At 40.8% G+C, this 116,725-nt stretch overlaps 3 protein-coding genes across 3 annotated transcripts; 2 read left to right on the forward strand and 1 right to left on the reverse strand.

Moving 5' to 3' along the window:
• Nucleotides 1-4,245: 4,245 nt before the first annotated feature.
• LOC140467097 (promotilin-like) lies at nucleotides 4,246-10,808 on the reverse strand. The gene is made up of 5 exons (XM_072563162.1): nucleotides 10,753-10,808; nucleotides 9,752-9,875; nucleotides 9,402-9,512; nucleotides 5,760-5,868; nucleotides 4,246-4,369 (listed from the first exon to the last, which is right to left on the reverse strand). The coding sequence occupies exons 2-5, from the start codon at nucleotides 9,866-9,868 to the stop codon at nucleotides 4,362-4,364; spliced, it is 345 nt and encodes a 114-aa protein (XP_072419263.1). The 5' UTR covers nucleotides 9,869-9,875; nucleotides 10,753-10,808; the 3' UTR covers nucleotides 4,246-4,361.
• Nucleotides 10,809-33,702: 22,894 nt separating this feature from the next.
• Nucleotides 33,703-87,123, forward strand: c45h6orf89 (chromosome 45 C6orf89 homolog). Its single transcript, XM_072563542.1, has 7 exons — nucleotides 33,703-33,956; nucleotides 50,565-50,733; nucleotides 70,675-70,820; nucleotides 72,810-72,973; nucleotides 74,803-74,938; nucleotides 83,709-83,841; nucleotides 86,193-87,123. Exons 1-7 carry the CDS (start codon nucleotides 33,768-33,770, stop codon nucleotides 86,273-86,275), a joined length of 1,020 nt encoding a protein of 339 aa, XP_072419643.1. The 5' UTR covers nucleotides 33,703-33,767; the 3' UTR covers nucleotides 86,276-87,123.
• Nucleotides 45,797-46,432, forward strand: LOC140467056 (heat shock cognate 71 kDa protein-like; the record flags this gene model as incomplete). Its single annotated transcript, XM_072563118.1, has 1 exon — nucleotides 45,797-46,432. A coding segment is annotated over one exon (636 nt), but the record flags the coding sequence as incomplete, so codon positions are not given.
• Nucleotides 87,124-116,725: the final 29,602 nt, after the last annotated feature.

Raw genomic sequence — 116,725 nt, forward strand, 5'->3', positions numbered from 1 at the left:
CATTGCCAAATACTAGACTAATGCTATTTACAAGTTCACTAATTACCCCGCCATAGTCGGTCGAATCTCAGATGGCAATGAAACAGACTTCAAACGGGAGGTGGAAGATCTGGATAAATGGTGCACTGAGAACAACCACGCTCTCAATGCCGGCAAAATAAAGGAACTCATTATTGATTTTTGGCAGGATGTTACTCATGCCCCTCTACACATTAACAGCCAGAGGTGGAATGAGTGGAGAATGTCAAGCTCCTGAGAGTGGTCATCTACAATAAGCTTTCTTGGACTCTTCATGTGGATACATTGGTTACAAAAGTCCAACAATGTTTCTTCTTCCTCAGGCAGCTGAGGAAATTTGGTATGATGGCAAAAATGCCAACTATTTATAGGTGTGCCTTCGAGAACATTCTGTCTGGATGTATCACTACCTGGTATGGCAACTGTATCATTCAGGATTGGAGACGGTTACAGAGAGTGGTGAACTCAGCCCGGACAATCACAAAGGCCAACCTACCATCTATAGAATTCACCTACTAGGCCCGCTGTCAAGGAAAGGCTGCCAGCATTCTCAAAGATCCATCCCACCCTGGCAATGTTTTTCTATAACCTCTACCATCAGGGAGAAGGTACAGAAGCCTGAACCCAAGCACCAGCTGATCTCAAAACAGTTTCTAACCTACTGTTGTTAGAATACTGAACGGGCTCCCAAACTCTTAACATTCACTTGCACCTGTGTTTTTGTTTTTGCCACTGTTTACCTATTATTTACTTATCTATGCCACTTAACTCTGTGATCTGCCTGTATTGCTCACAAGACAAAGCTTTCCATTGTGTCTTGGTACACATGACAATAAATTCAATTCAGATTCAATTCAATAAATCATTGAAGGTGGTATGTGATAGTTTGAGGAAGGCATCTAGAATCCTGTCCCAATGGAGGAATACAATACAAAATCAGGGGATGTTATGCAGGCCATCCATCTTTAAAGCACTGGTTCAACTTGAACTGAAGGATTATGTTTCATTTTGAGCACTGCATAAAGAACCTTGAAGCCTTTGGCAGTCAGGGTGCAATAGAATATTTCTAGGGATTAGGACCTCAGGTTTCTCAAATGGTTTGGAAAAGTTGGAGTAGTTCTCTTGAAGAGGAAACTTTCTGTTTGTTGTGAATCCATGTGGCAGCACACTGGAAATCAAGCCCTTCTATTCCTGGAGTAATCACAAAAGCTATTTGTATGCAGAGTCCCTAATTTATCTGTCTGATAGATTCAGGTTGACAAGATCAAGGCCATGTTTCTCTACAGAATAAGAACTATTATTTACTACCAATACATATAACCACGGGTAAATAACAGTTGACATATAAATTTACTGCTTAAAGTTCTATCTCCATTTTAATACCGAACCCCTGATACATGCACATACAGACAGACTAAAACAAAGGAGAGAGAAACAGATTTAACATTTAAAGTCTGATATGAAGAAAAAGAGTCATATCAGACTCAAAATGTTCACTCAGTTTCTCACTGCATAGATGGTGCTTGACTTTCTGAGTTTCTCCAATTTTCCAGCATCCATAGAATTTTGCTTTGAGAAAACGATTTCTGTTATAGAGTCATAGAGATGTACAGCATGGAAACAGACTCTTCGGTCCAACCCGTCCATGCCGACCAGATATCCCAACCCAACTAGTCCCACCTGCCAGCACCCGGCCCATATCCCTCCAAACCCTTCCTACTCATATACCCATCCAAATGCCTCTTAAATGTTGCAATTGTACCAGCCTCCACCACATCCTCTGGCAGCTCATTTCATACACGTACCACCCTCTGCATGAAAAAGTTGCCTCTTAGGTCTCTTTTATATCTTTCCCCTCTCACCCTAAACCTATGCCCTCTAGTTCTGGACTCCCCGACCCCAGGGAAAAGACTTTGTCTATTTATCCTACCCATGCCCCTCATAATTTTGTAAACTTCTATAAGGTCACCCCTCAGCCTCTGATGCTCCAAGGAAAACAGCCCCAGCCTGTTCAGCCTGTCCCTGTAGCTCAGCTCCTCCAACCATGGCAACATCTTTGTAAATCTTTCCTGAACCCTTTGAAGAGGGGGGAGAACTGGGGAAATTGTTTAATGGCACCAATACCCAGGGTTTGCTGGGGGATTATTTTTTGTTTCTCAAGTCCTTTCATTCTCTAAGCTTTTCCTTCATGTTATTTCACTTCTTCACAGGAGGCAAAGAGCAATACGTTCCCAAATTGTAAAGTGACTTACTGTTTAAGAGCAATGTCTTTAAATAACTACCCAGGGAAAACAATTGGCTTTATTTAGCTTCAAATTAACTTCACTGTCAGTCTCATTCATTGCACACCATTTCTAACTACAGACCAAAACACCACACTCTCTCCTATGTCTTGCAGGTGCAACCAGTATCTTCACTACCTGTCCAGCTACTGCCTGGATTTCTGAGGACAAGTGTACTGAGGCTTCAGGGGAAACATCAACAAGGCTGCTTCTTGTGCCCCACAGTATTTCAGATAGACATCTTGATTGGAATGTTAATCCTAGAAGGTTTGGGAGCACCTCACCATGACGGCTATACAGCTGGCTAAGGAAGAAATGCTGCAGCCACAGACTCACAGAGGGTACCAGGCACCTCAGCACCAGACAGGAGAAGACCCTATGGTATCGGCAATTAGGGACTACACCTTTGTGGACAAGTTGAAACAGGAGCAGCAGACACGTATTTGGGAAGCAATGGCCCTCATTTCCCAGAAGCTGCAACAGTATTATGAATCATACAACCATCTGTCTGCCTCCATGGACACCGTCGGGGCCTACTGAAGAGTGACACACACCAATACTCCATTGTCTCAACCATTGGTCCTCAAGATCAAAGGCATGTGACAGGGGCACAAAGAACCTGTTGAGCATTGCTCACAAGGAGTTTCCTCACAAGGAGTTAAGATGGTGCCAGGAATCACCTAGCAGGTGGGGTAACCACATACAGCCCTATTGGAAGTGTCCAATCAAGCCATACCAGTAGTAGCTGGATGCTTCACCTCCACCAAAAGTAAGAAAAGGAAAACCTTTTACAACCAAGTGGTTAGGGTCTGGAAAGCACTATCTGAAAGTGCACTAATTGTGGCTTTCAAAAAGGGACTGTGCAATTGTATGAAGAGAAAATATGGCAGGGCGGCAGAAAAAGAGCAAAGAAGTGGGACCAGCTGAGTTGCTCTTATGGACAGCTTGTATGGACAGTAAGAGCCAAATAACTTCCTTCTATCTTGTTACTGTTCCATGATTATTTGACCTTATTGCTTTTGGAAATGTTTGCCACATTTGCTTATGTAATTATGCTCCAAAAATAATCCATTGAATATGGAAAACAGTTTTTGAGCTATTTTTAAGAAGTGCGAAATGATACCATCAAATAAACTTTTTCACACACATATTTTATTGCTTTATGACAATATATTTGTTTACATTCAGTGTTATGACCAGTGTATAATTGTCACTTAAATTTTGGATGGAAGAAGAAGGGGTGATGGAAAGAAAAGGGCCATTATTTCTTTGTTTATGACATAACATGAATGCTTGAGTTTTCGTGTTCCTTAAACCATTGGTGTGTTTTATACTTATCTCAAACAACAGGTTGCCATGACAAAAACACAATACTGTAACTATTTGGTGGAGATTAGGAAGTACAAATATGAAAAGGGTCTAATAAAGCTGAGTTGAGGACCATTAATCACAAAAGTGTGTAATAGACATATTGAAGAATAACCACTGATTAGATTTATTTTCAATGCGAAATGAAAATAAATCGTACATTTCGTCTCAAAATAAAATAGACCTGTAAATTAAGCCAATTCCAAACTAATCTTGTATAATGTTGACTATGTTTCAAAATTACTTTGTAAAGTGCTGATTTCATGAAAAGCACCATCGAACTTTTGTTTTCCTGTTTTAGTTATGCCACTGTCAAAAGACTGACAAAGAGTCTTGCTCACAATTAAGTGGGCCAGCATTATGTTTCCATCTGCAGTGGGCTACATTAAATCCAGCCCCATCTCTCAGCTTGAGGCACTGCCTTCTGGAGAGAAAGGCACGAGTGTGTTTCAGAAATTTGGAAATAGCTCTCAGAAGGTAGGAAAATTTAATCCCAAGATTGCTGCAGAATTGCTATATGTTTGATGTAGCATTCGGAGATAAGCAGACATATTCAATGCCACACAAAAGTCATCATTATGTTATCACTTTATTAATTATTAAATGTTCCTATACATATAAGTTTCCTACAACTGTTCTCTGTCACTTGTGAACTATACATCGATATTTAAAAATCAGCCTGATTTGCTGAAGTCATGGACCTGTTTTGAAAAAAGGAAAAGAAACAAAATTATTGTCAGTGTCTTCATATCTTTGAATATCATGTAATTCTCACACAATATCGAAGTGTAAAAATAATGTAGATTTCAAGATAGCTTTTACATTGAAAAAATGCCATCAAGAACTATATAACCATTCAAATCTTGTACAGTATTTAAAGACCATAAGACATAGGAGCAGAAATTAGGCCATTCAGCCATCGAGTCTGCTGCACCATTCAATCATGGTTGATGTATTTCTCAACCCCATTCTCCTACTTTCTCCCCGTAACGCTCAATATTCAAGAGTATATCTATCTCAGTCTTAAGTATATTGAATGACCTGCCCTCCACAGCCTTCTATGGCAATGAATTCCATGGATTTACCACTCTCTGGATGAAGAAGTTTCTCCTTATCTCTGTTCTAAAAGGTCTTTCCTTTATTCTAAAGCTATGCCCTCAGGTCCTAATCTCTCCTACCAATGGAAACAACATCTGCTCGCTCCGGGCTATTCAGTATTCTGTATGTTTCAATTAGATCCTCCTCATCCTTCTAAGCTCCATTGAGTATAAACCTAAAGTCCTCAAACATTCCTCATACGTTAAGCTTTTCATTCCTGGTCGCATTCTCATGAACCTCCTTTAATCACACTCCAGGGTCTGTACATCCTTCCTGAGATATGGAGCCCAAAACTGGGCACAATATTCCAAATGTGATCTGCCCAGAAAAGGTTCAACCAAGCTCAAATTTATATCTAAATCTGATTAGCAATAACTTAATTTTTAATTAAATTTTCTGAGGGATATGAGCATCATAGACAGGCCTACCATTTGTTGCTTATCACAATTCCTCTTTAATAGAGTGGCTTACTATATTAATTAGTTTAGCGTCAACTGCATTGCTGTGGTTCTGGAATGACACATAGGCCATACTCTGCATGGATGGAAGATGTCCTACCCTAAAATGAATTACATGGTTTTCAGACTAACTTTGAATTACAGATTTTACTAATTGAATTTAAATTTCGCCATTAAAACCAGTATACCTAGAGTATTATAAAACAAAGAACAGTGGATGCTGAAAATATGAAACAAAAAGAAAAATTGCAGGAGCAATTTTTTTTTTGTTTTCCAAAGTATTAACCTGCCCTCTGGGTAACTAGTCCAGTGACATTTTAACTATGCCATTCCCTACTCAGTAGCTGTTTAAACTTAAATAAAACATATTTATTAAACTAATGAGTGATTAAACATAATTATACGGAGATATATTTCATTCTTGATTAATTATCAGCATATGTTACAGTTTGATAATTACAAGATTTTAAGTTTTATAGCTTTTCTCTATATCCTTTGAAGTTAAATTTCAAAGACTGAATAAAATCTGTCTTACCATTTTTGTTTTCTGACAAAATGTTTTGCAGGAGCTCACCCAGATGTTCTCCATATTTCTGAAACTGTTTGCTACTCAACTTGATTCCAATTTCAAAAGGAACACAGAGCTGTAAAAAAAAAGTTTCCAATCAACCTGTTCAGGGATGTTATTACACACGTCTGGAGCACTGGGACTTGAACATAGGCCTTCTGGCTCAAAGGTAGGGATACTACCACTGCCTCACAAATGCCCATATAAAACAAAGCTGGACAAAAATTTATAAAGTAGGTCTTACAAAATAGGATACAAATGTTTCCTGTGAATAAAAGTGGTCTAATGCTTTCAATGTAAAAATAATGTCAAAAACTTCATAATGTATAAACAGACAAAATTGGACAAAGTCAAAGGAGAAGTCAGAAGTAGTGATCAAAAATTTGGTCAAAGATATGTGTTGAAATGAAATGGAAAGGTGCAGGGAATTAGCAGGTAATGCTGGAGTGTGAAAACTAGATGACTAAGTATAGAGCTATCAATGGGAGGTAAAGAGATAGATTACGTAAGAGATTAGATTCAGAAGAGGCTGGAGAGGTAGTAATAGTGAACAAAGAAATGGCAGAGGAACTGAATAGCTACTTTGCCTCAGTCTTCAAATTGGAAGACATCAGCAACATTCCAGAACTTCAACAGAGTTAGGGCAGAGTTGAGTGTAGTGGCCATCACTAAAAAATGAATTGGAGAAGCTAACAGGTCTGATGGTTGATAAATCATCTCAACCAGATGAACTATACCCTGAATTCTGAAGGAGATAGCTGAGGAGATTGTGGATGCATTGATCATGACTTTTCTCGACTCAGGTAGTCTCACAAAGGACTGGAAAATGGCTGATGTAACAACTCTGTTTAAGAGATGAAGGAGGCAGATCACAGGGAATTATAAACTAGTTAGCCTGAATTTGATTGTTCATAAGATTTTAGAGTCCATTATTAAGGATGAGATTGCAGAGTATTTGAAAGTACATGGTAAAATAGGCTGAGTCAGCATGATTTCATGAACTGGAGGTCATGCCTGACAAATCTTTGTGAGAATTCTTTGAGAAGTAGCAAGCAAGTTAGACAAAGGACAGCCAAAGGAACTGACCTATCTGGATTTCCAGAAGGCCTTTGACAAAGTGCGCATGGGATGCTGCTGAATAACTTAGAGCTCATGGATTTAGGGGCAAGATACTGACTGGCATAGTTACAGGATTGGCTGACTGGCAGAAGGCAGAGAGTTGGTCTTTTTCAGGATTGCAGCTGGTGAATAGTGATAAATGAAAGCAGAGTGGTAGACATTATCTACATTGACATTGGCAAAGCCTTCACTAAGGTTCCACATGGTAGACTGATTATAAGGTTAGATGACAGGGGATCCAGGGAGAGCTAGCCAACTGGATTCAAAATTGCCTTGACCGTAGCAGTCAGAGGGTGTAAGTGGAGGGTTGATATTAAAACTGGAGGCTTTTGACCAGTGATGTGCCGCAAGGATTGGTGCTGGGTCCACTATTGTTCATCACTTATATAAATGATTTGGATGAGAATATGTGAGGCATGTTTAGTAAGTTTTGGTGATATAGTGTTGATATAGTGGACAGTGAGGAAGGTTATCTAAGAATAAAACAGGATCTCGATTAATTGGGCCAGTGGGCCAAGGAGTGGCAGATGAAGTTTAATTTAGATAAATATGAGGTGTTGCATTTTGGTAAGACAACTGAGAGCTGGATTTACACAGTTAATAGTAGGGCCCTGGGGAAAGTAAAAGTTCCTAAGAAGTGACGTCACAGGTAGACAGGGTGGTAAAAAGGGTGTTTGGTATATTTGTCTTCGTCGGTCAGAGCACATTGACTGCAGGAGTTGGGACATTATTCTATGGCTCTACAAGACAATGGAAAGGCCGCATTTGGAGTACTGTATATGATTTTGATTGCCCTGCTACAGGAAGGATGTTATTATACTGGAATGGGTACGCAAACAATTTGCTAGAATGTTACTGAGACTGGAGGGTTTGAGTTATGAAGCTACTTGGATGCTGCCTGAACTGCTGTGCTCTTCCAGCACCACTAATCCAGGGTTTGAGTTATAAAGAGAGTCTAGATAGGCTGGGACATTTTTTCTCTGGAGCAGAGGAGGCTGAGGGGTGACCTTATGGAGGTTTATAAAATTATGAGAGGTATGGATAAGGTGAAGAGCCAAGATCTTTTCCGCAGAGTAAGGGGAGTCCAAAAGTGAAGGGCATGGATTTAACATGAGAGGGAAAAGATTGAAAAAGACCTGAGGAGCAATGTTTTTACATGGAGGGCAATGCATATATGGAACGAGCTGCCAGATGAAATGATATAGGCGAATACAAGCACAACATTTAAAAGATAGTCGGGCAGGTACATGGATAGGAAAGGGTTAGAGGGATATGGGCCAAACACAGACAAATGAGACTAATTCAGTTTAGGAAACCTAATTGACATGGATGAGTTGAGCCAAAAGGTCTGTTTCCATGCTGTATGACTTTGATTCTATGGATTCCGCAGGGGTCAGTATTGGGACCAGACCTATAGTACATTAATGGTCTGGAAAAAGGAACTGAATGCATTGTTGCTAAGTTCTCAGATGACACAAAGGTAGGTGGAGGGACAGATAGTGTTGAGGCAGTGTGAAGGCTGCAGAAGGACTTGGACAGGCTGGAAGAGTGGGGAAAGAAGTGCCAGATGGCATATAATGTGGAAAAATATGAGCTAATATATTTTGATAGGAAAGTTGAGACATAGAATATTTTCTACTTGGGGAAAGGCTTCATACATGTGAAGCACAAAGGGACTTAGAAGTCCTTGTTCAGGATTCTTTTAAAGTTAACATGGAGGTTCCTTTGAGAGTTAGGAAAGCAAATGCAATGTTAGCATACATTTCAATACAGATCAAATACAAGAGTAGAGTTGTACTGCTGAGGCTGTATAATGCTGTGGTCAGACCACATTTGGAATGTTTTGAGCAGTTTTGGGCCCTGTATCTAAGGAAAGATGTGCAGCATTGGAGGGGGTCCAGAGGAGGTTTGCAAAAATGATCCCACTGATTAAGGGCTTGCTACATGAGGAGCAGTTGAGGACTCTGGATCTGTGCTCAATGCAGCTTAGAAGGATTAGGGAGATCTGATTGAAAATTAGAGAATACTGAGAGGCCTGAATACTGTGGATGCAGAGAAATGCTTCCACTAACAGGAAAGAAGAGGATCCGAGGGCACAACCTCAGAGTGAATTACCCTTTAGAACTGAGATGGGGAGGAATTTCTTCAGCGAGGATAGTTAACTGTGGAATTTATTGCTGCAGAAGGCTGTGTAGGCCAAGCCATTGCATGTATGTAAGGCAGAGATAGGTATGTTCTTGATTAGCAAGAAGGTCAATGGTTATGGGAAGAAAGCAGGGGAATGAGGTTGAGAAACATCAGCCACAATCAAATGGTGGAGCAGATTTGATCGGCTGAATGTTTGCTCCACCATTTTGCCACGATATCATATGGCCTAAAGCAAGCTGAAATTTTCACATTTACTTTCTATAGGTTCTTATCAGTACAAACATCAGATTGAAGAACTAGTTTGTACAAAAAACGATCCAACTTTATTTTCCATTTATCTACCTTTATTACTTTCATTTCTTCCATACTGGACACTTCTGGTAAGTTATTTTCTTCAGATCTCTTTTGGAGGTTCATTGGCACACCTTTTCCCACTCTGGTTTTGTAATTTTCCTTTGAAACAAAAATATAATGTTAAATGACATTTCACAAGCAGATAATTAATCCTAACAAAATCAGATTTGAATTTCCTGGGGCAAGACTGCACCATATATGGACATTTTATCTGTATTATAATGCAATCCTTCTTTGTTCACAAATTACATATTACAAACTTGCAAGTAAAAATGGCATAATCTGCTTAAAACACAAACAATCAAGTATTAAAACTGTGTCATAAGTGTTTTACGTACAATCATTTTTTGGTAATCTCTTGGGCTCAAAAAAGTCAGGAACCCCTCAGTCTGTTCTGCCAGCATTGCAACAATGCAAACCACCATAAGATTTATCATTACTCTCTTAGAAATCATCTTTGACCTGAAAGCAGAAACATTTTTTTTAAAGAATAATAAATGAAAAATACAACACAACAGTAATTAATTAATCACATATCGATTCATTTATTCATACAGACTTACGAACAGTATATCAACTATATTTGGCTGGAGACATGATACTTATTTCAAACTACTAATGATACCACATTGTAAATCAATTTTGCTTTTATCTAAATTTTAAATAATTTTGAAGTGACTAGTTAAAAATGTTAAACTCCGGATTTGTCAAAAAAAAATCACTGTTAAGGAATACAATTCATGTGTACTAAAGATTTCGATAAACATTAATTAAAAATTCAATATCCTTTGTTAACGTCAGATTTTAGTTCAAATATCAACATATTTTTCTTTCAAATAAAGGAATTAATTTATTCTGACTTGGGAAAAAGACATCAAACTTCATTCTTCCAGTGAATTTGGTTCCCAATTCTGCCCTTAAACATTAACTTCTGCACTTAGGTTTCAAGATTTACTTTTCTCTGTATTTACAGTCCTTTCTTCACCTTCCAGTATATGAATGACCAATCAATGTTTCTATTTTTATAAAAGAATGGCTGATCTTGGATCGCCAAAGAAAAATTACACATTCCCAATCCCACTTTCAAGACACTTAAAATGATCAGAAGTGAATGTCTGCTTAAGTCTGTCACATATGCAGAACTATCTTCATGACAATATAAATGATAATAGCAAAAAGCAACACTTTCAGAGTAGGTCATTAATGTATAGGTGCACTGTTTAAAAGTAGTGAATAAAAGAGACACACGTGTGTCAATAAGCTGACAGTAACCACAAAAATGCATTCATTAATACACATAAACATTTGTAAATCCTTATTAAAAAAAACTGTGCTGTACCTCAGTGCAGTTGTACCGTCGTGAATCTTCTTTGTTGAGTTCTGTATTTTGCAGTTTTCTTTCTAAGATAAATGCTTGCTTGCAGATCCTTTATATAGTTGAGAGGTAACTAATTTATTGAATGAATCTTCCTCGTACCATAGCAATATAAGACATTACCTTCTGAAACAAAAAGATTCCCATCAAAATATTTTGTTTTCATAGAAACAGATACATTTCCCATTCTTTACAATTCCTTTGAAGAGCACATATCCATAAAATGCAATAACTATTAACATATTTGTAGTAGTGATGACAGTTAAAGTATGTTGATTGATAGTTTATCCAGCTGTCCAGATTTGTGCAGTATTATTTTTATGGATTGTACTTTTTTGATAATAGTAATAAAGTCACTCACCAATTCTCAGGGTTGATTTCTACTTCAGACCAGTTTATGAATTACTTTTAGCATAGGTTTAAATCAATTTTCTATGTAAAAATTAAACCACAAAATATTTTGTAAACATTATTGGTAAAAAGATTCGTTAAAAATGGTTTAACTTTTTAAAAATATCAAAGTCAATTCCATGTTCTGAAACACATTTAACAATAATTTATTCACATTTCTTTTTAAAAATCGGGCTGATCTTGCGTCAGCAAAGCATGTTGCTGTGTTTTTCTGATCTTCTCTAGATGCAGAACGTAATGCAGAAATTTTACTTTAAGATAATTAAGAATTCTCATTACGCCTCCTGGACTGTAACAATTCTATCACTTCTAATTGTGGTTTTGTAGCAGCATAAGTCCAATATCAAATTTGAATATTCAGCCAACTGACATGAAACTCCTTCAGAGAGACCTTCTGACACGACAAGCATATGAGTTAGGCAAAGAAGTAGATCATTCAATGACTGCAGTAATACTGCAGTGCATTGTTTTTAAGTGTGTTTTCATGGGATGTGAGCTTCATTGACAAAGTCATAATTTGTTGCCCATTCTTTGTTGCCGATGAGAAGATAGTGTGAGTTGCTTTCTTGAACCACTGCAGTACATCTGATGGATGTACATTCTTACAATGCAATTCGGAAGGGTATTTCAGAATTTTAATCAAGAACAGTGAACAAATGACAACACAGTTCCAAAGTCAGATAGATTTGTGGTCTGACAGGGAACTTGCAGATGGTTCCAGGCATCTGCTGTCTTTAGCTTGCTAGGTAATGGAATTCAGGCATTCTAAAAGTTGAAGATGCCTTGATGAGTGCAATGTGACATTTTATTTCAAAACTGCCCAATACAATGCATCTAGGAATATTCAAGGATCTGAGTTAAAATAACATTTGAGAAAGTAATGCATGTAGCTTCTCCTGTTTGCAAATTGTGACTTATAAACACAAACCTGTAAGAGAAGAGGCTGTTTAATGAACTGAACACAACAGAATGGGGAATTGTTGAATAGATTTAAATTGAACTGTATGGAAGCTCCCAGGAAAGAGTTTAAAGTAACCAGCTCCTGTAGTCTCAAAATAATACAAGAAGGAAATTCTGAATACAAAGAATTTGCGTAAGAAGTTACAACGTAGATCATAGTTTCTTTTGCTTTCCAGTCAAAATGTTGTTTGTAAAAATAACTATTGATTGTCATAAATTCAAAGTGATGATACAATTTGAAATCTACAAATTAGACAAAAAGTTAGATTCTGAGCCAAGAAATAGAAATGACATCTGTTTGGCTGGAACATGTACTTTAAACTGATACAGTAAATTTATCAGAAAAAACAATTGTATTTAAGTCTTAAGCAGGCCCATGTTTATGATTTGACTATACTTTTCCAGTAAAGTTTTATTTTTAAAGTTTTCAGGCAATCCACAAGCCACCTTTAAAATTTGCTTTGATGTCTTCTTTTATATTATGAAAGAATGAACTCTTAGAGTCATCGACCCTTTGGTCCAACCTGTCCATGCTGACCAGATATCCCAACCTAATCTAGTCCCACCTGCCAGCACCCGAACAGTAAAACCTAGCTATCCAAAAAACAGAGAGGCTCTAAGTGATTTTTAAACACTTATATTATGTCAAAAGTATGAATACATTGATATAAAATCCTGGAATTTCCTCTGAATGGCATTGTGGTCTACCTGCAGCACATGGACTGCAGCAGTTCAAGAAGCCACATCGCCACCATTAACTCAGGGGTATCTAGGAAAGTGCAATAAATGCTGGTTGAGCCAGCAATGTCCCATGAGTGAATTTTAAAATGATGTGAGGGACTGGAAAAAAACAACCTTATATTGCTGAAGTCATTGATACCAAAGCTGATCAAAAACTGTCAGTCTCCTTGACAATGCTATACATAGAACATAGAACATAGAACATAGAACAATACAGCACAGAACAGGCCCTTCGGCCCACGATGTTGTGCCGAACTTCTAACCTAGATTAAGCACCCATCCATGTACCTATCCAAATGCCGCTTAAAGGTTGCCAATGATTCTGACTCTACCACTCCCACGGGCAGCGCATTCCATGCCCCCACCACTCTCTGGGTAAAGAACCCACCCCTGACATCTCCCCTATACCTTCCACCCTTCACCTTAAATTTATGTCCCCTTGTAACACTCTGTTGTACCCGGGGAAAAAGTTTCTGACTGTCTACTCTATCTATTCCTCTGATCATCTTATAAACCTCTATCAAGTCACCCCTCATCCTTCGCCGTTCCAACGAGAAAAGGCCGAGAACTCTCAACCTATCCTCGTACGACCTACTCTCCATTCCAGGCAACATCCTGGTAATCCTGGTATACACTTACATGGAAATCAAAGTAACATTTGGAGAGTGCAGACATTTCCATCATAACTTCAAAACATTTAAATTTGATGAGGGAAAAGGCAGCTCAGTGAATATCTGTAACTAAACACATTCAGGAAGGATATTACTTAAGCCAGAGAGGTTACAGAAGAGATTTACCAGGATGTTGCCGGGTATGGAACTTTTGAGTTATAAAGAAAGGCTAAAAATCTCACAACACTAGGTTATAGTCCAACAGGTTTAATTGGAAGCACACTAGCTTTCGGAGTGCTGCTCCTTCATCAGGTGGTTGTGGAGGCCACAATTGTAAGGCACAGAATTTAAAACAAAAATTTACAATGTGATGTAACTGAAATTATACATTGAAACATACCTTGATTGTCAACAGGGGGGTTTCAAGACTCAGGTGCACATTTTTAAAGTGAGAGGAGAGAGACTTAAAAAAGATATATGGGGCAATTTTTTTATACTGAGGGTGGTTCATGTGTGGAATGAATGTCCTAAGGAAATGGTGGATGTGAATACAATTACAACATGTAAAAGACATTTCGATAAGTATATGAATAAGAAAACTTTGGAGGGATATGGGCCAGGAGCAAGCAAGTGGGGATTAGTTTGAGATTATGTTTAGCATGGACTGGTTGGAGTGAAGTGTCTGTTTCCATGCTGTAAAACTCTATGATTCTATGGCATCTAGTTCTTTTTGAGACAACAATTTAGATTCTGAGCCAAGTAATAGAAATGATAACTGTTTGGCTAGAACAAGTACTTTAAACTGATTAACTTGCTGTATCAGAAAATAAGTTATACAGAAAAGAAGTTAAAACTTCTTTTATATTTGAGTCTTAAGCAGGCACATGTTTATGATTTGGCTTACTTTCCCAGTAAAGTTTTGTTTTTAAAGTTTTCAGGCGAACCACAAACCACTTTTAAAACTTGCTTTGAAATATTCTTTAATATTATTAAAGAATGAACACTTTCAGCTTTTAACAGTAAAAATTAACGATCCAAAAGAACAGAGGTTCACTTGTGCAAGCTCCTTCCTGACTGACTGCACAGGAGCCTGGGAAGATAGGCTGTTCACAGTCTAACTTTGGTCTTCCACATTGGTAATAGCTTGCAATTAAAAACAAAGTACTGTGAATGCTGAAAAGCTGAAACAAACACGAGAGTGTTGGAGAAAATCAGTAGGTCTGGCAGCACCTCTGGTGAGAGAAACAGAGTTAACGTTTCAAGGTCAATATGACTATTCTTCAGAACTGATCTTAATCAGGTGGATATAGAGACATTTGGTTCGAAAAGAGAAAATCAGCCAGGAGCAATACTGTGATAGCTGTTCAGTGATGCCAGCTGGAAATTTACTTGTCTGCTGAGGATTAATCTTTTCTGTGATATGCAACACAATCAAATAGTCTGGTGACTCTTGAGGCTTGCAAGTGAAGAATGGGCATTTGGTCAAAAAAATTTAGGCTTACTAGGAATCGTTGAAAAGTATGTCATTGAGGAGCTAATTCCTTCATAAGAGAAGGAAAGGGTGAAATTGATTGAAAAGAAAACTGTGTACGTTGTTTTAAATTGTCTGCTATATGATATATAAATAGGGCAATTTAATGAACATTGATACAAAGCAACCAGAATAAATAGCAACATACTTTGAGGCAACATTAAGGAATCAATTAAACTAACTTTGCTTATTTTTATGAAACTGATATGAGGTAATAGGTGGTTATATAGATATATGAATTTTAATTGATAAGTATTTAAATGGTTTCAAATTTTCATTAATCAAACTATTTTTCAGTGTGTAATATTTGAGAGCATATTATGTGCCAAAGTTAAGTGTATTTTTGAATAGTCTTTTCTATGATTTTTGAAGTTCTGTCCACACATATATACAAAGATATTATACTATTTTTGCAAAGTCTGTTGTAGTTATTTTTCATATTGCAGTACATTCCTGTAACATATATTGAATTCCACAGAGCTGCTGTAAAATATATCCACTTCTATGGAAACCATGCCATTTAATTTTATTACGTCAATAACACATTATACTGAAGGAAATGGTGACATTACCAAATAGTTTAATGCCTTTGCAAAATTACACAAAATAATATCTCACAAATAACTGTAATAAATACTGAAAACACTTAGCAAGAATTTCACTACCACAGCTTTTACTGGTGTTATTTAAACAAATACAGGAGGATACCATGCTGTTGGTATTGACTGATAAGAGTATGACCTTTCCAACTAAGTGTGTCATGCATGATTAGTCATATAATGTAAAGATATGGCCCTGTGCATAAACAAGGTTTAAAATGATTGTTCAGATCTTACAATAACCAAGCTTATTTAAGAGGTTTTGGCAGAAACAAAGTAAGAAAATAGTGATTTCATTATTTTCACTATTGTTAGACTGCAAAGTTTATTGGATGCTACTTAATTATTACAGTAAGTGGCAGCGTGAAGAGACATTAAACTTATTTAATAATTTAATAATTTCATTAATTACATAATTAACAATTAATTAAGACACAATTAAGATCTAAGGCAGACAATATGCTCCGATCGTAGAATGTAAGATTTCCTGCTAGACACATCTGCAGAAAGTGACTGCAGCGTGAGCAGCATTGATTCCGAGTTCCTTAGCTAGAGGTTGAACTACAGATTCTGCAACAGATCGAGCAGAGGGAATGATAACAGGCCATTTTGTTCTGGGAGGCAATCGCACCACTCAGAGTTGGAACTTCTGATCTGGCCACTGGTCCGGGAAAGGAAGATGTGACAACAAGCGAGGCAAGTAAGGGGACCCAAAGACCTTAAGTGCTGAGGCCTCAGCCTTTGCAATTGCCTAAGAGATTTGAGGTCCTTTCAGCTTTTTTAGATAAAAGAGATGGATGAGTTAACTTACCATAGTACAGTATTGCTTAGTCTTAGTTCAGAATATATTTATATTGGTCTTAGCATAGAATTTATTTCAGTCTTACAGTACCTGTATTGGATTACCTTGGTGGAGACTTCATTCTTTGTGTAATTAAAGAACTTTCTACATATTTATTTACATATATGCACAGAACTTCTCTTCCAGTTGATATTGCAAGAATACAATGCAATATTCAATTTTTTGATGTTACAAAATGCCCAGAGCAATTCTTAAAGCGTTTAACGCAATTGTCACATGCAGTTTCATACCTAAGCAGTTCAATAGCTTTTCATGTGTCTCCTCTCTGGATTCAGATTGGGATATGACTCGCAAGTTATACTGTCAGTTTTGCATTCATAGTGCTGTAGAGTAAAAATAAGAGAATAACTGCACTCTTTATGGAAAATCTGTACGCTGTCTCCAAGGTTCTGATAATCCTTTGTCTATAGTGTAATTGATTGCGTAGAATCTACATGATTTAGTCCAAGGTTTTTATTGGCTTTTACAGAATAGATTTTTAAAAAATATATAATCTTCAGTTACTAACAATGACCTTTTAAATGCTCTAATCCTCACCTTAAATCTATGCACATACTTGCAAGTGGGCATCAGAGCCGCCCTGCATTTGCCATGGGACTATGCCTACATTGGTAAAACTATAGGAATTCATTTTGTGTTTTAAACGGCAGCCGCAGATTAAACCCACAGAACTCAGCAGCTGCCGGTCCGCCCATGTGACCGGGAGATGGGAGCCAGAGGACAGATCAAATCCACACTAAGCCAGACACTAACCCATGACTCATAGACCGAAACTCCGGAGCTAATTAATATGGAAACCCATCTCCTAATCAAATCAAGAGACTGACTGAAACACACCCATATTCATCAATACAGAACCATCCTGACACAAAGGACAGGCATCCACCAGACAGGAACGAACAGACTAATATACACCAGCACCCCAAGGGAACAAAGGGGGGTGCTAGCCTCCAGCCCTCACAGAGAGAGACAAGCAGATAGTACCCGGACGCATTTACATAATCCAATTAGCACCCTATTGTGTGTACACTGAAACTCTCCTGGGACGGCAGGAAACCCACCATTTGCACTTACTTCAGCGATGATGGGGAACTATCATCCCATTCATACTCAAAATCCTCACATCCTGACAAAGAAAGGTATATAATGTGTAGCAGCGCGCGGGAACAGCAGAACAGCCGGGATTCGGACCTCGGTTGGTCTCCGCCGGTGTTACTGTATCAATAAACATTACCGATTGTTGAACCGCACTCTGGGCTCGGACTGATATCATTTCATCCGCGCTAACATACTCATTTGAAATTTCACTCAATAACATTGAATATTGCATTTACTCTTAATGAATTAATAAGCATTGAACTATTATAATCAAGTTGTGAACAAATTTGTGCTCCAATCAAGAAGGAAAGGTTTAAGCTACCAATTTGACCCTCCAAATTATTAAAAATTGGCCTGATGACCTACTTTTAGTTCTTTATTATTTCCCAGGATTTCGAAATCACTGGCAAAGACAGCAATTGTTGTTTATTCCTCATGTTAATCAGATGATCAGGTATAGGCGACCATGTAGGGAAAGTCAATAAAATTTCCACAATTTGTTATTTCCAAAACATTGTGCAGCATGAAAGATCCAGAATAATTGATGTTCAATGTCCAGGCAGTAAAGTTCAAAATTCAAATTAAAGGAGTAACTACATTAGTGTGATAACTGTCTTTAATGTGCCAGTTCTGCTTGTTGATATTGAGGGAACAGCAATTTCAATAAATCTACAGAGAAAACACAATCTTAATGCAAACAATTCTCTCTAAACTATACTTTTTCCAGGGAAGTGTTTCAAGAAAAACTGGAGGTACAAAACAGAATAAGTATGTTGACATTATACAGATTTTTGTGCAAGACCTAAATATTCTTATTTTTGGCTGTTAACTAATTTAATGCCTGTAGTCATGAAACTGTAATGAATTCTGACAGTGCCTCTTTTCATTATCTTTCCAAAGTATGGACTTAAAAGCAAATTAAAATATTATTGAAACATAAGTTGAAATGTTCACCATTTCAACTATTTTCAGTGTAAGTTGGACAGGCTAATTACCCAATCTGATTTTTTCTCTCTGGACACCCATGAAGGTTGCAGCAACAATGTAAGAATCATGTTTTTTTAAAAAAAAAGTTTGTTTATTTAAGCTAGCACTTCACAATTATCATTAAAAATATTAGGACATCAAAAGCATGATTCATTTATTGTCCAAATTTATCCTGACAGTCCTCAAATATTTTTCATCTGCTGCAGCAACATGATACTTGTACAGATCTCTTGAATTTGATTGACGCATCACAGCATAAGTAACTCATATCATTTACTTCGGATCAGATCCAGTCAGCACCTAAAGATTTAATCCTTTTCAGGATGAAAAGTGTGTAAATCTCATTAAAGGATGAGAAGAGTTTCTTAAACCATATTCTATAAGAAGTTGCCCCATCTCCTCCCTTCCCATGTAAGTTAAAAGTCTCTTATTATAAAATACACAAATTTAAGTCCGCCATTCTGGAAAAATAAACAAGAAATTGCCATTTTATTGATGTTTGTGATTTCAGGCTTGTGTTTGTTAATGGCAAAGACGTGCAGAATAGATCTTCATTAAACAATTGTTTGTAAATGCATTCTGATGCTAAAATGCACAATTGTATTAAGTAATTGTGACAAAAATGATGTGGTGCCTTTGATGCACTTTCATTGAAAGCTTAAAAAAATAGATTTGCCAAACATTTTTCATGAAGGCAACACATTTTAAATAGAGTAAAATGCTTTACATACAGCTAGTTTAATACTTGTATTGTAATTTACAATTTACTTAGTATTTCATTTAAATCAAACTCCAGCTGGGATCATTAATGTCTGTCTAGTCTTTAGTATTTTCTTAACAATGAGAAAGATTGTAACAATCAGACTTGTAAGAAATTTGAACAGAAAGATGGGTTAACACTATCAATTTAAGTCTTTATTTTCATTCTAACATGAAAAACATTGTCAGAATTATTGTGGGTTATGTCAAAACTCTTTGCCAGAAATCATTGCCACCACAGACTAAATTAATATGACTGTTAAAGCCTGCTCGAGGTAATTGGGTATCGATATCCACCTGTCCTGACTACACCCAGGGTGTGGTGGCTTAAGTAATTACCAACAGTAAAATAGACTAATTGTTCAAAAATGCAATCAGCATTAAACATGCAGATTTATCTATTTTTGGCAAGAGCTGAAAATGTGTTGCTGGAAAAGCGCAGCAGGTCAGGCAGCATCCAAGGAGCAGGAGAATCGACGTTTCGGGCATGAGCCCACCTTCAGGAATGCTCCTGCAGAAGGGCTCATGCCCGAAAAGTCGATTCTCCTGCTCCTTGGATGCTGCCTGACCTGCTGCACTTTTCCAGCAACAAATTTTCAGCGATTCCTGAAGAAGGGCTCATGCCCGAAACGTCGATTCTCCTGCTCCTTGGATGCTGCCTGACATGCTGCGCTTTTCCAGCAACATTTTCAGTTCTGATCTCCAGCATCTGCAGTCCTCACTTTCTCCTACTTTTGGCAAGGCACAAGCATTACTCTTCATCCTGCAGTTAGACTCAGTGTGCATTTTAAATCATTTTAAATTGTTTCAAGAATATTATTCATAGTTTAAAACAAGTTTAAGGCTCTTCCTTTCAGATGATGATGAGTTCCTCTTTGCCCTGTTGGAAATGTCCCATGGCACTTTTTGAAGAAATACTGGAGAGCTGTCACCAATGTCCTGGATAATGTCACTTATAAAAATGATTCACTCATTATCTCAGTGATGTTTGTGGATCTGACTAGGCATAATTGATTTCTATATTACAATAGTGAATGCAACAGTACAGAACATGGATGTATGGAGAAATCCAGGTGGCCTGCTATATGAGTTACAAAAGGTTAGTTTGCAGGTACAATAATGATGGTATTTATTGCAAGCAGATTGTTAATAAGACCATAAAGACCGTATGACATAGGAATAGAATTAAGCCATTCAGCCCATCGAGTTTGCTTCACCATTCAATCATGGCTGATATATTTGTCAACTCATCCTCCTAACATCTCACCATAATCCTTGATCCCCTTACTAATCAAGAATCCATGTATCTCTGCTTTAAAGAAATTCAATGACTTGACCTCCTCAGCTTTCTGTCGCAATGAGTTTCACAGATTCATCACCATCTGAGTGAAGAAATTCCCCTCATCTCAGTTCTAAAGAGTCATCCCTTCACTCTGAGGCTTTGCCCTTGGGTGCTAATCTTACCTGAACATCTTCTCCATATCCACACTACCCAGGCCTCTCAGTATTCTGCAAGTTTTCAAAGTTTGGGAGAAGATTTGTAGCTCGGGTGCTTGTTGTTGTGGTTCTGTTCGCCGAGCTGGGAATTTGTCTTGCAAACGTTTCATCCCCTGTCTAGGTGACATCCTCAGTGCTTGGGAGCCTCCTGTGAAGCGCTTCTGTGCTGTTTCCTCCGGCATTTATAGTGGCCTGTCTCTGCCGCTTCCGGTTGTCAGTTCGAGCTGTCCGCTGTAGTGGCCGGTATATTGCGTCCAGGTCGATGTGTTTGTTGATAGAGTCTGTGGATGAGTGCCATGCCTCTAGGAATTCCCTGGCTGTTCTCTGTTTGGCTTGCCCTATAATGGTAGTGTTGTCCCAGTCGAATTCATGTTGCTTGTCGTCTGTGTGTGTGGCTACTAAGGATAGCTGGTCATGTCGTTTCGTGGCTAGTTGGTGTTCGTGTATACGGATCGTTAACTGTCTTCCTGTTTGTCCGATGTAGTGTTTTGTGCAGTCCTTGCATGGGATATTGTACACTACATTAGTTTTGCTCATGTTGGGTATCGGGTCCTTTGTTCTGGTGAGTTGTTGTCTGAGCGTGGCTGTTGGTTTGTGTGCTGTTATGAGTCCTAGTGATCGCAGTAGTCTGGCTGTCAGTTCAGAAATGCTCCTGATGTATGGTAGTGTGGCTAGTCCTTTGGGTTGTGGCATGTCCTCGTTCCGTTGTCTCTCCCTTAGGCATCTGTTGATGAAATTGCGAGGGTATCCGTTTTTGGCGAATACTTTGTATAGGTGTTCCTCTTCCTCTTTTTGTAGTTCTAGTGTGCTGCAGTGTGTTGTGGCCCTTTTGAATAGTGTCCTGATGCAACTTCGTTTGTGTGTGTTGGGGTGGTTGCTTTCATAGTTTAGGACTTGGTCTGTGTGTGTGGCTTTCCTGTAAACCTTTGTGGTGAATTCTCCGTTCGGTGTTCTCTGTACCATCACGTCTAGGAATGGGAGTTGGTTGTCCTTTTCTTCCTCTCTAGTGAATCGGATTCCTGTGAATGTGGCGTTGATGATCTGGTGTGTGTTCTTTATTTCTGTGTTTTTAATTATTACAAAAGTGTCATCCACGTATCTGACCCAGAGTTTGGGTTGAAGTTGTGGTAAGACTGTTTGTTCTAACCTTTGCATTACTGCTTCTGCTATGAGTCCAGAGATCGGTGAGCCCATGGGTGTTCCGTTGATTTGTTCGTATATTTGGTTATTGAATGTGAAGTGTGTTGTGAGGCACAAATCCAGTCAGGAACAATGGACTGACAGAAGAGACACAACAAACTGTGAGACAAAGTATTGTACCGCTGATAACAAGAAAAAAACAAACACATAACCTCAACACCAAGGAGAGGGAAGCACTAAAATCACTAAGAAACGATAAGAACATAATTATACTACTAGCAGACAAAGGCAGAATGACGGTCATCCTGGACAAAGCAGAGTACATGCAAAAAGCACAACAACTACTTGCAGATACCAACACCTACCAAAAGAGGGAGTTTGACCCCACCCCACAGCTCACCAACAGGATAAACAACACACTGAGGAATCTACAAAAAAACGGACAGATAACCAGGTCTGACCTACAAAGAATGAAACCTGTAAGCAACAACACCCCCAGATTCTATGAACTACCCAAAGTGACAAACCAGACATCCCACTCAGACCCATAGTATCACTACCAGGGACACCATCACACAAACTGGCCAAAGAACTACAGCAGAAACTGAAACACCTGATCAACGGAGCCAGACAATCTATACAATCGACACAGGAATTCTTGGACATCATCAGAAATATACACATAGACAAGGAAGAAACTATGGTCTCATTTGATGTAACGGCACTGTTCACCTCCATCGACAAAACACTAGCCAAAGAAACAATAGCCAACCTGCTGGACAGACATAACAGACAACAATACATTGAACCTATCAACAAAGACGGCATACTTAAACTACTGGACTTGTGCCTCACAACACAATACCTTGTGCCTACAAGGTATTCGCCAAAAATGGATACCCTCGCAATTTCATCAACAGATGCCTAAGGGAGAGACAACGGAACGAGGACATGCCGCAACCCAAAGGACTAGCCACACTACCATACATCAGGAGCATTTCTGAACTGACAGCCAGACTACTGCGACCACTAGGACTAATAACAGCACACAAACCAACAGCCACGCTCAGACAACAACTCACCAGAACAAAGGACCCGATACCCAACATGAGCAAAACTAATGTAGTGTACAATATCCCATGCAAGGACTGCACAAAACACTACATCGGACAAACAGGAAGACAGTTAACGATCCGTACACGAACACCAACTAGCCACGAAACAACACGACCAGCTATCCTTAGTAGCCACACACAGAGACGACAAGCAACATGAATTCGACTGGGACAACACTACCATTATAGGGCAAGCCAAACAGAGAACAGTCAGGGAATTCCGAGAGGCATGGCACTCATCCACAGACTCTATCAACAAACACATCGACCTGGACGCAATATACCGGCCACTACAGCAGACAGCTCGAACTGACAACCGGAAGCGGCAGAGACAGGCCACTATAAATGCCGGAGGAAACAGCACAGAAGCGCTTCACAGGAGGCTCCCAAGCACTGAGGATGTCACCTAGACAGGGGACGAAACGTTTGCAAGACAAATTCCCAGCTTGGCGAACAGAACCACAACATTCTGCAAGTTTCAATGAGAACCCCCCTCCCCCCCAACCTTTCTAAACTCCACCTAGTACAGACTCAGAGCCCTCAACTGTTCCTCCTATGACAAGCTTTTCATAGGGTCATGGAGTTATACAGCACAGAAACAGACTCTTCGGCCCAATTTGTTCACACTGAACAGATATTCTAAACTGATCTAGTCCCATTTGCCATTCCCTGGATCATTCTTGTGAATCTCCCGTGGATCCCCCACATGGTCATCACATCCTTCCTTAGACATGGCACCCAAAACTGCCACAATATTTCAAATGTGGTCTGACTAGAGCATTATACAACCTCAATGGTGCACCCCTGCTCTTGTAAACCAGTTCTCTTGAAATGAATGTTAACATTGCATTTACCTTCCTAAGTGCCAACTGAATCTGCATGTTAACCTTATAAGATCCTAAACTAGAATGCCTCATATGTGCTGCAGATATCAAAAGCCTTTCCCCATTTAGAAAATAGTCTATGCCTCTGTTCTTCCTATCAACGTGCATAACCTCTAACTTCCCCACCTTTTATTCCATGTCATTTTTTCGCCCACTCTACTAGCCTGTCCAATGCCTTCTGCATCTCCCCACTTCCTCAGCATGACTGGTCCTTCCACTTATTTTTGTCTTATCTGCAAACTCCTTTAGCTAGTTTGCTAATGTATAACATGAATAATTGTGGTCCTAACACTGACTGTTGCAAAACTCCACTAGTATTGGCTAGCATCCTAAAAATATCTCTTTATTCCAACTCTCTGCCTTCTACCTAACAGCTGATCCTCTAACTATGTCAGTACTTTGCCCCATACCATAGGCTGTTATCTCAGCAGCGTCCTGTGTAGCACCTTGTCAAAGGCCTTCTGGAAATCCAAATAGATCACATCCACCGGCTTTGTTTTATCTAACTTGCTCGTTACCTCCTCAAGAATTCTAACAGATTTGTCGGACATGACTTCCCCTTGATTCCTGATGAAGGGCTTATGCCTGAAATGTCGATGCTCCTGCACCTCGGATGCTGCCTGACCTGCTATGCTTTTCTAGCACCACACTCTCAACTTTGATCTTCAGTATTTGCAGTCCTCACTTTCCCCTTGACTCAGCTCTGTTTTACTGTATCTTTCTAAATGCTCCTCATTCTCGTCCCAAATAATGGCCTCAAAAATCTTGCCAACGACTGAGGTTAGGCTAAGTGGTCTATAATTTTCTGTCTTCTGCCTCCTTCCCTTCTTAAGCAGGAGTATTACATCAGCCATTTCCAGTCCTCTGGGACCCTCCCTGACTCCAGTGATTCTTGAAAGATCACCACCAATGTCTCTACAATCTTCTCAACAGTTTTCTCCTGAATCCTGTGGTGTAGTCCATCTGGTCTAGGTTATTTATCTATCTTCCCCTTAGTGATAGCCACTACACACACTTCTGCCCCAATCAGGTAAGAGTTAGGAAATTCTCTGGCAGCCGTACAGAAATATGTTGAGAAGACATCTGGAATACTGTGCACAATATTGGTCTCCGTATTTGAAAGGGCTATAACAGTGTTAAAAGTGCTCAAAGAAGTTTAAATCAATTTATTCCTGGGGTGGGTGCATACACCTTACGAAAAAAGGTTGAACAGGTTGGGTATGCCAAAAGATCTGGCAGAAATATGCAAAACATAGGCATTCCAGAGGTCCAAAGTAAAATATTGAAGAGATGTCTGAGTTTGTCCAAGAGCAAGCATGATGACGTCCTGAGGCTAATGATTTGCCAATGCTGATTTACTTGTTTGAATGGTTGAGAAGGATGGTTGCCATTGATCATGAAGGGACATTGTTCTGAAGCTGTCCAGCAGAAGCTTAAACAAACTGCCAGCACTATACACCCGCTCTGACTTGCAAGGCGAGAATTTTTGTTGCATAGCTTATGAATGAAAACCAAGGCAAATTGGAAGTGGCATATGGTAAGTTGAGTTTGATAGGGCCACCACATCCACAAACATTGAATCACCGACCCTCAGTAGCAGCAATGTGTATAACACATTGCCAAAATTCACCAAAGATCTGCAGAAAGCATCTTCCAAACCCACGAGCACTTCCATCTAGAAAAATATGAGCAGCAGAGCAATGGGAACACCATCACCTGCGAATTCCCTTGCCAGCCACTCACCATTCTGATTTGGAAATATATTGCCATTCCTTCATTGTTGTTGGGTCAAGATCCTAGAATTCTCACCTGAATAGCATTGTGGCATTCATAACACAGCAAAGCCAGGTTATGCCCATTTGGAATAAGAGACAATCTAATCACTGGTCATTGACATTCAATGGTGTTACTAATTCTGAATTCCCCAACATCCTTGGGATTACCATTAACTAGAAACTCAACTGGACTCATTGCACAAACACAGTGGCAAAAAGGACAGGTCAGAGGCTGGGAGTACTGCAGTTAGTAACTCACCTCCTGATTGCCCAAAGCATGTTCATCATCTACAAGGTACAAGTCAGGAGGGTAATAGAAAACTTCTTATTAGCTTGGATGAGTGCAGATCCAGCAACATTCAGGAAACTTGACTTAAGCAGCCTGCTTGATTGGCAACATATCCACACACATATACTCAGTAGCAGCAGAGTGTGCTATCTATATGATGCACTGCAGAAATTCAGCAAATATCCTCAGACAGCACCTTTCAAATCCTCAATCTCTTCCAGCTAGAAAGACACTACCCCTGACAAAAGAGCAGTGCTCTGAAAGCTTGTAATTTCAAATAAACCTGTTGGACTGTAAGCTGGTGTTGTGAGACTTTTGACTTTGTCCACCCCAGTTCATTGCCAACACCTCCATATTTAGAAGGACAAGGGCAGCAGATACTTGGGAATACCACCACTTGCAAGTTCCCTTCCAAGCCACACTGTCCTGACTTGGAAACACAGTAAATCCTCTGTATTCACAAGTTTATGAATCATAAATTCACCTATCCTTACCAAACAACAAAATTAAACATCCACAGGCAAACTCACGTTGTTCCAATTTTTAACCTGTACTTTTAACAGGCTTCACAGTTGCAAATCCACCATTTCTTCATTGTCGCTCATCAATATCTTGGAATTCCCTTTTAAATGGGTATTGTGGGTTTACTCACAGCAGGTAGAATGCAGTGGTTCAAGAAGGCAGTTTCTCAAGGGCAACTAAAGTTGGACAATAAATGCTGGCCAGCCAACGATACCCACATCCCATGAAAGAATTTTTTTAAAAATTGGGACTTTAATGAAATACAAGTGCATAGAATTAAAGTAGTCATTAATCAACAATGAGATTCTGAAGTCACCATTTATGGATTGAGGGGAAAGTCAGGAAAATATTTCTTAAAGTTGAGTTTCTGATTGTTTTCATTTTCACTCTATTTTCTGACCTTTTTAGAATTAGAATCCCTACAGTGTGGAAAAAGGCCATTTGGCCCAACAAGTCCACACTGACCCTCTGAAGAGTATCCCACCCAGACCCATTCCCCTGTACCTATTACTCTACATTTCCCCTAACCAATGCACCCAGTCTACACATCCCTGAACACTATGGGTAATTTAGCATGGCCAATCCACCTAACCTGCACATCTTTGGATTGTTGGGGGAAACCCACGCAGTCAAGGGCAGAATGTGCAAACTCCACACAGACAGTCACCCAAGGCTGGAATTGAAGCCGGGTCCCTGGTGCTGTGAGGCAGCAGTGCTAACCACCGAGCCACCGCACCACCCCTTTTTGACAATTGATCATGCTGTACCAGGAAGGGATAATTCTACCACAGTTTTTTTACAGCAAAAACATGTATCCATCAGTAAAAATATCTTTTGACATCAATTTCACAAAAGTAAGAACTGAGCTATTTAATTTTGATCAAATATTCAAGAACAGTATTTTCTTAAAGTTCACTAAGGAGAAACATTTCTCAATTCATTGCTATAATATATAAACCAGGAAGGTTCTCTATTCAATCCATAGTCTGTATACTTAACTGATCCACTGGATTAATTCAATTAGGACCCCTCATTCGTCAACACTAGATATAATTGATAAGAGTCCACTGACCCAACAGTTTCATCCTGTAGGCACAACCAGGCACATGAACAGTTCAGCAGATCACAGCATGTACACAGCTAGGTCATCCACCAAAGCAAAGTATCCCGTTTCCTGCTGGTGGCCTCAGAAGGCCCTCACTAATTAAGCAGGAATTCTGGACTGAAGTAGTCGTGAAAGTGAAAAGACATTGGTGAGGAGCCAAAGGACAGGGTCCAATGTAGGAAAAGTATGAATAACCTCCTCTGCACTATAGCAGTGGGCTTGAGTGGCAGACTAATAGAAAGGTGGATGAAAGGTGAATAAGGATAGATGGGGTCCCTCAATTGTAATGCTTTGTATACTATGCCCTCTCACCAGCTTCTCCATCTGCATTGGCTGCTTGAGTTTGTTTGTTTCACTTGAATCTCCTTCTTAACTGTTGCCTCATCATGTTTCCAGAAAGCAGGACCTTTGGAAGGGCAGAGGAGCAGCATTACACATCAAGGTGGTATTCAGGTGATAAGGCCCTCCATGTGGTATCACTGGAAACCTTACTATCTCTATCCTCACGCGTTTAGGACATAAGAGCTAAAAGGCAGGGAAGAGGAGAAGATAAGATTGGGGTGGGGTGTTTGGCAGAGGCTCAACTGGAAGCACTGCACTCATAAGGGGAGCAAGGCAGAATTTGGAATGGCAGTTGTGGAAAGTAAGGAGGATTTCCCTCTATCCATTATCTCTGGTTATAATGGCAGTCGGCTGCACCTACAGATAGGGGTAACAATTCAATCACCACTCAAATCATTGTTCATGCGTCCTTTGCACAAATGACCAACGTATAACTGAATCATGCTTCGTAATTGTACAGCTCATTATTGAGTATTTCTGAGATTATTGACTTTTCTGTATGAGTTTTGATGTTGGCTACAATTATCTATATCGCATAATGATTTATGATTGTGGAACACTGCAGCCTAGACTATATCAATGGGTAGCACATGTTTTCCTCCTGACGCATGTCAGTTGCCTCATGGTGGCACAGTCCATTCCTTTCTACTGATAGCTCTGCATTCCTATCCTGAGATGATACAGCCAATGTTATCAGAATACCAAGGGCTTGGCAAGCAGGAAAATTGCAGTCGTTTCCAATATGTGCATTTAGCAAGGTGCCCTGACAATACGTACAACTAATATGTGCACAGTAGCCTGGGTCCTTTCAGATGTAAGTGGGAGCAGTCATCTGACCTTTGCATGGTCAGTGTACTGTATTTCACATGAGTAACAAATGGACCACTATTTTTTACACTTTGGAAATAAGGCTAGTTTTCTTTTCTTTGCTTAGTAATGACCAATCTGAGCATCAAACTCATGTCTTTTTGTTGCCCTTGCACATACTCAACAGTTGCTGCAAGTAGGGGAAATTGGCAGCAGTTTTGGAAGGCTAGTTGAGCAATTATGCTCTATACTCAACTTTATAAAAATTCTGCTGATAATCCACTCTCGCAAATTTCACCACTTTATCAATTGAAGACTTTATCTTGTTTTTCTATCATCCAGGGCCCATTGCTATTGTCATTCCTAACACAGATTAGAAATGTATCTCAAACAATTGTGCAGGTGTGTTTGGCCAGTTCTGGACACGGACAACTGGCAGTCTTGCAGTTAACATGTGACAATAGCATCAATGAGATAAAACATTGCTTTAAATGGCCTAAAAGCCACAAAGAACTGACAAAACCATCCTATCCTGAGGTTTCTTGCTCAAACCAAAGAAGGTGAAAATTTTCAGTCAAAGAACTGTTAAACAAAGCCAAATTACTGCTGGAAAATAAACACAAGAATACTGGAGTAACTCAGCAGGTGTGGCAACATCTGTGGAGAGAGAAATAAGTGGTAATAACTGGTATTCAATTAAAAAAATCCTTGGCAAGGTAGTTTGCACATGGCTATTTGGCAGATGTGGTTTGTTCTATTTTGAAAGATTGTTGGTTGCACAATCATTGGAAATTAAATATAATAGTGCTTCCCAAAGTAGGTCAGGACCTCAAATGAGGTCATGTGTTTTGAGGCAGCTGTACAGCTGTACTCCTGCTCTTAAAATTCTTGCAGAAGGGCCATGACAACCTTCAACCCTCAAAATGGGTTTCTCTGGATAATGGCGTAGAAAGCCAATCAGTACAATACATCTAGGGATTGGCATCAAATGCCAGCCTTTCCACATATGATTGGGTGAACCTTATTGCTGGTCAAAGTTAAAAATCACGCAACGCCAGGTTATAATCCAGAGGAGAAGGTGAGGACTGCAGATGCTGGAGATCAGAGTCGAGAGTGTAGTGCTGGAAAAGCACACCAGGTAAGGCAGCATCTAAGGAGCAGGAGAAATGACATTTCAGGCATAAGCCTCTCCTCAAGAATCATTCCTGAAGAAGGGCTTATGCCTGAAACATCGATTCTCCTGCTCCTCGGACACTGCCTGACCTGCTGTGCTTTTCCAGCACTACACTCTCGACCAGGTTATAATCAGACAGGTTTATTTGGAAGCACTAGCTTTTGGAGTGCTGCTCCTTCATCAGATGATTGTGGCATATAAGATCATAAGACACAGAATTTATAGCAAATGTTTATAGTATCATGCAACTGAAATGATATATTGAACAAACCTGAATTGAGTTAAAAATCACACAGCACCAGGTTATAGTCCAACAGGTTTATTTGGAGGCACTAGCTTTCAGTAAACCTGGGTTGATGTTAAGTCTTTCATCTTTCAGAATGGGTTGCAGGTTTTAGTTCATTAATATGTGAATCCCAGAGCTTCTTTTAAGTCACCTCTCGAGATAACTTAAGGTTTTATAAAAAAACGTGATATCTCAGTTCAGACAATGCATTAAAGTGTGAGGTCAGAATTTTTCTGTATCCTAATCTTGAGTCAGACTGGTTTTATTTCCAAAGTGGAATTTACAAAATATTACATGTATTGACTGCCTGAATTGACTGTCTGCAGATTGTGCATTTTTGAGCAAAATCTGCAAATATAATTCTGCAAATACAAATTCACCCCATAGACTTATATATGTGTGTGCGTGCATGAGAGAGAGAGTATGTGCATTTGAGTGTGTGCATGTGAGTGTGAGTGTATGTGAGAGAGTGTGTGTTTATATGTGTGAACGCTTGGTAAAGTATGTGTGGGTGTGATTGAGTATAAGCCTGTGCCTGGGTGTAAGTGTGGGGGGTCTATGTGTGTATGAGAGAGAGTGTGTGTGTGAGAGAGGGTCTGCGTGAGTATGTGAGTATGTAAGAGTGTGTGTATGTGTGTCCAGAGTGTGTTGCTGGAAAAGCACAGCAGATCGGGCAGCATCTGAGGAGCAGGAGAATTGACATTCCAAGCAAAAGCCCTTCATCAGGAATGAGGCTTGTGGGCCAGAGCTGAGAGATAAATGGGAGGGGGGTGGGGTGGGTAGCTGAGAAAGTGATCGGTGGATGAAGGTGACAGAGAAGGTGATAGGTCAGAGGGGGAGTGATGGTTAGTCCGAAGGGCGGTGCCGAGTTGAAGATTCGGGGCTGAGATGATGTTAGGGGAGAGGATATGAGTACGCTGTTGAAATCCATGTTTATCCTGTGTGGTTGCAGGGTCCCAAGGCAGAACATGAGGTGTTCTACCCCCAGACCCTCGGTGGTAACGGTTTGGCAGTGGAGGAGGCCCAGGACCTGCATGTCCTTGACGGAATGAGAGGGGGAGTTGAAGTGTTCAGCCATGGGGCATTGGGGTTGGTGGGTACTGGTGTTCCAGAGATGTTCTCTGAAACAATCCGCCAGAAAGTGTCCTGTCTCCCCAATGTAGAGGAGACCACACCTGGTGCAACAGATGCAGTAGGTGACATTAGTAGAGGTACCAATTGAAAGGTGTCAGGAGTGGGGTGTGGGCTGGTGGGGTGCACTTTCTGCGGTGGCAGGGAAGGGTGACAGGAGTGGGGTGTGGGCATTTCCCCCTCCCACCCCTATCAGCATTCTAGAGAGACCATTCCCTCCCCGACTCCCTCGTCAGGTCCACACCCCCCACCAGGCCACACCCCAGTCCTGGCACCTTTCTCTGCCACCGCAGGAAGAGAAACCTGTGCCCATACCACTCCCCTCACCTCCATCCAAGGTCCAAAGGGATCCTTCCACATCCGTCAGAAATTTATCTGTACCTCTACCAATATCATCTACTGCATCTGTTGCATCTGCTGTGGTCTTCTGTACATCGGGCAGACAGGACGCTTTCTGGCGGATTGTTTCAGAGAACATCTCTGGGACACTCGCACCCATCAACCCCACTGTCCCGTGGCTGAACACTTCAAACTCCCCCTCCCACTCCGTCAAGGACATGCAGTTCCTAGGCCTCCTCCAACGCCAAACTGTTACCACCCGACACCTGGAGGAAAACGCCTCATATTCCACCTTGGGACCCTGCAACCACACGGGATAAATGTGGATTTCAACAGCTTCCTCATTTCCCCTCCCCACACATTATCCCAGTCCCAAATCTCCAAGTTGGCCCTGCCCTCCAGACCTGTCCATCACTGCCCACTTGACCTATCACCTTCTCCCTCACCTTCATCCACCTATTGCTTTCGCAGCTACCCACCCCAACCACTTCCCATTTATCTCTCAGCCTGATGAAGCCTCATTCCTGATGAAAGGCTAATGCCCAAAATATCAATTCTCCTGCTCCTCAGATGCTGCCTGACCTGCTCTGCTTTCCCGACTCTCGACTCTGATCTCCAGCATCTGCAATCCTCACTTTCTCCTGAGTTATGTGTGCTTGTCTGTGGGTGTGTGAGAGAGTATATATGCAACGGGGGTCACCTGTAATGTGAAATGAACCCAAGGTCCCAGTTGAGGCCATTCTCGTGGGTACCAAACTTGGCTATCAGCTTCTGCTCGCCCATTTTGCATTGTTGCCTGTACCGAAGTTCACCTTGGAGGACGGTCACCCAAAGATCCAAGGCCAAATGTCCCTGACCAATGAAGTGGACCCTGACTGGGTGGGAACACCCCTGTCTGTTGATTGTTGTGCAGTGTCCATTCATCCGTTATTGTAGCATCTGCTTGGTCTTGCCAATGTACCAAGCCTCAGGACATCCTTATTGCTGGTAACTCGGCTGCTATACATCTCAATGGTATTTGATCCTTCTTGCACAATCAGGGGTTTTGCTGTCTGGTTAGACATGCAGTCCATTTTAAAGTCGCTGTGCTTTCAGAGCCATAGGCTGCTCTTTCATTCCAAAAAGCAATGTGAGCTACGTTTAGGGGACCATCGCCACAACCAGAGGTTGGGTTTGAGAAGGTGGAAGTCTTCAGGGTTGAAAGTCAGAACAGGAAACAAACTCGTCATTCTCCACTGATCATCAGAAATAGGAACAGGAGTAGGTCATATGGCTCCTCAAACATTCTGTCATTCAACAGGAAAATAGCTGATCTGATATTTCTTATGTCCATTTTCCTGCCCTTTCCCTGCAACTCTTGATTCTCCGACTGATCAAGAATATATCCATCTCGGCCTAAAATATACACTGGATCTGTGCACCTACAGCCCCCTGTGGCTATGAGTTCCAAAGACATGCAACAGTCTGAGTGAAGAAATCCCTCCTCACCTCATCCTTGAATTGGCTCCCCTTTATTCTGAGACTATGTTCACTGGTCCTAGGCTCTCCCATGAGCAGAAATAATGTCAGCATTTACCCTGTCCGTCTCCTTAATAATTCTGCATATGTCACTAAGCATCTTTCTTCTTTCCTCCAATGAGTCCCAACCTGTTTAATCTTTGCTCATAAGGCATGCCCTCCAAACCAGGGACTATCCTAGTGAATCTTCTCTGAATTGCCTCCAATGAAATATGATCTTTTCTTAAATAAGTGCAGACCAACTTCCCAGCTTGCTGAACTGACCAAGTCCCATTGCAGGCAGTAGATGGGGCACTGAACCTCCCAGCTGATGAATCTGCAGCTACTGCTCCCTCTAGTGTTGCAGGACCAGGAAACGCCTCCTCCCGGGGAGAAGGGCCAGTGCACGCGTGCGCACAATGGTCCCTTCGCCTTGGAGGAGCAGTACGCGTGCGCGGTGAGGGCCCCTGCTGACTGTGTGCGCTGCTCGATGGCCTCTGGGCGGTGATGGCGGACGATGGGGGCTGCCCCCAGTGAGCCGTGTATCTACGAGAAGCTGGCCGACAGCGTCGAGGTGCTGCGGCAGTCCGGCGAGCGCTATGGCATGTCCGAGCGCGACATCGAGCGGTTCATCGCCCAGATCCTGGAGACCAACGAGCCGCAGCGGGAAGCGGCCAGACACCCGCGGCTCCTGACAGCGGCCAAGGTGAGGGAGCGGCCCCGAGGCTGATGGCGGCGGGGGGCGGCGGGGGGCGCTCGGCCTCCTCCAGGGGAGTCACACACTGGTCAGAGACCCCCTCAGCCACCCGCCAGTTCCCACTCTTTCACTTCTCCAAACCCCCAGTTCTGGGCCTTGCTCCTGACTCGGTCTGTTCTTGGAGCAATCCCCAAGGCGAGAGTTGGATATAAAAATACAAAGTTGGTGCTCGGTATCCAGCAGGGAGGGTCACTGGGTGGGTTCAGGCAGGGAGGGAGGCTTTCTTTCAAAGGCCTGGCAACTCTGACCGACTGTTTTTATCTTTAAGGGTTTGGTTGGTCCAAGGAGAAGTGTCACTAAATGTCCAGCCAAAGGAAATAGATTTTTGACACAAACCTGAACCAGGGAAGTTACCACAAACGTCAAATTGAAAGAAACGTGCATTATATGTAGTAGCGATTATTGGTAAATCGGAGAGCGAGGAGGTTTTTAAAACTGACAAAATGACAAAGTAAGGGAGAAGATTGAAAACTTTGAAGGTGAATGAGCGAGTATTATAAAACAGACAGTAGAAGCTTTAAATGGACGAAAAGAGAGCGAGGGAGGGGCCAAAGTGAACTTTGAACCCTTAGAGAACAGGCTGGGAAGATAGTAGGGAACCAGGGAAATTGAACAAATAATGGGCAGCACAGTGGTTAGCACTGTTGCCTCACAGCGCCAGAGACCTGGGTTCAATTCCCCCCTCAGGCGACTGACTGTGTGGAGTTTGCACATTCTCCCCGTGTCTGCGTGGGTTTCCTCTGGATGCTCCGGTTTCCTCCCACAGTCCAAAAATGTGCAGTTTAGGTGAATTGGCCGTGCTAAGTTGCCCATAGTGTTAGGTGAAGGGGTGAAATGTAAGGGAATGGGTTGGGGTTGGTTGCACTTCGGTGGGTCGGTGTGGACTTGTTGGGCCGAAGGGCCTGTTTCCACACTAAGTAATCTAATCTAATCTAAATACTTTGCATTGGTCTGTCTGGTAGAAAACACTAAACATTCTAATAATATTAAATAATCAAGGGCAACAGGAGAGGAAATAAATTCAATGCTGTTACTGGAGAGAAATGCTGGGGCTAAAAGTCACTAAGTCCCCTAGACCTGATGGGATGCTTCCAAGAACATTAAAATAAGCAGCTATGGCAATAGTGGACTGGTCGTAATCGTTCAGGAATTCTTAGATTCTGGAAAAGAGGATGAGTTGGCAGATGCAATATAATGTGGGAAAATGTGAGGTTATGAAGAATAGTGGAGTTAACTATTATTTAAACACAAAAATTATAGAAAGCTGTAGTACAGAAGATTTTGGGAGTCCTTGAGCCTAAATTACAAAGCTTGCTTCTGAGTTTGGAAGTTAGTATAATCCAAATAGAATGTTTTTAATGTTGGCAATGGATTATAAGTCTTAGTAAAACTACAAAAAGCAGTAGTTAGACTACAGTTAGAGTACTGGGAGTTTTGGCCACTTTATCTAAGGAAATACCTTCAGAAGGTAGTCCAGAGAAAACTTCACTCGGTTGACCCCTGGTATGAAGGGATTTCCTATCAGGAGAGATTTCATAGAGTGGGCCTTGGAGTTTAGAAGATTGAGAGATGACCTTATTGAAGCATACAGAATTGTTGCAAGGCTTGATTGGAAGGTGCAGGGAGGTTGTTTCTCCTTGAGAGTTGAGGAACAAAGGACATAACCTTGGAGCAAGATGTCTCCAAGATAAGACAGATATGAGGAGGAGTTTCTCCTATGAGGGTGGTGAATTCTTTACCACACAGGGTTGTGGAGGTTGATGTGTATCAATTTCCCCTCTAAGCTGCATGTGCAGTCTCTCCAACATTCGGGGCAAAATGATCAGCGTCTGCATACCAATTGCAGAATTGATGTATGATTCCAGTAATTGCTGCCATTCACAACCTTAGAGGCAAGAAAGAAAATTAGTAGGCTTGTTGGTCATTATATTCAAGGCTGAGGAAGACCATTTGTAATTTGTCGCACAATCAAGGCTTATGGGGAAAAGGTAGGAAAGTGGAGTTAAGAATTATCAGACCTGCCATGATCTAACTAAATGGTGGAGCAGACCTGAAAGGTCAAATGGCCCACTGCTGTTACATCACATGGTCTTAAGGTGGTTATAGATGGGTTTGCAATAAAATAGCAAAGCCTTTCAAACTTCACAGTTGTAAATTCAGCCAGAGTGCTGGAATGTGATATGAGAGTGTAGATTGAGATGGGTAACTATAGGTTACTGTTTTAAAAAGGCTACAGTAATCAAATACAGCGTTGTCATTACCAATTTTTTTAAAAGGCAAGTCAAGCATAAAGAAGTTGAGTGTTTTGAAGAATTGATAAGGTTAAGGGGATATGCTATGTACAGTGTGTCAGTTAATCCAGTTGTCTAGATGGCTGGTTTGCAATGCAGCATGATGTTAATAACAAAACTCAATTCCCGCACCAGCTGAAGTTATCATGAAGATCCCAACTTCTCAACATCACCTGTTGCCTGAGACATGTTGACCATCTGATTAAACCACCACTAGTCATCTCTGTCTCTAATGAGAGAGCAGCCTATAGCCCATTAGTGATCACGTTTACCCTATCTGTTACATGGATCTTCAATTGAAAAGGGGTTGAATGTGTATTAAAGAAAGTCACCGCTGTATGCGCTTTGTCTTCTGAACCCTTGAGTGTCTGTATAATATATATGATTTGAACTTGACCATCAAGTGCACAACTTTATGGGGTTTGGCCATGGACATGATTGCAAAAGGCATCAGGATGCACAGGCAGGTGAAACAAGCAGACCGCATAGAATTTAGCCTTAGTCATAATTAGAAGCAGCGAAATTGATATAAAAATATGAAAGGGTATTGGTGAAAAGAGATGCTTTGGATAATTTCCTAATAGTACATACACAGATCAATAGTTATTTGTGGAAAATAGTCGGTATTGTTAGGGGCATCAAGGATAAAAGTAAAATAGTAGTGATTAGGCCATAGTAAGACTACCATACCCTTTTGGGGAAACAAGTATTCGAGCAACAAAAGCATGGCTACTGCTTGCATTGTTGTGAAAGAAGAACCAATCCTTCAAGTATCACATAAATCATAAAATTTATTTCACCTCCAGAGTGGTGGAAAGGAAATGATGACTTGATAATTGTTTCCTGGTCATGTGGTGGCAACTGTTTCCATTGTAACGGTCATTAATTCTTCAGTCTACGTACCATCCTGCATCAATTCATTGGAACTTTTGCACTTCCTACTTTTTTAACGCATGAATAGTGGTGATCCTTGTTAATAAATTTAGATAATGGTATAGCAACTTTGAGATTTTCTTTGTCATGTATTAATCTTATTGGGAAGTAAAATTTGGAACTTTTTTTTCTTGGCTATTGAATGTTTCCTGTTAACATGGTGCAGAGTTTCTAAGCTTACTTATTTATTGAGTGGCAGAGATATCCTGGTAAAAGGGAAAAGTATTGGAATGCTATCATCAGAAGAGGGGAAGCATTGGAGGATTTGATGCAGTTTTGGGATTCATTAAGTGCACGATTGCAGACGTTCGTGTGTTGCTGCTAGTTTTTTAATTAATCCTATTATGAGTATCATTGTCAGAAAAGAACAAAGCTAGATGGGCCACGCTGTGCAAACCCTGTCCAAAATGCAGGACAAATCTACTTTTGTCGATTCCTGTCCAATCAGTCTACTCTCGAACATCACTGATTACTGCAGTTGGAGAGGCAATATGTTGTATATCTCTAAGTCAGCTGCAGGTACTGAGAATACACCTTGAGAAAACCTGTAAGCATGGCAGTAAATCCATCCAGTTGCGCCAGCAGTCCCATTCTTTTTTTTAAAACTCTGTGCAACATTAAAATTCCTACATTGCGTGCTTTAATAACTTGTGTGTTCATTTCTGAGCTGTTACCTGATATGGAATCCTTGAGATGTAGGGCATGGAAAGGCATGTGTAAATGATAGCTGTGCTGAAAGTAGCCCTTGGAATTATGTAATTGTGGTAAGGGCATTTAATGAAAAGCACCCTCACGGAAAACACGATAATTTCCTCTGATGTTTAAAGGAATCTAAGGAGGAATGCGTGGTTATTAGTAAGTTAGCATGTGTCCCTTCCTGTTGTGCTGACATTGGGCCTGTCGGTGCATTTCCATTGCCTGCCTAGTCTTGAAGCACCTTCAACCAATCTTACTCCTCAGAGACAGTGGGCACTTAGTTTGATTCTGTGTCCAGTTTGACTTTGCTCTGGAGTGCCAGGCTAAGCATTGCTCAGCATATCACTGATACATAACTTTAAGGGAGCATATTGCAATGCAGCTGAACTTCATTTCCAGAGGGCCAGTGGCTTATTCCCTGCTGCCCTTGCAATCACATGGCAACAGGTAAAGTTGTTTCCTGGCTCTGTGTTGCAATAAAATACAGTTGTAGGCAAAAATGCCATTGTTGCCCAGAGTCCATCCATTCTGGCATTTCGGTCGCCTGATCAAAGGCGGCCAGGGCATTTGTGGGGTACAAGTTATGGCAATTCCTGGGAATTTTGCAGAAACTTGCAGGGTGCCTTTGGTGTATTCACATTCTCCATGAATAGTAGTGAGTGAAGCTCTTTCCTGATCACAGGAGATTTTACTTGGCTGCATGAATGTAGTTGATTGCTCCTGCACCTGAGGGAACCCGGTCATGGCCCAGCTGGCCTGGTCAGTACGATAACTGGCTTAACATTATCATTTGGTATGTGGCATCTGTTAACTTGATAGTAATGTACTGCTGATGGAAAGATGAAGGGCTTATGCCCAAAAAGTAGACTATCCTGCTCCTAAAATGTTGTCTGACCTCCTGTGCTTTTCCAGTGCCCCCTTTTTGACTCTGATGCTCCAGCATCTGCAGTCCTCACTTGCTCCTGATGGAGAGATCCCAGATGATCTTTAGAGCATGCTTGAGGTGAATATGTTGAAGTCTACAGACAGTGGAATGTTTGGCCAGCAGATCCTGGTGGACCAAAAATTCTGCACAGGTCTGCTACCAACTTGCCACAGAGATCTCAGCTTCTTTGAACAGCTCTGTGAAGTTTATAATTAAAAGGTATTATTCTGTTGATAGTTTTTCTTCCAGCAGTTGTGCTTATAGGTTGGACTAGCATACAGACAGTAGCCTAGATTTTGTTGTAATGATTGAAAAGCTGTCAGTGTTTGCGACATTACTGAAACTGAGTCTGTTCACGTACAGAAGAATGCAGGACTAGAGGTTGTCTGAATGATTTTAAGCTTCCCCAGAGCACATGTCAAAGGCATATCTGTGGACTGATGAGAACTTATACAATGAGACAAACAGTTTTGAAGTCTAAGTCCTCAATAAAGTTGGGTATGTTGAATACAATATAACTAGGTTTACAATGGCGTATTAACTTCATAATTACCACTGAACACTATTGCTTGCCTTGAGGGCAGATTTTACATTTCTGGAATATCAGATTTCTGCACAATTATGTAATCTGCATTTTACTTTTCTGAATATTTGTTGGTATGGTTTAGCCTCTTTAAACCCAATTATAATTTATTTCTTTATTTGAAAATTTGAGGTGAAAGAGAAGATTCAACTTTTTAATTTCTAAAACAAAAATTACTGGAAAAGCTTAGGTCTGGCAGCATTGTGCAGAGAAAGCAGAGTTAATGTTTCAGGTCCGGTGTTGTTGTTCAGAACAGTTTTAACTTATTAATTTGTAAAAATATTTCAATGTGATTTTGTGTTGTCAGCTTGCTGGCATCATTGCTGCTGTAACAAAAATCCCATTAGCCTGGCATCAGATTTAAACTGTCTGTCGCAGAAATTGGTCTTGATGGGCAGCTTTTTTCCAGTTCAGTGAATGTTTTTGTTTTGAAGCTGATTGCAAAATCAAGGTCAATTGGCTAATAACCTGTGTTTTAAGCAGGATTAATGCAAATGTTTTTAACTTTATTTTAATGCAGTATCTTCTCTTTATAAAGTAGTATATTGCACACTTGAATATAAAAGGGCAGATGGCAGGTATGAACTCAAGAACATTTTAGCTGCATTTGGGTCATCGCCCTACAGGCCACCTCAAGCTCTGTTTGGGTTTAACCCTTCAAAATCTGTTGTAAAATTAATCTTTTGAGATGCAACTCATAAATAGCAGCAAGAAAAGAACCTTTGTGTAATTGGAAAGAGACGCACGTGGAGTCAAGTCAGCACTAATTTAAAGACAGTAGGGGGAAGCAAGTTGCTTTAGTTGAAAATCTTTTATTGAAACTACACTGCAGAACTAACAGATCCCTAATTTGGAGCCATGACACTAATTACACAATTTTCAGGGCCACAGCCCTGACTTGATGACTGCACCCTGTATTGTTGCAAATGTTGCACTGCATCAAGTTTACTTTGTACTTTTGAGGTTTTTATTCATTTTGTTTAAACAGACAGGGAGGATGCAAATATAAAGCAGCGAACTTGTACAAAACAGATTGCACACAAAAAGTAATCCAGACTGATTCAGAAGTTAATATTTGTGAATGATTGACATATGCAAAATGTTGGGTGTCTAATCCCATGAATAATAGTAAGGAGTGAGTGGACATTGAATTTAGTTGTAATTATTAATTTCTTCTTCTCCACTTCCTTGTGAATAATCATTTTTCTGGCATGTAGTTCTTTGGCTCCCATTTAGAAAATTAGGAACTTAGCATAATATTAAAAATTGATGTCTTATCAACATTGCAGTGCATTAACTCAGTACAGTATTCTTTACAGTAATCAATGGTAACCCATTTATTTAAGAAATCTAATGCTTATTGAAAGTCCAAGGAAGACTCAAAACGTCATTTTTTTCTTTCTCCATCATTGCACTCCTGAAGCCTTGTGCTTTACAGAGAACTGGCTATATATTCTGCAACAAAGATTGCATTATTCCTCAAGCAGGTTTCTAGATGTATGAGAATCATGTCAAAAATATGCCAATTTTATTGATCACATATAACGTGTGCAGACAGCAGGATATTCTTTGAGCAGAGGAAAATCCCGTACTGCCACACATAACACATCATTGAGGAGAATCTTGATGTCCATCTGTATGTAAATTTGGGATGATATGTAAACAAAGCTGAAGAGGTGGGGGGGGGGGTCAATAATTGTTACAGTAGTCAGAACAGTGTCCTGTCAGTTTTTGGGATGCGCATCTGATTCCTGAACAGCCTAATGTGACAAATGTCCTAATTTGCAGAATGATAAGGTAAATTTAATTAGCATAATTGCAGCCAGATCTGCTGAGTTTTTTTCTCATTTCTGTATATATTTTATACCTCCAGCATAGGAAAAGCACAACAGATCAGGCAGCATCCGAGGAGCAGGAGAATAGGCATTAGCACTGCATCAGGAATCCTATTCCTGATGAAGGGCTTATGCCCGAAATGTTGATTCTGCTACTACTCGGATGTTGCCTGACCTGCTGTGCTTTTCCAGCACCACACTCTGTACTCTGATCACCAGCATCTACAGTCCTCACTTTCTCCTACCTCTGGCATATTGCTTTATTTCAATATTTTAGACTAATCTTTTCCCATTGAGTAAATGATAAATGGTAAATCGAACACCTTTAGAAAAGCTGCAATTCCATGTGTTATATTGCAGTATGATTTACAATATGGGTTGTCCTCTCTAAAAATACCATTTGTTCCTGAATGTTATGAATTTAAGTGAAAATACTGAGGTGAAGTGTTAAATGGGATTGGGTTAACTAAGGGCTCGTTTAGCAAAGAAAAAAAAAATCATTGGTGCCTGAGAGAGGAATCCGATTAGCTGCTGAACTCCAAAGTTGCCAGTGTCCCCTGGGCTAGGTTAGGGGGTGCTTTCTTTCTCAGAATTATCTTTTCCCTTGCTGGCTTATAGGGGCTGCTCTGTTATGTTTGGACATGCCTTGGGAATGATGACACCCTTTGAAGTGATGGTTTTGGGTAGCAGCTGCATTCTAGCCAGGGGTGGGTAGTGCATTTGGACGGTTTGGTGGACTGGGAGGGTTAGGGTGGAGAGAAAACATTGGCATAATTTAGTGCAATCAGTCTGGTAATGTACATTATATATTGCAATTGTAATGCAAAGTGTGTGATTCATGTGTACATTGTTTCTGTTGATTTAGTGATGTATGGGCTTTAAATCTGTCTGAAGGTGTTTATTTCTGTTGGCATGGAGTTTTATTTGTAAATAGTCTTTTTGAGAGATAATTGTAGGAGGCTATTAGGATTTTGTTTTACATTGGGAGGTTTTTACAAGTGCACACAGTAACAATGTGTGTTACAAGCTTAGTGATTGATTTTGTTTTGAAGAAACATTCATATCTTGGAGGTAAAAGAAACTCTTTAGTTTTTGTCCACTGAAGAGTTGGCTGAAGCTGAATGTGTAAAATAGTTGCTCCTAAGAAAAGAAGGTAGTTTAAGAATGTTGAAGTCAGAAGTGTTTGGTTACAATCTTGAAGAAGTTATTTGAAGCTGAGAGTCTAAATTCATTTGTATAAAGGCTTCAGGAAAAGATTATCGCAGTCTCAAGACGGGGAGTTGAAGCCACAATTAAAATATACCCTATAGATGACCCAGAAAATAAATAACACCATCTTATTCCCCTACAAAACACTGCACCAGGTTAAATTAATAGCTATGGCTTATATTTTAAGTTTAATCAAGAGACTTATCTCCAAAAACATATAATCAAGAAAGAACCCACGTACTCACTAATACAGCCTTTCTCTTGGACTGACTTAAAACAACAATTAACTTATCTGATTCGGTGTTGTGAACTTCGCCCAAACTGGTTCCTCCAAGATTAGTTGTGAAATTCACTGTTTGTTAATTTTCCCAGATGCACTCCAATGTCCAGCGACACATGAATTCAAAACCAGCAAAGGCAGTAACTGTGCAGGTTCTCCCCCACACCGCTCCCCCCCCCCCCCCCCCCACCATCTTATTTTTCTTTTTCTCTCTCTCTCTCTCTCTATTTCTCTCTCTCCTGCACTGTCCTCACCATGTGCTTCCTTTGTCTGTTCTTCTCCCTTTTAAAACTACTGTTGTTTTGACTTTTTGTTTTCAAAGTTCCTGCTAGAAACGAAAATCGCTTCTTAATAATCGCTCTAGACAAATTCAGGAAAACAAAGTTTTATTAGCAAGTCTGCAGAGTCGGGCACCCTTCTGAGTAAAAGGCGCGCTGAGGCTTACAAAGTTTCTCATTATATACAGTACAAATCCCTCCCCTCCTTGGCTCTAACAAGCCATGAGGTTCACATTCTTAAAAACATCATTATTCTTCGATTTACACCCTTATCACAAAGTCTGCAACAAATGCCTAAGACCCTCCCCTCCCTGGCTCTAACGAGCCATGAGGTTCACATTCTTAAAAACATCATTATTCTTTGATTTGCACCCTTATCACAAAGTCTTCAGAGTCTCCAAAGTTGTTTCTCTCACCCTGCAGTATTATCAGTCAAGGACTCATCCTTCCCTGCCTGTGTTAATGGTTTCATCAATCAAGGGCCTGTTTGTTTTTACTCTGCTCACAAATTGTCAGCATTCTGCACAATTTAAACTATTCTACTTTTGAGTATACAAAATGTTTTAGAAAAGAAACAAAAGTTTTGTCTTTTATTATAGATCAGTCTGTGGTCCAGGCACATCTTAAAGTTTAAACCGAAATTACCTCTCACAATTCCACCCTTTTCTTTCTTTAAGATGTGCCTGACCAAGATAGCCCCCCCTCCTCAAGGGCCCGGGAAATCCTTGGTCTTTCGCAGCAACATCACTTTAAGTTCACGCGTCCCATGTTGTGGAACCACCACTGCCTGGAGTCGGGAAATATTTTTCTGAATTAAAAACTGAATACAGGGAGTTAGGCAGGGTAATACGAGAAGAAGAATCATGCCCCCCCCAACCATCAGCAACGCCGTGCGCCACCAGCTACCACCTAGGAGACCATCCCACCATCCGATGCCACTAAGAGGACGCCAAGATTGTACTGGCACATGGGCCAATTTCCGAATTTCATCGGAAATTTTCAAAACCGCTTTACCATTATCGTCAATTTCTAGACAGCAGTTAGTCAGGTTAAACTTCCCGTACACACCCCCCCTCCGAGGCCAACAGATAATCCAAGGCAAGTCGGTTTTGATATATAGCAGCCCTCATCTGATCCTGCTGCTTAGCCAGCAACTCCAGGGCCAGGGCAGTCCGGTTAGTAATAACCTCTACGACTGCTTGGAGCCTGATAATTCGATTTAACATATAGATAGGAGTACGATATCCCCATGATCCGTCCTGTGCCCATGTAGCTGGCCCGTAGTATTCAATAATCCGGGCCGGTGGCCACTCATCCCCCCAATCACTGACTTGGATATCCCTTGGTGACCGACGGAGGGAGTCAAAGAGTTTAATCCCCAAATCATCGCCTTCCTCCCGGGGTAATAGGAAGAACGCAGGTCGTATTAGACCCAGGAAGCATACCCCAGCCCATCCCATGGGCAGTTTGGAGTATGCCCGATTACCGCATATCCAAAATAGGCCATCTGGAGCAGGCCCTCCCTGCCTCACAACGTCATCCCACAGCTCCTTTACCCCGGGGACGCCCTCATAAGGACCAGGACCACTGCAATTCCAGTATTCGGACTCCTGACCCAGAGTCTGGACAGGAGTATCCCAGCATCGATTCCCCCGACAACCACCACTCCAGACTCTCATCATGCCATCGGAAGAATCAGAACCTAGTTCGTCAGAGGAGGAATCAGTACGTAATGGAACGCAATTTTTATGACCTCGGTTTGCAATGTACCAAGTAATATCCTCAGGCCACCATACTCGCGTGGTTGCATCCAACATATTCTGACAGGGACTAATCCCTACCTCCACGGTCCCCTTGCCTTCAATACAGAACTGGCCCTCAGGGCTGTTTGTCAGTCTCCACCCCTGGCTTTTTCTGTCGTTGACATGAGTCCAAGTGGTTTGCTGCAATTCCCCTATGTCTAAGCTTTGGCCAGTCCACGGCCATTGTTCTGACATATGCGGCCCCCCACAAACCCAGCAATTGCTAACATTTAAAACAGTGGCTATTCTAGAAGTGAGATCAATAAACAGGTTTTGTGTAATATCAGGGAGTTCAATCTTTTCTTCTACCTGTTCGTATACAGATGGCACTTTAGAGAGCACGACCATTCTTTGACGGTCTTGCTCTTTTCCCAACCCCCGATCAGTGTTCTGTACCCTGGTCTCCTTGACTCTGTCAACCTGCTCTCTGAGCAACACGGAAGATGGGTCCCACCTTCCAGTTTTGCTAATACATACCCAGCGCTCATTTATAGGGCATCCACGGATTTTGCCACCGTATCCCTTATTATACACCTGATAATAGGGTCTTCCACCCTCCCAACATTCATGGCGTGCACTCACATCGTAACACCAATCGTCCACATAGGAATGGGACACAATGTTCCCGAGTAGATTCAAATCCCAAGTCTTACTATAGTTCGACATTTGTCACATCTCCCCTCACCCTCCCCCACATACAGGAGTAAATTGATCAATATCCCCACCAATACAGTCCAAGTAGAGTTCATTATTGCTGTCTTTTCAGTTTTACCACCAACGGCTTGTCCCCTTGCTCGCATGTCCAAGTGCTCTCTCCTTCTGGTGGAACAGGTCCCTTTATCCTCGATGCGTGGACCCACCCTTTCTCTTTCGTCCGAACAGCTGCTTCAGTTGTTAACAGCACTAGGAACGGTCCTTCCCACTGCGGCTGGAGCTTTTCGGCCTTCCAGGTCTTAACAAGTACCCAGTCTCCGGGCTCCACCTTATGCAAGAGGAAGTCGAGCGGCGGAGTGTGAGCCAGGAGACCTTTCCTCCGGAGTTCTCTTGGGCAAATTTGACCTCAGTGGGATCCCTCCTGCGCCACGTGGTGTACCACAGATTGAGGTCACCTTTGATATTGACGCAAATGGCATCTTGAATGTCTCTGCTGTGGACAAGAGCACTGGCAAAGAGAGCAAAATCACCATCACCAATAACAAGGGCAGGTTGAGTAAGGAGGAGATCGAGAGGATGGTGCAGGAAGCGGAGAGGTACAAAGGTCAGGATGATATGCAGCGTGAGAAAATTACAGCCAAGAATTCCCTGGAGTCGTACGCATTTAACATGAAGAGTTCAGTGGAGGAAGAGAAAACGAAAGGCAAGATCAGTGAGGAAGATAAGAACAAAGTCATCGAAAAGTGTAACCAGGCCATCTCCTGGCTGGAGGCAAACCAAACAGCAGAGAAGGAGGACTTTGAGCAGCAGTTGAAAGATTTGAAAAAAAAAAAAAAAAATATGCAAGCCCATCATTGCCAAACTTTACCAGGGAGGTATGCCCGAAGGGCCATTCTCAGAACAAGTCAGAAAGGACCCTTCTGGTGGACCAACAATTGAAGAGGTTGATTGAAACTTTAACTCTCTTCAAAGTAATATCATTTTCAGTTGGTCTCTCTTCTCCACCATTCCATCCCCCCACCTCCCTGAAATTGCAACAGTCCTTTAGAATTTCTCGGGGCTTCTGTAAACCCAGTTGATTTGGACATTTGCACAGTTAGGTAAATGATGGCCTACATTTCTGAAGTTTGGGTGTTTGAATGGTAGCAATTAAACGTGTCAATGGTGAATTTTTCTGCAAACTGTTTCCTGTATGTTTTATACATTGAGTAGTTTACACCCTTTTAGCTGCTAATGGAGTTCTTTCTCAGTTTTCTGCACACTACAAGAATGCACCGTATGATTCAGAAATTCAGTCAGTTGTCACTAATCCTGAGAAGTTATTGTTTAGACAGGTTATACTTACAGTTAAGCAAGCCAGCTATTCTTTCTGTCATGTAGTTGGAACAGTGTTCCCTTATAATAAATAGTATACAACAGAGATTCTATTTTCATACAGACCACAAGAAGGTGGTGTTATAACAATTGGCAGCCTTTGCAGACTTAATTTGTATGCAATTATTGGGGAAAGTAATCACAATTAAATATCTTTGGTGGAAAATGCATAACATCCGAGCAGTGGCTATCAATAATACAATTTCTCTCCGTGCACAACCAATTTTCAGATGATGTCCTTTGTGTTCTCCAAAAGCTTGTTTAACCATTTGAATCATTAAGTGGATAGGACCAATTTTCATGCATTGTGTGTCTGTTGCTGTCATAAATGTTTTTTTGTTTGCAGCAAAATTTAAGTTTTTTTTGATACCTTCCAGACATTGATTCTCTCACAATCTTTTCCATTTTTATGACTTTTCTTTCAACTCTGTCTGTTTTTTTTTCCCTTGGTTAATCATTCTTTGATATTCCCTTCCTGGAATCGTTTTTCCTCACTGAGGAAACTGGGAGTCATGAACTATTTTCATAAAAGTGTGCAGTTGTTCATTAGTTGTCTTTTCTATTAAACTTCTTTCTGAGTCCACTCCAGTTAACTCTGCACAATGCCTACCTTCTTCGAGTTTATAGCACAGTTGTTTTCAACCCAAGTTTCTTACTCTTAACATGAATACTAACTTCTATCATATTATGGTCACTGTAACCTTTAGAGTTTATTTTTACTTTGTGATCATGTATTAAACCTTCCTCAGTATATATTATCAGACGCAAAATAGCTTGATTCCCATTTGGATGTAGAACATATGATTCTAGAAAAGTGTCCTTCTGACTTCCTTAGGCAACTTGATTTTCCCAATCTACATGAAAATTAAAATCACCAGTGATAAATATACTGCCTGTTTTTTTACACACCTTATTTTCTCCCTGAACTATTCTGTCCCAAAGAAAGCTACTGTTGATGGGTCTGTGGACAACTCCCAGCAGCATCTTTACCCATTATTTTTATAAGCTCCCACTTATATGGATTTTACAACATATGTTTCCAAGATCATTTCCTGCTACTTATACTTATTCTATCTACAAATAACAAAACATACCCCAGCCCATCCCTTAATCGCCTTAGATCCCTTATTTCCCATTTCCGAGGACTTCGTATTTCTCCCGTGATAATCTATCACAATGTAGCCAATTCCCGGACCTTCAGTCCCGTGATCGCCCAGGTTCCTTTGCAGGCACCCCCGGTCTTTGGATTCCTGTGTCCTACGTCTCTGTGACACAGATCACAGGCACCCCGTAGGTACACGTTCCTCCGCAAACACGGTCTCTGCAAAATCCCTCACAGGCCAGCCCCGGTCTCTAGATACCTGAGTCCTACGTCTCTGTAGAAAAATCCACAGGCACCCCGTAGGTCCCCAGGCGTCCGGAAACACGGTCCCCGCAAGTTTTTCTTACCTGGGTTCGGTGCACCGAAATTACTCGATCGTTAACCGTCCCCACTGCCTCGGTTACACCCCTCCTTTGTTTTCCTGAGCCTCCCGGATATCACTCGCTCAAGCCGCGCGGGGCGACAAGCAAGGAATCAGGGACTGCTGAAATCAGCAGGGTGCACCTTCTCCGATGTCCTTCCTCAGCTCCCCCCGCGGCCGGAGTGTTGATCCCGGACGACGAGCCCCCAAGTTGCTAGAAACGAAAATCGCTTCTTAATAATCGCTCTAGACAAATTCAGGAAAACAAAGTTTTATTAGCAAGTCTGCAGAGTCGGGCACCCTTCTGAGTAAAAGGCGCGCTGAGGCTTACAAAGTTTCTCATTATATACAGTACAAATCCCTCCCCTCCTTGGCTCTAACAAGCCATGAGGTTCACATTCTTAAAAACATCATTATTCTTCGATTTACACCCTTATCACAAAGTCTGCAACAAATGCCTCCAGACCCTCCCCTCCCTGGCTCTAACGAGCCATGAGGTTCACATTCTTAAAAACATCATTATTCTTTGATTTGCACCCTTATCACAAAGTCTTCAGAGTCTCCAAAGTTGTTTCTCTCACCCTGCAGTATTATCAGTCAAGGACTCATCCTTCCCTGCCTGTGTTAATGGTTTCATCAATCAAGGGCCTGTTTGTTTTTACTCTGCTCACAAATTGTCAGCATTCTGCACAATTTAAACTATTCTACTTTTGAGTATACAAAATGTTTTAGAAAAGAAACAAAAGTTTTGTCTTTTATTATAGATCAGTCTGTGGTCCAGGCACATCTTAAAGTTTAAACCGAAATTACCTCTCACAGTTCCAAAACAATGCAACAGCATAAAAAACAGTAATTGCTGCTCCTGGAATTCGAGGAAATCACCTCCAGCACCTAAAATACCTCAAAATAAAGAAGCAGCTCTGACAGCCAGAAATTTTTCCCGACCTCCATCTTGGATGGTAAGGTCCTAGGGAGTGTTGCTGAACAGAGAGACCTTGGAGTGCAGGTTCATAGCTTCTTGAAAGTGGGGTAGCAGGTAGATAGATAGGATAGTGAAGAAGGTGTTTGGTATGCTTTCCTTTATTGGTCAGAGTATTGAGTACAGGAGTTGGGAGGTCATGTTGCGGCTGTACAGGACATTGGTTAGGCCACTGTTGGAATAGTGTGTGCAATTCTGGTCTCCTTCCTATTGGAAAGATATTGTGAAACTTGAAAGGGTTGAGAAAAGATTTACAAGGATGTTATCAGGGATGGAGGATTTGAGCTATAGGGAGAGGCTGAACAGGAGTCTGAGCCTGAGGGGTGTCCTTATAGAGGTTTACAAAATTATGAGGGGCATGAATAGGATAAATAGACAAAGTCCTTTCCCTAGGGTCGAGGAGTCCAGAACTAGAGGGCACTGGTTTAGGGTGAGAGGGGAAAGATATAAAAGAGACCTAAGGGGCAACTTTTTCACAGAGAGGGTGGTACATGTATGGAATGAGCTGCCAGAAGATGTGGTGGAGGCTGGTATAATTGCAACATTTAAGAGGCATTTGGATGGGTATATGAATAGGAAGGGTTTGGAGGGACATGGGCTGGGTGCTGGCATGTGGGACTAGCTTGGGTTGGGATATCTGGTCGGCATGGACGGGTTGGACCGAAGGGTCTGTTTCCATGCTGTACATCTCTAAGACTATGAGAAAGAAAACGGAATTATCTCTGGAACTATACAGGAGTGTTTTTTTTAGATTTATGTGTTTGTGTTTTATATCATGTTTCAAATCCTTAAATGTGTTACCTGTGAATAGTTTTTTTTGTGAAGTTGTAATAAAGTTGTTTTATTGTTGAACTCAAAACTGCAGCATTGCATGTTCGTATTTCAGTGAGAAATAACCTTGTTAGAACCTTTTGTTTTTGTTTTTTTCAAGACCTATTTTGGTCTGGGATCTGACTTCTCCAGGAATAACATCATCTGATATCATAATATTGTTAAGTATGTTGCAGTGCATCTCTCAACATTCAATATTTGTGGTCCTAATAACTTAGCAATTTTAAGACTGCCCGTGTTTATGAATATTCAAGATGCAGTTGATAGACATTGATTAAAATACTGTGACTAATCATATCGAAAGGTTTCATATTCATAAGATGATTTGCTTGCGAGCAAGTTGTTAATTTGCGCAAGTTAACAAATTTTCCATCATTTCGATCTTGTGGAGTTAAGTTATCTGCCTTGTTTATTCCTCCAATAGGTTGTGGTGGCCCTGGGGCTCCTTATAACAGCAGTCTATTCCTTCATCATCCCCTATGGCAGATCTCATTGCCAGAGTGCAGTCACAGAAGACCAGAGCTGGAGGAGTCCAATAATTAGTCATATCCGTCTTTTTTGTCTACCAATTGCCAAAAAATACAATCTGGAAGGTAAGATAATTGTAATTTTGTAATGATTCCAGTGAGTTAATGAATTTGTGTGGACATAGAGTAAGGTTAAACTTAAATTGGTAAGGACTTTATAATTGTGCCACAACAGTAGTGAAACAAATTTGTACTTGCCTCAGCACCTTGCAGATCTCTACATGGGAGATACACTGTGCAAGTGTAGAAAAACATTACGCTTAATTGATCTCACAATATTGACAGCAGTATACTTCCCAAATTTCAGTTAAACAGGAGAAGAATAAAGAACACAAAGCACTAGAATTGTTTCAAGTTTGAGTAGATTTGTAAAAATTCAAAGCAAACTCGATAATTTCCTGCCCCCACATTTAAGTAATACGTTTAACTTAACCAGGTAGGTGATTGGTGCTTGTGACAGATTAAAAGAACAAAAAAACTTGATAGAAGCCGGCTGAAACCCATTGATTTAAGAGTTTAATTTGAGTGCCTTTGATGGTATAGGAAATGCCCAACACACCTACAGGTTAGCTATTAACATGAACTGAAAGGTGATAAGTGTATATTTAGCCCTGCAGTACGAACATTTGATTCTTTGGTCAGTGTATATATTTGGCAAGCTTCTTGGAACTTGCCTGGCTTAACAAGGCAAAAAGTACAGAGGAGATCAATGGTGTAATTGATCGGTTGGAAAGCCTATAAATACTGTGATATGACAGTTGATGTTTCACCCAAGTGTCAAAGCCTTTTGCTGTCTCCACTTATTTTACTACCTTGGAAATACCTTTAAATTTGTTGCTTCTGACTAGGACGTTCCTTCTGTTTGCCTTCTCGACAGCCGTGGACCTTGATGAGGAACAAAAAAGAAAGAATAGAAAGCAGCTTTCTTCTGCTCTAAAGCTGGTTCAGGCTTCAACATTCAAACAACCTGTTTTTACTAACTGCTGAATTTGCAGACAGCTGTGAGAAATGAGACAAAAGCCAAGTGGTGTTGGAGGTAAATACGTTAGTGTGGATGGAGAATTTACTAACCAATAGACAGATTTGAGATAAGGGAGGTATAGGATGGCAAATTGTAACTAGTGGAGTTCCACAGAAATCAGCCCTGGAGCCAAAATTATTTCCAATATATTAATGACTTGAATGAGGCAAGTGAATGTACTGCAGCCAAATTTGCAGATGATGCAAAAATAAATGGGAAGGCAAGTGCTGAGACAAAAAAAAAGCTTGCAGAAGGTTTGGACAGGTTAAAGGTGTGGGCAGAAACTTGGCAGATGGAATATAATGTGAGAAAATGAGGTTATGCAGAAAGAATAGAGGAGGCTGAATATTATTTGAATCAAAGATTACAGAAAGCTACATCCAAGGACTTTTGGTGGTGGGTGGGAGAGTCCTGCGTAAATCACAAAAAACCAGCATCTATGTTCTTCAGGCAATAGGAAACGCAAATGGAATGTGGCCCTTCATTGCAAAAGGAATAGGGTATAAAAAATAGGGAAGCCTTGTGAAAACTGTATAAGGCATTGATAAGTTTTAATCCCCTTACCTGAGGAAAGATATATACTGGCATTGAAGGCAATCCAGAGAAGAAGCACTAGATTGATCTGTTTGGTTTTGAGGAAAAATTGAGTACATTTGACCTGTACTCATTAGAGTTTAGAAGAATGTTAGGCAATTTTATTGAAGAATAGAAGATTCCTGAGGGACTTGACAGGGTAGATATGAAAGATTTTTTTTTGTAGGAGAGTCTCGGACCACAGAACATGATCTTACAGTAAAGTGTTGCCCATTAAGAGCAGATTAAGAGGAATTTATTCACTGAGGATATAGAATTCTTTACTGCAGTGGACTTGACTGGATTGTCCAGTGCATTCAAGGCCAGATAGATACATTTTTAATTATTAAGGGAATCATGGTATTATGGGTGAATGGAAGGAAAGTGGAATTGAGGATTGCCTGATAAGCCATGATCTTATTGAATGGTAGAGCAGAGTCAGTGGGCTGAATGGCCGATTTGCACTTCTACATCTTCAGCTTAGATTGCTGCCAATGTTCCCTCTAAGCCATTCAGTGGCACAGCTGCTCAGAGGTCCATCCGATATTCCGTGCTATCCAACAACATGCCAGTGCATTGACTTCTTGTTTTGGGAGTCAGAGTCATACAGCATGGAAACAAACCGTTCGGACCAACCATTCCATGCCAAAAATAATCCCAAACTAGACTAGTCCCATTTGCCTGCACCTGGCCCATATCCCACCAAACCTTTCCTATTCATTTACTTATTAAGGTGTCTTTTAAACATTGTAACTGTGCCCCCAAAACGTAATTCCTCAGGAAGTTCATTCCACACAAGGACCACCCTCTGCAGAAAATTTTACCCCTCATGTCTTTTTTAAAAATCTCACTTCTCTCACCTTAAAAATGTGCCTCCTACTCTTGGAAATTCCCCATTCTAGCAAAAAGACACCAGCGTTAATCCTATCTATACCCCTTATGATTTTATAAACCTCTGAGGTCAACCTTCTATGTTCAAGTGAAAAAGTCCCATCCTATCCAGCCTTTCTTTATAACTCATACCTTCCATACCTGTTAAATCTCTTCTGGACTATCTCTCGAGCTGAATAATATTCTTCCTATAACACCAGTGCACACATGGACTTGGAGGGCAATACTGAAAAAAGATCATTTAATGGGAGTATTGGTTGCTCCCTACTTTCATATGTATAGAATGTAGGGAAATAGATGTGACATCTTGAAAAATATCTATATTACAGAGGAGGAAGTACTAGATGTCTTGAAACACATAGTGAATTAATCCCCAGGACCTGTTCAGGTGTGTTCCAGAACTCTGTGGGAAGCTAGGGAAGTGATTGCTGGGCCTCTAACTGAGATATGTGTATCATTGATAGTCACAGGTGAGGTGCCGGAAGACTGGAGGTTGGCAAACGTGGTGTCGCTGTTTTAAGAAAGGTGGTAAGGACAAGCCAGGAACTACAGACCAGTGAGCCTGACTTGCCAGTAGTGGGCAAGTTTTTGGAGGGAATCCTGCGGGACAGGATGTGCATGTATTTGATTAGATTAGATTACTTACAGTGTGGAAACAGGCCCTTCAGCCCAACAAGTCCACACCGCCCCGCCGAAGCGTAACCCACCCATACCCCGACATCTACATCTACCCCTTACCTAACACTACGGGAATCAGTTCTTGGAAAGACAAGAACTGATTAGGGATACTCAACATGGCTTGGTGCATGGGAAGTCATCTCTCAAACTTGATTGAGTTTTTTTTTAACAAGTAACAAAGAAGATTGAGGGCAGAGTGGTAGATGTGATCTTTATGGACTTCAGTAAGGCATGACAAGGTTCCCTATGGGAGACTGGTTAGCAAGGTTAGATCTCATGGAATACAGGGAGAACTAGGCATTTGGATACAGAACTGGCTCAAAGGTAGAAGATAGAGGATGGTGGTAGAGGGTTGCTTTTCAGACTGGAGACCTGTGACCAATGGAGTGCCACAAGTATTGGTGCTGGGTCCACTACTGTTCGTCATTTATATAAATGATTTGGATGTGAGCATCAGAAGTACAGTTCATAAGTTTGCAAATGACACCAAAATTGGAGGTGTAGTGGACAGCAAAGGAGGTTACCTCCGGTTATAACAGGATATTGATCAAATGGGTCAGAGGGCTGAGAAGTGGCAGGTGGAGTTTAATTCAGATAAATGCGAGGTGCTGCATTTTGGGAAAGCAAATCTTAACTGGACGTATGCACTTAATGGTAAGGTGCTAGGGAGTGTTGCTGAACAAAGAGACCTTGGAGTGCTCATTGTTCTTAGCTCATTGAAAGTGGAGTTGCAGGTAGATAGGATAGTGAAGAAGGCATGAGGTATGCTTTCCTTTATTGGTCAGAGTATTGAGTACAGGAGTTGGGAGGTCATGTTGCAGCTGTAAGGGCCTTCGTTAGGCCACTGTTAGAATATTGCATGCAATTCTGGTCTCCTTCCTATCGGAAAGACGTTGTGAAACTTGAAAGGGTTCAGAAAAGATTTACAAGGATGTTGCCAGGGTTGGAGGATTTGAGCTATAGGGAGAGGCTGAACAGGCTGGGGAGGTTTTCCCTGGAGCATCAGAGGCTGAGGGGTGACCTTATACAGGTTTACAAAATTATGAGGGGCATGGATAGGATAAATAGACAAAGTCTTTTCCCTGGAGTGGGGAGTCCAGAACTAGAGGGCATAGGTTTAGGGCGAGAGGGGAAAGATATAAAAGAGACTTAAGGGGCAACTTTTTCACATGGGGTGGTATGGGTATGGAATGAGCTGCCAAAGGAAGTGGTGGAGGCTGGTATAATTGCAACATTTAAAAGGCATTTAGGTTGGTATATGACTAGGAAGGGTTTGAAGGCATCTGAGCCAAGTGCTGGCAGGTGGGACTACGATTGGGTTGGGGTATCTGGTCGGCAAGGATGAGTTGAACTGAAGGGTCTGTTTCCGTGCTGTACATCTCTATGATTCCATGTCTCAGATTAGGTTCCTGCTATTTCAGCTGCCAAACATAATCCTGTAGACTGAGCTCAACTTTAGAACTGAGCAAACAGTATATCCTTTTTGATTTAATTATTCTTTAAATATGAAGATATTTCTCAAAGGCCCAAGATGGTTGTTGATGAATATGACTTCTATCTTCCTAGCTGCTAATTTGGTGGAGTAGGGGGCTTTCTGTTGTTTTATTCGATAACTTAAAGCATCAGTGCCAGTGCATTTAACTTGTGACTTATCAAAATCATTATTGTATGAGATTAACTATCTGCTTTTGAGGGAATACAACCAGCTGCTTTTATGGTGTGGTTTAGTGCTTTTGTATCTGAGCTTATCCTACTAGTGATGATCTAATACAAGTTTCTGTTTTTATGATATCTGCAGACAAATATTTCTACCACAAGCATAGCCAGTCTGATATAAATTCCTTTTTAATGCCATGTTTTGGCTTTTGAAATTCAATCCTCATCTGTAAATAATGCAATATTATTGCACTTGACTAGATTACTCTTCCATGTGATAGTTTCCGAGATTTGACTGTGTCATCTCGACTTCCACTCTCTCAATAGTTGCAACAGATTACAAGCAATTAAGTTACAACAAACTTTTTTCAAATTGAACAGCACAAAGCTAGAGTTGAATGTAGGAAAGTACTTTTTTAAAATTTTAAACCATGGTTAACCAATCAAACCACTTAATACTTTCTTCCGAATCCTTTTAATGTTATTAATGTCACCATTGAAAAATATATGGTTCCAAATAACTTTCAAGTACAAAATTTTACACATTTTATGCCTTCACATAATTATATTTTGTATCTTTTCAATATTTGAACATTCTCATCAAGTTCTTGGATCTGTAGTATTACAGTTGGAAGTTTGACTCTCAAATTGTCATGAACTTCTGTGTACTTTTCTGTTTCTCATATTGAGAATACATGGCCATTACTTATGTCTCATCCTGATTTTTGTTTTTGGTTAAGACCATAAGACATAGGAGTGGAAGTAAGGCCATTCGGCCCATCGAGGCCACTTCGCCATTCAATCATGGCTGATGGGCATTTCGACTCCACTTACCCGCATTCTCCCCGTAGCCCTTAATTCCTTGAGACAACAAGAATCTATCAATCTCTGCCTTGAAGACATTTAGCGTCCCGGCCTCCACTGCACTCTGCGGCAATGAATTCCACAGACCCACCACTCTCTGGCTGAAGAAATGTCTCCGCATTTCTCTTCTGAATTTACCCCCTCTAATTCTAAGGCTGTGTCCACGGGTCCTAGTCTCCTCACCTAACGGAAACAATTTCCTAGCGTCCACCCTTTCCAAGCCATGTATTATCTTGTACGTCTCTATTAAGTCTCCCCTTAATCTTCTGAACTCCAATGAATACAATCCCAGGATCCTCGGCCGTTCCTCATATGTTAGACCAACCATTCCAGGGATCATCCGTGTGAATCTCCTCTGGACACGTTCCAGTGCCAGTATGTCCTTCCTGAGGTGTGGGGACCAAAACTGGACACAGTACTCCAAATGGGGCCTAACCAGAGCTTTATAAAGTCTCAGTAGCACAACGGTGCTTTTATATTCCAACCCTCTTGAGATAAGTGACAACATCGCATTCGCTTTCTTAATCACGGACTCAACCTGCATGTTGACCTTTAGAGAATCCTCGACTAGCACTCCCAGATCCCTTTGTACTTTGGCTTTACGAATTTTCTCACCATTTAGAAAGTAGTCTGTGCTTTAAGACCTCGCATTTGTTCACGTTGAATTCCATCAGCCATTTCCTGGACCACTCTCCCAAACTGTCTAGATCCTTCTGCAGCCTCCCCACTTCCTCAGTACTACCTGTCTGTCCACCTAACTTCGTATCATCTGCAAACTTCGCTAGAATGCCCCCAGTCCCTTCATCCAGATCATTAATATATAATGCAAACAGCTGTGGCCCCAACACTGAACCCTGCGGGACGCTGCTCGTCACTAGCTGCCATTCCGAAAAAGAACCTTTTATCCCAACTCTCTGCCTTCTGTCAGACAGCCAATCCTCAATCCATCCTAGTAGCTCACCTCGAACACCATGGGCCCTCACCTTGCTCAGCAGCCTCCCGTGTGGCACTTTATCAGAGGCCTTTTGGAAGTCGAGATAGACCACATCCACTGGGTTTCCCTGGTCTAACCTACTTGTCACCTCTTCAAAGAACCCCAACAGGTTTCTCAGGCATGACCTCCCCTTACTAAATCCATGTTGACTTGTTCTAATCAGACTCTGCTCTTCTAAGAATTTAGAAACCTCATCCTTAATGATGGATTCTAGAATTTTACCAACAACCGAGGTTAGGCTAATTGGCCGAGTATTTTCCATCTTTTGTCTTGATCCTTCCTTGAACAAGGGGGTTACAACAGCGATCTTCCAATCATCCGGGACTTTCCCTGACTCCAGTGACTCTTGAAAGATCTGAACCAATGCCTCCGCTATTTCCTCAGCCACCTCTCTCAGAATTCTAGGATGTATCCCATTGGGGCCAGGAGATTTATCAATTTTAAGATTTTTTTAGCTTTTCTAGCACTATCTCTTTTGTAATGGCAATCATACTCAACTCAGCCTCCTGACTCCCTTTAATTGTTGGGATATTACTCCTGTCTTCCACTGTGAAAACTGACGCAAAGTACTTGTTAGGTTCTCCTACTATTTCCTTCTCTCCCATCACTAGGCTTCCAGCATCAGTTTGAAGTGGCCCAATGTTTACTTTTGTCTGTTGTTTGTTTCTTATGTATTGAAATAAACTTTTACTATCGTTTCTAATATTACTGGCTAGCCTACCTTCATATTTGATCCTCTCCTTTCTTATTACTCTCTTTGTTATCCTGTGTTTGTTTTTGTAGCCTTCCCAATCTTCTGATTTCCCACTGCTCTTGGCCACTTTATAGGATCTCTCTTTTTATTTAATACATTTCCTGACTTCCTTTGTCAGCCATGGCTGTCTACTCCCTCCCTGGATAATCTTTCTTTTCTTGGGGATGAACCTCTGTACAGTGTCCTCAATTATACCCACAAACTCCTGCCATTTTTGCTCTACTGTCTTCCCTTCTAGCCTCTGCTTCCAGTCTATTTTTGTCAGTTCCTCTCATGCCCTCATAATTACCTTTATTTAAATGTAACACCATTACATCCGATTTTGCCTTCTCTCTTTCAAACTGCAGACTGAACTCTACCATATTATGATTGCTGCTTCCTAAGGGTTCCCTTACTTTAAGATCTTTTATAAAGTCTGGTTCATTGCAAAGCACTAGGTCCAGAATAGCCTGCTCCCTTGTGGGGTCCATGACGAGCTGTTCCAAAAAGCCATCCTGTCAGCATTCCATGAATTCCCTTTCTTTGGATCCACTGGCAACATTATTTACCCAGTCCACCTGCATATTGAAGTTTCCCATGATCACTGTGACCTTGCCTTTCTGCCATGCCTTCTCTATTTCCCATTACATGTTGCGTCCCTGGTCTGTACACAACTCCAGTTATGATTTTTTTGCCTTTGTGGTTCCTCAATTCCACCCACACAGACTCCACATCATCTGACGCTATGTCATTCAGTGCCATAGATTTAATTTTGTTCTTAACGAACAAGGCAACCCCACCCCCTCTGCCGACCTCCCTGTCTTTTCGATAAGTTGAAAAGCCGTGGAGGTTTAACTGCCAGCCCTGACCCCCCTGTAACCAAGTCTCTGTGATGCCTACCACATCATAATCATTCACTATGATCTGTGCCATTAGTTCATCTGCTTTGTTATGAATGCTACGAGCATTCAGGTGAAGTGCCTTAATGCTAACTTTCTTATCATTAAAGATATTCGGGTAGCACGGTGGCACAGTGGTTAGCATTGCTGCCTCACAGCGCCAGAGACCTGGGTTCAATTCCTGCCTCAGGCGACTGACTGTGTGGAGTTTGCACATTCTCCCCGTGTCTGCGTGGGTTTCCTCCGGGTGCTCCGGTTTCCTCCCACAGTCACAAAGATGTGCAGGTCAGGTGAATTGGCCATGCTAAATTGTCCGTAGTGTTAGGTAAGGGTAAATGTAGGGTTATGGGTGGGTTGCACTTCGGTGGGTCGGTGTGGACTTGTTGGGCCGAAGGGCCTGTTTCCACACTGTAAAGTAATCTAATCTAATCTAATCTAATATTGGAAGTCATATGATGTCCTAAGTTATCCTTGCTTTTTTCTGCATTCCCAGTCTGCCTCAATTTTAAATCCGCCTGGACACATGCTATCCTGCTGCTTATCTTTCCATTTAACGCCACATACTCCCTGTTGCTTTCACTTTCCCTTCTCCCCCCACCCCCAAACTCAAGTTTAAAGTCCTACTGACCACCCTATTTATCCTCTTCACTAGAACATTGGTACCTGATCGGTTCAGGTGGAGACCGTCCCAACGGTACAGATCCCCCCTGTTCCAAAACTGATGCCAATGCCCCATGAAGTGGAATCCCTCTTTCCCACACCAATCCCTTAGCCACGTGTTTACTTGCCTAATTTTCTTGTCCCTATGCCAATTGGCACGTGGTTCGGGCAGTAATCCGGAGATTATGACCCTTGAGGACCTGTGCTTCAATTTCCTGCCTAGTGCTTCGTAATCCCCAAACAGCTCTCCACCCTAGTCTTGCCTATGTTGTTAGTACCAACGTGGACCACAACAACTGGATCCTCCTCCTCCCTCTCCAATATCCTTTCAAGCCGGTCGGAGATGTCCCGCACCCTGGCACCGGGCAGGCAACACACCATCCGAGACTCCCGATCCACCTTGCAAAGGATGCTATCTGTCCCCCTAATTATAGAATCCCCTATAACCACTACTTGTCTATTAACTCCCCCCTCTTGAATGGCCTTCTGCACCATGGTGCCTTGGTCAGTTGGCTCATCCTGTCCAGAGCCCTTTTCCTCATCCGAACAGGGAGCAAGAATCTCGTACCTGTTGGACAAGGTCAAGGGCTGAGGCTCCTCCACTCCTGAACTCAGGTTCCCCCTACCTGCCTCATTTACAGTCACACTCTGATAAGCCTGATCATTAGCTGAATGTGAATTACTTAATCTCCCAGGTGTGACTGCCTATTGAAACAAAGCGTCCAGGTAACTCTCCCCCTCCCGGATGTGCTGCAGTGTTTGAAGCTCAGATTCCAGATCATCAACTCTGATCCGGAGTTCTTCCAGCAACCAACACTTGCTGCAGATGTGGTCACTGCCATTCACAATGGGATCAGCCAGCTCCCACATCATACAGCTACAGCACATCACCTGCCCAGCCATCTCTGCTTAGTTAATTAATTACTTAGTTACTTTGTACAAGTTTGAGTTAGAATACTTTCTGATACCTCTCTGCTATAGTCTTTCCCTCAAAAAGAATTAATATATATATATAATATATATATATATACACACACAAAAACAAAGTAAATTTTTAACCAGTCACTGGTGAAGAAATAGAAAATCCTTACCTTAAAAAAAAACCAGTGTAGTTAAGGAGGTTAGAGGAGGAGGGTGGGTGGGAGATACTACAGGTGTAGAATCTCTGGTTTAGCCGCCTTCCTGATTTATATACTCACTGCTTTCCTTCCCGGCTGCCCCTCTGGTAGACGTCACTTCCCCTGCTGCTCCCGCTCTTTCTGTGAAGAGAGAGAATAAAAACACCGCTGCCCGCTACAGGTAAGTAATTTTAAAACAAACGGTCTTACCTTTGCTGTAGTCTTCCAGGTTCGTTTTTACTCAGCTGCTGCTCCCACTCAAATGCCTTACAGCCTTCAATTCTTATGAGACTGCTATCAATTGATATCATGTGTACATCCACTACAACAATGTACTCTTTTGACTTGAAGGAATACAGAAAAGACTGGAAATAATCAACAGATCTCTCAGGTTCTATGGAGTATCAAGTCTTTGATCTTTTAGTCCACTCCAAAACCAGAGCACTTGATCATAGCTGAAACAGTTGTACTATGGAAAGTTTTATCATTCACATAGAACATTAACCCAAGGCCCCTCTTTTCCTCTTATTTATTTTAACAATCCTTGGCTTTTTGAGGAGCATTCACCTCCCAATCAGCTGGCTAATATTCTTTTCACAGCCATCAATTTTTTAAAAATATTATTTGTCAGATTTTCTTATGAGCATTTAATTATTGTATTAATCTGTGGAACAACAATGCATGTATGTTTAAAGGAAATTGTTGGGAGGAATGCGATAAATTTGTTTTATAATGCTAACATGTAGATGAAATTTGCATGAAACAAAGAAGTATTTTAGCTGTATTTCATTTTGAAAGTGAATTCTGAGGCAGATATCTGCAAATAATATGCAAAGCATCTGTTTTGTTCAGGTTTAGCCTTGCTCTTGAGTTTTTTGTTTCCACCCTTAATTAACATAACAATCCACTTCAGGTATCCAAGAAAATTAAAAATCTGGTATGTCCCAATTGAAACAATGCGTCTCGCAGGAGTGATGCAGCAACATGCATCTAATTTCAGTAATTTTAGTTACTAGTGCAGCCATAGGTTGTCTCCTGTCTTCAAATTTGGAGCAATAATCTGTGGTGAATGATATGTTCTTGTGTTAAAGGGTGATTGTAGCATGGCAGTAGAAAAAGTCTATTTAGCATTATAAAAAAAATCTGACCTTCATGTTATAATGGAAATTAAAGCTAGACAGAAACTATATATAATACACCACTCCCTTTATGTGTTGCGTCAAAGCTTTCAAGACAATTGAAGTGACTTCAATCGTTTGACCTCTATAGTTTGGTATCTTCTGGTAGACTTATCTTTTCACTGTCTTCAAGCAGCCTGTTCTTTATACTTTGTTTTCATCATGATCTCTGTGGTTTGCAAGGGGTCTAATCTTTGCATCTCACTGAATGAAAATTGCAGGGCATATTGCAATTGAAACAGTCGTTGGAGTCCCATTAAGTAAATAACATATTATATGGAGATATTCTCTAGAGATCATGCATTGATCATTTTCTGCAAGACAATAGAGTACTTTAAAGGAAGCTAAGTTTGTACAAGTTTGAGTTAGAATACTTTCTGATACCTCTCTGCTATAGTCTTTCCCTCAAAAAGAATTTATATATATATATATATATATATATATACACACACACAAAAACAAAGTAAATTTCCTTTAATAGAGTGCTACTGAGACTTTATAAGGCCATGCTTAGGCCCCATTTGGAGTACTGTGTCCAGATTTGGTCCCCACACCTCAGGAAGGACATACAGGCACTGGAGCGTGTCCAGCGGAGATTCACACGGATGATCCCTGGAATGGTTGGTCTAACATATGAGGAACGGCCGAGGATCCTGGGATTGTATTCATTGGAGTTCAGAAGATTAAGGGGAGACTTAATAGAGACGTACAAGATAATACATGGCTTGGAAAGGGTGGACGCTAGGAAATTGTTTCCGTTAGGTGAGGAGACTAGGACCCGTGGACACAGCCTTAGAATTAGAGGGGGTAAATTCAGAAGAGAAATGCGGAGACATTTCTTCAGCCAGAGAGTGGTGGGCCTGTGGAATTCATTGCCGCAGAGTGCAGTGGAGGCCCGGACGCTAAATGTCTTCAAGGCAGAGATTGATAGATTCTTGTTGTCTCGAGGAATTAAGGGCTACGGGGAGAATGCAGTTAAGTGGAGTTGAAATGCCCGTCAGCCATGATTGAATGGCGGAGTGGACTCGATGGGCTGAATGGCCTTACTTCCACTCCTATGTCTTATGGTCTTAAGTGATCGGAGTTGAAATATGCAGACTTCTGTATGTAAATCTTCTCAATTTTCCCTTTGATTGTTCTAATTCTCTGAGGTGACGACTTTGATCTGTTTAGTGTTGAAAGAGATTACTTTTTCTTTTTATTGTTTTTTTGGGGGATGGAGAAGATCGAATCTGTTAGTGCTGATTACATGAAAACTGTTAAATTGTATTAAAGTTTTTGTTTTGTAGTGCTTATGCTGTCTCAAATCTGTATCCTAGGTTTCAAAAAGAGAAACTTGTAGTACAAAAGCAGAGGTTACAAGAAGCCTATTCAGATTGTTCATTGTGCTTGTTGAGTATTAGGCGCTTCATATTAGGAAGGATATCATAGTCCTAGAGAGGATGCAGTAAAGAGCAGGAATGAAAAGCGTTAAGTAGATTTAATAATGAAGAAACTTTGAAGAAATTGGGCTACATTTTATTAGAATAAAGTTGGAAAGGAGATATAATTGAGATATCAAAATTTAAAGATTTTAATAAAGTAGACCATCATATCAATATGATAGTATTTTAAAACAGTAATTAAACAGTGGTAGTCTCTTTATTTTTAAGTGGTGTATTGGGATGGCATGAAACAGTTGTAGATCACTGAATTCGATGCAACATCTATTAAACCTGCATATGGCATTGTAAACTTATCAATGTTTATTGTTAAAGTTGCAAAGTCCAAAGATGTGCAGGTCAGGTGAATTGCCATGCTAAATTGCCCATAGTGTTAAGTGCATTAGTCAGAGGGAAATGGGTCTGGGTGGGTTATTCTTCGGAGGGTCGGTGTGGACTTGTTGGGCCGAACGGCCTGTTTCCACACTGTAGGGAATGTAATCTAATCTTGCACATCGTCAGCATAAACCATTGGCGCCCAAAGTAATAGCCTCTGCTGTATGTAAACAGTTTGGATAAGCATTTATTGCCATACCAAAGCCATTTGGTGAGTTGTGAAGCAGTAATTTAGCTCTAATGATCCTAACTAGTTGTGAGGGCAGTTTGACTTTTACATATTACAGTGGCTGGAGAATTTCAGTTTTGAAGAGAGATTGGACAGACTGGGGTTATTTTCCAAAAAGCTGCAGGAGTTTGAGAGGGAATGAAATTGAGCATTGGTAAGATTGACAGGAAAACACTCCTTCCCATGATGGAGGGATCATTGACCCGGGGCACAGATTTCAGCTAAGGGACAGCAGGAGATGTGAGGAAAAACATTTTCACCAGATGGTAGTAAGAATTGGAACTCACCACCTGTAAGAATGGTAGAAACAGAAACCCAAAGACATAAAAGGCTATTGGCCAAGTGTTGGAACATGGCATTAGAATAGTTAGGTTGTTTCTGACTAGCACAGACAAAATGGGCTGAAAAGCCTTTTTTTTTGCTGTAGATTGCTATGGCTCTATGATAGAGCCTTGGAGGTATACCAGACGGAAATGGATCCTTCAGTCCAACTCATCCATGCCAACCTGATATCCTAAGCTAATCTAGTCCCATTTGCCAGCACTTGCACCATATCCCTCTAAACCCTTCCTGTTCAAATAGTCATCCAGATGTCTTTTAAATGTTGTAATTTTACCAGCCTCCTTCATTTCCCTTGGCAGTACATTCCATACACTCATCACCCTCTGTGTGAAAATGTTGCCCCTTTTAAATTTTTCCCCCTCACCCTAAACCTGTGCCCTCTAGTTCTGGACTCCCCTCATAATTTCATTAAAATGATTAGTACCTCAGTATCTTCTCCAGGTAGCATTCATTGTTGTCCCATGCTCAATACCATGGGCTGGGTTTTTGAAGGAACAGCATTCTCCTGCAGATTACCACTCTGCCCATTCTTCTTCACGAAACAAGAGTGCTCCACGTTTGGGAGGAGATTCCGATCAGGACCCCTTCAGATTAGTGGAGCCATACTTCCAGTGCCTACTGTCAGGGGAAGCCAACCATTCCCCTTTTTAACAGCAGTTAGCTGCAGTACTTTGAACTTTAAAAGTCTAAAATCTCAGAGCCATTTTGATAGCTGCTGTCCGAGGATAAGTACGTATGGGAAACAGTGAAAGATAGAAAATAGGCACAGGCATAGGCAATTCAGCCCCTTGAGCCTGCTCTGCCATTCAGTATGGTCATGGCTGATCAATTGACTCTGTACCCTCTTCCCACTTTCTCCCTATACCCTTTGATCCCTTTAGCCCTTAAAAAAAAGTAGTCCTCCTTAAAAACACTTAATTTCCATCAACCACAATCTGGAGCAGAGAACTCCATAAGCTCACCACTCTCTGCGTGAATAAATTCTTCTTCATCTTGTCCTAAATAACTTATCCTGTATTCTTAGAATGTGACCCCTAGTTCAGTGAGCATGAAGTTAGGGTGCTGGCTGAGTAGGATGCCAGATAAATGATGCAGTGTTTAGGGTAGGTTGGTTTGGGTGTGCGAAGGGGTTTGTATCAGCTGTGGGGGTGTCAGGCTGCCAGGTCAGGGTCTGGGCGATAGAAGGGTTCTGGGAGTGATGTAGTTGGGATGAGCGAGGTCTGGGGTTTGTTGAATTGTTACTCAGGATTTAGACTATGTGCTTACTAGTATCACTTTGTCTAAGTAAGCATTTATTTCATTGCAACCTGCCAAATTCTCTGATTTAAATTGAGACACTTGGAGGATTCCAGGAGCAAAGAAATTGCCTAGTGGAACCTTCAATTTCCTGGGCAGTTTTGGAATCTGGTACAATAGGGATTCTTCAGGTCCCCAGATGTATCTCCTGTCTACACTGGAAAAACTATCATCTACCCATTAGAAAATCCAAGCAAATGTTGTTTTGTTTTTACTGTTGAATTTTTCACCGGGCATAAATTGAAACATGTTGCAAGAGGAGACTGTGCATCCACCTCAAGACAGCTCGTGGTCTGCAAACTAGGGGAATAGCAATACCATTAATTTCTGCTTTTGTATTTTACAATCTCTCTATATCAAACGAGAATTCCCTGTGTCCTACAATGGCACAACTACTTTGTAGCTTGTTTGCTGAACTAACATTCATTTTGTTTATTCCACTCCCACCATTGTAGCACAGTAAAAACAAGGGCTGCAGATGCTAGAAGCCAGATTCTGGATTAGAGTGGTGCTGGAAAAGCACAGCAATTCAGGTAGCATGGTGCCCAACTCATTCCTTGTCTCCTTACTCTCCTTTCTTCCAGTCATCTGTCCACAGTGAAAATCAGTTTTTACAAAGGACAACAATTGAAAAAATTGTCTCAAATTTTAGCAATTTTCTTCATTTTGACAACTTATCAAGAAAAGTAATTTTTTAGTATAACTGTAAAATTATCTCTTGTATCCTCTAGGTAATTAATTTGTTTCCAGTCTTTAAAAACAAAAGTGTATTTCAAAGTGACACTTGATCTTTTTAGCAGAACATTCATCTGGCAGGACTCACCAGGCTGAAATATTGGTTAAAAATTGTGTCAACAGGCAAGAATTTAATATGGAGCCAGTTCTTGCTGTACTAACCAGAAATTATGTCCCATAGGAGACTTGGTTTTATTGCCACACATGAGGCAAATGAAAGGGTGTTGTCTATTTTCATTGCTAATGTTTAACATTTGTCTTTTTTAATAGAAACTTCCCAATGTAGTGCACTTCATCGCAGTTTAAACAATCTTAATTTTATTTCCAATTACTGCAGCATTCATCTGCAAAGGAACAAAGAAGATAAGAAAAAGTTGACATTGCTTGCCTCTGACTCTAATTTATTGCATAATAATTGCATACACACAATTTCTCTTTGTCTTTCTCGCGTTTATTTTCATGCATGACGCACTCTTTTTTGAGTGCTATCCATTGTGCACATACACACAAACACACTGAACTAACTGAGCAAGTAATGAAGGATTTCAGAATTTCATGTTTGCGGGCTACAGAAGTTTTGCCTTCTCTTTACCATGGACATGAAATTCCCTTACGGCTCCATTCCCATCAGGATGGTCTCAGGATTCTCCACTTTCTGGAAACAAGGCCTGAACCAATCCCATTGACCACCGCACTTCTCTGCTAGGCTGAGCACTGCCTTTATCTGAACAACTTCTCTTTTAACTCCTATCACTTTCTTCAGACCAAAGGGATGGTCATGGGTGGGCCCCAGTTATGTCTGTCTTCTCATGAGGTAGGTGGAACATTCCTTGTTCCAGTCTTATTCCAGCCCCCACCTACAACTCTTTCTATGGTATGTTGATACCATCAGTGCTGCTTCTCTCTCTCCTCCGGAATTGGAAAAGTTTATCAATTTTATTTCTAATTTCCACCTCGTTCTCACCTTCACCTGATCTATCTCTGACTTGTCCATTCCTTCCTCAACATTTCTGAGGACAGGCTGGCCACCACTATCCACTACAAACCAACCAACACCCGCGGTCTATACATGCTCACACCCTATTTCCTGTAAAGACGCATTTCCATTTTCCCACTTCCTCCGTCTCCATTGCATCTGTTCTGATTTTGACAAGGGTACCTCCAAAATGTTCCTCAAATGACTTTTCCCGACCACCGTGGTTGACAGGGCTCTCAAGCAGGTCCAACTCCTCTCTTGCAGTTCAGCCCTCATCTGCTGTCTTCCCTCCCACAACAGTGATATGGTCCCCCTTGTCCTTACCTACTATCGTCCCGCCATTAGATCATTGGCTGCCATTTCTGCCACCTTCAGTGGGATGCCATCATCAGACGCACATTCCCTCCCTTGTCAGCATTCCACAAGGACCCTGTTCCACTCCTTCACTCCTAACACCCCACCCTGTGACATCTTCCCTTGCAACAGTAGAAGGTGTAACTTCCTCCTCAGTATCCAAGGGCCCAACACACCTTCAAGGTGAAGTAGTGCTTTACCTACACTTTACTCCATCTAATCTGTTGCACTCACTGCTCACAATATGGTCTCCGCTACACTGGGGAAACAAAGCGCAGTCTGTGTGATAACGTTGCAGAATATCTACAAGACTGGGTGACCGCTTTGCAGAATACCTACATTCTGTTGCCTGCTACTTCAAAACGCCACCGCGTTCTCTGGCTGACATCTGTCTCAGGCTTACTGCAGTACTCCAGTGCAGCTCAGCACAGGCTGGAAGACCTGCATCTCATTTTCTACTTTGGAACTCTCCAGCCTCCTGGACTGTCTATCACTTTAACAGTCTAAGGGCTTGAGGCACCTTCTCCAATGCCCTTACCCTACCCCCACGCACCAGGGTTTATCATCACATGGTCTGCTATTGCAACATTACCCATTGTTGGCCACTCTTAGTCCTCATTAGTAACTATTAATTCTTCTCAGCTGACTGCTATCCACTCCTTTGTCTGTCCAACTGTGTTGTCTCTTTGGGCTCCATCTCCACCTATAGTTTACTTCTTACCCCTCCCACCATCATATCTTCTGCATAAGAAAATTTTTTCCTGACTACCATCAGTTCTGAAGAAGGGTCACTGGATCCAAAATGTTAACTGTTATTTCTCTTCACCGATGCTGCCAGACCTGCTTAAATTTTCCACAATTTCCATTTTTGTTTCTGATTTCCACCATCTGTAGTTCTTGTTTTTATTTAGTAATTTAGTATTTAGTAATGAAGGATATTTAAGTCTAATTCAAATTCGTTCTAACTGACTGACAGGAGTACATGAAAGGCAAAACTTCCAAGGATAGATTTTGAAAGTATGTATTGGTATGAAGTCCAAAACACACAGAAAGCAAGCAGAAGGGTGAATACTTATAGATTTTATAAGTGAATAATAGAAATTGAATAAATTAGGCATTGGTAGTTTTTAAAAATTCTTACTTTGAAGTGTTCCTTATAAGAGTAATGTTCTGCTGAATTGCTTTTGAAAAAGGTGGTGGTGAGACATCTTGAATTGTTATGAGGATGTGATGGTGTACTGTTCATGTCACTGGATTGGTTTGATTAGATTAGATTAGATTCCCTACAGTGTGGAAACAGGCTGTTCGTCCCAACCAGTCCACATTGACCCTTCGAAGAGTAACCCACCCAGACCCATTTCTCTCTTAACTAATGTAAGTAACACTATGGGCAATTTAGCATGGCCAATTCACCTGACCTGCACATCTTTGGACTGTGGGAGGAAATCAGAACACCTGGAGGAAACCCACACAGACACGAGGAGAATGTGCAAACTCCACACAGACAGTCACCTAAGGCTGGAATTGAACCTAGGACCCTGGTGCTGTGAGGCAGCAGTGCTAACCACTGAAGCACCATGCCACACAATTATTATTCAGAATTCTAGATTAATATTCTTGGGACATGGGTTCAAATCCCACTATGGCAGATGGTGAAATTTGAAATCAAAAATCTGGCATTAAGGAGAAAAGCTCATTAATGGTGACCATGTAACTATTGTAGATTGTCATTATTAGCCATCTGGTTCACTAAAGTCCCTTAGAAAATCTGATGCCCTTGCCTTTTCTGGCCAGCATGTGATTCTAGACTCTTAACTGTCCTCTGAAATAGCCCAGCAAACCACTCAGTTCAAGGGTAATTAGGATGGGCATGAAATGCAAGCCCCTCCAGCGACACCCACATCCCGTGACCTCAAAAGTTTTTGAAGGAGCATTGGTGAGTTGCAGTGCATTTTGTTTACACTAGTTCCAAGCTGTTTTCATACAGAAGGGTCCTGATTGTTCAGCTGGAGGATATTGCATGGTAATCAATAGATTCCATGCATGTTTAATATGTTGCCATGTGACTCATGGGGTCTGGAGTTCACTTTGAGAACTCTTAGGTGAGCTTCCTTCTTATCTGTACTACAGTACCTCTACCTATTTAGAGTATTGGTGGTATATGGGACTTTGTGTAACACATGTGATTGAGAATATGCCAGTCATTAATGCCAGATTGGTTTGTCTGATTTTGTTTTTTGATTTTTCTGTAGCAGCTCAGGATGATTGAGAAGCTTGCTAGGCCATTTCACAGGTAGGGTCCTTCATATGTGGTTTTTGAGTCACGTGACTCAGCGATAAGGATGGCACATGTTCTTCCTAAAGGACACTAGTGAACCAGATGTGTTGTATGGTAAATTTGACAAGCTGCCTTGGTGGGATTTGACCCCATGTCCCTAATAGCGCCAGAACTATCATAATTCAATTTTAGAAAGTGAATGGTTGGGGAGAGCTTAGGTGGGGTAAGACAGGAGGAAACCATGAGAATGTGGTGATGGGGAGAACCATGAGAGTAGGGGGATTATTTTGATTGAAATGCTTTTATGCAAGAAGACACCGTGTTTTCCATTGGGACTGTTAGGGCAGAAGTTATACAACAAAGATTAGCGCATTAAGCCATGCTCACGTTTTGGAAAAGGGAAAATTTAAAATAATTATGCAGCTGTTAGCAGTCCCTAGCAGTTATTGCTGCCTAAGAGCTCACATCATCAGACATCATCAAACAAACCTCACTGGGGATCATGACACACTCTGGGAAGCCCTTCCTTGTATTGAGTTGCTCAAAATTGGGAAAAATAGAGATTTAGGGATGTAGAAAATACAGTAATTTTCTGAATTTTGCTTGTAAAGCAATGCATTCTGTAGAGCGATGGTGAAGTTCAATTATTTATATCCATCACAGCTTGATCCTACATACTGAGCCAATGTGACTACCAGCGTGTTGTTTCTTGCAGCTTTTCATGATTGGGAATGCTCTGGGTGCGCACGGCTGATACCTAATTGTACTGAATGTGCTGCCTTGACCACTGTTGGAACTGTGAATGACATGAAACATATTTCCAAGTATAATCATCGAATAGTTCAACCAGTTGTAATAAAGGTGAGTAGTTTTGTCAGGCAGAGTGTTAGTCTTTTTATTTGGTCTCTTGTATTCCATCTTCATATTGCCTAATAGTTTTGAAATTGAGTCTAAAATAATGTTTGCAGAAATTCAATTGAGTTGGCTTTTTTAAGGGCAAATTATAGTCATTTCTATTGTTAAATTTCTATTGAAAACAATTACATTGTGAAAAACAGATTTGCGGAATTGGGGTATTTCTGTAATGTGTAAATTAATCTACCTGAATGGGTGTAAATGATTTTCCTTCATAGTGTCCAAATGTTCATATCCAGTCTTTTGTTCTTGCGATTTGGCCTGTTTATGGAAAATGTCCAATTGTTACTGTGATGGAAACAGGTTGTAATGGTGTCTTGTGAACTTGTGCAGTATGGCTGAGGTGGGAGGTTGGGTAACCCAGGTCCTTAGTATGGTTATGATAAATACATTCAGCCCGATCAGTTTATCATTTATAGTCTATGAAAGTATGCCTTTAATATTTGTAGGAAAATTATGTTGGTGGCTTTTCCAAGTGGCTTAGCAAATTCATCCGGGCATATCAAAATTATGTAGCAGCTTCAGATTTCAGTAACTGTGGCATTACAATTAGCCTTAGTACCAAAAAGCTTCGGTAGGAGAATGCCAGTCCACTACTTTCATGACTTACTAGAGGTAAGATCTAGTTTCGGCACAGCTTCCATGGTCTCTGTGGTTAAATAACTTTTTAATACTTGTAGATGTGAGCTGTGCTTTTGAGACATGAAGAGGTACAATGCAACCTAACACCATAAACTAACCAGGTCATAGAATCATATAGCATGGAAATAGATCCTTTGATCCAACTCATCTGTGCCAGTCAGATGTCCCAATCTGACCTAGTGCCGTTAGCAAGTATTTGGTCATATTCTTCTAAACCCTTCCTGTTCATGTATCCATGCAGATGTCTTTTAAATTTTGTAATTGTACCAGCCTCCTCTACTTCCTCTGACAGCTGGTTCCATGCATGCACCACCCTCTGTGTGGAAAACATTACCTTCTCAGTTCGTTTTAAAATCTTTCCACTTTCACCTTAAACCTGTGCACTCTAATTTTCAACTCGCATACCTGGGGAAAAGACCTTGACTGTTGACTTTTATCTATGTTGTCATGATTTATAAACTTCTATAAGGTTACCCCTCAGCCTCCGATGCTCCATGGAGGAAAGCCCCAGTCTATTCGGCCTCTCATGTCCACCAGTCCCGGCATCCTTTGTAAGTCTTTCCTGCATCCTCTCAAGTTTAACAACATCCTTCCTATAGAAGGGTGACCAGAATTGTATACAGAATTGTACAAGTGGCCTCACCAGTGTTCTACACAGCCACAAATAACATCCCAATTCCAATACTCAGTGCACTGATCAGTGAAGGCAATGATATCTACCTGCGACTCTACTTTCAAGAAGCTATCTACCTGCACCCCTAGGTCTCTTTGGCAATATTCTGTAGGGCCCTACCATTGACTGTTTAAATCCTGCCCTGCTTTGTCTTACCAAAAAGCAACATCTTACATTTGTCTAAACTAAGTTCCACCTGCCGCTCCTATGTTAATGGCTACCAGTGTTGATGCTTGCCAGGAAAACTGGCAAGCAATTGGGGAATAAAATCCACTTATTAGAGTATACCTTAAAAACTAAAATTCTTTAAGTAACTCAGATTTATAACCTACATAATTTTAAAGAAAATACAGCTGCAATTCACATGATTATCAAGTATACATAGATACTTCGATTGCAATATTGTCTTCTGTTGCATTGATCTAATTTTTATCCTATAAATGATGGTTACAAATTGTGCCAAAATAAAACAGTACATTAAGTTTAAATTCATTTGTGTCATGACATTTTCAATTGAGTATGGAAAACTAGGGTGCACATTATGCATGCTGATTCGTAACTCATAATTTTAATGTGATGCAGCAACCAAATTTGCATTGATTTGTTCAACCTTCCTGTAGAGTGGGTCAACTGTGTCATTGTCATATGAGGATTTGAAACGCTTATATTCAGAATACAAGGAGATCATGGATGTGTATGCTGAGGTTGGAGATGATGCTGAAAACGAGGTCAATAAAAACTTGTATCTTTTTCCTGAAGAAGAATCCAACCTGATTGTTCACTGGTGAGATTAAATTTGGTGAATCTAGTTTATTTTCATTTTTAAAAATAGAATCTCTTGGGTTTCAGAAAATGTATTTTAAAAAAAAACATTTTTTATTTCAGTCAACCTAGTTGAGGTATTCAGTTTATTTATTTTTATTAATCTGTTTTTTTAAGACTCTTCCTTGCCCCTGTCCCAGTATATATTCTATAATCTGCTTCGATACAATCATTGTAATTGAGTGAATCTTCAAATGAAAATGGTCAAATTGAGTGTGTGATTTTATTTGATCCTCAAAACAGACTTTTGAGATGATTAACCTTTAGTTAATTGGCAACTCGATCTTTCAACAGGGAGTCTGTTGATGATAAAAGCTATAAATAATGTGTTGAACAAGACAAAATTGGTAGAACAGTATTTATTAATTTTGTTTAACCATGCTATAGATATATTTTTACTTGTTTTCATGATAATTCACTTTTGTCACTAATTTTGAAATTGTCCATGTGATAATTTAGCAATTGCCACCCTGCTATATTCATAGTAAAATTAGCAATATCGCTTTTTGATTTTCTTTCCGTGCTATTTTATTGTCAGTAACAGATATTTGTATTCAAAATTAAGATTTGAATCAACTTTTAAAAAATTTCCCCAGAAATCTACTGACTTTGAATTAGCTGTTGTATCTTTAAAGTTTTTACATGAATCTGCCCACTTGTCTCAGAGGGCCTGAATATCACTTGGATATTTTTGCTCCAGACCAGTTGACTGACCAATCAAATATGGCGATGGATTCTGAGCAGGTGGAGTTGCAGAATTTTCACCACATATCAGGTGTATTAAAGCTAAGCATATTGTAGAATGCTTCTTTCTGCTTTAAAATATTTAAAGAAAGTTAGGTGACATTTAATGAGTTTTTAAAGTAACATTTATATTGTTTTTGTTAATAAGCTAGGTTTCTGTGTGACGGTAAATATAGAACAGGTAAATCATTGCACAACTTAAAACATCAATTGTTTGAATATTAAATGTAAATTCAGAAAATACAGAAAAAAGACTGATATTTTTCACATCTAAAAATGCTGAAAGCAGAGAGCCTATGATTGCTTACATTCCTTGCCAGTTAAAAGATGTAAATAAATCCCTGACCAAACTTTGTTGCATTCTGTTAGCTTGCAATTCCCCATTCTTCATAATATGAATCATTAATGATTGCTCAAAAGCCGTGCTAATTGATGGACTGAATTTTTCATTATGTTGCAAGCTGCACCATACAAAAGCACAATACTACAAGTGCTGGAGGTCTGAATCAAGCACCAAATGAGTACTTGCTGCAGATTCTGCCAGACTTGGAGTTTCTCTAGCATTCTGTATTTGTTGTTAACTTCACCATTTTTGCACAACAATTATGTATTGGAATTCAGTTAAAAAAAGTTAATTTTGTTCAATCCCTCCTCTGTCTTAAAAAGGTTCATTTGACCTCACTAGCAAACATTTTGGTGTTAGATCTGGTCTTGGGATATCCCATTTTCTATTAAAATTCCATGAACTCCTGTAACAAAATAATTGGGTGGAGAAGTATAAATCATATTTGTGTTGTGAAACCATGAGTTTTCAAAGCATCGTGTGTCCTTGAGTGTATAATTTCACTGTAAAATATCTTTGACTTTAGATGGCATCTACCTATTGGACAACTCTAAATTATAACTGGTAATTGATTAAAGTACTTATTCCTAATTTTGTTCTTTGCACTTGAATTGTTTTCATTGAAAAATAAATAGTAATTAGATCTAAAATTCTGTAATATGAGCAGTTGCAAACATATATTTGTTTTGTTTCATAATAATCAGGAAAAAGCAACGTATAAATGGGATGCATATTCTTCGAATGCTTTTTCCAAATTCAAGCATGCTACCTTTTGAAAGTAAGGTATCCCTGAAGAAGTGTATAATAGCACCCAGTCGTGGTTCTCCATTCCAACTTCTGGTAAGGAAAATCAAATCAGGCAATTGTGCTTTGTGATTGAACAATGCATACTGAATCAAACTAATTTAATCGTCTGTCCCTCATTTGTCAACGACGTGAAACATTTATGATTAATAATATTGGAACAGCAGATACCAGTCTTCTCCACCTACGAAGAAACTTTTCAGTTTAACGTTTACTTCTATAATGCATTTCTATGGGTCATTAATACTTTCGCCAGCCTTGCAAGCATATTGTGAATGAATTTGATATCCTGTTGAGAGAGTGAAAGGGGAGACACAAACCAATGTTGAAAATTTAACAAAGGGGTGGAAAGATGGTGACTTGGTGCTAATGTCGCTCACTGGATAAATAATCGAGAGACCCAGGCTGATGATCTGGGGACGTGGGATTAAATCTCAGCAGAGCAGCTGGTGGAATTTGAATTTAAATGATACATCTGAAATATAAAGTTCATCTCGGTAATCATCCCCATGACAATCATCATAGCTGTAAAAATCCGATTCATTGATGCCCTCTTTTAGGTCTATCCAATATCTGTTTCCAGATCCATTCTAACTACCTTCTGAACTAGTCTAGCAAGCCATTCTGTTCAAGGGCAATAATTCAGTGTGAGCAATAAATGCTAGACTCACCTGCATCCCTTGAAGGAATGAATGAAAAGCTTTAAAGGGAATAGAATGCAATTGATTGCAGTAGTGTACTGCCCATGCGTATGCCTCAAACAAAAGGTGGGAAATAACAAATGTATTCAAAACAGTACAAAAACAGAGCATTCCTCAGTGGCAAAAGTGCCATTTGTATAATTAAGCCAACAAATTATGTAAGAAACTATATCAGAGAGGACATACAAAATGTAGTTTTGGAAGTCTTTATAATTTAAACCCATTAGTTTGTTCATTTGAGATTTCAACCAAGAAGGCAACAGACGACAGTCGCGTGCATTAACGCAGGAAACGTAGGTTATAGTAGTATCTATTAAAACATAGTAATGGTTTTTATGGGGATAGTAGAAATCTTGTTTTCTGGTTCATTTTAGGGCACAACAACGCCTGTCAATGGTTTTTCTCCAATGCCTCAAGGATCTTTTCTGATTTGAAATACTCCTGCTTCCAAATTCTTGCATGTCTTGGTCACTGAAAGCTGTTGCTTATTATCTCTGTAGATGCTACACCCACAGCATTAAATTCTGACTGGCCTAGGCTAGGTTTATTGGTTGAGGGGACACATGATCAGTTTTTTAATTGGCTCTTAATGAAAATTGCCTGATTACACCTCCCACTATCTTTTGAGTGGTTCTTTAAGAGAAAGTATATTCCTGTTAGGGTGAAAGGAAAGGCTGGTAGGTATAAGGAATGCTGGATGACTAAAGAAATTGAGAGTTTGGTTAAGAAAAAGAAGGAAGCATATGTCAGGTATAGACAGGATAGATCGAGTGAATCCTTAGAGTATAAAGAAAGTAGGAGTATACTTAAGAGGGAAATCAGGAGGGCAAAAAGAGGATGAGAGATAGCTTGGCAAATAGAATTAGGGAGAATCCAAAGGGCTTTTACAAATATATTAAGGACAAAAAGGTAACTAGGGAGAGAATAGGGCCCCTCAAAGATTAACAAGGCAGTCTTTGTGTGGAGCCATAGAAAATGGGGGAGATACTAAATGAATATTTTGCATCAGTATTTACTGTGGAAAAGGATATGGAAGATCTCGACTGTAGGGAAGTAGACATCTTGCAAAATGTCCAGATTACAGAGGAGGAAGTGCTGGATGTCTTGAAACGGTTAAACATAGAACAATACAGCACAGAACAGGCCCTTCGGCCCACGATGTTGTGCCGAACTTCTATCCTAGATTAAGCACCCATCTATGTACCTATCCAAATGCCGCTTAAAGGTCGCCAATGATTCTGACTCTACCACTCCCACGGGCAGCGCATTCCATGCCCCCACCACTCTCTGGGTTAAGAACCCACCCCTGATATCTCCCCTATACCTTCCACCCTTCACCTTAAATTTATGTCCCCTTGTAACACTCTGTTGTACCCGGGTGAAAAGTTTCTGACTGTTTACTCTATCTATTCCTCTGATCATCTTATAAACCTCTATCAAGTCACTCCTCATCCTTCGCCGTTCCAATGAGAAAAGGCTGAGAACTCTCAATCTATCCACGTACGACCTATTCTCCATTCCAGGCAACATCCTGGTAAATCTTCTCTGCACCCTCTCCAAAGCTTCCACATCTTTCCTAAAGTGAGGCGACCAGAACTGCACACAGTACTCCAAATGTGGCCTAACCAAAGTCCTGTACAGCTGCAACATCACTTCATGACTCTTGAATTCAATCCCTCTGCTAATGAATGATAATACACCATAGGCCTTCTTACAAACTCTATCCACCTGAGTGGCAACTTTCAAAGATCTATGTACATAGACCCCAAGATCCCTCTGTTCCTCCACCTGACTAAGAACCCTACCAGTAACCCTGTATTCCGCATTCTTATTTGCTCTTCCAAAATGGACAACCTCACACTTGGCAGGGTTGAACTCCATCTGCCACTCCTCAGCCCAGCTCTGCATCATATCTAAGTCCCTTTGCAAACGACAAATGACCTCCTCACTGTCCACAACTCCACCTATCTTCGTATCATCTGCAAATTTACTGACTCACCCTTCGACTCCCTCATCCGAGTCATTAATAAAAATTACCAACAGCAGAGGACCCAGAACTGATCCCTGCGGAACTCCACTTGTAACTGGGCTCCAGGCTGAATATTTACCATCTACCACCACTCTCTGACTTCGACCAGTTAGCCAGTTTTCTATCCAATTGACCAAATTTCCCTCTATCCTATGCCTCCTGACTTTCCGCATAAGCCTACCATGGGGAACCTTATCAAATGCCTTACTAAAAGTGGATAAGTGAACAAAGGTGGATAAATTCCCAGAACCTGATTAGGTGTACCCGAGAACTCTGTGGGAAGCCAAAGAAGTGATTGCTGGGCCTCTTGCTGATGTATTTGTATCATCGATAGTCACAGGTGAAGTGCCGGAAGACTGGAGGTTGGCAAACGTGCCACTGTTGAAGAAGGGCGGTAAAGACAAGCCTGGGGACTATGGACCGGTGAGCCTGACCTCCGTGGTCAGCAAGTTGTTGGAGGGAATCCTGAGGGACAGAATGTACATGTATTTGGAAAGGCAAGGACTGATTAGGGATAGTCAACATGGGAAACCATGTCTCTCAAACTTGGTTGAGTTTTTTGAGGAAGTAACAAAGAGGATTGATGAGGGCAGAGCAGTCGATGTGATCTATATGGACTTCAGTAAGGCGTTCAACAAGGTTCCCCATGGGAGACGGATTAACAAGGTTAGATCTCATGGAATACAAGGAGAACTAGCCATTTGGATACAGAACTGGCTCAAAGGTAGAAGACAGAGGGTGGTGGTGGAGCGTTGTTTTTCAGACTGGAGGCCTGTGACCAGTGGAGTACCACAAGGATCGGTGCTGGGTCCTCTACTTTTTGTCATTTACATAAATGACTTGGATGCGAGCATAAGAGGTACAGTTAGTAAGTTTGCAGATGACACCAAAATTGGAGGTGTAGTGGATAGCGAAGAGGGTTACCTCAGATTATAACAGGATCTGGACCAGATGGGGCAATGTGCTGAGAAGTGGTAGATGGAGTTTAATTCAGATAAATGTGAGGTGCTGGATTTTAGGAAAGCAAATCTTAGCAGGACTTATACATTGAATGGTAAGGTCCTAGGGAGTGTTGCTGAACAAAGAGAGCTTGGAGAGCAGGTTCATAACTCCTTGAAAGTGGAGTCGCAGGTAGATAGGATCGTGAAGAAGGCATTTGGTATGCTTTCCTTTATTGGTCAGAGTATTGAGTACAGGAGTTGGGAGGTCAAGTTGCAGCTGTACAGGACATTGGTTAGGCCACTGTTGGAATATTGCATGCAATTCTGGTCTCCTTCCTATAGGAAAGATGTTGTGAAACTTGAAAGTGTTCAGAAAAGGTTTACAAGGATGTTGCCGGGGTTGGAGGATTTGAGCTATAGGGAGAGGCTGAACAGGCTGGGGCTGTTTTCCCTGGAGAGTCGGAGGCTAAGGGGTGACCTTATCGTGGGTTACAAAATTATGAGGGGCATGGATAGGATAAATAGGCAAAGTCTTTTCCCTGGAATCGGGGAGTCCAGAACTAGAGGGCATGGATTGAGAATGAGAGGGGAAAGATATGAAAGAGATCTAGGGGGCAACCTTTTCACGCAGAGGGTGGTACGTGTATGGAATGAGCTGCCAGAGGAAGTGGTGGAGGCTGGTACTATTGCAACATTTAAGAGGCATTTGGATGGGCATATGAATAGGAAGGGTTTGGAGGGATATGGACCGGGTGCTGGCAGGTGGGACTAGATTGGGTTGGGATATCTGGTCAGTATGGACGGGTTGGACCGAAGGGTCTGTTTCCATGCTGTACATCTCTATGACTCTATAAGTTGTCATTTATTGTTGGATCGATCTTTTTCACAAAGTTTGTTATTGTCACTTTATGACCTTTCTGCTAAGATAAGAGGCTAGTGTGAAATGTTCCTTACTTTGTTATAGAGAAAGAGAGGCACTTGCATCAAGAACCCAAAAATTAATATCGTTGAGCTCATGTTTTAATCATTGTTTAGTTTGGCAAAATTCCTGTTGCATCAGACACTTCATTATCACTGACCATTTCTTCTTCCTTAGAAGCATCAGCTGTAATTGGTTTTATTTCTGTTTTGTTTGAATGCTTGGAGACAGTTTTTATCCTTTTCTTTAAAGATGAAACTAATACAGAAGATCAGAAAATACTATTAGAGAAAATACCTAATTGCAAACTTAAACACATTGTTACAAACTTAACTAATAGAAGTTACACTTTAACAAATTAAACCCACCATTACAAGGTCGGAGTTGCAGTTATGGTTTTTTAATGAGGACTAATGAGTTAGGTGTATGCTGTCTCTGTCGTCTTCAGCCTTGTAAGCCTGGACATTAGCTGCACACAATCTATACAGCGACCCCTCAACCTTACAGCTGTAATCTTAAGGTATTGTCTTCTCTCTCTTTGCAGGCCTGTGTTGCATTGCTTTGTCAAATGAAGCTAAGTAAAGTTGTTTGTTGTAGTACCAAGGTGTGCATTGACTACACTTATGCAGAATATTATATTCCATGAATCTCTGAATAAACTTGCGTGATTATAACAACATGTTAGTTTCCCTACTAATACTACAGAAGACTTTTAAATTTGAAAATCCAGTCCACTAGAAGTGTAAGAGAATACTGCAAAGGGATGCAAATAAAGTAAGAGAAAATACAACAAAGAGTAAAGTAATATTTCAGGGGATGTAGAAGTTAAAAGTAAAATGTTTCAGCAGTATTAGAATATAGCGAACGTAATCTGGTCAGATGTGATAGATGGTTTCCCAGGGATCAGTACCAAGGTTTCAACTTTTCGCCATTACTTTCAAGAAATATTGTTCTATAACCAAGCTTGGCGATGACAGCATATTAGGAGGCCTGGTGAATTGTGTAGGTTGGAGCAGTAAGTTATGAGGTGGGGTACACAGATTGTGTTTGGGAAAAATTGGCTGATGGAGCTTTGTGTGGAATCATCATTTTGCACCCAAGAATGTTAAGTCAATATATTGTCAGAATAGTGAAAGACTAAAAATGGTAGAGAAACAAAGGGATTTGGGTGTCCATGTACAGTGGACTATTGGAATGTTGCTCTGAAGGCTGAAATGAAGTGGAGAAGGAAATGCTTCACTTCAACAGAGCCTTAGACCCCATCTGGAGTGTTCTGTTCAGTTTTGGCTGCTTGATTTCAGGAAGTATATATCTGCTTTGGGACAGTTGCTGTGCAAGTTCATCAAAATTAGTCTGGAACAAATTTGGCTTGCATTTCCCTGAAAAAGGAAGGATGACACTAATCTAATCCACATGTTTAAAGAGATTTATTCAAGTAAATACTGAGAGACTTGGTGAAGGATTACAGAACGAGACAGTTAGTGGCTGGCTATGTAGAAATGAGCTGAAGAACCACTTATATCATACAGAGAGTGGATATTGGCTTGAATGAAATATTTTGAGATTGAGCGTAATAATTGTTAGATAAGGATTAGAAATAGAGAGGAAATGGTGTTGAGATAGACAGCCATCATAATCTAATTGATTGGCAGAATGAACTCAAGGAGCTAAATTGTGGCCTTTTCCAACACCTTAACAATGGATTGGAATTATTTCTGAGCAAGTAAATGTGATTTATTTTTTGAGCCAGTTTTGTAATCAGGCCTATCAATCTTTATGCAAGAAAAGTGTTTACAGTACTGGTTTGTATATCGTTAATTTGAAAGAAAATCTTGATTCCATGAACCAGACACTTTCTAGTAATAAAAACAGCAACAAAAACATTCAATTATCTTTCTCTTCAAATTTGTGTTTCATTAAAATAATTAAAGAAAATCAATGAAGTTATTCAGTACTACATACTGAGATATAACTTAAAAACTGCCGAAATGGAGATGCAGAGCACTCTGAAAGCTGATATTTTGTGTAAGCTTTAAATGTCTATGTGATAAAAGAGATAAATTGAAGTTGGGGAGTGGAGATTGAGAGTTCACAACACTCTGAAGGCTAGTTCCGTTGGTGTGTTCAGTGTGCACTTTGCATTTTACTCATCTTGTTTTCACAAAAATAAGGTAATCATTTGAAATGAGCAAATTCAAAATGATGCATACTGCTTTCACCAATGTTTTCCCTTCACTCCTCTCTCAAAACCAAATCATAAAATTCCTACAGAGCAGATACAGACAGTTCAACCCATTGAGTTTGCACCAACCCTCGTCCCACCCCGTACTCCATTCCATGCCCGTAACCCAGCATTTTAACCATGGCTAATCCACTAACCTGCACATCTTTGGACTGTGGAGGAAACCAGAGGGAAATGGCCTGGAATTTCTTGAAGACTTGTACAAAACAGAAGCAGTTTCTTTTGATAAAGCTTGAATTTCCTGTATCCTTGCAACTTGCCCTGCTCGTTAAAGTAGTTCCACTGCTGTGTAATGTTAATATAGGTCAGGCGATTCCTGCATTTATGTCAGTCTAAACTTCAGTTCATATTTCTCATGTTTTATTTTTCTTCAATTAGATTGTTTTCTGGACCTTGCAACGCATTTTTGCAGCACATGAATAAGTGTCATTTTTATAAACGACTTGGATGAAGGTATAGAAGGATGGGTTAGTAAATTTGGATGACACTAAAGTCGGTGGAGTTGTGGACAATGTGGAAGGATGTTGCAGGTTACAGGGGGATATAGATCAGCTGCAGAGCTGGGCTCAGAGGTGGCAAATGGAATTTAATACGGAAGAGGGTGAGGTGATTCACTTTGAAAGGAGTAACCGGAATACAACATAGTGGGCTAATGGTAAGATTCTTGGTAGTGTAGATGAGCAGAGAGATCTGTGTCCGTGTGCATAGATTCCTGAAAGTTGCAACTCAGGTTGATAGGGTTGTTGAGAAGGCGTACAGTGTGTTACCTTTATTGGTAGAGGGATTGAGTTTTGGAGTCATGGTGCAGCTGCACTTGGATTAGTGCATACAGTTCTGGTCGCTGCATGATAGGAAGGATGTGGAAGCATTGGGAAGGGTGCAGAGGAGATTTACTAGGGTGTTGCCTGGTGTGGCAGAAAGGTCTTATGAGGAAAAGCTGAGTGACTTGAGGCTGTTTTCTTTAGAGAGAATACATTTGAGAGGTGACTTAATAGAATCATACAGGATAATCATAGGATTGGATAGGGTGGACAGTGCGAGCCTTTTTCCTTGGATGGTGATGGCTAGCATGAGGGGGCATAGCTTTAAATCGAGGGGTAATGGATAAAGGACAGATGTCAGAGGTAGGTTCTTTACTCAGTGTAAGGGTGTGGAATGCCCTGCCTGCAACAGTAATGGACTCACTGACATAAAGGGCATTTAAATAGTCATTGGATAAACATATGAATGATAATGGAATAATGTGGGTTAGATGGGCTTTAGATTGTTGGCCTAACATCGAGGGCCGAATGGCCTGTACTGCGCTGTATTGTTCTCTGAATAAGTTCTATTAAAAGTTGTAAAGCTTTCATTACTGGATTTTGTGAAACAGGTGCTTGATGTGCTGGAGGGACAACTTGATAGTTTCAAATCTTCAGTTTTGTTTTCATGAATAAAACAAGCAATGTGGTATTAGTCAAAACTTCCTTCAGGCTCTGATTGCTTACGTTGATTTCTGTCTGTTTTATGGCTGGCTTTAGGTTGGCGTATTCCTATTAGATTCTTAGTAGAATTTTCTTAAGTTTACCCAAGCAAGTTTATTATAAATTTTGATGTATCAGTTACACTTTGGAAATAAAAATTCCAAGTCAATCTGAAGTTAAATTTTAAAGTACAGATAGTCTAGATTTGTGAGATAGATGCCAAACAATATTGAAATTTTTGTAGCTTCCTATTTTCAATAGTTCATCAGAGAGAGGTCATGATGAAAGACTGTGATAAAAGTCAATTGACGCCTTGAGCGATGCAGGTTCAAAAAAGTTAAGATTCTTTTTAATGTATGTTCTATCTCTCAAATCTAGATGCAATTTGTTTAAAGGAATTGCCTACTTTAGAGAATTAAAGTAACTGAATCAAAGCTGATTCCATTAAAAAAGATCTACAAAAGTTTCAACACTATTATGGATTTTATTTCCCCCCTTTATTCTGTTCTAGTCCCACCAGCTTCAAGTTGGACACAGCTGGCTGTTTGTAGGTGGAGGTAATCTGAAACTCCATATTAATGCCTCTGAGAAATGTGCGGAACAGTGTGGTTCATTTTTAGTTCTGCTTGAAGAAGGAGATATTGGTATGTAATCAAATTTACTTCACTTTTTGTTCATTCTATGATAAAGGACCGAATATCTTTTCTGTTTTTCCAGCTCTCATGCTGCAGGTAGAAAATCAATAATTGTTTAAAAGCGATCCCTCTTGAAAACATTTTCAATATGTTATCGACTTTAAATATTTTTAATTTAAATAATTTTGTTCCCATTTGTTTTTGATTCTTTGGTTGCATGTAGTGCCAATGGAGATACTAGCTAACTTTTTTGCACTCCCTCTCTGCATGACTGAACTTTATTGGGGTGCACCTTCAGCACAGAAATCTATGCTTTCTCTGACGATTTATTGTTCCAATCTCATTCCGTTTTGCACCAGTATGGGAATAGAGTGCTGCTGCAGCAAGTCTCAGGGGCGTAGCACAGTTGGAGAAACAGATGGTTGGCAGCTGCCTATGTTAAAAAGAAAACAATTTTTCTGCCTAAATATTTTGCACTTCCTTATAATGGGACTGAACACAGCTGCACTTGGGAGTGCATTTTTCAAAATTGTGTTTTTTGCCTCCTGCCTCCTTACCAATGAGTGAATTCTGAGTACCTAGGCTTTACAGGTGGCCACATATCCAAAATTCAAACTGTGCAAATGATAGGAAAATGCAGCAGAAGCAGGATTTCCATCTTTGGACACATTATAATCGGGCACTATACAATAACAGTGGGTTTAATTGTCTAAGATGGGATCAAGTTGCAGAAATTCATCAGAAAATCAGCAGGGGGCATTGTAATGCCCAGATTCCAGAATCTTGCAGTGAGTGTTGTTGAATTGATCAGATTACTGGGCCAAGATATTCTGTTGGTTCTGTAGATGTTGGAGCAGCGCAGGCTGGAGTTGTGGAATCCCAGATATTTCCCTCTGAAGGAATCCACTAAAGATGGAGAATTTAGAAAATAATAGTTACTAAGGAAAAGTGAGATGATTTAAAAGCCTGGCATAACTGTCAAACTGACCCAGCCCCAACTCACTACTCATCAGTACCTCCAAAAAAATTCTCTCTCCAACCTCTTGCACCCTTTGGACTCCTGACAAACAGACATGCTAACTCACTGAGCTCAACATGATCTCACCTGCCCAGACCTGACACTCCTGACCTCCATGCTACTAGCTTGAACCACTGGATCTGACACCCCCTTGACCGTTATGTACTTGGCACCCTAACGCCACACTTGGCTACATACTTCACTAACACAGGAGATGTCAAAGTGGCTGGCTGTGCAGTTGAACACTTCATGCATAGGAAAAAGCATTAGCTGTGCAAAAAGGAGTGTGGTTTGATTTTTCCTGAATGTACTGCATCACAGAAAAACTTGGAATTCAGGTACACCTTACGTTTCTGAAGAAATAAAGGATTGGAATTGCTGGCTAGAAATGCAGATCCCAATTATAATGCAAAGCAGTAAGAGTAGAATGGTAATTTGGGTCTAACTCTCACCTGATTTACAAGTGAATTCATGAGCATTTACAATTGAGACAAAAATAAAACTTAAGTCCAGTGGATGGAGGAATTTTGATAAGCTGATTTGGCTCTTCACATCCTTACCAATTATTATTATAGGACTTATAAATAAGTACAAACTTTGTAAAGCTATATTTTGTGTTACAATCCTGTGCATATTGCTGTTTGATTGTCTAAATTCCTTGACCAAAAGGCCTGTAATCTGCCTTATTAAGAGGAAAATTATTGTATATTTTTCTGTGATCCCAGGTTTCCTACTTAATGTTTTAAAGCCATTAGATTACTTACAGTGTGGAAACAGGCCCTTCGGCCCAACAAGTCCACACCGCCCCGCCGAAGCGCAACCCACCCATACCCCTACATCTACCCCTTACCTAACACTACGGGCAATTTAGCATGGCCAATTCACCTGACCTGCACATCTTTGGACTGTGGGAGGAAACCCACGCAGACACTGGGAGAACGTGCAAACTCCACACAGTCAGTCGCCTGAGGCGGGAATTGAACCCGGGTCTCTGGCGCTGTGAGGCAGCAGTGCTAACCACTGTGAAAGCATTGAGATGTGAGATGGTGTTCTGTTTGGCATAATCTATTTCATGTTAAGCAGGAGAGTATGTTTATGTTTTTGTTTTTCACATTCTCAAAAGAAAATGTAAGCTGTGCACACAAGAACAGGTTGCTGAGAATATCCACATTAGTATCCTCCTGCATTGTTTCATCATACCCGTTCAGCATTTCATTGGCTTTTTTCTCTCTCGTGTACTTAACTGCAGCTACTCCATCTGGTAGCACTTCCAATATCCTGATCAAGCTATTTGTGATTATCTTTGCATGAATTGTAATTATTTGCTTTTCATCAAATACAGTTTATGCCAATTCAAATTATTGGCGGATGACCATTTTACCAACTGGAGAACAAACAGTCGTTATTTGTGTTGGATCCATCTAACTGAGGATGTTCCTAGTGCCGTCAAATGAATGTTTTGGTTGTGCAAATACTCAATATTTATCCAGTTTAGAACTGTTATTTGAATGCATGTCTATGGACAGATCTACATTCCAAAATATGTTTTACTTTGTACTGCTAGATTACACTTTGCTGATCTATGTTGGCAATATTGCACAACAATCCAAAGTGTCGTTTGCACATGGGAAATTTCTGAATGAGTCCAAAATAGCTTTTCAGAATTCCAGAACTGGCTGCATGTAATGATAAGTTAGTTGAGAAAATGTTAAATATTTTGAAAGCAAAGTCTGCATCAACTTAAATTTCTGATTGTTTATTGTCTCTGCTAACTGATGATGCAGAATAAATTATTAATGTTTTCAGGGAGAAATGACTACTAATTACATAAACAGAAGTTAATCATTTCAAAGAATGAACTGAAGCATGAGACAATTTAGGGGAATAGGTGGCAAATATTCCCCCACTAAAAGAAAATAATGGTAGAGTACTTATTTTGCTTAAGGCATGGTTTATATTTTGTGTTTTTTTAATTAAGTTATGTGATGTTTAAATAATATTTGTGTATAAATATGGTGGTTTTGGAGAACTGGCAATAATTTTAATGTATCCTCACCATGTACATAGTTTCTAAACAACTTTGTAAAGTTTTGCTTTGTATATATACATATAAATATATATAAAATATATTTGTATATGTGTAAATGTAAGAAATCATTGAACTATGTTGCTTTTGAGTTTTTTGATAAATGAATATTTGAGTCAAAAGGTAATTTACATATGATGTCCAAGCAGCAGAGTGTTTTGTTCAAATTAAAGAAAAAAAATCCAAATGCAATTATGGCCTTTCATTTTCAGCATCGTAGGTATGGATGAGAACAGAAATAATTAAAATTTCCTTTATAATTATATAGAAGAAATCTGAAAATAATACAAATGCTGCACCAGTCATACCTGCAGTAGTCTACAAGTTGCTTCTAATGGATACTACATTACGACAACAATACCAGATCAGTTGTTCATTTGTGTGCATAATTGAACAGGAAATGGGTCACTTATCAATGTTTTAAATTGTCAAAAAATCATGAGAAGCCAGATCTGGTAATGGCACTGAAATCAGCTTGAATCTTGGTAGCATTTTTAAGATTATGTGGATAAACTTTGAGTATTTGTTTGATTCTAAATACTTGATGTTTGATTATTTCTCTTTTTGTAGGTGAGTGAGGAAACAAAATGGATGCTCAAAAGTGTTTGCTTTATGGAAATTAATACAATACTTGTGCATTATTATTTTTCCTAACTGTTTACCATGTAGAATGGTTTAAAATCCATTTTGGCTTGTGCTTAGCCAATGTTATAAATGTTTTAAAGTTCAATAAATCTAAATATTTTGCTCTAGTGACATTTTCCCACTTCCTATAAAAGGGGGGTGAAATTGCCTGGACTGGATGCCAGCATTTTAATTATTTTCCATAAATTTAGAAGCAAAGCAATTTCAAAATGGCTTTTATTTGTCTTATGCTGTTAAAATTAGCTTAATTCATTTCTCAGATTAACAGTTGTATCTGAATTGTTGGCTTAAAGATCTTGCATCAGATGCAGTGACCAATTATCTGACATTTTAAATAAATTATTTTTATTGAAACTTGCTGTATACTTATGCTGGATCAAGATGAGACACTGCCGACATCAAACATTTTGATTTACGCCCATTTTTGTTCACCTCCCCAGAGAGGTGATGCTGCTATACCAATGACTGTCATTCTCTCTTTGTCCATGAATGGTCTCCCTTGTCTCATTAGCCTATTCACTGATCTTCCTTCCTGCTCTTCTTTGTTATAGTAGGTCATGTCTTGAAAGAAAGTTAAATGGTAATTATTCTCAGCAGATTTAACTTGTTTTCTTTCCCCCTTCAATGAATATAAATTGACAAAACCCTTAATGATCTTTTTTTTCCTTATTTTGACAAACTAGTCAGACTAGGACAGGAACATTTGCAAGTAAGGCTTTTAAAGGAAGTGGCTACAGAGATAGTGGAGATTTTGGTTGAAATATTGCAGAGATCACTGGATTTTGGATGGGTTCCAACAAATTGGAAAACTCCTATTCAGACATCGCTGTTATAGTTGAGAGGGAGACAAAAAACAGGAAATTTAAGCCCAGTTATCATCTGTAATTGGGAAAATGCTAGTGTCACTTAATAAAGAATAACGAACGAGTAGGACATTTAGAAAAGCTTAATGGAATTGAACAGTCACATGGTTTTGTGAAATGGAAATCATTTGACAACTTTGCAAAAGTTCTTCGAACATGTAATAAGCAGAGTTGATATCAGGGTATGTGGATTTTCAGAATGTGCAACATAAGAGGTAATTGCGTAAGATTGGAGCTCTCAATTTTGGGAATAATGAATTAGCTGTGGATTAAGGATTGGTTAACGCAAGACAAAAGTCAACAGACGTGTCTTTTTCAGGCTGGGAAGGCATAATTTGTGGAGAGTCACAAGGATTATCCTGGGGATCAGTTATTTACCATCCATATTAATGACTTGGAGGAAGGGGCATAATAACCTATCTCGATATGCTGGTGATGCAAAATAGGCCGGGGGCTTTTTTTGCGATGATGACATAAGGAATGGATGTAGACGGATTGTGAATGGGCAAAAACACAGCAAACAGAGTTTATTGTTGGAAAATGTGAGATATTGCAATTTGATAGGAAGAATTGAAAGGCCATTTAAATGAAGAGACTTCAAAAAAAGTGCAGCACAGGGATCAGTGTTCTTGTGAATGAACCACAATGATGGCATGCACTTAACAGTAAGTAACTAAGGTGGCAAATAAAATTTTGGCCTTTGTTATTTGGGGTTGGATTTTAAAAATAGGTAAATTTTGTTACAACTGTAGGCGTGTTGGTGTAGCTGTAACTATAGTAGTATACAGTTTTTAATCCCAAAACATCAGGAAGGATGCAGTCGCTTTGGAGATGGTTCAAAAGAGATGAACTGGGCTGATTGCTGGGATGAAGGAGTTGACTTGGCAAAACAGGTAAGGCCTTTATTCATCTCAATTCAGAAGAATGAGAATCTTCTCAAAACAAGTTTCTGAGGGAGCTTGACAGTACATGTTGACAAGATGTTGATAGTCTTGAACTAGAGGACATAGTTACAGTATAAGAGACCAATTTAAAATTGAAATATAAAGGAATGTCTGGAGGGCTATGAATGTCTGGAATTCTCTACTTCAGAGCTTTGGACGCTAGAAAGTATTTAAAATGATAGAGGTAGATTTTTGAAATATTTTGGGAGTTGAGTGCTATGGTGAGCTTGCACAAAAGAGTTGAGTTCTGGGACTTGTTGAATGGCATGTCAGGCTTGAGAGGCAGAATGGCTTACTCCTATTTCTTATGTTAGAATCTTGGAGTTTTACAGCATCTTATTGATGCCAGTCATCAAGCACCTATCTACTTGGTTTCATTTTCCAACAGTTAGCCAGTAGTCTTGAATGCTATGGCACTTCAGGAGATCATCAAAATACATCTTCAATGTTGTGTTGGTTCCTGCCTCTCTCTCTCTCTTTCAGACAGCGAGTTCCAGATATCCATAACCCTCTAGATGAAAAATTCTTCCTTAAATCTTCTCTAAACCTCCTGCCCTTTAACCAGATCATATATATAAAGTATTGATCTCTCTACAAAGGGGAAATGTTTAATCCTATCTAACTCGTTTATGCCCTCAATTTTGTGCACCTCAATTAGGTGCCACCTCTGCTTGAAGAAAACTTCTCCGTCCCATATAGTCTCTCTTAGCTGATATGCTCTAGCCCAGGCAACATCCTAGTTAATTTCCTTTGCATCCCACTATCGCATTCTTTCTTACTGTGGTGACCAGAACTGCACACGTATTCTGGTTGTGACTAATTAATATCTTATGCTGTGGCTGCTCTCAGCATTTGTCTGTGTGCTATCCACAAGTGTCGCTTCAATCTGTATCTTATCCCCTGCCAAATTAATTAACTAAACTAAATTACGTTAAATTCCCACCACAGCACTAGCACACCTCAGGACTTGGCATTTGTTTAAAGTTTATTGGCACTAAAACTCCTCTTCAATTTAGAATCACAGGAGTGTTACAGTGCAGAAGGAAGCAATTTTTCCCCTTGTGCCTGCACTAGTTGGTTAAATGAACATTGAATTGGCTTTATTGCCACAGAAACTCTCATGGGTACAATGAGAAGTTTACAAGTTGCTGCTGATGGTGTTCTGCTGAGGTACAAAGGTACCTAGGTACTGATTGAGCATAAATTCTAGAAAAAAGAATTAGAAGATTGGCTATTGCCGAATTTATTTTTAAAATAAAAGAAGTAATAAATTAGAAAAATAAGCAAATACAAAATTCAGAATAATAGTCATTACCTAAAGCTAATCTTCTGCTTTTCTGCTGTACACTTGCATATTATTTTCATCCAAATAACCATCCACTTTCCTCTCATCCTTGAATTGAACCTGCCTCTACCTCACTTCTAAGCAGTGAACTTCATACCCATTCATGCTACTGAAAGAATGAAAATGTCTTTCCTCATTTTTCCTTTGTTGCTTTGGAAGATCACTTTACATCTATGGCTTCTTTGTTTTAAGAGCAGGGATGGCTTTCCTTTTCTACTCTACCTATCTCACTCGTGATTTTGAAAACCCCTTTAAATCGCTTAGTCTTCTCTCCAAGGAGAACATTCCCAACTTTTTCAATTATCTTCATAACTAGAATGCCTCATACCTTGAACCGTTCTTGTGAACCACTACACTTTCTCCAATTTATTCATATCCTATTTATGATGTGATTCTCTGATACCCTGTACTCCAGCTGAAGTTTAACATGTCTTAAACAAGTTCAATATCACCTCCTTGATCTTGTACATTCTGCCTGGATTAATAAAGCTGAGAATTCTGTATGTTTTGCTTACTGCTCTTTCTACCTGTCCTGCCACTTGCAATGATCTGTGCACAAATATACTTAGGTACTTTGCACTTTTGAATTGTGCTTATTTTATATTGTCCTACCATGCTTTGCCTACCAAAATGCATCACCTCACAGCTCTGCATTCGGACTAATCTGTCATAGTCATAGTGTACAGCACAGAAACAGATCCTTCGGTCCAACTCGTCCATGCTGACCAGATATCCCAACCCAATCTAGTCCCACTTGCCAGCACCCAGCCTATATCCTTCTAAACCTTTCCTATTCATATACCCATCCAGATGTCTTTCAAATGTCGCAATTGTACCAGCCTTCACCGCACCTTCTGGCAGGTCATTCCATACACTCATCGCTCTCTGCATGAAAAAGTTGCCCCTTAGATTTCTTATATCTTTCCCCTTTCACCCTAAACCTATGCCCTTTAGTTCTGCACTCCTCTACCCCAGGGAAAAGACCTTGTCTGTTTATCCTATCCATGCCCCTCATGATTTTATAAACCTCTCTGAGGTTGCCCCTCTGCCAACCTGTTCAACCTCTCCCTATAGGTAAAATCCTCCAACCCTGGCAACGTCCTTTTAAATATTCTTTGAATCATTTCACGTTTCTCAACATCCTTCTAATAGGAAAGAGACCAGAATTGCATGCAATATTTCAAGTGTCCTAACCAATGTCCTTTACAGCCACAACATGACCTCCCAACTCCTGTACACAATACGCTGACCGATAAAGGAAAGCATACCAAATGTTGCCTTCACTATCCTATCTACCTGTGACTCTACTTTCAAGGAACAATGTACCTGCACTCCAAGGTCTCTGTTCAGCAATACTTCCTAGGACCTAACCATTAAGTACTGCTAAAATTTGCTTTCCCAAAATACAACACCTTGCATTTATCGAAATTAAATTCCATCTACCACTCCTCAACTCATTAGCATAACTAATCAAGATCCTGTTGTACTCTGAGGTAACCTCCTTCGCTGTCCATGACACCTCCAAGTTTGGTATTATTTGCAAACTTACTAACTATACCTCCTGCGTTCATATCCAAATCATTTTACATAAATGACGAAAACTGTGGACCTATCACCAATCCTTGTGGCACTCCACTGGTCACAGGCCTCCAGTCTGAAGAGCAACCCTCCACCACCACCCTCTGTCTTCTACCTTCAAGCCAGTTCTGTATCCAAGTGACTAGTTTACCTGTATTCCATGAGATCTAACTTTACTAACCAGTCTCCCATGGGAAACCTTGTCAAACACCTTACTGAAATCCGTATAGATCGCGTCCACTTCTCTGCCCTCATCAATCCTCTTTGTTACTTCTTCAAAAAGTTCAATCATGTTCGTGAGATATGATTTCCCATGCAGAGAGCCATGTTGACTATCTCTAATCAGACCTTGCCTTTCCAAATGCATGTAATTCCTATCCTTCAGGATTTCCCTCCAACAATCTGCCCACCACCGACATCAGGCTCACCGGTCTCTAGTTCCCTGGCTTGTCCTTACCACTTTCTTAAATAGTGGTACCACGTTTGCCAACTCTCCAGTCTTCTGGCCCCTCACCTGTGACTATTGATACAAATATCTCAACAAGGGGCCCACCAATCACTCCCCTAGCTTCCCACAGAGTTCTAAGGAACACCTGATCAGGCCCTGGGGATTTTTCAACTTTGTATTTCAAGACACCCAGCTCTTCCTCCTCTATAATATGGACATTTTTCAACATGTCACCATCTATTTCCCCACATTCCATGTCTTTTTCCAAAGTAAACATTAATGCAAAATACTCATTTAGTATCTCCCTCATCTCCTGCGGTTCCACACAAAGGCTGCCTTGCTGATCTTTGAGGGACCTATTCTCTCCCTGGTTACCCTTTTGTCCTTAAAGGTATTTGTGAAAACCCTATGGATTCTTCTTCACCCTATTTGCCCAAGATATCTCGTGTCCCTTTTTTGCCCTCCTGATTTCCTTCTTAAGTATACTCCCACTGCCTTTACAGTCAGAGTCACAGTCATAGAGATATACAACACGGAAACAGACCCTTCGGTCCAACCCATCCATGCCGACCAGATATCCCAACCCAATCTAGTTCCATCTGTCAGCATCAGGCCCATATCTCTCCAAACCCTTCCTATTCATATACCCATCCTGATGCCTTTTAAATGTTGCAGTTGTACTAGCCTCCACCACTTCCTCTGGCAGTGCATTCCACACACGAACCACCCTCTGCGTGAAAAAGTTGCCTCTTAGGTCTCTTTTATAGGTTAGCACTGCTGCCTCACAGCGCCAGAGACCCGGGTTCAATTCCCGCCTCAGGCGACTGACTGTGTGGAGTTTGCACGTTCTCCCCGTGTCTGCGTGGGTTTCCTCCGGGTGCTCCGGTTTCCTCCCACAGTCCAAAGATGTGCAGGTTAGGTGAATTGGCCATGTTAAATTGCCCGTAGTGTTAGGTAAGGGGTAGATGTAGGGGTATGGGTGGGTTGCGCTTCGGCGGGGCGGTGTGGACTTGTTGGGCTGAAGGGCCTGTTTCCACACTGTAAGTAATCTAATCTAATCTAATCTAATCTATATCTTCCCCTACACCCTAAGTACTCTTCTAAGGATTCACTCAATCTATCCTGTCTATATCTGACATATGCTTCCTTCTATTTCTTAACCATAGCCTCAACTTCTCTACTCGTCCAGCATTCCCTATACCAATCAGGCTTTCCTTTCACCCTGATATGAATATACTTTCTCTGGACTCTCATCTCATTTTTGAAGGCTTTCATTTCTTAGCCATCCCTTTACCTGCAAACATCTGTACCCAGTCAGCTTTTGAAAGTTCTTGCCTCATGCCATCAAAACGAGCCTTCCTCCTTTTTAGAGTTTTGCAACTCGAGTAGGTACATCCACATACTGAATCAGAAGTTTGCTTGTACACACGTAACAAATTCCTCTCTGTCTAAACCCTTAACACTATGGAACTCCCAGTCTGTTTGGAAAGTTAAAATCCTCTACCATAACCACCCTATTATTCTTACAGATAACTGAAATCTTACAAATTTATTTCCTGCTGACGATTAGGGGATCGGTAATACAATCCCAATAAGGTGATCATCCCTTTATTTCTCAGTTCCACCCAAATAAGTTGCCTCAATGTATTTCTGGGAATGACCTCCCTAAGTATAGCTGTAATGCTATCCCTTATCAAAAATGACACACTCTCTCCTCTCATGCCTCCCTTTCCATCCTTCCTGTATATTTGTATCCTGGAACGTTAAGCTGCCAGTCCTGTCCATCCCTGAGCCATGTTTCTGTAATTGCTATGATATCCCAGGCCCATGTTCCTAACCATACAGTGAGTTCTTCTGCCTTACCTGTCAGGCCTCTTGCTTTGAAATAAATGCAGTTCAATTTATCGGTCCTACCTTGTTTTCTGCTTGTCCCTGCCTGCCCTGACTGCTTGACTCGCTTCTTTTCTCAACTGTACCAGCCTCAGATTGATCTCTTTCCTCACCATCTCCCTCGGTCCATCGCCATCCAAACACCATACATTCCTACCCACGTTACTAGTTTAAATCCTTCAAGCAGCTCTAGCAAATCTCCCTGCCAGTATGTTAATCCCCTTCTAATTCAGTTGCAATCCATCCTTCCTGTTCAGATCATTTCAACCTCAGAAGAGATTCCTATGATCCAAAAATGTGAATCCTTCTGCTATACTTTTTGAGTGAACCAGGTATGTTGTGTTTCTTACCCAAGCAGTGAAAGTATCTGGAGCAGCAGATTGAAGCAGCATGCTGGCTGGCAAAAGAATCAAAAAGATAATCTCAGCCACAGAATCAAAGACTACTGAATTGTCTCTCCAATATTTTCCCCATCTGTCCAAAACCTATTTTATCCTGTCAGTATGTCTATGTGAGTGGGCATTTATAAGAGGATTATAATCTTTATTATACATAGTGCTTTATATCTGTTTACCTATAGCTAGAAGCTAACTACAGCTAATCAAATTCTTGTTAAGTATAGAAACCTGATCTATGCTTTCGATCAACCTCAGTCTGAAAGTCAGGTAAGTTGGGGAACTTTATGTATTTTTAAAAATGTTCAGCCTTTGTGACAAATGTCTGAATAGTAGGACTTGATTTCTAACGTGCTACCAAAGTGAGTTTGTAGCAGAAAGGCTAGATCACAAGATGTTTTGAATGTTTTGGCTCAAAAGTAGAAGTATTTTCTTCTACATGAAATTAAAGAAGTAAACCAATAAAAACATTGAGAGGCGCTAGAGTAAATGAGTCTCTGATTGTGATTAGTGATACATTTATCTTCCAGAGAAGTTTGTGAAGGAAAACCAATTAATTGGTATACATGGATGTAACAAGTCAGTCCCCTTACACTAAGTCGAAATAAAGAGTGATTTAATAAATGGAAATGAAGTTAGAATAGTAAAACACCAGAAGATATTACCTGTTATTAATGCAATGACATGCATTTTGAATGAAAAATGCACCAACAAAGTTCCACTCATGAACGAGTAAAGTAATTGAGAGACCATATAACTGTGTGGTTTGCATCAGTGACATGGTTGTGTTCAGTCAAACCTTGGAAGAACATTATACCACTTGATCAAACTGTCTGATGATGTAAAGTCACTGTGGTTATCCACCTGGCTAAAAAATGTGAATTTGCCAAAGATTCTCAAGTGCAAATTTTGCAAAATTTGTAAATGGGTTTGATTCAAACTACTTCACTGTATGGATGTTTTGATAAATCTGTTTTTAAAAACGCATAAACATTTAATGCATACAAGAATGCCTCTCACAACATGAAAGCTGTGCTGGCAACAACATGGATTTAGCAGCACTGAATTATGAGAAACCTTTTAAACTGGCTGTCGATGCCAGTGAGTTCACTGGAGGTCCTTTTTACTACAAAACTACTAAATCTGGTTTTATTGCCTGGCACTTATGTTTTAACAAAGTTGCATGCATGTGACAGAAATATTTGACGGTGAAGAAAGAGATGTTGAGGCTTGTGTAGGCTTTACATCTATTTGGTATCTACGTCAATGCTGGAGGAATTTATTTACCTGAACTGCAGTTTTTTGATGTGTTTGGAGAAATTTTGGAAAAAAGAACATAATTCTAGAGTTTAATCGTCCAGTAATACAATTTAAAATTTATTCACATGTCTATAAACAAAACAATATTATATCTGATATTTTATCAGAACCATAAATAAAGGAAACTGAAATATAATTCAAATGGACATATGAAACATATATCTGCTGTGAAACTCATATTGATACTGTTAATTAACATAAACGTTAAAAATAATTATTGTTATGGGGAATTAAAATTCCTCTTTGGAGGTGGTGTGATGAGAGGTGTGCGCTATTATGTATGTTAATATTAGTTTAGAATTTGGATTTTTGAAATAGTAACATATAGGTGGATAACTTTTATGAAGACTTTTGTTTTGAATATAATAATTGGGAGGCAGCCCTTCCAGAATAGTGTCCAAATCCAGTATGTGTCAGAAGGCAGGGACCCAAAAGTTAATGTAAGATCGTTATTACTATGATGGTTTGTGACAGGTGAGGGTATTCATTGAAGACAATTCACTTGTTTACTTCAGGATAATCAAGGATTGATTTGGCTTAGAAAAGCAAAAAGATTGAAAACTTTTGAGCAGTTTGGGTCAGAAGTAAATAATATTTCTTCCTTAGAAAGAAATATAGGATAATTCACAGAAAACACAGCTCACTATAATTACAGAGGAACCTTGATTATCCGAATATCAATTATCCAAACTTCAGATTATCCGAAGATGATCTCAAGGTCCCGATTAAAAACATTGCATCAAAGAGTTGTTCCTAACACTGATCACATCTTTTGTTTACAATGTTTAAAAATGGATTCAGCTTACTGAAATGCTGCTGAGAACAGTCCCGGGCATCGAAGGGAGCCCAGGCACTGTCTCCAAATGACTGACCTCCCACCCCCTCCCCACACTTTCCCTGGAGTTCTACACAGGAGTGTACCCTAAACCTCCCTTCCCCAGATCATCTCTCCAACATTGTCCTGTACAGTGTAAAGGTGGAACCTATCAAAAAGTGTGTGGCTGTGTGTGTGTACGCGCTATTTTGAGACTCAACCCCATACCCCCAAAGGCAGCAGCAGCTGCCTTGCTGTTGGTGTCCTGTCTGGCTGCCTTTGGGGGATGAGTCTCAACATAGCACGCACGTGCGCGCGCATGCACGCACACACATACACACACACACAGTCACACAAATAACCTTTTACTACAACGTTTTGACAGCCTGTGGCGTGGAGTGGATGGAGGGGGGGGACTGACAGGGTGTGGGGGGGATGCTACGGGGGCCGGAGCAAGGCAGGCAGAGCGAAGAAAGAGGAATCCTTAGAATCCCAGAGGAGAGGCATTGAATCAGTTATCCGAATAATCAATTATCTGAACAAAATACTGTTCACCCCTCTCATTCAGATAATTGAGGTTCCTCTGTATATTTAGTTGGTGAAATTTCCAAACTAGGAGTGATTGTTTAGACATCTGCAAGTCAATAAAAGCTGAGAATAAGTATTCATTTTCAGGGAACTAATTTGAATTTAGAGTTGAGGTAGAGGAGTAATTTCTCTGGATTTGAGTCTTTCTAATGGATGAGTTTTTTTAAGCTGCAAAAATGCTTCTCTTCAGACCCTCCTATGTTCCCACTGTATTCAAATCACTTGCAAAATTTTATACTCTTAACTGATTTTTTTTCCCTAAGACTGCAAAACTGTAAGAAATCAAAACAAACTGCTGGAGAAACTCAGCAGGTCCCGCAGCATCTGTGAAAAGAGAAACCGATTAAATATTTTGAGTTCAATAGGAGTCTTCCAACTCCTCAGATCGTAAGATTTAATTCCCTTACTCCTCCCTGTCTCCTGCAGTCTTTGGGGTTTTCTTTTTAAAATCCAAACCTAATGTCATGTTAGTATCAACGCCTGTATTACTGCATCTTCTCTTACACATTTCCAGAATTTTGTTTTTGAGTCAGGCTTTGAGCATTTGGTGTCTTCCCTCTTTGCAGCTTTGATTGGTAACTGTGTTTAAACTCCCAAATAGTTCACAGGTTTACTACTATTGTTACTTCCATTATTACTGAAAACCATTAGCTAATTCATTTGTTTTAGAAGTACAATAGCATTTCAAAGAAAACACTTAAAATCCTTAAGAGCTTTAACAGATGTGAAATCTTGCACAGTTAGGCATATCATTTAAACATTCCCTTGGATTACACTTGATTTTGATCCTATCTTTTTGGTTGTGAAGAATTTGCAGATTACAGATTAACATCTGCGTTTTAACTCTTGAGATTGTTCATTGGTGTGATCTATTCATGATTGCAAAGTACTTTTAAAAGTTAATCTGTTTGTAAATGTTATGTGATGAAGTTTTTTTTTGCAAATATGAATATAGATGATGAGATCAAGAAATTGTTTCTTAAGGTGATTCATTCGAGACCTTAAATAGGGGAGCAGAATTAGGCCATTCGGCCAATTGATTATGCTCTCCCATTCGATCATGGCTGATGTATTTCTCAACCCCTTTTTCTTGCCTTCTCCCTGTCACCTTGATCCCCTTACCAGTCAAGAACCTATCTATGTCTGACTTAAATACACTCAATGACTTGGTCTCTGCGGCAATGAGTTCCACAGCTTAACTGTCTCTGACTGAAGAAATTCCTCTCAATTTCAGTTCTAAAGTGTTTCCTTTAACTCTGAGGTTGCTACTAGTGGAGACATCACCTCCTTGTCCATTCTCTCCATGCCTCTCAGTATCTGTAAGTTTCAATCAGATTCCCCCTCATCCTTCTAAACACCAAGTACAGACCCAGACTCCTCATCTGCTCCTCATATGACAAGCCCTTCATCCCCAGGATCATTCTTGTAAACTTCCTCTGGACTCCCTTAAAGGCCAGCATGCCACTCCTTAGATATGGAACCCAAAACTGTTCACAATATTCCAAATACAGTCTGACCAGAGCCTTATACAGACTCAGCAGTATATCTGTGCCAGCCCTCTTGAAATGTATGCTACTGACTGAACCTGCATATTAACCTAAAGGCAATCTCGAACTAGGGCGCCTGAGTCTCTCTGTGCTTCAGATTTCTGAAGTCTTTCCCCATTTAGAAAATAGTCTGTGCCTCTATTCCTACCAAAGTACATAATTTCACACTTGCCCATGTTCTATTCTGTCTGCCACTTTTTCACTGATGCACCAGTTTGTCCAAGTCCTTCTGCAGCTTCTCCATTTCTAAAACATTACCTAACCTTCCATCTGTCTTTGTGCCTGCAGCGTTAGCAACAAATCCCTCAATTAGAGTCATAGAGATAGATGTGCAGCACAGAAACAGACCCGTCAGTCCAACTTGTCCACACCAACCAAAAGTCCTAACCTAATCTAGTCCCATTTGCCAGCACTTGGCCCATACCCCTCTAAACCCTTGCTATTCATAAAACCCATCCAGATGCCTTTTAAGTGCTGTAATTGTACCAGCCTCCAACATTTCCTCTGGCAGCTCATTCCATACACGCTCCATCTTCTGTGTGAAAACGTTGCACCTTAGGTCCCTTTTATACCTTTCCCCTCTCACCCTAAACCTATGCCCTCTTGTTCTGGACTCCCCCACCTTTTAGTCTGTTTATCCTATCCAAATCCCTTATGATTTTATAAACCTCTATAAGGTTAGCCCTCAGCCTCTGACACTCCAGGGAAAACAGCTCCAGCCTATTCAGCCTCTCCTTATTGCTCAAATCCTCCAACCCTGGCAACACCTTAGTAAATCTTTTCTGAGCCCTTTCAGGTTTCACAACGTCCTTATGATAGGTAGGATTCCAGAATTGTGCACAATATTCTAAAATTGGCCTAAACAATATCCTGTACAGCTGCAACATGACCTCCAAACTCCAATACTCAATGCTCTGACCAATAAAGGAAAGCATACCAAATGCTTTTTTTCGCTATCCTATCTACCTGCGATTCTACTTTCAAGGAACGATGGACCTGCATTCCAAGGTCGCTTTGTTCAGGAACACTCCCTTGGACCTTACCACTAACTGTATATGTCCTGCTAACATATGCTTTCCCAAAACACAGCAGCTCGCATTTATCTAAATTAAACTCCATCTGCCATTCGTTGGCCCATCTGATCAAGATCCTGTTATACCCTGAGGTAACCTCATTCACTGCCCTCTACACCTCCCATTTTGGTGTCATCTGCAAAATTACTAACTGTACCTCCTATTTTCACATCCAAATGATTTATATAAATGATGAAAAGTGGACCTTTCACTGATCCTCGTGGCACACCATTGGTCACAGGCCTCCAGTGTGAAAAACAACCTTCCACCATCACCCTTCTACCTTCTAACTGTCTTCTACCTTCTAGCCAGTTTTGGAACCAAATGGCTAGTTCTCCCTGTATTCCCTGAGATCTAACTTTGCTAACCAGTCTACCTTGAGGAACCTTGTCAAATGCCTTACTGAAGTCCATAAAGATCGCATCTATCACTCTGCCCTCATCAATCCTCTTTGTTTCTTCTTCAAAAAACTCAACAAGTTTGTGAGACATGATTTCCCGCACACACAGCCATGCTGACTATCCCTGGCCTTTCCAAATGCATGCCAACCTATCCCTCAGGATTCCCTCCAACAACTTGCCCACCACCGACGTCATGCTCACTGGTCTATAGTTCCTTGGTTTTTCCTTATCATCTTTTTAAAATAGTGGCCACCATGTTGGCCAACCTCCAGCCTTCCAGCACCTCACCTGTGACTATCGATGATACAAATATCTCAGCAATTACTTCCCTAGCTTCCCACAGACTTCTAGGGTACATCTGATCATGTCTTGGGGATTTATCCACCTTTATGCGTGCCAAGTCATCCAGCACTGCCACCTGTGTTATATGGACATTTTTCAAGATGTCACCATTTATTTCCCCACATCCTATATCTTCCTTCCTTCTCCACAGTAAATACTGATGCAAAATACTTGTTTAGCATCTCCCGTGACGCCACACATAAGCTGCCATATTGATCTTTGAGGGACCCTATTCTCTCCCTGGTTACCCTTTGACCCTTAATGTATTTGTAGAATCCCTTTGGATTCTCCTTAACCCTTTTTGCCAAAGCTATCTCATGTTCACTTTTTGCCCTCCTGATTTCCCTCTTAAGTACACTCCTGCTGCCTTTATACTCTTCAAAGAATTCACTCGATCTCTCCTGTCTATACTTGACATATGCTTCCTTCTTTTTCTTAACCAAAACCCCAATTTCCCTAATCATGCAGCATTTTCTACACCTACCAGCTTTTCCTTTCACCCTAACAGGAATATACTGTTTCTGGACTCTCGTCTCATTTTTGCAGGCTTCCCATTTTCCAGCCATCCCTTTACCTGCAATCATCTGCCTTCAATCAGCTTTTGAAAGTTGTTGCCTAATACCGTCGAAATTAGCATTCCTCCATTTTAGAACATCAACTTTTAGATCCGATCTATCTGTTTCCATCACTATTTTAAAAATAACAGAATTCTGGTCACTGGCCCTAAAGTGCTTCCCCACTGACACCTCAGCCACCTGCCCTGCCTTATTTCCCAAGAGTAGGTCAAGGTTTATACCTTCTGTTGTAGATACATCCACATACTGAATCAGTATGTACACGCTTAACAAATTTCTCCCCACCTAATGCATTAACACTATGGCAATTCCAGTCAATGTTTGGAAAGTTAAAATCCCCGACCATAACCATCCTATTATTCTTATAGATAACTGAAATCTCCTGACAAATTTGTTTCCCAATTTCCAGCTGACTATTACGAGGTCTATAATACAATCCCAATAAGGTGATTATCGCTTTCTTATTTCTCAGTTCCACTCAAATAACTTCCCTGGATGTATTCCCAGGAATATCCTCCCTGAGCATTAAGCTGTCCATCCTGTCCATCCCTGAGCTGCATTTCTCTAATTGCTATGATATCCCAGTCCCATGTTCTTAACCATGTCCTGTGTTCATCTGCCTTCCCTGTTAGATCTCTTGCATTGAAGTAAATGCAGTTTAATTTATCAGTCCTACCTTGTTCCTTCGTCCAGATTGTTAATCTATAATGTGTATAGTTAGGCTTCCAACACTGATCCCTGCAAAAGTACTGTAGTCACCAGCTGCCATCCTGAAAGTGCCCTCTTTATCACTACTCTCTGTCTTCTGTCAGTCAGCTGATCCTCAATCCATGCTAGTATGTTGCCCCTAACACTGTTATCTTAGCAGCAATCTGTGTGATGTTTCATCAAAGGCCTTTCAGAAATCTAAATACATTACATCCAGTGGCTCTCATTTGTCTAACTTGCTTATTACCTCATCAAAGAATTCTAACAGATTTGTCAGGCATGAGCTCCCCTTGACAAAGCCATGCTGCCTCAGCCTCATTTTACCATGCAATTCCAAGTACTTCTCAATCTCATCCTGAAAAATAATAGACTCTCAAATCTTACCAACAATTGAGGTCAGATTAATTGACCTATCGTTTCCTGTCTTCTGCCTCCCTCCTTTCTTGAACAGGGGTGTAATATTAGCCATTTTCCAGTTCTCTAGGACTCTCCCTGACTCCACTGATTCCTGAAAGATCACCAGCAATCCCTCACAACCTCCTATGCTATCTTCTTCAGAACTCTAGGGTGTGGGTGGTTTATCCACTTTCAGATCTTTAAGCTTCCGCAGCACTTTCTCCATAGTGATGGCCACTACACTCACCTGTGCCCCATTTCTCTCTTGAAGTTCTGGTATGTTCTTGGTGTCTTCCACCATGAAAACTTATGCAAAGTACCTCTTCCATTCCTCCACATTTCTTTGTTCCTTATTACTACTACTCAGCCTAATTCTCCAGCGGTCCAGCATCCACTCTCACCTCTCTTACCTTTTTAGATACCTAAAATTTCTTATTTTATATTTCTTTTTAGCTTACTCTGATATTTCTTCATCTCCCCAAATGCATTTCTAGTTATCCTAAAAAGTGGTTCCCCCAAAATTACACCACACCGTATGTGTTTTCATTTGCTTTTATCCTTTCTGTGAATTCTCTTGTCAGCTATGGTTGCTTCATCCTCCCCTTTAGTATTTTTCTCCTTCCTTGGGATGAATTTCTGCTGTGTTTCCTGAATTGCTCACAGAACACTGCCCCCCCCCCTCCCCCATTGCTGCTCCACGCATCTTCCCTACCAGACTCTGGCCAGCTCCACCCTTATGTCCTTGTAGTTGCCTTTACTCAATTATAATACTGTTACATCTGATTCAAGCTTTTCACCCTCAAACTGCAGGGTTAGTTCTGTCATATCATGATCACTGTCCACTTGGGATTTCTCCAACTTAAGCTTCCGAATCATGTTTACCTCAGGAAGAACAAAATTCAAAATTGCCTGTTCCCTTGTAGACTCTACCACAAACTGCATCAAAAAAACCGTCACAGACATTCCACAAATTCCTTTTCGGGACATCTGCTACCAACTTGACTTTCCCAGTCAAAACATACAGTGCTTGAAAAGCACAGCCGGTCGGGCAGCATCCGAGGAGCAGGAGGATTGATGTTTTGAGCATAAGCTCTTCTTCAAGAATGTGATGAAGAGCTTATGCTCGAAACGTCAACTCTCCTTTGATGCTGCCTGACCAGCTGTATTTTTCCAGCACCACACTTTTTGACTCTGATCTCCAGCATCTGTAGTCCTCACTTTCTCCCAGTTGATTATGACTTTCCCAGTCCACCTGTATATTGAATTCCCCCATGATTATTGTAACAGTGTCTTTCTTACATGTCTTTTCTAACTCCTGATTTATTTTCTTTCCCACGTTCTGGTTCTGCCATTTAATTTAGCCGCTAGTTGCTCATATTCCCTCAACAGGACCCCTTTCCTTTTCGACCTATATCATTGCTACCTGGACAACTGGATCTTCCCCTCCAACCAACTTCCTCTGCAGCCCAGATGAGATATCCTGAACTTGGGCACCAGGCAAGCAACACAGCCTTCGGGACTCTGGATCCTGGCCACAGACAATAGTGTCTATTCTTGGCTATATTAACCCCAATCACGATTAGATTTCTACATAGAACGTAGAACAATACAGCGCAGTACAGGCCCTTTGGCCCTCGATGTTGCGCCGATCCAAGCCCCACTATCCTCCATATGCCTATCCAATGCCCGTTTAAATGCCCATAAAGAGGGAGTGTCCACCACTGCTACTGGCAGGGCATTCCATGAACACTCGACTCGCTGAGTAAAGAATCTACCCCTAACATCTGTCCTATACCTACCACCCCGTAATTTAAAGCTATGCCCCCTCGTAATAGCTGACTCCATATGCAGAAAAAGGTTCTCTGGTCAACCCTATCTAAACCCCTAATCATCATGTACACCTCTATCAAGTCACCCCTAAACCTTCTTTTCTCCAATGAAAACAGCCCCAAGTGCCTCAGCCTTTCCTCATACGATCTTCCTACCATACCCGGCGACATCCTAGTAAACCTCCTCTACACCCGTTCCAGTGCCTCCACATCCTTCCTATAGTATGGCGACCAAAACTGCACACAATACTCCAGATGCGGCCCCACCAGAGTCTTATACAACTGCAACATGACCTCAGGACTCCGGAACTCAATTCCTCTACCAATAAAAGCCAGTACGCCATATGCATTCTTCACCGCACTATTTACCTGGGTGGCAACTTTCAAAGATCTGTGTACATGGACACCAAGATCCCTCTGCTCATCCACACTACCAAGTATCCGACCATTAGCCCAGTACCCCGTCTTTTTGTTACTCATACCAAAGTGAATCACCTCACACTTACCCACATTGAACTCCATTTGCCACCTTTCTGCCCAGCTCTGCAGCTTATCTATATCCCGCTGTAACCTGACACATCCTTCCTCACTGTCAACAACTCCACCGACTTTCGTATCATCTGCAAACTTGCTCACCTAACCTAGCCCCTCCTCCAGGTCATTTATAAAAATGACAAACAGCAATGGTCCCCATCCACACTACCAAGTATCCGACCATTAGCCCAGTACCCCGTCTTTTTGTTACTCATACCAAAGTGAATCACCTCACACTTACCCACATTGAACTCCATTTGCCACCTTTCTGCCCAGCTCTGCAGCTTATCTATATCCCGCTGTAACCTGACACATCCTTCCTCACTGTCAACAACTCCACCGACTTTCGTATCATCTGCAAACTTGCTCACCTAACCTAGCCCCTCCTCCAGGTCATTTATAAAAATGACAAACAGCAATGGTCCCAAAACAGATCCTTGCGGAACACCGCTAGTAGCTGCGTTCCAAGATGAACCTTTACCATCAACTACTACCCTCTGTCTTCTTCCAGCCAGCCAATTCCTTATCCAAACCTCCAACTCACCCTCAATGCCATACCTCCGTATTTTTTGCAGTAGCCTACCATGGGGAACCTTATCAAACGCCTTACTAAAATCCATATACACCACATCTACCGCTTTACCCTCATCCACCTCCTAGTCACCTTCTCAAAGAATTCAATAAGGTTTGTGAGGCACGATCTGTCCTTCACAAAACCATGCTGACTATCCTTGATCACATTATTCCTATCCAGATGTTCATAAATCCTATCCTTACAATTCTCTCTAAGACTTTGCCCACAACAGAAGTGAGACTCACTGGCCTATAGTTACTAGGGTTATCCCTACTCCCCTTCTTGAACAAGGGAACCACATTTGCTATCCTCCAGTCTTCTGGCACTATTCCTGTAGACAACGAGGACATAAAAATCAAGGCCAATGGCTCTGCAATCTCCTCCCTTGCTTCCCAGAGGATCCTAGGATAAATGCCCTCAGGCCCAGGGGACTTATCTATTTTCACCCTTTCCAGAATTTCCAAAAACCTCTTCCCTGCATACCTCAAAGCCGTCCATTCTAATTAATTGTGACTCAGTATTCACATTGTCAATAATGTCCTGTTCCTGAGTGAATACTGACGAAAAGTATTCATTCAGTGTCTCCCCAATCTCTTCAGCCTCCACACGCAACTTCCCACTACTATCCTTGACTGGACCTATTCCTACCCTAGTTATTCTTTTATTCCTGACATACCTATAGAAAGCCTTTGGGTTTTCCCTAATCCTACCAACTACGGACTTTTCATGTCCCCTCCTTGCTGCTCTTAGCTCTCTCTTTAGATCCTTCCTGGCTACCTTATAACTCTCAATTGCCCCAATTGAACCTTCACGCCTCATCTTTACATAGGCCGCCCTCTTCCCTTTAACGAGGGATTCCAATTCCTTATTAAACCACGGCTCCCTCTCACGAGCCTTTCCTCCCTGCCTGACAGGTACATACTTATCAAGGACACTCAATCGTTGCTCCTTGAACAAGCTCCACATATCAATTGCACCCTTGCCTTGAAGCCTACTTTTCCAAGCCATGCATCCTAAGTCATGCCTCACCGCAGCATAATTTCCCTGCCCCCAGCTATAACTCTTGCCCTGCAATGCACACTTATCCCTCTCCATCACTAGAGTAAAAGTCACCGAATTGTGGTCACTGTCCCCAAAGTGCTCACCTACCTCCAATTCTAACACCTGGCCTGGTTCGTTACCCAGAACCAAATCCAGTATGGCCTCACCTCTTGTTGGCCTGTCTACATATTGTGTCAGGAAACCCTCCTGCACACATTGGACAAACATCGACCCATCTAATGAACTCGAGCTATAGCTTTCCCAGTCAATATCTGGAAAGTTAAAGTCCCCCATAACAACCACCCTATTACTTTCACTCTTGTCCTGAATCATCCTCGCAATCCTTTCGTCTACGTCTCTCGGACTATTAGGAGGCCTGTAGAAAACTCCTAACAGGGTGACCTCACCTTTCCTATTCCTAACCTCAGCCCAAACTACCTCAGATGGCGAGTCTTCATCCATCGTCCTTTCCACCGCTGTAATACTGTCTTTGACAAGCAATGCCACACCTCCCCCTCTTTTACCCCACCTCTGACCCTACTAAGACATTTAAACCCTGGAACCTGCAACAGCCAATCCTGTCCCTGTTCTACCCATGTCTCCGTAATAGCCACAACATCGAAATCCCAGGTACCAACCCAAGCTGCAAGTTCACCTACCTTATTTCGTATACTTCTTGCATTGAAGTATACACACTTCAAGCCACTTTCCTGTTTACAGGCACCCTCCTTTGAGATTGATGCCATGTTCCTAACCTCCCAACACTCCAGGTCCTGCACCCTAAAGCTACAGTCTAGGTTCCCATGCCCCTGCAGAGTTAGTTTAAACTCCCCCCCCCCCCCCCCCAAGAGCACTAGCAAACCTCCCCCCAAGGATACTGGTGCCCCTCAGGTTCAGGTGTATACCATCCTGTTTATAGAGGTCCCACCTTCCCCAGAAAGATCCCCAGTTATCCAGATACCGGAATCCCTCCCGGAATTTCTCTTTTCTACCCCATCTTGAATCGCTTCCTATACCACACCCTGGTCAAGGTCAAAAATCACATGACACCAGGTTAAGACTCAATGGGTTTAGTTGAATACACTACCTTTCAGAGCGCTGCTCCTTCATCAGATGGTAGTGAAGACCTTAGATACAGAATTTATAAGGAAATGGTCAATGGGTCATGCAATTCATACGCTCTGGTCAGTCTGCTCATTCTTCATATAGCCCCCATTCCCATCCACACGGGGAGATTCTCAAAACTGTTAGATAAGCTCAAGGGCTGAGGCTCCTTCAGCATTATCTCCTGGACCCCTCTACCTGCCTTGCTTGTAATGACACTGTCCTGTCCCTGACCATTGACCAAAGTTTTAGATATTTAATCCAGGAGTGTGACTGCCTTCTGAAACACAGCATCCAGGTAAATCATCCCTCTCCCTGATGTATCGCAGTGTTTGAAACTCAGACTCCAGCTCATCAACTTTGAGCCAGAGTTTCTTAAGCAACCAACATTTGCTACAGGTATCATCACTATGCACCGCAATCAGTTCCACCAACTCCCATATCATGCAGTTGTAATGCATTGCCTGGCCGGCATCTCTATTCTAGCTGCTTAGTTCTTTGTTTTAGAGAAAAATTATACTGGTCTTTTAGTCTGTAGCTTGTAAATATTTCCCCAATTTGCCTTCAATCTAAAAGTAACCTTAATAGTCAAATTAGCAGCTATTGCCAATCATTGAACTTACAGTTTACCTGTGATGTCACCCTTCTTTGCTGGGCCCCTGAACCTGGGCTTCAATTTATCCTATTAAAAAATCCTTACAAATGTGAGCCGAAATAAAACTAACAAAAAGTACCTCTTGTCTGCACCGAATTCCTACATCACTTCCAAATTCATTGAACGATATATTCACTTGGGTTGTGTCTCATCGCGGATGCGATTTCTCCTTCCTGACCATGCAAAGGTTGCTTTTAAGTAAAATAAAAATAGGAATGCTAATATGGATACAGGCAAAGATTATTAAAATTTAATATTGGTATTAAAACTCATCTGTTTTTTGCAATATATGGTTAATGTTCTATGTTTTCTTGAAACTACCAAGTAATACTCCAGGAACGTTAGTCAATGTTGCCCAACAAATTTCTTTTCAAAATTGACCAACCATAGGACACTGAAAATCTCTGTCACCACAGTCAAAGATGGTAAAATGATTTTATGGACTATTAGAGTCTAATAGACTGCCATATACAAGCAGATTGCTAGTGGGCCTCAGATACTTGACATGAGCAAAATTGATCTCGTAAGCTTGTTTCCATCCTTTATTTTGCTCCACATTTCCTTACAGCATGCAAAGTTTGCTGGTGTGTAATTAATGTAACACATCTAATTTTATACTGCTGGATAATTGTGAATCGTGTTAAATGATCTTTGATATCTTTGTAGATAGAATTGTATAATGAATGGTTAGAGGGAATCATTAAACTTTCAGCTTTGTTTGATATCAGTCTTACATAATACAACATCTCGATACCACATCAAGTGATAATAATAATGCATAGGAAATTATGTAAAGAATAACAAGATGATTTTTGTGTGTTCTTTCCGTGCACTATTCACATGCTATACTTCAAAAGTAATTAATTGAAAGAGAAATACTTTGACCCTTAATGTGAAACTGTGCAATATCAATGCAATTTCTCTTCTCTAGAGGGTGTGTTGCCCTCTCTGATCATTTTATAACATGCAGCTGTGCTTTGTATTCATGTTCACAAGGGTGGAGATGGAAACAGCTAGTTATTTTGCTTACAACTCCCATTTCCAATGAATCATAATTTGGATCACACTCGGGTGAAAGATAAAATTTATTATTGCCAAAATTCAACTGCTGGAAGTCTTTTTTTTTCAGATCTTGGAATACAGCCTTCAAATGCAAACAGCTGAACAGAAACAATTGCACTCCAACAAAATATCCATCTCTCTTTACATTTCTGTTGAAGCATTACCAGTGTCATTAATCTTCCTACCATCCCTTCAATCATAATCTCACCACTCATCAACAAACGACCATCTCCTGGACTATCAACTATCTCATCACCTCAGGAGATCTTCTATCCACCGCCTCTAAGCTGATAGTTCCTTAACCCTGCCCCACCTGTTTCAATCTCCTACTCAAAGTCCATAAACCTGACTGCTCCGGTCAACCCGTAGTCGCTGTCTGCTCCTGTCCCAACGAACTTATCTCTGATCTCGACTTCATCCTTTTAGCCAGATCCATTCCCCAACCCAATTACTTTACATTTACCCTGACTAATGCACCTAACATACACATCCCTGAACACTATGGGCAATTTAGCTTGGCCAATTCACCTAACCTGCACATCTTTGGACTGTGGGAGGAAACTGGAGAAACCCACATGGAAACAGGGAGAATGTACAAATTCCACAGACAGTTGGCCTAGGCTGGAATCAAACCCGGATCCCTGGTGCTGTGAGGCAGCAATGCTAATCACTGAGCCACAGTGCCACCCACATTCTCTTCCCCTTTGGTCCAGGAACTCCCCACCTACGTTCAGAACACAACCTATGCCCTCTACATTCTCCAAAAGTTTCAATTCCCTGGCTCTAGCACCTCATCATCAGTGTAGGCATTCAGTCTCTCTAAACCTGTGTCCCACATGAGGAAGGCTTAAGAGCCCTCCGTCTCTTCCTCTCTTGCTAGCCCAACCAGTCCCCCTCCACCAACACTCTCATTCACTTGATGGAACTGGACCTCGCCCTCAACAAAATTGTTCCTTTCAATCTTCCCACTTCCTACAAACCAGAGGGGTGGCTGTGGGTACCCACAATAGGTCGGAGCTATGCTTGCCTTTTCGTAGCATGTGTTGAATGGTCCCTCTTCTGCAGCTACACTGACACCATCCCCTTCCTTTTCCTCCACTACATTGACTATTGGCACTGCCTTGTGCTCCCATGAGGAGCTCGAACAGTTCATCAACTTCACCCACACTTTGTACCCTGACCACAAATTCACCTGCACCATCTCTAACAGCTCCATCCCCATCCTGGACCTCTCCATCTCCATCTCCGGTAACTGACTGAGCAAACCTACCAATTCCCACAGCTACATCCACTACACCTCTACTCAACTACCCTCCAGCAAAAATGCAATCTCGTACTCCCAATTCCTCCACTTCTGCCACATCCAGGATGAGAGATTCCACTCCAGAACATCCCAGATCTCCCCCCTCCTCTCTCCCATGATTAATAATCCCTTCAACCGTACCTCCTCCATTTCCCACATCTCTGCCCACAAACCCCCCTCCTCCCAACAAGGTTAGAGATCCCCTGGTCCTCACCAATCCACTAATCTCCAAATCCAGCACATCATACTCTGCCATTTTTGCCACCTGCAGTCAGACCCCACTACCAAAAAAAAATTCCTTCCACACCCCTATTTGCTTTCTATATGGACCATTCACTCAGTGGCTCCCTCATCTACACTGCCCACTAACCTGTCCTCCACACTTGATAACCACAGCAAGTGCAATACCTGCTCCTGCATCCCCTCTCCCATCTCCATTCAAGGCCCCAAACATCATTCCAGATCCAGCAGAGATTCGCCTGCAATTCTAACCTGGTCTTTTGCATCTGTTGCTCTTGATATCGTTTCCTTTACAGCAGAGAGACCAAGCGCAGACTCAGGGATTAGTTTGTGGAGCATCGGCACTCTGTGCGCTCCATACAATACCTTCCAGTTGTCAGCCATTTCAACTCCCCTCTCTCACTGCCTTGGCAACATGTCCATCCACGGCTTTCTCCACCATCAAAATAGGCCACATGTAAACTGGAGAAACAACAGCTCATAGTCTGCCTCAGGAGCTTAGAGCCCAATAACCTCAACATAGAGTTCAGAAGGTTCAAAATCTCCCCAAACCGCAACCTTCCCCCATGTTCAGCCCTCCTTCCCCTCCCAGCCTCCTTGAGCTGAGCGAACCATCTTCCTTCTCACCTATCCGCTCCACCCTTCCCACTGACCAATCACAATAACCCCCATCTGCATCCACCTACCACCATCCCACTTATCTTTCCCACATCCACGTTGACCATTCCACTTACATTTCCCCCAGTCCCACTCCCCTCCCTCTATTTATTTCTGAGCTCCATTCCTCCTCCCCAGTATGAAGGGTCCTAGTTCAAAATGTTGACTTTTCTGCTCCTCCAATGCTGTCTGAGCTGCTGTGCGTTTTCAGCTCCATATTTTATCGGCTCATTAAAAATATTAGTTTTCTACCTTTGTGACAGTTCTGACTGCAGATATAAAAACAGAAAATGATAAGAATTTGCAGTAGGTCCGTCACTATTTATAAAGAGAAATATAGGTCTTGATTCTGTAAATTTTTTTGGTTATGTTTCCTTCAGAGCAAACACACAGCAATTACAATACTACAATATCTTTCAACTCAGGCAATTCATGTCAGCAGTTCTGCTCTAAAGAAGTGGTTAGTTCTAATCACATTTGTCCACTCTAATCCCTTAACCCACAATGATTTTTCCTTAATGCAAAATCCACTCTAATTTTGAGCATTCCTTCCTCAACAACAATCCCTGGAAATCTAATATGTAGATCTGGCAAATTGGTGTCTGTATAAAGGGGGATAGGCATGTTCCTTGTGCTTTAATAATACTTGAGGTGTTCGACCATATTAAATTTCAGTCTTTAATTGAATGGAAAGTGGAGAATAATGGGGTAATTAGTGTAATGGAGCATGCATTTGGCAATGTTTGGTGTTGGTAAAAGTGGGCAAATTGACCTTACTGGGAAACCAGCTTCAACAATCCAACTTCTCCATTTAAACCAAGCTTATTAGGCCATATGCAAACCAACATCCTCTCCCAAGAATTTCACGAAGGTTCAATACCCATGTTACTATTAAGGCTTTTGCAATTTGGTTGAGTTCATGGGTTTCCTGGACCTTGCTGGTGAAAGCAAGAGTACAGCAGCAATTTTAGATTCTGAAAATGTATCGAGAAAATACGCCACTAAGTACTGACACCTCAGAGCTGCTGTCTATCTAGCATCAGCAAGATCTTTACAGTATTATGCTGAGAAGTTAAATTCGCACCTTTTGTTGGTTGGATAGTTCTGGTGAATGTTGGAACTTGATCAGATGAGCAATGCTGTTTTACTTTGGACCTCAGGTACAATCTTATTTAGTTGGCTGTTTTCAAATTAGCATAGGTGAGATTATTATACTATTTCTTATAACCAGGAGCTGGGTGACCTCAATCTCCAACAGCCAAGCACACGTGAGCTTCTAGTCATGTCCAGCACCATCTCCTCTGCAGCCAGTTGCATGATATTTGGAAGGCTGTTGCTAGTTCTCTGCCTCTCCCATATGTTCTGCAATTTCTTCTACCCGAAAGAATAGAAGAGAGTGATGACTTGTGTAGAGTGGTTGGAAGAATGGGAAAGCATTTATTGGAGTGACTGAGAAAAAGGCATGACTCCAGAAAAAGTAGGGTAAGTGTCTGTGTATTTGCACATGGAGATGTGAGGAAGTGCACAGTGGGTGAGAGAAGTAAGTTAATGAGTGAGGTATTATGCGAGGGTAGGTTTAGGAAGGCATTATGAGAATTTTGCATGACACAATAATCAAGTGCTGTTGAATGTGCCACTGCAGTAACCTTTCTTTTCCTGTGATTAAATCCCTTTTGCTGTTGAATCATGAATGTGGTACTACATCCCCACTGATGAGCTCATGAGCAACTTTCTATTCACACCTATGTTTCATTGGCAAAATTCATCCTCTGATCAGTAGAAAAAATTACCTTCCCCCCCCCCCCCCCCCCCCCCGCCCCCCACCCCATATGCTGTCCTCACATAACTTTTGTGATGCCTCCTTGGGTAAGTTGAGCCTTTGGTCAGTCCCTTCTCTTCTGTTCCTAACTCCTGAATGAATCATTTCCATGGTTGGAGATTGCTTAGTGTCCGTCATGACACTAAAGTGAAATGATCAGGAAATCCAGAAATAATGTGATGGTGCAAACGCTGAATTTCCCATGCCCTACTGGATGCCTGCCTCTTCATTCCCAATAGCTGGGCAACTTAAAATCAAGCTCAGCCCATTTGAAGTAACATTAAGGGTGAGGCCTCGGCTGAATAAGAAAGGAAGCTGTTCAAGTGTCAAGACTCAAATATGTAAATACAAAAGCTTACGTGATGGAAAAGCTGAAAAGAGATGCTGCTGAGTAGAGATGGTACAAAGTTAAGTAAAACGTAATCTGAGAAAGACTTCAGCGAATTCTCAAGAGATCCAAGAATTTACACAACAATAGATGAGTGAGGCCACCGAATTGGAAAGGGGTGAAGAGGAAGAGAGGGAGACGTGTAGAGGTCAGTTTGACCCTTGGAGAGGAACAATAGATCCTGGATCCAAGCTGCAGTTCCCAATAGTGGATGGCATTCACCAGGATGTCAAAGTGAGGGTCGGTACCTACAGGAGGAGAGAATGGGAGACTGGCATTAGTGGGGATAAGTTTGTCTTTTAATGCACATATCAAAGGAACTCTCCTGCTGCTGACATCACATTCTACTGAAAGCCTTACTATGTTATGCTGTAAGTTGAGTAGGTATTGATTTATTTATGAATTTATTCCAAAATAGAGAGTGGCTCCTGAAAGAACACAGTCAAAATTTAAGTAAATTGTTTCAACATTTTGAACCGTTGCAATGATCACTCTGTTGCCAATGTAGAATATAGTGGAAAGAGTTACTTTCATCTTATAAAGACTGTGATGTTTTATTTTTGTCCTTTTTAAAATCTGGGCACTGATTTCATTGCTTGTCATCATTTATATAAGTCATTTGGATGTGAAATAGGAGGTATAGTTAGTAAATTTGCAGAAGACATCAAAATTGCAGATACACCGGACAGTGAAGAAGGTTACCACAGATTACAATGGAATCATGATCAGAATGGCCAGTGGGCTGAGGAGTGGCAGATGGAGCTTAATTTAGATAAATGTGAGGTGCTGCGTTTTGGAAAGGCAAATCGTTACACATTTAATGGTAAGGGTCCTGGGGAGAGTTGCTGAACACAGTGACCTTTGAGTGCAGATTCATTGTTCCTTGAAAGTGGAATCATAGGTAGTTAGGATAGTGAAGAAGGCATTTACTGTGCTTTCCTATCTTTGTCAGAGTATTGAGCATAAGAGTTGGGAGGTCATGCTGTGGCTGTACAGGACATTGGTTAGGCTACCTTTTGAATATTGTGTACAATTCTAGTCTCCCTCCTATCGTTAGGATGATGTGAAACTTGAAAGGGTTCTGAAAAGATTTACAAGGATGTTGCCAAGGTTTAGAGGGTTTGAGCTATGGGGAAAGGCTTAATAGGCTGGGGCTGTTTTCCCTGGAGCGTTGGAGGTTGAGGGGTGACCTTAGAGAGGTTTATGAAATTAGGAGGGGCATGGATAGAGTGAATAGACAAGATCTTTTCCCTGGGTTGGGGGAGCCCAGAACTAGAGGGCGTAGGTTTATGATGAGAGTGGAAAGATATAAATGCGACCTAAGCGGCAATGTTTTCATGCAGAGGCAAGTGCGTGTATGGAATGAGCTGCCAGAGAAATTGGTAGAGGCTGGTACAACTGCAATATTAAAAGGCATCTGGTATATGAATAGAAAGTTTAGAGGGATATGGGCCAAGTGCTGGCAAATGGGACTAGATTAATTTAGAATATCTAGTCAGCATGGAGAAATTGGACTGAAGGGTCTGTTTCTGTGCTGTCCATCTCTATGACTCTCTCTGACTTGATAACTGTGGACTGAAATGAGACAAATGCTTCAGACCGGGGATTTACAAAGTTGGTTGCATAGTTTAAAAGTTAGGAATCTGATACTTTTTTGTAAACTCTGTGTAGCTGTGGGTTCCACAATGTGCAGACGAACTGAAGATTAGAGGTTGTTTACAAATGAAGATTTGTGGACTCTGAACCAACTATCAATTACTACGATCCTGTAACTGCCAACAATAAGGTGAATGGTTGTCAGTTAGCTGAACAGTTTGGGCTGTGATCAAGATAGCGGGAAGTTGCTCAGATCAGAAAAGAAACCAGATCCACAGCATCCAATAAAACACTCTGTTCTTTGCAGTGAGTCAATTTAAACCTGAAGAAAGCCAGTTTACCTTGGCTTCAGCAGGTGCAGCAAGTTGTAACTTTGAACTAGGTATATCAAAGACCTTTCATAAATCAGCCACTCTGCACCTCCTGCAAACCCATGGAAGCATTCAGAAAAAAGAAGATCCAAGGAAATCTGCAGAGACATGAACCAACCCAACAGATCTTGTGAACAAAGGTCACAGTTCTGTTTTTTTTCAGTTTTCTCCATACCCATTTGTTTTTCCCCCCAGTTTGTCTGTGTATAAAGGGAAATTAAGAAAGAGTTTAGACTTTTAATTTGTAAAGCTTACTTAGGCAATTTGACTAATTGTAGCTAAAAATCAAATTATCTTTTTTAAAAGTATGATTTATTGTTAATTATAGAAACATGGTCCATGTTTTGTATCAACCTGGGTCTGAAAATTAGAGAGTTTCGAGAATTTTCTTGTGTATTTTTTAAAAGCCTTTAACTTTGTGTGATAACACTGGGAATACTTGAGCTTAATGTCTAGCATGCTACCCCAAGGATTCTGATAAAGTTGAAGATGTGCAAGCATTTTCCTGCTTGTCATGAGAAAGCCACATTGCGAGGTCATGTATGTAGTAGTGCCTTCAACATTTTGTTGATATTTTAGTTCCTCAAATAGAGAAAGCTGGTCTGTCAGGAGCTTGCCTCCTGAATCTAGGTTGGCTGCCAGTTGTCAGTAAATCTGATATTCCTTGTTCTTATTCTTGACTAATCCATCTTTCAATGTCTCACAAATATTCTCCCTAATGCATTTGGATATTCTTGGATAAAT

This window comes from Chiloscyllium punctatum, chromosome 45, assembly GCF_047496795.1.
Source record: "Chiloscyllium punctatum isolate Juve2018m chromosome 45, sChiPun1.3, whole genome shotgun sequence".
In the NCBI taxonomy this organism is placed as follows: Eukaryota; Metazoa; Chordata; class Chondrichthyes; order Orectolobiformes; family Hemiscylliidae; genus Chiloscyllium; species Chiloscyllium punctatum.

What these genes read in the sequence shown, in the direction of transcription:
- LOC140467097 (XM_072563162.1), bottom strand. Translation starts at nt 9,868, where the DNA reads ATGATTTCTAAGAGAGTAATGATAAATCTTATGGTGGTTTGCATTGTT. An exon ending in GAGATTACCAAAAAATGATT is followed by an intron (nt 9,513 to 9,751) that starts GTACGTAAAACA and finishes TTTGTTTCAAAG; the next exon opens with GAAAATTACAAAACCAGAGT. An exon ending in AAGAAATGAAAGTAATAAAG is followed by an intron (nt 5,869 to 9,401) that starts GTAGATAAATGG and finishes TTTTTTTTACAG; the next exon opens with CTCTGTGTTCCTTTTGAAAT.
- c45h6orf89 (XM_072563542.1), top strand. Translation starts at nt 33,768, where the DNA reads ATGGGGGCTGCCCCCAGTGAGCCGTGTATCTACGAGAAGCTGGCCGAC. An exon ending in GGCTCCTGACAGCGGCCAAG is followed by an intron (nt 33,957 to 50,564) that starts GTGAGGGAGCGG and finishes TTCCTCCAATAG; the next exon opens with GTTGTGGTGGCCCTGGGGCT. An exon ending in TCCAACCTGATTGTTCACTG is followed by an intron (nt 72,974 to 74,802) that starts GTGAGATTAAAT and finishes CATAATAATCAG; the next exon opens with GAAAAAGCAACGTATAAATG.